This window comes from Pseudorca crassidens, chromosome 8 (genome assembly GCF_039906515.1).
Source record: "Pseudorca crassidens isolate mPseCra1 chromosome 8, mPseCra1.hap1, whole genome shotgun sequence".
NCBI classification, from domain to species: Eukaryota; Metazoa; Chordata; class Mammalia; order Artiodactyla; family Delphinidae; genus Pseudorca; species Pseudorca crassidens.
The window spans coordinates 33,951,206-34,095,384 of NC_090303.1; the positions used below are offsets into that span (position 1 = coordinate 33,951,206).

Below are 144,179 nucleotides of genomic sequence, written 5' to 3' on the forward strand. Positions count from 1 at the left end.
AAATGACTTTCTCTGCGTCAGGGGTGGTACTGATACTGCCACACTTTCTTGTTGGCTAGTAAAGGATCTTAAAGAAGTTTTTCTAATGGTAGAGGGATTACAAGATAGGCAAGTCTGTGGTCATGAGGAGGAGAACCGTGACAATTGCCATTTTCCAAAACAAGAAGTATCTTTCTTCTCTGAAAATTGAGTAAGGGGAAACCTTCCACAAAGGAAAAGATACATTCTGTCAATATTTGTGCATGTTTCTTCTTTTATTTCATTCTTTCATAAGGCTAAGTGTTTTTCAAAGAATAACAGTGTATTAGCTAAATACATTAATCTTGCGAATCTCGCAAAGTCCTGCAGTTTCATAATTATCACTATAATTTATGGTAGACTATATGGTGCATATTTATCATATACTATATATAATATAATTGTAGTTTCTTTCTGAAAGTAGACATTTGAATGACAATTAAGTGGCACTTTGGGAGATATTTTCTCTTTTCTTGGTCCCTTGAGGTATAATCTCAAGTGGTAAAAAAAAAAAAGTACATTCTTATTTACCTCTATTTTTTTCACACAATCTATAACTGTAAGAAGATACTTACTAGCACCTGGATATGAAATTGAATCAATATCAATTCCAAGCTGTTAGAAATTCCAAAAGATGTCAAAGTGCCTGTGGAAGATTTCTGCTTTTTTCAGAGATTTAAGAAATATTAGATAAATGTTCTGGAAACTTCCAGAAAAAATATTGGAGGTGGGGGAAGCACTGTGCTCAGAGAAGAGTGCAACTCGCAAATTATTGTCTGAAATGATCATTTAAAAATATATGAGGTGTAGACTAAGTCCTCAACCTGGTGAATTATTTGTACTTATCTAAATCGGCAATGATGAGGAGTAAAGATTAAATAGAAGAAACACTATTGGGGGCTTAATCTGGCATAATGACAAGTGTATGAAGAAAAGATAAAGAAAGAGCAATATAAAAAAATTCTGACCTAATATGTTGTGGTAAATTACAAGCTATTTGTGATTTTGATGTTAGAAGACATGACAAGTTGTTCTTTTTTTTTTTTTTTTTTTTGCATTAAGCGGGCCTCTCACTGTTGTGGCCTCTCCCTTTGCGGAGCAGAAGCTCCGGACGCGCAGGCTCAGCGGCCATGGCTCATGGGCCCAGCCGCTCCGCGGCACGTGGGATCCTCCCGGACCGGGGCACGAACCCATGTCCCTTGCATCGGCAGGCAGACTCTCAACCACTGCGCCACCAGGGAAGCCCAAGTTGCTCAATTGTAAACTTTAAAAATATGCATAAATAGCAGTTTCAGGGTAAAAGATTGGATTCTTATTTGAGTCCATGTAATAATAAACTGTTTTCCCCAATATTATCATTGAACACAATATTTAAAGCTTAAAGTAAGCATAAAGTAATATTTTGATGAAGCCATAATAAAACATGAAGGAAAATTAAGTGAATATTTGATTATTTTTATGACCTTGAGGGTGGAGAAGGCTACATATACATAAATGCGAAGGAAGAAACTTCAAAAGAAAATACCAATGATTTGGCAACATAGAATCTCTTACAGGTCAGAAGACACCATAAGTTAACTTAAAGACAGACGACTAATTGGGAGAGGGGGTGAAGAATATATAAATATGAGCTTATGATGACCTCCACTGATCCAACCTGGTTAATTTGTTTATAAACTCTCTTTGTAAGAAGTTTGCGAGGAAAAGAAGTTGACATCATAGGGTGAGTCATATCCACCTGATTATTTGATTAATGACCTTCCTCCCTGCAGTTAGAATCACATGTGACACAAATATCCTTACATTGTGCCCATCATTCCTGTCACCAGTTCTTCAGTTGTGTTTTCTCTAGGTCTCTGGCTATTTATCCGAGCCATTAGCCACTACAATGATGAATCCCATAAAGTCTGATATTTTGTGTTTTTATTTTCATCCAGTTTAAGATATTTTCTAATTTCCCTTGTGATTTCTTTTTTAACCCATGAGTTATTCAGGAGTGTTCTGTTTAATTTTCAATTATTTTGGGATTTCCCAAGTGTCTTTCTGTTACTGATTCCTAATTTACTTCCATCCTGGTTGGAAAGAATACTTTGTATGGTTTCAACCGTTTTACATTTGAGACTTTTTTTTTCTTTTTTTTTTTTTTACAGCATAGCACATGGTCTATCTATCCCAGAGAATGCGCCATATGTGCTTGAAAAGGTGTATTCTATTGCTGCATGAAATGTTCTCAACACAGCAGTAAGGTCAAGTTGTTTGATAGCGTTATTTAAGTCTTATATTTTCACTGATTTTGTTTCTAGCTGTTCTCTCAAATTACTGGAGGTGAGTATTGAAATCTCCACCTACAGTTGCTGAACTTTCTAGTTCTCCTTTGAATTCTGTAAATTTTTTCTTTATGTACTTTGGGGCTCTGTTGTTAGGTACATATACATTTAAAATTTTTATATCTTTCTGAGATTATTAACTGTTTATCATTGTGAAATGTCCCTCTTTGACTCTAGTCATATTATTTGTCTTAAAGTCTACTTTTATAACATTATAGCTACTTCTGTTCTTTTATGATTACTGTTTGCATGGTATAACTTTTTTCATTCTTTTACTTTCAACCTATTTGTATTTTTGAATCTACTAAAATGTCTTTTATAAATAGCATATAGTTGGATATCTCCTTTTAATCCAGTCTACAATATTTGCCTTTTGATTGAAGTATTTAGCCCCTTCAAATTGAATACACTTATTTGATGTGGCTGGATTTATACCTGAAATTTTACTATTGTTTTCTATATATCTTATGTCTTTTTGTTTTTTTGTTCCTTCTTTACTCCCTTATGTTAACCAAATATTTTTATTGAACCGTTTTACTTCCTTTGCGAATTTTTTAACTATAATTTTTGTGTTATTTGTATGTGTGTGTGTGTATGGCTATCTTAGGCTTTAACATATATGACTTTATCTTAGCACAATCTATTTAAGGTTAGTTCCAATAATTATACTTAGTAAATATACTTAGTTAAGTAAATATAGTAAATTTATTCCAATATAGTTCCACTACTTTTTCTCACCTTTGTGTTACTATTGTCAAATATATTACTTTAGTACATGTTATATGCTGAAGAACATAGCCTTACACTTAAAAAATATTGATCCAGGGAAGAGATATGGGAACATATGTATATGTATAACTGATTCACTTCATTATAAAGCAGAAACTAACACACCATTGTAAAGCAATTATACTCCAATAAAGATGTTAAAAAAATATTGATCCACATATTTACCATTTCTGGTGCTCTTATGAGTTGCCATCTAGTGTCATTTCCCTTCAGCCTGAAGGTCTTCCTTGTAGGAAAGACCATTTCCTCTCAGTCTGAAGGTCTTTTCTCAAATGGAAGATCAATTATCAATAAATTCTCTCAGATTTTTCTATCTGGGGATGTCTTTATTTCACTTTCATTTCTGAAGGATAATTTTACAACAGAATTCTTTGTTGACACTGTGTTTTCTTTCAGTATTTTGAATACGGTATCTAATATCTTCTGACTTCCATTGTTTCCAATGAAAAGTCACCTGTTGATTGTATTGCTTCCTATATGTGAAGCACTATTTTTGTCTTGCTACTTTCAGCATTTTCTCTTTTCTTTCAGAAGATTGAAATGATATGTCTGTGTTTAGGTCTCTATCCTTCCTGAGATTCACTGGGCTTCTGGGATCTGTAGGTTAATTTTTTTTTTTTTTTTTTTTTTTAGCAAATTGGAGAGTTCTTAGCCATTATTTCTTCAAATATATTTTCAGAACTTTTTTTCTTTTCTCTTTCTTGGACTTTTGTTATATGTATGTTGGAATGCTTGATAATGTCCCAAAGATCTCTGAGCCTCTGTTTATTTTTCTTGTTTCTTTACATTGGATGATTCCTATTGATTTATCTTCAAGGTCATTTGTTCTTTCTTCTACCATCTCAAATCTGCTATGAAACTCATCTAGTGAATTTTTTATTACAGTTATATTTTTCAGCTCTTGAATTTTTATATGGTTCTTTAAAATTTTTTTCTTTAAAAAAATTTTTCTTTTTGGATTTTTAGTCCAAGGTCAATGGAAACCTGCTGAAGGACTTTAAGCATGATAGTGACATAATCTAACTCATAGATTCCATCACCTTCTCCTCTTCCTTTTTTTTTCTTCCTACTGGGCTATGAATATACTGCTAGCTCCTGCAGCATCTGTCTCGTTATAGGGAGTATATGCTTCTTTTTTGTAGTTTCTACTTATTGATAGTACCCATTCATAGATTTATTGCTGTTGTATTTTTCTTTTATTCTTTGAACATATTCATAATAGCTGCCTTGATATATATAGTATATGGCTGATAATTCCAGAATCTGGGCCCTGTCAAGGTCAATTTCTATTGATTCCCCACTCCCACCCCCAGGTATAGATTACATCTTCTTATTTCTTTTCATGTCTAGCAATTTTGGGTTGGAAAGTAGACATTTTAGAAAATATATAGTAGTTACTCTGAGGTTTCTTTTTTTGGGGGGGTATGGGGTGTTGCTTATTTTTAGTAATGTGCCTGAACTTAAACTGCAGAAAGTGTCTCTCCCATATCGTTCACCTGCTTATGCCTTTTTAGTGTTTCTATGTTTTCTTATAGCCTGACTTCCCAGTAGTCATCATTGTGTCAACATAATTTAGTGGTTAGTCACTGATGTGGGCAGAGCTGTGCCCAAACATCTCAAGACCATAATGCTTCTGTCCTGTGCTGAGTGATTTGTGTGGACTGGGAAATACTTTAAAAATTGCAGCTCAACTCCTCCTTTGCTTGCATTTTTTGCCATACACTGACAATATCCTAGAGATCCAGGAATATGTGGAGAGCTTATCTCAGGTTATCTATGGCTCTCTTATTTCTAGGACCTCCCTGTTAAGTTTTCTGACTAGTCAACCATTCACCCCAACTAGGAATGTAATTTTGGTCAAGCAGAGCTATGGGCTTTTCCCCCTCCATTCCCATCCCTTAACACCACTTTCAGCTAAAAAGTAATGATATTTTGCCTTTCACTCTAAATCAAGTCCAGCCCTCTCTGTAAGCAAAGTTTCCTGCCCCGGGCTGGTTATGCTGCATTCTTGCCAAACAAGTCAGTCACAAAAGACACTACATGACTCCATTCATATGAAAGTCCAGAATAGGGAAACTAAGAGAGACATAAAGTAGATTAGTGGTTGCTTAGGGATGGGAGGGGGCTGGAGTATGGAGATTTGGTGTGTGGTGATAGTTGAAAGGTACAGGGTTTCATTTTTGAGATGATGAACGCATTCAAAAATTGTGGTGATGGCTGTACATTTCTGTGAACATACTAAAAATTATTGAATTGTTCACTTTAAATGTGTGAATTTTACAATATGTAAATTATATCTCAATAAAGATGTTAAAAATAAAAAAGGATGAATATAGAGTTGTGGCCAAGAGCTATATTAGACAAAAATAGCATGATCAGAATACAGACTCCAATCAGGCAGGGAAGAAATTTGCATAATCCAAATAAGCACTGTAGGAAATTATCAGCAAACTGAATGGAAGTATAGAATTCTGTTAACAGATATCAGGTGCTAAAATTAAAAGAGATTATGAAGGAGGGAGGGAGGGAGGGAGGGAGGGAGGGAGGAATGAATTATGAATGGTATAAAAATTCAAGAGTCAAAGAATATTAAACTCAATTCCAGCTGTATGGTATAGACTTGGAGTCTCCTGTTGGCACAATGACCTTTAAAAACAGTTCACTGCATTCATGTGACTCAGATAAAAGCATCCTAAACTTAATCCTTGATCCCATGTTTCAGTCTTAAATCTCTCACCGATGAGTAACCATTACTAACCTTCTCCAAGTTCTATGGCAAATCTGTTTCCTTAATTAAATGAATTTCCATACAGGGAAGATAAATAAACCAGTATATAGATAATGGAATATAGTCTGACATCTTCGTACTGTAGTAAAAAGAATCTGGGTAGTTCTAATTTGAAGATGTTCGAAAAGTCTTATCCACTTGAAACAAAAAGGTATAAGAGAATTTTATTAAGCATATAAATAGTATCAGAATGTTCAAGACAACCTGAAATTTTTATTTGTAAATTTATCTTATATTTAGAAGAGGAAGATTTGCTTAAGTTTTAAGTTTGTCTTGTCATATATTTACTGTACTTAAAATGTTCAATAGAGTTGAAAATATTTAACTAATTAAATTAATTAAGTTTATAAATGGGGCTACTATATAATGGGTTTTTGGACTGTTCAATTTGAGTTAATCAAATATTGACCAAAGAACCAATGGAAATAATTTTATACAAATTTTTATATACAATTTATATATTTCATTACATATAAACTGGTGTGAATTTGCAGACTAAGACATTTAGAAAAGTAGGATTTGGCCAAGGTGGATATGTGGCCAAATTAGAGTTTTTCTTTCAATGGTGCTTTGGAGCACACTTTAATGCACAGAGGGCAAAAGGAGAATGTATAATATCAACACAGTTGCAATAGCAGCAATGATGGAAATAGGTAAGAAAGATCACTAGTTAGAGATGAGCTTATAATTAAAGGCAGAATGTCCATACATTTCATTAGTGGAATTTAGTGGACAAGCTGCGGAGAGTATGAAGACTTGTTGCAGTTAGTATTTTAGTAATGATTCAGAAGAAAATCATCAATTAGAGTATTGGGAGGAGGCCACATTATGATACAGAGAAAGACAGCTCAACAAGAAAAGGGAGACGACTAAGACCAGGAAAAATGTTACCTGAATTACTTACCCATGACTAAGAGCTATATCAATGTTCTGGGGAGGGAGTTAAATCTAACCTCACTATCCTTCCATATCACACATGCCGGTAGTATGACTGTATATGGTTCATAATAAGTTCTTGTTAATTATTTTATTAGACCTTTAAGGGTCTGTATAAAAGAAAACCTTCCAACACCTAGGATACATCACTCTTTTGTGACTGGACAGAGCTTACACAAGACAGCATATAGAATTTCTTCTCTATTGGGAGTAACTTTGCTATGGTGAGTGAGAGGAATATCTTTATAACCTTGATGAAATGAGATTTCACTTCAGCCCCAATGAAATGCTGAGTTATTGGATTACAGGGTCTTTTTTCTTTTTTAAAACTGTTTAGGGTATGCTGATTAACACTGTCACCAATGTTTTTTAACCTTGAGAATAGAGAGGCAAGGATCAGATGTTTAAGAGTGTGGGCTCTGGAGGTTGCCTAGAAATCAGTTTTAAGATCTTGGGCAAGTCAACTGGTTTCTCTAACTCTCAGAGTCTGTATCTGCAAAATGATGGCAATAATATTCCCTGCTTCATGAGATTATTTTGATGATCAAATGGTCCAAGGCTTCTAGAGAATTTAGTAAAATACTTGCGTACAGTAAATGCTAGATAAAGATTAGTTTTTACCATTAAAGTAAGAAAACAGAATTATGCATTAGTAAATGTTTGGAGGATCATTATTATATGTGCTAATTTGTATGGCTTTTTCATTTCTCTTATGTAATTTTCACGTTATTGTCCCTTCCTATTCTCAAAGGTATAAAAAGGAATACACTAGAATGTTACGAAACTGACCTAAAGTACTGAACCAACAATAAAGTATTTACTTCCAGAGGAGGTTAAGGCAGGGGATGGGTGTTCAAAAGTTGTCTTTCAATTGAGAAAAGCGCCATCCAAAATCTTTTAGATATTGCATGTGCTATGATTTAACATCCTGCCATACCTAAACCCCACCATATCCCCAAATTTTAGGCAGCATTATTGCTGAGTGGAGGCATTCTAATCCTTGCTATACTACTTTCTAGTTATGTGACTGGTATAGATTGAATTGCATCCTCCCCCCGCTTCCCTGCCCAAAGATATGTTGCAGTCCTAAACCTCAGTTCCACAAAATATGACCTAATTTGGAAATTTGGTCATTGCAGATATAGTTAGCTAAGATGAGGTCATAGTGGAGTAGGCTGGGCTCCTAATCCAATATGACTATTGTTCCTGTAAGAAGACAGCCATGTGAAGACACAGAGACACACAGGGAGAAGGCTATGTGATAATGTTGGGTTGAAAGAAGGACTGGAGTGATGCATCTACAAACCAAGGAACGCTGGGAGCTAGGAAGTGACAAGGAAGAATTCTCTTACGGGTTTCACATGAAGCATGGCCCTCCTGACACCTTGATTTCCGACTTTCAGCCTCCAGAACTGTGAGACAATACATTTCTGTTGTCTTAAGCCGCTAAGCTTGTGGTACTTTGGTGCAGCAGCCCTAGGAAACTAATACAGTGATCTTATCAATTTAGTTACCTCTCTGTGCCTCCGTTTTCTAACCTTTAAAATAGGAATAACTAGTCTACCTACCTTATAGGGTTGAAGTAACCCACGGAAACAAACACTTTAGCTATTTTTCTAAAACTGGGTATTTAGTGGTTCTTGGCCTACAAAAAAATCAACATGAAGGTGCGAATATACTTTTGAGTACAAGTTTGATGCCCAAAGACTTTAAAAGCTGGTAAAACAATATCCGTAATAATAATAGAGTAAAATTCTGTGACTACGCAATTTAGGATATTATGCAATTGGTGACAATTTCATTCCCTGCCCAGCTTGCATTCTTGGATAAAGCAGGCAACTCAATCCTGGGAAATGGCAGGAAGAAGGAGACCCTTGTACTCGAATATTGTTTTTTCTCCCCAGTCTCCTGAATCATACAAATGAATTGGGCACCATCCAATGGGGAGATTCTTGGAATGATGCTTGAATCCTGGAAGTCCCAGGCAGCCACAGAAGCCAGAATGTTCTCATTGATATTTAAGCCAGATTAGACAATTGCCACCAGGTTAATGGCACAAAATTATAGCTGAGACCAGAACAGTGTTGATTCATGCAGTTGGACCCCTACAACTCTGGACCGGCTATAGGGGCAGGCTTGCCCACTTATTCCCTTGAAATAATGCAACTCTGAATTTTATACAGTTTGAACTTTGGTATTCCTCCTGTCAGTTAATGTTTAGCAAAATCCATCAGTTTATTAAAAGCCTTGAATAGATATCTGTAGGGTGTTAATCACTTTATCAAATAGGTGTTTGGAAATACCTCATGTGAGTCTTTTAGCTGATAGCTTTCTATTTTGAAACAGAAACAAATTATGCAGCTTAGGGTTATGAGTACCTGTACATGTGCAGCTCTTTTCTTTAAATATCAACAGATATGCATATTGCACTCACATTTAGAAAGACTGACACAGGACTTTTTTTCCCAAGGAAAATGGAATGCAAATAAATGGTCTATTAGCACACAGATTAGTGCTTCTGATTCATGCAGTGTTTCCACCTGCTTAGACATTGTGCCCTCTGAGATAAATCATCCAGGTATCTCATAGATTTCCTTTCCCCACCCCCAACTTATCTTGATATTTGAACATAACGTGGACCTAGGCTTAAAGGGAGATGTTTGACTTGGGATTTAATTCTTAAGGAACAAATTAGCCAGATTATATGTTTCTAAAATAAGACAAATTAATAGTGACTTGGATTTCCAGCCAAGTGGCAGAATTAGAGGAGGAATAAATAAGTGACCAAACTATTCTAGTTTCTAGAAGCAGAGACCATAAATGATTAGGTGGAGACTATTTAATCAGTAAGGAGGTCTCTATCCTCCCTCCTAATACTCCCAGATTCATTTTATTTTCTGGAGTCATAGAAAGGCACACGTTCAGGAGCTCTAATTTTAGCCATGCTATTTGTATTAGAATCCTAATGACTGAGAGTCTATTCCCAGATGGTTGACAAATAGAAAGGATAAGCAAAATAAATCTCTAACAGCTGAAAACATCTGTGCGTGAGTGAGGGCTTGGAATCTCATTGAGAGCGTTCCTCATAGAAGGCTCAAGTTGTTGAACTTCACACTGTCGCGTACTAACATAACAAGCCGTCTGCAAATTATATTTCACAGTGATACCAAGGGCTTGATCCTTCTCTTTGATATGCTATGAGCAAAAGCACATTCTCTAAGATTCACAGAGACCCAAGGAACAGAGGGCAAGACTGAGTCCTGGTAGGTCTGCTGCTTCTAGCCTGCCACACAACAAGCCAGAAAGGCATTTGAAAAGAGATGTGGAGAATCATTTTGTACCTTGATACAGCACTTGACTCTTCACTTATCCCTACATTACTACAAATTGTCATTGTACAAGCAGACCAAGACAATGGTACATTCTTTTAACTGCAAGTCTATCTTCATGTAGAGAATGTTCAGTTTGGTTCATTACCATATTATTGATTCTAATCATGAAAGTATTTATTCTCCCTACTGCAACTAAAGAATTTGATAAACTTTATTCTGTTTTAGATGCATTTCTAATTCTTACCTAAATAAACAAACCATAAACCTGTTTTATAATACTGGCCTTTTCAACCTTAGAATTGGTCATCTTTCCTTCTTGTTTTAGAGGCTCTTAACCACTCGGTGAAGGTACACCAATATGTCTGGAAAGAAATTCTCTACTACTCTCTACATATTAAACTGTTTTAATCAAAATTAAAAAGAAAGAAAAGCCAGATAATTTGTGCTCTTCTTTCCTCTCTGTAGCCCCTCTGGCCCTACAGGATATAAAAACGTGTATCTTTCTCAACTCTTTTAACTCAGCAAATGCCCTGTGGGTCAGGTGTGAAGAAGGAGGCTTTATCTTGCTAAAGGAATTACAAAGCTCTTCCTGGAGGTGACACCCGCATTCATAATAAAAAAAAATGGTGTCTGCTATTTAAAGGACTCCTCTTAAGGATATATTTCTGGATTAAAAATTAAATTTCATCTAATCTTTTACTTAGCTCTATTCTCCCCAGAGACTGTCTCCAATAAAAAGTATTTGATTTGCTAAAGCTGTGCAGCATTTTTTTTCTTTTGGCTGACAGCCAAAATTAGGACTTTCTGAGGGAAGTGAGGGGAAACAAACAGGAGAGGAAAAAGATGAAATTTAAGATACCCTGTGGAAACAAGTTCCATTGGTTGCAATCTATCATATTTTTTTCTCTTTCTTTATTTCAAAATCGACTGGACTCAGAACCTAAATTTTTTTATATTATTGTTTTTAACTAATTTCCATTTGTCTCTTCTTGCCAAAATGGAGATTCTGCTTACGGGAATACTAACTTTGAAATTTTCAGTTGCAGCATTAGAAAAACAAAACTGAAGTTTCAACTGGGTTTGATTTCTTTACTTTCCACATAATTAAAAAAAAATTATTCATTATTGAGGGATGACGATATATACATATATATACATGTTAATGAATTTTCACAAACTGAATGCTCTTCCTTTGACATTCACACTATGTTCTTTCTCATCTCCTGGATCCTCAGTTAAATCTCATATCCTCAGAGAGAGCTCCTATAACCACCCAATTCAAAGCACCAGGTTATTTTCCATCAGAGTGGTTCTCAAAGTATGGTCAGGGGATTACAAGCGTCCTCCAGATCTTGCAAGGGGCCTATGAGGTCAAAACTGTTTTCATAATAATACTAAGTCATTCTTTGTCTTTTCATTCTCATTCCCTTATGAGTGTACAGTGGCGTTTTCCAGAAGCTACATGATGGGTGATTATATCTCTCTGATGGCTACTAATGGAATGCGTCCTTAAGAGTTCTTGTGTTTTACAATTTTTTAAGTTTTTATTTCTAATACAGTAACTATTGATAGATATAACCCACTTTGGGGTCCTCAATAATTTTTTAAAGACTGTAAAGTTGTCCTGATACCAGAAACTTTAGAAACTTGGCTCTATTGCTTCATCATATTACCCCTTTTAAATAAGTAGAATGCACAGCCCTTTACCATCATGTTTTTCTAATTTTTTAACCCATTTACTTCATGCCCTTTCCTTAGACTGTTAGCAAAGGCATTCCCATCTTGTTTACTGCTATACTTTATAGTTTCACATAGGTCCTGGTATGTAATAATTGCTCAAGAAATGTTTGTTAAATTAATTAATAGGTGAATGGATAAGGGACAAGAAAAGGAAAAAAATTTTAAGATATAAACAACCCCAAGGTGTATAACAATGTTCAACGTTGTTTGTAGCCAAATAAACAGAAATTAAAATTATTAAAAAGATTTAAATTATTAATAAAGATGTAAAAGTGATAATTAACAGTGCCGGTAAGAATGTGATGACGCTAGGTTCTCATTTCCTGCTGATAGGAGTGTCTATTGTTTCATTGTTTTTTGAAAGTAGTAAGAGCCTTGAAAACATGCTCACACTTTTTAAAGCAATAATTACATTTTTGGTGATATTTTTAAAGGAAATAACTTGAAATACCAAAATGTATTATTTATAGTAGTGACAAATGGGAAGAAACTAAATGTTCAAAAATGCTTGAATGGTTACATCAATTATAATACGCCCATATGATGAAATATTTTGCAGCCATTGAAAATAACATTTGTAAATCATGTTTAATAGCATGGAGACAGTGTTATATTTATAATTTAAATGGAAAAAGCATGATTAAAATGTATAAGCACTGATCTCAACTATTAAAAATATGTACTGAAAAATACTGGCATGAAATACATCAAAATTATAATAATGGTTATCACCAGGTTGTAGGATTATGGATTATTTTTATTTTCTTTATATTTATCAAGTTGGATCTTGCAATAAGCCTCCTTATTATAATAATAAGAAAGTTATTTTAAATCACAGTGCAAATGCTAACAATTTAATAGACAAAATGTTTAAAATTGCATCTCTATTGTTAAACTATCATGGAGAAAACTGAAAAGGCAAAATAGTACAAAACTCAGGAAAGGAGTATCACGAGCCAATCTATCTGTTTGACCTCTGGGCTAGGTGATTTACCAGCAAGGCATTTAAACCCAAAACCTCAGTGTCTTTACCTATAAGGAAAAATAATACTAGTACCAACCTCAGAGGGTGGTTGTCAGGATTCAATGTTCTATATATTCATATGTCTTAGCCCAGTATTTGGCATGTGATAACGCTCAAAACATTAACCATTATTAGTGTTAGTACAATGTTTAACTGCTCTTTCTTCATCTAGATATATTTCAGCAAAGAAATCTAAGATCTCTTGGCTTCAAGATTGCTCAGCCAATCAATATACACTGACACCGTCACAGAGGTCTGTTTCTCATAGCTCTAGAGTCCTCATGTACCTTGAGAAAATAAACCAAAGATAAAAGGAAAAACTCAGAACACAAGCCTATGTGGAAATTGGTAAAAGCTGATAAACAAACACCAATGAGGTGTTACTGACCTTTAAACTTTAAGGCTTAGAGGTGGCTATAAAAGGCAGGCTCAGTGACAGAAAGCTCTGGCGGTCAGAGACCCCAGCTCTACTTGGGGCAGTTAGCAACTAGGGGAGAGTTTTCTCACTGCCCTGCCCAGGACACGGTGACAATTCTCTGTTGGGCTCTGCTTGCAGCTTCTGTGTCCTCCAGGGCTCAGTGCTGGGGAAGCCCAAGCCAACAACTTGGGCGCCAGCTTTGGCACCTCTCCCTCCCTCTTCCACAGTGTTTCGTTTACCTCTAAATCCTGCCATTTTTGACTCTCTGAACATCTCTCTTTAGCCTGTTCACATCTTTCTGTCCTCACTGTCACTACCCTAAAACTACAAGCTCCTCTATCGTCTGCCTTCTACCTTGCCCCTCTTCGATCTATTCTTGTTCCTGCAGCAAGGGTCTCTCAAGAATTCAGTCCCATCATATTTCTTCTGGGGTGAAAGTCTTTCAGTGGTTTCTCATTGCTATTGCTCATTGAATAAAGGGCACCAGCTTACCTTGGTACCATCCCCATCTCTAGTATTCAGACACCCGGATTATTAAATTATATTCAGATCCTTGAAAGCAACCAGGTCTCAGTTCTACATCTGCCTTCCTGAAACACTCTCCATACTCAAACCCTATCTTCCTTTCTCTCCCTACTTGTATGTTATGGACTGAATGTTTGTGTCTGCCTCCTCGCCTGGCCCTGCCCCCCACAAAGTCATATGGAAGCCTCAACCTCCAATGTGACTGTATGTGGAGATAGGGCTTTTAGGAGGTAATTAAGGTTAAATGAAGTCATAAGAGTGGGACTCTTATCTGATAGCAGTAGGGTCCTTATAAGAAGAGACAGCAGAATGCTCCCCGCCCCCCTTTCTCTTTCTCTCTCTTCACCTGCACTCCCACACCCCCCATGAGGACACAGTAAGAAGGCAGCCATCTGCAAACCAGGAAGAAAGCCCTCACTTGAAACTAAATTGGTTGGCACCTTGATCTTGGGCTTCCCAGCCTCCAGAACTGTGAGAAACCAATTTCTGTTGCTTGAGCCACTCATTCAGCAGCTCGAGCTGACTGATACACCACACCCTGAACACCACCACTTCTCCTTTCACCTCAGTTCTCAAAAGACCTCAACTGAGAAATTTTTCTGCAGGAAGCTTCCCTAAGTGACCCATCTGGGAACGGTACCCACAGCCATGCTCTCAGAGCACCATGTGTTACCATCATCCTCTCTCTCATACAATATTATCACTTCACGTTTCACATGTGGATTCCCCACTGGATCAGTCACCATGAAGCCAAATAACCCAATGGTGCAGCCTCAGGACCTGGCACATGTCTGAAATAGTGACGTCTCTGTGGATATCTTGTTAAATTGATTTGACCGTTTAAAAGGGTAGGCTATTTTCACTCCTCTTTCTCTTTCCTAGCCATGAAATATTTGTATTGAAATTTTTGAAAATATATTGAAGAAAGGACCAAGAAATAACAACTTTAAGGGCAGTAAATTGATTTATAAGAGAATGGTCTTTTATACAGTTTATAAATCTCTGTGAGACTAAAACCAAATAAAGAAAGGAACTGTAAAAGGATTTCTAAGTCCTTTCTAAGTCCTTTATAGATCCTCTCTAAGTCACTGCCATTTAGCAGGTATGTGACCTTAAAAAACTCAATTTCTTTGCCACCAATTTCCTCAGTTCTACACTGGATAATAAATAGTACCTGCCTCTTAGAACTATGGGGAAAATTAAACATATAAACAGGTAAAAGTTCTTAGACTAATATTCAGCACATACTAAGAACTTGATAAATGTCAGCTATTTTAACTTTTTTAATTAGTAAAACAGGTTCAAGAAAAGTCAGACTCTTGGTTTTGTTGCCTAGTAGGCCCGAGATTAAGGGCTGGGACTAGACTGTTTTAGGCTTTGTTGAGAATTATTGCTTTCCATGGGCTCTCCTTCTGACGTTGCCATCTCTCCAACACATAATATCTTATTTTATTTATACCCCACTGTGTTCCAGAAAGGACTTTCAGGAGCTTACAGATGAACATAAAATACAAGTAACGTGAGTTAAAGGCAGAATGAAAGAGAGACAAACAAGAACAAGGGCAAAGTTGGGCGAGGAATAAATAATATATTACTAAAAATTATGAGCACGTTAAGGCTTAAGATGAAAATCAAAAGAAGCTGGGGTACAAATGTTGTTTTAATTTCTCCTTCATTCCCCTACCCCTTTCTTCTTTCTTTCTCAAGATGATTTAAATGTTATTTTAACTTTTAAAAACCCAAACTACTTTCACATCAAATAATTCTATGCTTGTGGATAAAAACTGGTATTCCATGTTTTGGTATGTGAAGCCATATTTCAACATGCAAATAGACTACATATTAATTAAGGGAGATGAAAGAGCTTATTAGTGATTAAGCACCTATGACCTGCTGGATATCAGTCCAAGCTTTCACCCAAGTTGTTTTTTGATACCACAACCCCACGAAGTAGTTAAATATCCATTTTACAGATGCGGTACAGAGAACTGTAGTGATTTGTTCAACTACAAAGTAAGAACTCAAATCTATGTTTCTGATGCCTGAATTGCTAAGATCACATAAAGATAAATTCTTAAGATAAATTCTTATCAAGAGATAAGACACACCTTTGCCCATAGACATAAGAGCAGTTCTAAAAGGTCCTCAGCTTTTTGGTTTCATTTTCCTACTGAGAGATTTTCTTCTTAAGGGGTGTATATCATTACTTGGCTTTGTTTATGTAATCTGCCATACTGGTAGCAGAAGAGAAATTTAGGGGTGGTTGGAAAGAAAGTTTTAGCAGATATGCAGGGCAACAGGAGTCGCTCAGAAGGTTCCAGATCATCTCAAGTGTAAAACAAACAAACGGAAAAAAACCATGTGTCAGAGAAGCTAACAGATGTTAAGATTCAGGAATAAATATGATGGAGTTAAAAGCCTATATGGGTATATATGTATAGTAGAGCTGATTCACTTTGTTATAAAGCAGAAACTAACACACCATTGTAAAGCAATTATACTCCAATAAAGATGTTAAAAAATTAAAAAATAAAGCCTATGGCAGAATCAGAGAAGATCTTTAGAAATGTCCTTGTAGCCAAAGGGAAATGAGGATGTTAAAGTCTTTACGATCAGTTTATTCACATCTGAACGCTGAGAAATGACTGTAACTGGAACAATGAACACTTCTTCCTGCCATAGGTAACTTAGACTCAAAAAGCACAGTGAAGGTGACAGTTAAAATTGAGATATCTCTAGTCATTTCTTTTCATCCTTTTCCCCCTCCAGTAAATTGTCATTCATTTTATTATTACATAGGAGCTGTGTGATTTAGCTTGTGAAATGCCAGGTCTAACAATATTAACTATGATTAGTTCTGTTCTCTGAATACTCTGTGAATTGTTTGGTTAGTTAGTTTTTGTGAGGGTTTTTTTCCCCTTTTTTTTCCTTCTTTCTTTTTTGGCCACAGCGTGCAGCTTGTGGGATCTTAGTTCCCCAACCAGGGATCAAACCTGTGCCTACTAGAGTGGAAACACGGAGTCCTAACCACTGGACTGCCCAGGAATTCCCTTTTGCTTTTTTCTTTGTTTAAATTTTTTTTATGACTATAACTTTGCACGTGACTTTCGATCTGTCTTGAGTGTACTGTTCCTCCCTTGATCCATTATTCTGAAAAATTCTTAAGCATCCTTTAAGTTTTAAAGTAGAAAATAGAAAAAAATTGGACATGTACCCCATTTTTTTATTACAAATCTCTGGGGTTTGGGGTAAGGCAGGAGTTGACAGACTATAGCCAAATCCAGCTGGCTGCCTGTTTTTGTAAATAAAAATTAACTGGGCCACAGCCATGCTCTCATTCATTTGTGTATTGTCTGTGTCTGCTTTTGTGCTGCACTGGCATTGTTGAGTGACTGTGACAGGGTCTGTCTGGCCCACAAAGCCTAAAATATTTACTATCTGGTCTTTACAGAAAAAGTTAGCCAAACCCTAGCGGTAAGAAGGAAGAGACTTTTATTTTCATGTGTCAAAGGACAAAACAAACCTACCAATATGTGAGTGATATTTTCTTTCTTGTATGCTTTTCTGTGTTCTGTGAATTTTCTCTAAAAACAAATTTTTAATTAAAAAAATTTTTTTAAAGATTCAACTCAAATGGTATTTCACCTGAGAAGTCTTCTGTTAGTCCTGCTTCCTATATGTTTCCACAGAAGTGTTACATTTTTCTCTATTAGTTGTTATCATACTGTCTGGCAATTCTTGTTTCTTCTTGCTTCTCAGACAAGCCCATGAACTTCATGACAGAGAGCTCGGCCTAAGCCTTTTTTTTAGGGTCTCACTCAGAACACAACAATTTTATAGAATGATGAGAGAAAATACTTCCCTTACCTTTACAGCTGACGGAGTACAGCAGTCTCCACTTAACCGTGGTTTCGCTTTCCATGGTTTCAGTGCCCCAGTCAACCGAGCTCTGAAAACATTAAATGGAAAATTCCAGAAATAAGCCATTCATAAGTTTTCAATTGCGTGCTCTTCTAAGTAGCATTATAAAATCATATGCCATCCCACCCAGGACGTGAATCATGCCTTTGTCCAGGATATCCTGCCCGTGGTTCACTTAGTAGTGCTCTTGGTTATCAGATCCACTGTGGAGGCATAGCAGGGCTTGTGTTCAAGTCACCCTCACCTTAGGTAATAGTGGCCCCAAAGTGCCAGAGTAGTGATGCTAGAGATTCAGATGTATCAAAGAGAAGCCACAAAGTGCTTCTTTCAAGTGAAAAGGTGAAAGTTCTTGACTTGAGGAAAGAAAAACATTGTATGCTGAGGTTGCTAAGAGATACAGTAAGAATTAATCTTCTACCCATGAAATTGTGAAGACGGAAAAAGAAATTCATGCTAGTTTTGCTTTCACACCTCAGGCTGCAAAAGTTATGGCCACAGTGTATGATAAGTGCTTAGTTAAGATGGAAAAGGCATTAAATTTGTACAAAAAGATCCTGCGAGAGAGAGTCCACATTCATGTAATTTTTATATAGCATATTGTTATAACTGTTCTATTTTATTATTAGTTATTGTTGTTAATCTCTCACTGTGCCTAATTTAAATTCAACTTTACCATAGGTATGTATGTATAGGAAAAAACATGTACATGTAAGATTTGGTACTATCCGAGGTTTCAGGCATCCACAGGGGGTCTTGGAACATACACCCCTTGAAGAAAGGGGGACCATCATATTTTCATAATGATCATTTGTCTTCCTACTTTTACTCAAATATTACCTATCAGAGAAGGCTTCCCTGAACACCCTATATAAAAAAAGTAACACACTACACACTAACCCCTTTATTCAACTTTATTACTTTTATAGCACATATAACTACTTGATGTAGCAAATGTTTATTAGTTTATGGCTCCTCTCTCCCCACTCTTCTAGAATTTAAGCTCCCTATGGGTAAATCTGAAGTCTCTACAGTTAACTGCTATATTCTCAGGGCCTAGGACATAAGATTGGTAGAGCTATTCCTGTTCTCATTTTACAGATACTAAGGAAACCATATATGGAACATGCTGGTTTTGGATTTTATTTTTAAGTGGACGAGGTTATATTTGATTTATATATATTGTCTTTTCTTTTTTCCCTTTGAAAATAAAGACTAGATTACATATTTGAAATTTCCTGTGTAAATGTCCCTTTTGGGAACAATTCTTTTCCAAGCTATGGCCTCTTTTCTAAAAGATCATCTTTTTTTTCTTTTGCATTTAGTTAATATTTATCTATTATGGTTTTTAAGCAAGGTTTTCCCCAGCTTTATTGAGGTATAATTGACAAATAGAATGATAAGATATTGAAAGTGCAAAACGGGATGATTTATATACGTGTACATTGTGAAAGGATTCCCCCCATCAAGTTTAATTAACACATCTATCACCTCACATATTTACCTTCTTTGAAGAAGTGTAAACAGATTGCCTATAGTCACACTGAATATAATTGTTGGATCAAAGAATAATAAATAGGGACAACAAGATACAAGAAATGGGGACACAACAGTGATAGGCCCACGTACCCCCCCCCCCCAAAAAAAAAAGAAATGGGGAAAGGGGAGAAGACAGAAGAAATACATTGATATTCTTTGAGGACCAAAAGTGTCAGGAGGAGCATTTGGCTAAAAGGAGAGAAAACAAAACCACCTATGTCGCAACAGTAAGGGCAGGGGTTATAATACTAGCAATACTGCTATTTCATAGAGTCTAAGTAGTTATTTGAATGTAAAATGCTTCTTTATTTTATGTAGCACTAAGAAAGAAAAATATTTCGAATGAGGCTATGATATGCCATTGATTAGTAGATGCATCCTAATTTCAGAGTTGCTAAAATGGGAAAAAATGTGTTAGAATCAGTGTAATAAAGTTAACCACCACCTCCTCCAACCCCCTGCCCTGCCAACAACAAAAACTACTATCTCTCAATTGACCACTGGCTTTCACAACTGCCCTGGGAGTTTTCAATCCCTATAACAATCTCTGCTTTATATAAGAGAAAACTAAGTCTTGTAGCAGCTAAGTCATTTTCTCAAGATCACAGCACACTACGCTGGGATTTGGAGCCCATTACCACCATGTCCATCTGATGGAAGTCCAGCAACAGGGTACTACCTTAACAATAGGGGCTTGCAATTAATTTTTTAAAAATTTACTCATAAGTAAGGTATCTTCATAAGACCTGTTTTAAAAACATTACCACAATATTGTTATCATACCCAAAATTGACAATTATCCCTTTATATCATCTGATATTCAATCAAATGTCAAGTCCTTGATATAAAACATTTTTAAAATAACAATTTTATTGAGATATAATTCACATACCATAAAATTCATCATTTGAATTGTACAATCCAATGTTTTTTTAGTATATTCACAAAATTGTGCAACCATGACCACTATGTAATTTCAGTACATTTTTATCACCCTTCAAAGGAACATGCCATACCCATTGGCAGTCACTTCCCATTTACCCACAAACTCCCCAGTCCTAGGCAAACATTAACATCTATTTTTCATCTTTAAGGATTTCCTTATTCCAGACATTTCATATAAATGGAGTCTTAGAATATCTGGCCTTTTGTGTCTGTCTTCTCTCACTCAGCATGCTTTTAAGGTTCACCCACGGTATAGCATGTGTCGGCACTTCATTCCTTTTTGTGGTTGAATATTATTCAATTGTATGGACATATCACATTTATTTATTCATTCATAAGTTAGACATTTGAGTGGTTTCTACTTTGGAGCTATTATGAACAATGCTAAATAATGAATAAATGTTATGAACGTTTGTGTATGAGTTTTGCATGGATACATGTTCTCAAATCTTTGGGGGTTATACATGGGCAAGGAATTGCTGGGTCATAGAGTAACACTATGCTTAACTTTTTGAGGAACTGTCAGACTGTTGTTTTACAATGTACCATTTTACATTCTCAGCTGCAAAATGTACAAGGGCTCCAATTTCTCCACATCCTCACCAAGACTTGTTACTGTTTGCCTTTTTTATGATAGCCATCCTAACTGGTATGGAGTGTGGTTCCATTAACTTTTTTTTAAGTAGCAGTTTCTAAGTCTGCAATATTATAGATCAATTATGTACATATATTAATATATATATAAATAATTGATCATTATGATTGAAATCTCTGAAAATTTGGCAAATGGTCCTTAAACCACTTGTGTGCTCAGTCACTTCTATTAAATTCCCAGAGCTCAATCTGATGTATTTCAACAACACTCCTGTGGAGTAAGTTGGTAGGAAAATCATCATCTCCAAGAGCTACAAGCTGAGAAAGGCTGTCAGCCAAAAATAAATCATCCTATTCACAGTTCAGTGCTTTATTACCAGGTCACTCTGCCCATGGATAAGGAATGGGAAAAATAAGTGACACAGAAAAGACTCACTGAATTGTACACTCCGTTAGAATATCTAAATTTAAGGCAGAACCTGCACCTACAATATGTCTTTTTATGACTTGTCCTGTTCGTTTTTAAAGCCAGGAAAGTGACAATAAAAAGACTCTGTATCATGTAAAGTGACACATTTTATTTTTCATATTTGTTCCCCAAGGAGATAGCATTGCAAAGAAATAGCATCTCTCTGAAAGCCAAAGTACTTCCATCATTTAAGAACTCTCCATGGCACTGGCAGAAAAGCAAATATTTCAGTTCTCAAAAATCAAGACACATTTAACTTTTAACACAGTCTTGTTATAAACTGTGTATGCACCTGTGTATAATACAGACCTGTTTTATATTAGATACCTTAGCCATAAGAAATCTCTGCGTGTTTGTCAATCAGAATAAGACTGTAATGTTTGAGTTCTTTTTGATGAAACAATGGACTGAAGCAAAAGAGAACAAAACATCACCCCCCCAAAACCCCAAGCTGATTGAACCAAGCACCCACATTCTAATCCTTCAAATACCTAACACATGAGGTATCTCTCTGATACCTACTCTCAGAAAGAAGGAAGGAACTAAAAGATCTCTGCAGTGGAAGCACGGAGTCTTAACCACTGGACCACCAGGGAAGTCCCTTAAAGATCTTTTAAACTGTTCAGTTGCAACCCTTAAATATGCATTCTACCAAGAAGATATTACTAAATATTTAAATTTTTTTCCAAATCAATCTTTTGTCATGTTTATATATTGTTTGAATATCTACATAGAGTACCTGCTATATGTAAGGCACCGGGCAAGGCTAACCTTCTCTTGTTGCTCTAGCTAATATCAGCAATGAGAATGTCCTTGCTTTCCAGAATGATCTGACCAGATAATTGCATCACTCAATCCCTCACTTACTTCACATCTTTCTTCAAAGGCTACTTAATAGTTGAGGAACGCTCTACTTAAAACTGAAAACGTCCCTCCCATACCTCTAGCTCCAAGCATTCTCCTTCTCTATTTTAGTTTTCTTCAAAATACTTATTACCTCCTCATCTCATTTAATTTAGTTGTTTGTTTTATTTACTATTTGTTTTCCCCATTGGAATGTAAGCTCTATGAGGGCAGGGATTTTTGCCTGTTTTCTTTTTTCCCCCATTACTTTACCTCCAGGGTCTGAATAGCCCTTGGTACCTAGTGCTCAATGAATATTTCTTGAATAAACAAATGAATAAATATGGCCACTATTTATTGGGTCTTCGTAGTCTCTGACTTCTCAGATGCCTTTGATTTTTTTTTTTAAGCTCATATTTATTAGCCCTTTCTTAACTTTGATTTTCATTTTGGATGAACTCCTCATACTTTGCTTCTCTTTTATGCCCGTTATTTATTTGAGTCTGTTCCAGAGCCACTTCTCATTTCCATGTCCTCCTTGTTGATGAGTCCCAGCGCTAAACCCTTTCCTACCCTCCACTGACTACAGGCCATTTCTACAACTGAGTATGTCCCCAGTAGAAATCATCAGCTCCTCCCAAACCTGCTGTGGACTTGCAAGCTCCATGTTGGTTAATAACATCACTGGTACCCAGTAGCCTAAGCTAGTGATGTCCATATCCTCGGTTTCTGTGATGATCTTATGAGTGCTAATCTCTAACGTCCTAGAGCCCAGTTTCTCCACATCCACACTGTCACTACTCGAGCCTAGGCCCCAAGGCAACTCCAACCTTCTCCATACCTGTGTTGGGAGAGGTCCAGGAAACCTCAGGGAACAACCACGCCTAAAGCCACATTTGGGGAAAGAGGCTTAGGTCTTTCTGGGGTAAGTAACAATGGCTTGTGCAGCATCTGTGGGGTGGAAGCTGCCTCGCTACATGATTGATCTATGATCAGACAAAAGCGAAACATAGGGCTTCCCTGGTGGCGCAGTGGTTGAGAGTCCGCCTGCCGATACAGGGGACGTGGGTTCGTGCCCTGGTCCGGGAAGATCCCACATGCCGCGAAGCGGCTGGGCCCGTGAGCCATGGCCGCTGAGCCCACACGTCCAGAGCCTGTGCTCCACAACGGGAGAGGCCACAGCAGTGAGAGGCCCGCATACCGCAAAAAAAAAAATAAAAAGCGAAGCATAACCACGTGTGTGAGCTGGACATGGGGAGGTGGGAGCAATTATTTCTGAGGCAGCTGGTGAAAAGAAGAAAAGCAGCCCCTGACTTGGGGAACCAGCCTGACTCTGCCAGCTGGGTCTCCGTGTGGTTAGCAGCTGACCTGGCCTTCATGGTTAGGCCCTGGCGTTCTCAGAATCTCCCAGAACTCTAGATCCCATAGGTCGCTCTTTGTGATAAAGTGACACCAAACAAACAAAATAAAGCAAACTTCATAATCTTATCTAAACCCAGATGAAAATAAGGTTACTGCATAAACCACAAAATACCAAAAGTCCCCTCTCCCAGCTGATAGGAGTGACTGCTGTTCTGAAACAATGACAGCCTTAGCCTAATTCTAGTCTTCCCTTAATCTAGTTATGATTAAGATATACAATCATAAAGTTACCCCCACTTCCTGAGAGCATCCAACCCAGAGCAAAGCCCTGCTTCCTTGAGCTCTCCCCCAAATCACTTAACACCAGCTCAAGTCCATAAGAAATCCTTTCTCACACTGCTTTACTGACATGCCTCCCAGGTCCCCATGGTGAGCTTCTCCCTTGCTGCAAACTACAAGAGACCCAGCTGGTCCAACTCGAGGTTTGTACCTGGCAGTCGTTGGCTGCAGGGTTTGGACCCTGGTATGGGAACTCTGCTCTATATTTGTTTGAACCAATTAAGCCATTTGGGGAGGCAATTTTAGATGCTGTGTAGGCAAAGATAAGCACTAACTCAAATGCTTGAGGATATCTGAATTACACAGTCTTGAGAATCCTATTACCAGAGTGAATGCAAGATTGAAGAAAAGATATTACTTTCCACTTCAGATCCCATGGATTATTGAAAAACCCTTAACTTATGCCTTTAGAGAATATGTTCTAAAGTGGAAAAGAGGATGCGATAGCTGGCTACCTTTGACGCTGGCCTGATATTCTGGCTTTCTTCATTAATTTAAAAAATGTTTCCAGAATACTCAAATGCTCTGAGCATTTTTCTAGGCATTGTAGACATAGTAGTAAACAAAATATACAAAATGTCTCCTTGCTCTCTTGGATTTATCTTATAATTGGGCATGAAAGACAATAAAAATAAATGTATGCATCTGAAAAAAGGAAAGTGTCAGAAAGTAAATATGTAATAAGTAGTTTGTTAAATTAGGGAAACTTAGAGTGTGTCTTCACAGTTCCTCTAGATTGGATGATATCAGTAAAGGCCTATCTCAGGAGGTGATACTTAAACAGAGTTCTCAATATTGAGAAAGAGCCAGCCATGCATAGATCAGAGAGAGATGATTCTAGGCAGAATGGCCATCTAAAGCAAAGGCTCTAAGAACAGTGAGGATTGTCTTAGTCAGCTCGGGCTGCTGTAACAAAATACCACAGACGGGGCAGCTTCCACAACAAATATTTCTCACAGTTCTGGAGGCTGGGAAGTCCAAGATCAAGGTACCAGCAGATCTGGTGTATTTTCCCTGATTATTAACTCATTAACATTGCCAACATTGGAAACCTAAGAAATACAATCATAGCACACAGGAAAGACCCCTTTTCCTGGGAGAATGAATATGAAGTTATGTTTAAAGTCAGTGGAAGTAAGTGCTAGTAATAAAGCTGATTTTCATCACAGCTTAAGATATGAATACTTCATTGGTATAGATTTAATTTTTTCAATTAAAATGTCTTGAATTGCAGACCAGGAAAACTCTACCTCCTCAGTCTTAAATTTTGTACTTTCCCCAGGAGATGGACATTGATGGTGGTGGCTGCCACTTAGGAGGCTAGCACTCTCATAGTGCTTTGTGAATGTCTCAGTCTTGCTGACGATAATGAGCAAACAGAAAAATGGAATTTCAAGGCAATCAACTTAATTTTGGAATCAACAGCCCTACGTTTGTTCTACTTAATTCCCCAAGTCCACTTTACCAGAATATAGTACCGTCAGACTCTTCCATGCAAAGGGTTTGGACACTGCCATGTAGTCAGTAAGCATACAAGAGTGCCACCAACTATTTGTGGAAAAACTTACATGATGCATTGCTGATCCGTCAGAAGGGAACTGCAGTTGTGCTTTGATAGTAATAGTGTACCAAATGTGAAGTTTATTTCTCTTTACCTGTGTCTGGAGGTGGGCTAGCCACAGACACCGTCTGGTTTCTATAAGATCTCCCTCATGAGGTTAAGCTCAGTTAAGTCCAGTTATTCTAAAGAAACAGCAAAACGAGTCCCTTAATGGAGAACAAAAACCCCATCAATACCAACTTAAACATTATTTTGTCTAAGTGTACAGCTTCCTAGGGGTTCTAGTGGTAATATGTGGATGGACACTTAGGCCTGATAATATAGAGGTTGTGGGAAGATTTTCTGAGAAGACAGGTCTTAAAACCACGGACACCCTGAGAAGATACCTACAGTTGTGCAGGAAGAGGTAAGAAATAAACTCCTCAGAAACAAACAATGGCAATGGCTATGTCTCTGTGGCAGCATCTCCTAGGGATTCACTAGGAAAATTGCAGCCATTTAGCAATTTCTGAATGGAAAAATTACTTGAGCAGAGAAAATTGTGGCTATAATCAGAGAAGTATCTTAGGACAAGGGTTTCTTCACCTAGCTGGACATCAGATTCCCTGAGGACCTTTAAAATTAATTAATTAACTTAATAAATACACTGTGGCAGGTTGAATTATGGCCCCCCAAAGATGTCAACATCCTAATCCCCCAACACCTAACTATGTTACCTTAGGGACTTTGTCGATATGATTAAGTTAAGGACCTTGCGATGAGGAGATTGCCCTGGATTATCGGATGGACCCGATGTAACCAACAAGGGTCCGGACAAGAACAAGGCGGGAAGGATGGAGTCAGAGAAGAGGATGGAACTGAAGCAGAGGGTTGAGTGACATTGGGTCACGAGCTGAGAACGTGGACAGCTTCGAGAAGCTGGAGAAGGCAAGGAAATGGATTCTCCCCTGGAGCCTCCAGAAGGAGCACAGTCTTGCCTACTCATTTAGACTCCTGATCTCTAGGATCGTAAGAGGATAAATTTGTGTTGCTTTATCTCACTAAATGTGTGGTAATTTGTTCCAGAAACACTAGGAAACTAATACATATGCTTTATTAGATTCCATTTTACAAATCATAAAGGTGATCAGTGTTTACTGCCACAATGAGGCAAGACAAAGATATAGAGAAAAAAACTCCCTCACCTTCTCCGTTCAGGACCTCCCCTAACCTCATCTCCTGGGCCACCTGAGTTTTTCTACCCACACCCAGTGCTGGTAGTTCTACCTCTTCAGTCAGTTGCTTTTTAGTTTAAGTATGAAGGCCTTTGAATTAACTAAACTGTCCCACTAACATATTCTCTCACTAAAAATGGCAGGTTATACAAATGGCCCTCCATCATTCCCCTCTCTCTATCCAGGACCCTTTGCAAAGTGATTTGTAGCAATTCTCTTCAAAATGTGTGTTCTATTTCCCATACTAACTCTGGGCTTGGCCAGGTGACTTGGTTCGGCCAGTGGGACAATAGCAAATATAACTCAAACAGAGGCTGCTGGAATTGTTCTGCTTATGTGAATTAGGCCAAGCCCACCCAGGCTGGAAGAAATTCCCACCCAACTCACAGACTCATGTAAAATAATAACTGTTCATTGCTTCAAGCCACTAAGTTTCAAGGTGATTTGTTATAATAAGTAACTGCTCCATCAATTGAAGCTTTTGACACCTTCTCAGGTGCCTTTCAAAGGAGTTTGGTTTTCCTCTCTGGTCTGAATTTCTGAAAAGAATGGTCTACAGATATAATCTATATCAAGCTGAGGCATCATATGGTCCAATCTCAATGAGGAGTCACATTCAAAGATACAATGATGAAACAGACAAGCAAGCAAATAAATAGGGAGATATAATTAAAAGCAACTAAAATCTTTTCTGAAGTTTCTTTTATTAATGCACTGCAAAACTTCTTAAAATCCTCCGTCCCTGTTTTTTTTTCTTTCTCAGTATCTCCCACATATGCTAGCTAACCCCCCAATCCAAAATCTCTCTCTAAGCTCTCCAAAGTTTTTTCCACACCATGTCCATGCCTCCATTTGAGTCCACTTCTTTTCCCCCTTCTTTCTAGAATAACTCCCTGCCTTCTCCAATATAAATTAGCGAGCAAGCAAGCACTCCTTTATTTTTCAGCCTACCCATTATCCTGATGTCAACTTCATATCAACTCACATCTTTCCATTGGAAAGATGGAATAATACTTTTAAGAGTGTGTGGGGTTGGGGTGGGCAGGAGCCATGGGGAAGTCTGTGAATAGTCATATAAAAATAATAATATTTCTGGCTGTTTCTCACAAGAATCTATGGTGAGTAAAGGCACTGGTAAAATTTAAAGCTAAAGTTGAATAAAGTGGCTGGGAATATTATGGCAAATTAATTTTAAAGCTTTCTGAAAAAATAACAGAACTAAAATTTCAGATGATCTTAACCGAACATGGGAATTGTCGGCGATTGTAGATGAGGGATTAAAGTGATCTACTCTTGGGGGAGAGATGATGAGGTAAGTCTGGATGTTGAGAGACAAACATGTTTACATTGTTTTGTTAAAAATTTAAGGAAAATGCTAGAAGAACAGAGTAATACATATAATTTCTAAGCCACTAGAGTAGGAAAAATCCAAGATAGTCCAATCAATCCAGTTCAACACAGGAACTATTTCAATTGAAATAACATTAATCTTATAAATCAATTTGGGATGAATTGATATCTTCATGTTGTTCAGCCTTTCATGCAGGCTAGTCTTTTAAAATCTCAAAAAAAAAAAAGGTTTGTAGTCTCCTTCTTACAATAGCTGCATGTTTTCTTTCACATTTATTCTAGGTGTACTGTTATATATTACCATAAACATGAACATGATGTTAGATTTTTATATTTTTAACATTTTTATAGTTATTTCAAAGTGATTAATTTTTTATATTTCCCATAACTTTAGTGAAATTCTTGATGATACTAAGATTTCTCACTGGCTTTCTAAGTAAATAATTTTATTGACTAAAAATAATCATTCCTCATTTAAGAGATATCAAATATAATTACAGTTGTTTCATGGGGTAATTTTTGCTTTGTTTTTAATAAATCATAACATATTTTTCATAAAAATTCCTCTTTTCCTTCTAAATGTTATGCCTTTTATATCTTATGAATTGGCCAGAATATTCAGAAAATGTTATCTAATATATGAAATGGGACTTTTTAAAATTTATTTATTTTTTTAATGGAGATGTCTATGGTGTTTCACCCTCACACAAGATGTTAGCTCTTGGCTAAAGAAAGAAACTACTTATTCAAAGTAGTTGAATTACCTTTTTTGAGTCAAAATTTAAAAGAATTTAAAAAAACATTAATGACTACTGTGTGCTAAATTTACAACTATTCTTTAAAGCAACTAGAATAGACTGAAACATATATATATATATATTGTTTGTGGTACGCGGGCCTCTCACTGCTGTGGCCTCTCCCGTTGTGGAGCACAGACTCCGGACGCGCAGGCTCAGCGGCCATGGCTCACGGGCCCAGCCGCTCCGCGGCATGTGGGATCTTCCCAGACCGGGGCACGAACCCGTGTCCCCTGCATCGGCAGGCGGACTCTCAACCACTGCGCCACCAGGGAAGCCCTGAAACATATTTTTAATATAACTTGAATGTGTCCAATTAGATTAAAACTCTTTCATAAGTAATACACAGTTTAATGTCTCTACAACATGTAGAAAATTTATAATAAACAGCAGTGTGAAAGTGCAAGAGGAACTTTGTCTTCCTAACTCTTTTTCTCTTCATTTAAGCTTAAGTAATAACTCAAATTCATACTTTTCAACATTATGGTTATTCAATTATTTTTGAGTCTCTGCCACAAATATTTTTTCCCCGTAGGTTGCAATACATCAAATTTGATAAATGCAGATATTTTAGTGAGTTGACAGATATTTTAGTGAATTGATTTGTACTTCTTAATGTTTGAAATTTATGTAGTCAGTTGACATCCTGGCTAAGGCAATATAAAATACTGAGAAATAAAAGTACAAGCTTGATCTTAGTTAACATATGCTTTTTTGTATCAGCACCATAAAATTCTGCATTTAGGAATTTTGTTAATATGCTGTCATTTTACTGGAAGTAAACTGTTGCAATGTAGATTTCTCTCAGTTAAAAAGTTAACAATCTAAAGACCTAGTTTTGTGTTGTTTGCTAGGCCTTTCTGGCTTTCCCTCTTAGAAAGATACTCTTAAAATAAATCTTTTTTCAGCATCTTAGTTTGAAGATTTGCCTGTAGAAATCTCTTGTAGAAAAGGTGTAGATTCTCTCTTCCCTTTAATCCATTTCTTCACAGCCCTTATTGGACACCTACTATGTGCTCTACATGTTTGAGATAATTCGCAAATGAAACAGAGATCCCCATCCCAGAGAAGCTGATGTGCCAGCAGACAATAAACAGGAAATGTACCAGTGAATTCTGTGGTATGTTAGATTCTATATGTGTAATGTTACAGGGGTACTGGGGCGGGAAGGATTGCAGAAGAAAGTGTAAAAAAAAAAAAAAAAAGGGTCAATAGAGGCCTCACTGGGGTGAGATTTGAGGAAAGACTTGACAAAAACCCAGGAATGAGCCAAGCAGATATTTAGGAGAAGGAGGGTTCCAGCGAGAGGAAAAGCTAAGAGACCACTGTGGCTGGGACAGAATGAGGGAGGGGAGGAGGGACAGAAGCCAGAAAGGTAATTGCAGGGTCATTTAGAATTACTGTAAGGACGCTGGCTTTCATGAGGGTCATCGGAAGGCTTTGCGCAGAAACTTGACATCATGTAAGAGATATTATCAGAGATCATTCTGGTTGTGGTGCTGAGAACGGTCTGCAGGGAGCAAGGGTATGAACAGTGAGATCCATTAGGAAGTTATTTCAGCATCTAGTCCAAGGAGACAGTGGTTCTGACCTGGGGCAGCAAGGCAAGTGAGAAAGGTGGTCAGAGTTTGGGTTTATTTTGAAGGTAGAGCCAATAGGATTTCCTAACCTACTGGATGAGGGTTTTGAGAGAGAAGAGTCAAGGAGGATTATATCAAGAGTTTTGACCTGAGTGGATGGACGGGTAGAGTTGGCACCCACTGGGATGGGGAAGGCGGCAGGTAGAAGAGGCTTGGAAGCGAGTGGAAAGCTGGACTCCCATCTTGGACTTGTTGAGCTCAAAATATCTATTAGACATTTAAGCAGAGATGTTGAGTAGGGGGTTGGATATATCTGCATCTAAAGCTAGATTTATAAATTTGTAGTCATCAGCATTTAGAAGATAGGTAAAACCAGGTTTCAAATCTTAATCTTTGCACCATGGATGATTCACAGAAAATCATTCATATAACAGATGTAGAAATTAAGGCACAAAATTAAAATTATAAAAATGTCTAAGCTAAACAGATTCAGAGCTCTTCTCTGGCAGGGACACTGAGGCCACACTTAAAGGACTGTGCTCTGTGTGTGTGTGTGTGTACGTGTATCGCCTTACATTCTAACTGTAACATGCAAACACTACAGTCATGCTAGAAATTCTTAACAAAACTTTACCCACAATCCCACACTTAAGTCTCAAGCGTCTCCATTTTTCATGTTGTCTTCTAGATCTTGTCCATTTATTTAATAATAAGAAAGAGGCAATAATTGTCACTTTGATGGCTACATATTCTATGGAGTTGGCATACCATAATTTCCTTACCTAACAGCAGTACGCAAACTCGGCTGAAGAATGTTCTCACAATTGTAAAAATAACAAACCAGGCTTGGGGGAGAAGATGGAAAGGAAATGCACCAAGTGTATTATGTCCTCCTTCCTATCGTAGCCTAGATGTAACATCCCCCAGGAAGCCTCCCTGGACCCCCCAGCTGGGTTGGGTGTGATTCTGAGGTTTCTGGCACCTTATCCTCCTGTCACACTGTGTACTGGTGACCTGCAGGGTTGTCACCCCGACACACTGTCAGGCTGTGTGCTGGCTCACTGCTGCCTGCCTGATGCTCAGTACTTCTCTGCAAGACTAAATACAGGGATGAAAGAATGAATGTTAGGATGCTATGTTCTGAATGGGTGGTAGAACACTGACATCTCAAAATCTGTGTTCCTATTTCCCAAATTTCCTTTCACATATACATCTTATAATATTTTAAATGGTTCTCAAGTGAACAGGAATGTGCAAAAGACAAGAGTCTGAAGAACATAAAATCTTGAAAAGAGGCTTTTTTTGTTTCTAAAATGCAAAGACTTTCTAGGTAGCACCGGCAATGAGTAGTGTGTGTTGACTCTCTCCAACTTTCTGCTCCACTGGGACCACGCTTTCCGTCCCTCTTGTGTGGGTAGGATAAGGCCTTCTTACCTGTTCATATGAAAGAGATGCAAGAAGGAACAGTCATTTCCAGACTGGAGTATTGCTGCTGGGAGCCCCTGCAGAGCTTGCCTTCCCCCAGACACCGTGACCAGAATGTTCCAGATAGTGGCTTTTCTGTCAGCCAGGTCTCACATGAGAACCACACGAAGCAGAGTCCCTAGACAAATGGAGATGGACATGTCATGTGAGTGAGCAATGAACCGCTGTCTTGTGAAGTCGTTGAGATTTGGGGATTGTCTGGTATTGATACTAGCCTATCCTGATCGTCACTTTGTGGGAAAAACTTTGCTTCATTACGCCTTAAAGAGAGACAGCCATTGAGCTCCAGAAACTTGAAAACGAAGCACAGGAAAATTAACCATCTCTCTGAAGACAGAGTAAAATTTAAATGCTGAAAGATTAGAAGAGGAAGCACATCTGCTTAGCGACCACAGTACCAAGGTGGAAAACCTTCTAGGCATTTCTCCTGTGGCTTTTCTTCGGCTTACACTCAGAGCTACTTAGAACCACAGTTTTACCTAATAGGTTAGTAATTGGATGCAGTTCTTGATAGTGATCCTGGGGCCTTTTGAACATTTCCTATGTAAATCCAGGGGTTGCTGTATTGACAAAAAAAGACAGAACGGGGCCCATGAGATTACTTCAGGATTTTTGCAGTCCTAAATGTCGGCAGCTGGATTGATATTCATCACTTTCTGAAGTACAGGCAGTAAAAATAAGATGCATACATGCCAGTTTTGATGTGTATTTTAGTACCTTTGATCATCCCCAGTGGAGGAGAAACCAGCAGGCTCTTAATATCGAAATCCCTTGCCTTACCCAGGGCCCTATGAGGACTTCATTAATTGGTAACTTTTGGAAAATCCATGCGGGAAAGCAGCTGCAGAATTATTGAGAAAGTACAGAGCTTAGAGTCAAAAGACCTGAATCTGAGCATCGACTCTGTCGCTCAGAGTTATGATACCATATGAGCTGACTTTTAAAGCTTGGTCACACGTCATAACCTGTATTTCAACTGCCTCATCAGTAAAATGCCAGATTATGAGGATTACTGTGAAAAGTGCATGAGATGAGGTTTGTGAGAACTCAGGCTATCCAGGCTCCTAGGGATTAACTTCTTCACTAAGGTTTGTTCTATTGACCATGTTCCTGACTAAGAACAGCAGAAGCTGGAGATGCATCCAGAGAGACCTTGCTGCTGCATTCATTATTTTTTTATCCCAGAGGGTGCCTATTAATCAAGTACTATTTTTGGTGTGGGCTCAGGAATTTCTCCTACAAATAAATGGAAAATGTCCATGATAGAAGTGGCTTACCCATTGGTATTCACGGCCAAGCCTCAGACCAGGTGCTACGTGGATTTCTGCCATTCTGTGCAATTTGGACAAGCTCTCATCAGCACCTTTGTCTCTAAGAGTGAGTCACACTCGGTCTTATGCGGGGCAACTGCAATTAATGAAGAGCCCTGTGCACATCAGAAGCAATTCCACAGCCTAAATGCTCAGAAGAACGACACTAATATTTTAGCTAACAACTCTGGCTCTACCTGCTAACAGTGGGCTTGGGAACTCATCGTCTCAAGTTCTGACATTCACTGAGCTGGACCAACTAATGGTGGAGGCTTACGTTTGAAACAGAAATCATTTTGAGGAATGGACTTGGAATTATCATCTTGGTACGGGCTCTCATTAAACAGTCCTAGAGCATAGGTGATGGAGCATGAGTCTTCAGTACATATTTCAAATCTTCATAGTTTAGTATTTATAGACACTCCAAGAAGAAGGATGTCAGAAAAGGGATTTATAGTTTACTTTGCCCTCCTTCAGCCCTCTTTCTCCCACAGCTTTATTGAATTGGATGGCAGAAGAAAAAAAAAAAAATCTCTCCAAGAAACTTTTGTTTGGGCTTCTTTCAAATGTGCTTCACCTAAAAATTTCTATTCAAAAATACTCAAGAAGGGGATTCACTTCAAGTTTCCTTCATGTGTGGCTCAAGATAAGGAGACTGTAATTTGGAATTCTCGGAGTCCTTTGACACAGAAGTCTAATACTGAGATGGGAGTTTGTCTTTATAACAATGTATGATGCAATGTTCTCTCTCTCTTTCACCTTGAGATTCCCAATCAAGCAGTAAGCATTTCTCTCCCACGTTTATTGAAAACTTACTACTTGCCAGGTACTTTGCATATGCCATTTCCCAAAGAGTTCTGTGAAGGAGGTAGTTTTCCTCACTTTGCTGATAAGAAAAATGTAGCTTGGGGAGATTAAGTAATACTTAAGGTTACCCCGTTGGTAAATAGCATAATCAAGGTTCAAACTCTGGGCATCTCACTCCTGAGTTGGAGCTACTGTCTCTCAGTGGCAGTGATAAGAGGTAGGTTCTGAAGCCCTGAAAAATGGATCTGAGTCATTTTTCTGGAATAAGTGGAGAGGAAAAAGGAAGTTCTAAGAAGATAGAGGGATTAAAAAAACTTGAGAATGGTTTGGGGTCTACCTGTATAGATCAGAGGATACTAGTTTGGATACTAGAATTCCCCTTTCTGGAAATTCTGCTTTTCAGAAACTTGGAGCTGCCCACCAATGGAGAACAGTTAAATGGTTCATAAGGCAGAATACTTTAAAGGCCCTTGAAAAGCCAGAGGGTCAAGATATGAGCTTTGCGTGTCACTCGCTAATTAGTCTCTTCCATCTTCTACAAAATGGGGGAAATAATATTACCTACTTCCTAGGGATATTGTGAGAATTAATGCAATAACTCATGCAAAATGCTTAGAAGGGTGCCCAGCGCATGGTGAGCACTCAGTAGATGTTAGCTTTTATTACCTACATGATGTGAAAAGGTGTCCGTGATATACTGACATATGAGTAGAAGAACAGGGTGTACACTCTGATTCCATTTTTGTAAATATGGACATATGCAGAGGAAATATCTGGAAGCATATACATCATAATGTTAAGAGTATTAATCTCTGTGATCGTGAGATTATTTTCTTGTCAACATAGGTGATTTTTATAATCACAAAAATGTGGTTTCCATTTTGACAAAAACAATAAAAGTAAATTAAAAACCCTGGGGGAAAACACCCCACAACTCTAGCTTCTTTGGGTTTCTGAATTCCAAGGCAAGTTAGTGAAGAAGATGACGAGATCTAAGTCTCAGTTCTGTTATCTTAGCCGTCATTTAACCAGGGTCTCAATATCTTGTAGGATTATTATAAAAAAGCAAGCAAGCAAACATCTAAAAGCGCCTAAGCCCTCATAGGAATTATTATTACTCATGGTCTCTTTCACAGGCTTTAGAAGGAACATTTTGTTTCTAGGGCTTAGAATTGTGACAACCAGAGTTTTGCAAATAACAATGACAGCAATGACAAAATATTATCCAAACCTCAATGGCTCTTCCTTATTTTAAACAAACTGTGTGCACAAGAATCTCAGTGTTTTTAAACTCCTCTTCAAAAGGGAAAATATTATCTCTAACTATTAAGATAATGAGAGGACGTTTAGTGCCCACACCCATGGTATCTGCATGAAGAAACAAACTATGGATTGATTCTCTAATCTCCAACCACAGAATTTCCTCTGTATAATCTGTACAATACATATTATTAAGCACACTGTTCACAATTAAAACCATACTAGATGCATTTGGAATTAATACAAGACAGAGGTGAACGAGAAAACTAAACCTCTCTTCTCTTGACCTTCCCTTCCTCCCTCTCTGCCCCACCCCCATAATTTGTCTCTGTCTTTGTCTCTCTCAGTAAGAGCTTATCCTAAATAACATAGTCTGACTTTATCCTAAAGTCTGTATTGATTAAAAAATATTAATGTCCCAAGGCATCTCAAATCAAAACAAATCTTACTTTGTAACCAAATATAAATATCACAATGGAAAAATTGTGTGTGAGGGTGCACAAAAGGCAGAAGTTAGAATTATTCGCCCTTTAATAGTTTTTCCTCAAAATGTTTGAAGCCTTAACCTTCTCAATCTGAAGTCACGCCTTGTATTTTGTTCAGCTTGTAGATGCAAAAAGAAATGTAATTTAAATAGATATTTTACTTAAAATTAAACCATAGCAATAGATTTATCTATTTCAAATCTGTTACACTAAAAGCTGACTGCCCTCTGGTGGGCTGTTTCTAAAATATTTAGCACCTCTTTAACTTTGCTTTATAAAATATTGTAAGTGCCATGAGATTATTTTATGATTCAATTCCTGTAAATAAGAAAATTATTTGGGAAAAGGAGAAAACTTTAAAAAGTTAAATACTATTTATAAAATGTAAAAGCAAATTATGATGAATTTAGCTATTTTCTAATTTTTAAAACCTGTTTTTCCTTTAAGTGTAAATTTTTTTAGTTTCAAGCTTCAATTAAAGGATGGAAGCAAAGCAAAAAATTTTGGGAACTTTATTTTCATTTTTTATATATCTCCATTCTGATAACTGTGTTGTTTTTCCGTTGTTAAGCAACAAAAAATATAAAGTGTTTACCACACTTAGGTTCTGTTCTCTGGCCCTGTTTAAGTGTTAATTTTATTGTTTGCAAAAAAGAAACAGAAATGAGATCATTATATTCTTGAGCCCCCCCCCTCCAAAAAAACCCCACATGATATTGCTTTGGGAAAAAAAAAAAAGCTAAAAAAATACCACGTCAAAGTACAAGAGCTAAGATGGGTATAAGTAGGAAGCACGTTTAGGGACTATTGATAAAACGCTTTGGAATCTTAACAAACTCCAGTGCACTGTGAATCTTGTGATACAACAGGATCTCATTCTCCTCTGTTTGCAATTCCTCCTAATACAGAGGTTCTAGTGAGCTGCAATCTCAGCCATGCCAACGAACTGAATTTTAAATTTTCATCCAGCGATTTGGACTGTGTATGTCAACCTCTGAGGCATCACCAAGCCCATTCGTCAGACCATGGTCACTAACTGAGAATTTCAACTCATGTTTTAAATTATTTCCTCGGCATACGTCCCATACTTATGCAAACAAATCTTGTGAAAAATATTTGAATTCACATTAACAAAGTTATTTCAAATAGATAAAGAGTGGGTATATAGAGATAAAGAGTGGGTATATAGAAGTCAAGGATCAGCAAACTACTTAAAAACGAAACAAAAGAAGAAAACAACCTCTTAGCCTCTCTGTAAGGAAAATGAATAGTACTGAGTAATTTATCCGATCAATTTCATCAATACTGATAACATATCTGGAAAATCCAATTTAACATCTCCCCTCCTTTTCTTGGTAGCACTGTCTTTTGGCAACGGCATAAAGATTAATTTATTAACTCTCAATTTCATTTAGTATTTGCAAATGGAACCTCAGAAAAGAAAGAAAACTCTCCTTTTGTAACAGTGGAATTGAAGATTGCGATCAAATTCCTAAAATACACAAAGATCCCCCAAATTCAGTCTCTCAGGCAGAAGACATTTGAAGCATGCAATAGCAACTTCAGTGTCTTTCTCCAAAACAGGCAAGAAAGTCATACAATTTAAAATGTTTCCTGTAAGTATTTTGTAAGTTAATATTTTTCATGTTTGCTTTTAAACTAATTAACATATGAAATGACTTTAAAATGGAAAGCTGCCACTTCTGTGAGATTTGAGTCCACCCCGCCCAACCTTCGAATACAAAGTAAATGGAAATATAGAAATGAAGAGGTGAGTACCCATCAGTGAAGGACTGCTTTAAAATTGCAATAAAGTTTACTGTTTTATAAGGGTTCACTAGAACTTCGTTTGAAAGCCATAACAGCGAACCAGGTTATCCAATTTTCTCACCCTGCAGAGACAGCACTAGAGGCTGCTCTCTGCAGTTTTGCTTTCTGTCTAAACAACTCCGTCCCTCCTTGAGCCTGAGGGAATTAGAAATCTCCCTGTTCATTTGAGTTATTTGTTATAGTTGTTCACTTTAAAAATTATTTAAATTATAGATCCTGAGCATTTAGCATTATTATTCATGCTAAGTTTCCAATTCAGCTTCAGAAATATTTGAATGGAAACACAGGCGTGTGTAGGTAAATCAGCATCTACACAGAATAAAAAGAAGTCATCCTACCTAGCATTTCCAGGTATGTAGGAACTGAAAAATTAGCAGTGTGTATGTGTGTGTGTGTGTGTGTGTGTGTGTGTGTGTGTGTGTGTGTGTGTGTGTGTGTTTGTGTGCGCGCGCGCGCGCTCACGGGCGCGTGTGTGTAAACAGATATAATCCTACAACTGCCTCTGAACTCTCTGAATTTGCAACAGTTTGTACTCTGTCAGTGTCCATTAAATCGATATTTTTATAGTTTAAAATGTGATTTTTCCGTCACAAATGTTTACCGGCTAATTGCAGCTTTGCAACTTCTTATCAGAAAGCTTCTCCATGTGTCCTGCGCTGAGCATTCCTTTTTCCATCAACAGAGGGCACTCTGTCGTTTGCCAAGGAACTCAGCAAACTCGGCGAGGGGGCTGAGGGCTGGGAGTGCAGCATCTGACAGACGAGGTCTGCACAGAGTTCGCTCCAAAAACAGGCAAAAGCTCTTCTAACTGGTCAGTGTATAATTTATTGGAAATGCTACTGATCATTGAAACAACACACCTGAGTGAAAGAGTACCCCGTGATTTACAAAAGTCGGATGCAAGTGACTTTTAAGTCAGTGGTATGTTACTATTTGAGTATCACCCAGATGGTTAGCATTGGAAATCATCATTTGCATAAAACCCAGATGCCTGCTCAAATCCAAGCTCACCTTGTAGAGGGAGTGACAGCTTTATTTACGTTGCCTGCCCTCGCACTGTGTGCAGGAGTGTCTTCAGTGTGCCTGCTTCACTACAACTTAAATATATTATAGCTGTTTTATATTTGATCCAAGAAAAATGAAATAATTCCTCATATGGTAATCTATCAGGGTCATAATTGACACATTGGAGTGGTCTAGACTTTTTCTCTGCTACAGGTTATAGAGAAAATTTCAGGTGCTGGGACTATTAATTTTTCACCAGTCAAAGGCACTAAATTTAAACTGAAAACTTGAAAGAATGAAAAAAGATGCACTTCAGGAAAATTAGATTTTCTTGGGGTATTTGTCCAAGATCTACATTTACTGATACGTAATTTATTAGACACTTCAACACAATGAAGTAATCATAACCTGGTAGTACAAGGATTGTATTTTACTCTCTGTGGCAGAGAAGTTTTACAAATGTCTTAAAGCCATTGTAAAAGCAACAGTGAGAAATCCTAATAGACACCAGAATCAACGTATTTGACAGAAGTGTGTGCATTATCATGCCCCACTATTTTAAATGAGAGTATTCTATCTCAAGAACTGGAATGATACCACAAATAATAGAATAAATGGGAATGTAAAAGTCAAACAGCATGACAGAAACTGCTCAGACTTAGAAAAAAAGCTTTTTATGAAACAGATGTGTTCTAAAAATCCTCTTATGAAAAAATGTGCTCCATTATTACAGAAGGAAAGAAATGGAAGGTTTTCTTCTGTTCAATGTATGTTTATGTGATATTAAGGATGATGAGGCAAATATTTAACACCTAGGGTATTGCATACAGCTAACAATAATTCCTTTATCATTTACCCGACAAGAAGATAAGTGCCGTTTTCCTTCTTTTGCAAATATATTTGCCAGCAGCTGTTTCAACATTTATAAAGACCATTTTCACTGATTGCCAAATAACCATAAATTCATTTATGCATATTTTTGAGTTGGAGGCATAAAAATAATTACATGTCTGATTAAATCCACTTATGCCTTCACATCTTACTAAATCTATAATAGATATGAATTGTTACGATGTATTACATCTAAGTGCATAAATAATACAATGCAAATGTAGAGCCCAGCTTTTCTACAACAGCATGTACAGCGATAATTTACACAAATACAGTTGCAATATATTATTAAAAATAATTTATTTTAGAAATTGTTATGGAATGTCTGACACAGAAAAGTGGGACTTCAGCTAGAAAACTAAAGAAACTATCCTTGTTTATCATTACCTCACTGTCCTGAAATGTGTATTAAAGAGTTATTTTAATAAGCTTGTCATTAGAGGAGAATAATTAAGCTGAAAACTCCTTTTCTTAATATGCAAAGTACAGAAAATCAAACATACACTTCCAACTTTCTGAATTCTTGAGGTATATCAGTTGCTTCTCCCCCCACCTACCTCCCACCCCCGACCACAGTATTCCACCCACCCTCACCCACCTTCTCTGCCACTTCGAACCAAGGTTTAACTGATTATAGTACGTGGGAAAATACTTTAAGGGACTGTTCAAAGTTAAGAATCACAGCGCGTAGAGAGAGCAGTTTGATTCCACTCCTAACTCCCTGCAAGAGAGATGGAATTTTGCTTTCTTTCGATTGAGACTCAGCTTATAATAACTTTAATCACATAATATTTAACCATATCTGTTATACTACAGCACTTGGTAACACTTCATTTTGAGTGTCCCAGCATTATTAATTCAGTTGGTATTCACTGTAATAACACAGATCATAATGAACTCATTTGGTATGCATGTGGATGTCATAAGTACTTCCATAGGAATTCTATTGCATTTCAACATTAATTAAATACACTCCCTAATTTTCTTAGGAAAACAGGCATACACTGTATTTCTTAAGTACTATATGTCTTTCAATAGAACACACATAGGGCTGATTATGAAGTCATATGTAGAATTATCTGTATACACCTTTATGAACATTTTTTTTATGTGAAACAGCTAACAAAGCAAAATCAGAATCTACATTTTTGTGGATCATGATATATTTTCTTAATACCAGCATTTCATGAATGCAGAGAGAAGTGACATTTACAATCACATTTCTCACGCAAAGAAGACAACCACCCTACATTAATTTCCAGAATCTCAAAGACAGATCACGTCTTTCTTTAAAAACAAACATAAAAATAACAAACACCAGCGAATGAAAGCCATCTAACCAGAGGGAGTTTGCATGCTCATTTTCTTTCCCCCCTGCTTTCCCAGATCCTAGAGGTGCCCATGGCTCTGTGGACTCTGCTCCTTTGATCTGCTATTGGGGTATGCCACTTGTGTGATGTCATTTACTCAGCAAGGAAAAAATACCAGCCCCCCACTGGTATCCTGAGATGGCCATGTGAAGTGGCTTATCAAAGAATAGTACAAAATTGTTTAAAAGAGAGATCTCCTAAAATTTACTAACCTTCAATCACATGAAGGTTTCTAAAATCATACAGGCTTTTTCCTGTGTTCATAAAAGGAGCTGAGCCCATTCTCTTTTCTGCCAGCAGAAATCACATTTCTCAGCCCTATCATACCCCTTATGTTAAAGAAAAGTAATGATCCGAGATTTGAGAGTGTGTGAGATTCTCTCCTGAGTTTCAGCTACAAGCCCTTTAACGGGTTCCTACGTTAATATGAGGGTGTGTTTTTTGTTTGTTTATTTGAGGGTTTTTTGGCTTACTGCTATTCTGGAAACTGAAATCAGGTAGCAGCATGAGGAAGTAAATCTTACAGGATTTAAATCTTAATATTATAGGAAGTACACCTTATTTTTTCCCCCTCACTTGATTCTGTAATTTCAAGGTGGGGGGAGGAGAATTATTTAATTCTTAAAGCATCTAAATGTGTTTTAAAATGAGAATCTCTAAACACCAGTTAAACCTTAGCATTATTTGTTCGTTATTTCTCAGTCATGACATGAATAGACAAGCATACCTTAAAGAATGGTATCTTTACTGGGGAAATACGTTCTCTCAATGCTGTGACAGACTCTCAAGTTCTCACGCTTTCTATAAAAATTATAATTTTAAAAATATTTTATAATAACACTAGAATTACACTATTCCAAAACAGAAAATGAAAAGGAGGAGTTTGCAGTAATGAAGATATCTATTTTTCCGGTACATTTAGACATAACACAGTTATTTTCAATGAAACCCCACGCAGTGAGAATAGAAAATTCAGTTCATAATTCTAACGTAGTAGAGGAGACAGATCTGGTTTTTTCTCTTATGGTTTGTACTCCTGTTACACTTAATAGGAACTGTACATCCAGGTGCGGGGAGAGAAGTAGATTCCTGTTCTGTAGCTTAGAGAATTACCCACTCTTCAGAATCACCCTGACACCTGGATACAATGGGACAGGTTAGAAATGTTGCCTCCCGTGAATTCTAGGCTTTTGTTCACTTCAACATTCAAGGCAGACCTCTCATGCACAAAAAGTACTTCAGAGATATTCATTTCTATTTTGTTTGTTTGTTTAGGTTTGCAGTCCTTTCTCTGAGAATCGTTCTTACTAATCTTTGCACTGAAATATTTTTAGGATGCCAGTGCCAGTCACCTTGATGTTGCCTGTTTAATAGTGGCAGATTCTATTTTGCTACTGGTGGCAAACAATTTAATTAGGAACACAAAATAGCTGCCGGCTTTATTTCCCCCCCGCAAGTGTCTGCTCCTTGTCTAAGAATAAGAAACTACCACTATAAAAATCTGTTTCTTTGAGCTCTCGCTAATGAAACTTCCCGATTCCACTTGTTTCCCTGAGCTTTCTCGGCAACAATTTATTCTTTCTCTCTAAACAGACCTTTAGGTAGGCGAGGCCATTTGTAAATTATATGGTGCTGGCAATATCATGAAATATCATGACTGCAGTTTATGGGCAGATGAAGGGGGATGAGTTGTAACAGGAATAAATTACACAAAATACATTGGGGGAGAAATGGGAGAGTGCTGGTGCCAACAAAATTATTAAACTTTAGAGTGGCACTTAATGAGGACACTAAATTAAGTGACCTTGCTGGATGGACATAGCAAATGGGATTCTCGGGGAATTATCTTCTATTACCTTACAAAGAAATAAAGAGACATAGTGTCACAAGCCAAGATCAGAAAAGTACAGGTGAACTGAATATTAGCAAATAAAGCAGTTCACTGAAAAAAACTATCCCTTTAGAATCATCCTGAACACACTACATAAAATCACATACTGGTGAAAAGAGTGTAATTTATGGCTTGGGGCCATACATTTTACATCTAGTTTTGCCTTTTTATAAACGTGTCTAGCCACAGCATAAAAGCTCGCATTGTCTCTGTAATTAATATCAAGTTATGAAGAGTACTGTGAACTAGAAAATCAGTCATGCCCTATAGATTTCTCTCTCTACCTTGCTTAATCTATCTGTGAAATGGGGTGGTAATTCTGACTGACCTATAGAGACTAAGTGAGGAATCATTAATACATGGCTGAATAGAAAATGTAGGCATATGTATATGTGTCTGTGTATGCATTTTACTTGCAGTTACCTTTTCTATTGAGGTAGAATTAACATGCAATAAAATGAACAAATCTTACATGTGCAGCTTAGTGAATTTTTGCATATACATATGTGTATATACATATATATGTATATATATCTACACGCTTGTGACCACTACCCAGATATTTTCATTATCCTAGAAAGTTCCCTTCTTTCCGTACTCCCCCATTCTCCCCCAGAGCTAAACACTCTTCTGACTTCTGTTCTCACAGATTAGTTTAGAATGTTCTTGAAATCAGAGATTTGTACTCTTTTGTGTTTGGGATCTTTAAACTCAGTGTCGTTTTTTGACTCGGTCACTATTCTCCATTATTAGGGATTGACAGGGTTGGGGAAACAGATAAGCAACCTTGAAAGCATCAAACAGCCTCCTCCTCTCTTCTTTTTTTTTTCTCTTCTTCTCTGTTCTACATCCTTGTAGCTCAGGGGTTAAGAGTGTGGTCTCTGCCATCTCTCTGGTTGGGAATTAATTTTAGCTCCATCACTACCACTGTGTAATCCTGGGTAACTTACTTTAAATCTCTGAGTCTTAGTTTTCTAATTAGAAAGAAGAGATTAATAACTACCTCTTACAGTAGTGATGAGGGCTAAATAAGATGAACCACATCAAGCGCTCAGTATAGTTTCCGGCCACTAAATGACAATATTAAGACCAGCCTGGAATGTTCTAAGTCAAAAAAGAAGAGCTCTTTGTTGGGTTTTTCTTGAGGACAGCAGGCAGAAGGATCAAGTCTTCTAGGCTCTGAAAACAATGGTTCTTTTTTTTTTTTTTTTTAATCAGTCCTCAACTAGCCTTACCACATCCCAGTAGGGCAAAAAAGTTGATGACAGGTGTTCATAAGTACATCTGTGTCATTATGTTTTGTTTTTTTTTTTTTTTGCGGTACGCGGGCCTCTCACTGTTGTGGCCTCTCCCGTTGCGGAGCACAGGCTCCGGACGCGCAGGCTCAGCGGCCATGGCTCACGGACCCAGCCGCTCCGCTGGCATGTGGGATCTTCCTGGACCGGGACACGAACCCGTGTCTCCTGCATCGGCAGGCGGACTCTCAACCACTGCGCCACCAGGGAAGCCCTATGGTCATTTTTGAATGAAGGAAACACTATTGCTAAAAATGTATTTACGTGATTTCACAATTACCAATGCATATTTCTTTCTTTTGAGACAAAGTCCAGTAGGAATGGATAGATTTTAGAACTAGAAGGATACTTACAAATCATGCAGTTTATTCTCATTTTATAAATGAGGAAACTGAGGGAAGTCAGGTCATTTGTTTAAGGTCAATGAAAAAGCCAAGATTTCTGCCTCAAGGTCCAGGGCAACGGTTCTCAAAGTGTGGTTCCCCAGCCATTAACTACGGCATCACCTAATGCTGGTGTTACTTGTTAGAGCTGCATATTTTCAGGGCACACTCAAGACCTACTAGATGAGAAACTCTGGGACAGGGCCCAGCAATGTGTGCTCTAGCATGCCCTCTGGGTATTTAACCTGCTAAAATTGGAACATGAGTATAGGGCCCTGCTACCCTAAGTATTGTCTTTGGACTAGCAGAATCCATTTCACCCGGAAGCTATTTAGAAATGTAGACTCTCTGGCCCCAGATCAACTAAATACTACACCTTGTTAAGATTTCTAGGTGTTACGTATGCCATTAAAGCTTGGAAGCATCGGCCTACACTAGCAGCCACGGTCAGAACTATTTGAGCCTAAACTGTCTACTAGGATCTGTGCTGTTTTCTGCCATCAGAGGCCAATGATCTGATCCCCTTCCCCAGAGGATCTGCCAAAACAACTGTCATAACACCAAAAATTAGTTTCCCCTCTGTGCCAGATCCTGTGCTGAGCAACCTCTGTGGAGCCATTTATGCTTCAAAATCCTTTAACACAGAAATAACTGTGCCCATTTTACTAGTAGGAAAATAGTCTCGGAGAGCTTGTCCTCACCCAAGGCCAGGATATTAGCAGGTGGAAGAACTGGGGTAAAATTTTGGCTCTTCTGGACCTTTTCCATGGTACCATGAGATACCAGCTCCCTAGTCCCCCTGGACTAAGCATAATGGTCATTATCTAAACCGAAATCTGATTCTCTGCTCTTAAACCAATTTTAATTTACAGAAATCATAAAAACATAGAGTTGATACAATATCTTAAATATTGCCATGGATAGTTTTTGAAAGGAGAGATTAGTAATAGCACTAGGGTAATAAACCAGACCATTGTTTCTCAGACTACCTGTAGTGAAGAACTAGTCTGCCCTCACCCCACTCTGCCGTGTACCAATTCTTCTGCAACATACAATAAAATGAATCAATAAAAAAAAATTTAAAAGACAAAAAATACAAGTCAACTTTTTTAAAGATTCAATAGATTTAAAATCACACTGCCAAGTTGCTGTAAACATTTCTAAATGCTTACTCTCAATTTCTCTGCTTACATTGTCACAGACCAGTAACAAACAGCTTGCAGACTGGGACTGTTCTGGAAGTATCCTTTGAGTAGCAAGAAACTGGGCAATCTGCAAATTAAGATTGAGGTATAGTCCCGACCATTTTTTTTTTTTTCCTACCAGTTTTAAACTACTGTAAAATAGGTCACACAGACTCTATGACTCCATCTTTCCATCCCTAGAAAGATATGGAAGGCCACTGATACTTTCTCCAGAGTCAGCCCTAGGAGTATTAGTAACATTCCATGTTTTGTGTGGCTTTCATTCATTCATCCAACCAACATTTAGTGATAATTGATTATGTGCCAGACTCTTGGGATTCAAAACTGATTTAAGACATGGTCCCTATTTTTAGCACACACAGTAGTGGATAATAGTAATAATTTCTTCTATGTATATTGTGTATCTATCACTCTAGTCATATGTCGATATCCTTTCTCTTAAAAAATAATTTGAAGTGCCTTGTTTTACAGTATAATGAGATAAAGATAAAACTAATAAAATATAGCATTTTATTAGCCTCTCACTCTAATCTTGACTTCTCACATTATGCTGTGGTATGAATAGGATACGTGTTATTGTATCCGTTTTAAAGATAGGAAAGCAGGCTCAGAAGGATTGCCTCATGTGCTCAAGATCATACAGCTTGTGCAGGACAAGGCAGGGAATCAAACTTCGGTTCATTGCTTCCAAGCCCAATGCTCTGTTCACAGCACCCTAACCATGGTTGTTTTTCTTCCACAATTCTTCAACCATGTAATCCTTGGATTCCCTATGGATAACTACCCACCCCCAAGCATCACGACCTCATGACCCTCCTGGAGGTGACAAGCCTTTCACCTAGGCTTCTACCTACGTTTCTTTAGAGCTAAGCTTTTAGTCTTCCTTCTTTCAAATTCACATTTAGCTGACCTATATTCTATTCATTCTTGAGCTTACTCTAGGCTGGATGACAGCACACTTCAAAAATTTGAATACATGTCTCTATTTAATGGTAACCAATGGCCAATTATCTCCCTTCTATCTAGGGGAAGACCTAGTTAAGACCACAAGAGAGGGGAAGTTTGTCTTCATTACTTCTACGCTCTTGGTGCTGTGTCCTCATCCCCAAATCAGTGACCTACACACGAATACTCTTTTTTCTTCATTCCTTTACTGAAATAGTCTCTCAGAGCATTCATTCATGTTAAGGTGTAATGGCAGTCAACAACACAAAGCATTAGCTACCTGGAGGTATTTTTGAGTTCTGTGTTCTTCTCTGTTGTATTGCCATAGCCCAGCAACACATTTCTCATTTGGTAAGTGCTCAGTAACTATTTACTCAATGAATATTAGATGAACTTGTAACTGGGAAGGAAGAGAAACCAACACTAAGGTTGGCACCGTATTCAGTGCTCTTATGCTTTCTTTTAATTCATGCCTATCTCATTCATCCCGTTGCCCCTGTTCTCCCTTCAGATCTGTCTTCTGCATATCTGTCTGAATGATGGCTCTAAAATTCATATCTGATTATGCCACTTCCTTGCCTTAAATGCTTTCTGTATATTTCTATTGCCTTCAGTAAATAAGTCAAAAACTTCATCAGGTGATACTCAAGGCAGTAGCAGCGGAAGCAGGAAGAAGTCACCAAATACAGGGCTACTTAGAAGATGCAATTGATAGGAATTGGGATGAGGAGTTGAGAGGAAGGAAGGCCTTGGTGGTGATGCTGAAGAAAGGGATGGTGAGGAAGTCCGGGAACAAGCTACAATGTGAGAATGCCTACTTATTTCTCTGGTCCTGTTGCCCCTCCCCCTGTTCCATCCCACCTTCTCTCAAAATGCACAAAACCCAGAAAAACTCCCTTGGACTTATCTTACAATATGGTAAGGAATTCAGGGATGATAAAACATGATTTTAAGACCTTAGTAATATATTTTTAAAATTCGTATTTTAAAATTAAATATAGGAATTTATTTTACTGAATATAGTATGACATCTATTTATTAAATATAATAATATATATAATTTTTAAAGGCTACTTTTCCCATGTTTGTTAGCTTTAGATATCTGGTTTTCTCGTTATGAGGGCAATAAAGCCCTTAAAACTATATGCCCTACATAATTATGTTCTGTATAAGAAGAGGAACAGATGGGGAAAAATGGTTATTTGGATGGTGAGACACCACAACCTCTTTGTGGACGTTGGTTGTGAACAAAACCCCAGAACAGAATGGGTGGTGGAAGCTATCAAGAAGGAAGACCTTGGGGGACTGTCTGGATCCAGGTAAAGGGCATAGGGAGGCAGAGACTGTGGAAATTTAATGGCACAAGATCTGGCATCAGATCTAGTGAGGTCCTCTCTTCCACACATTTTTTAACTGGATGATCTTAGACAAGTTACTTAACCTCTTTAAGTTACAGTTCCACCACGTATAAAATGAGAATTATAATAGCACCTACCTCATAAACCTAAGGGTTAAGTAAGTTTTTTCTCTATGCAATGCTTAGCCTCTGCAAATGCTCAATAAATATTAACTATCATTGTAAAGATTATATGAGCTAACAATAGGAAAACCATGGTGGTCTCTATGGCATATAAATAGAGTACTTCCAAAATGCTTTGCCATCTAGAAAACACCTGTCTTCCAAGATTCCCACATGGAATTTGTGTTCATTATAGAGTTTGCCTCACACTAGTATCATTAAGAGAAAATAGATACAGTTAATATTCCTTTGAAATAGCAGAAAAAGCCTTTCACTTCTATTAAAATAATCAATAAAAAAGAACAGATTTCTGGGACAGTGAGAAACCAAAACTCATTTATGAACTGTGATTTTGAAAATATGCCACGAATGGAGAATATTCCTCTGCTTGTTTCTTCCTGCTCCATATAGAAAGACAATCTTATGCCACCAGGTCATGGAGACAGAGTTTATGGGAAGCTAAGGGGGCTCATCTGAGGCATCCCGATTCTTGTGAACCTCTGTGACAATAGCTTCAGTCTATGGAAAAGTGGGCTCCAGACTTGAGCCTTCATCAGAATCCCTGCAGATTTGTAAAATGCAGATTTCTGGGCCTCAACCCACTGTGTTGTATTTTTAACAAGTTCCCCAAAGGGACGCCCATGATGCTGGTCTGGGACCACACTTAAGAACCACTGCTTTAGAACTGAGAGGTCATTCCCCAGCTAAAAAGAGATTCAAACTATAAGCTCTCCTTGATGAGCTGTTAGCATTATTTAAAAAATGTTCTTGGAACACCATCTATTTATGGGCCCTGACATTGCAACACACATTATCAACATGTCCCTTTGCCCTTTTTCTTTCTTGGCAGTTTGGTATCTTCAACTTTCTCTTGCATCACCACCCTCCTTCCAGAAATCTTGCCAACACATTTTTGGATCGTGCTTTGGCATGCTTTGTATTGCATTTTTCCTGCTCTATCTGTATTGTAAGTTTTGCCTGTTTTATAAATGAAATCTTCCTTTTGCTCTCAACTCTGGCCTAACAGTTCCCTCCAAAGTCTTTGCCTCTTTTTTTGTATACAGAATATTAAATATATCTAAGAGAACAAACTGTAATAGTATACTTCATCACAATATGCTTACCACCCAGCACACATTATTTTTAACCAATAGCAAAACTAAAACTAGAATACCAGCACTTGCAATTGGTCCTTTAGGCTATGTGTAACGAATTGACTTCTTTATAAATTTTATTAAAGATTTTGCTACTGAGTTTGCTTAAATCAAGGGATACTTGTGCTAAAAACCTACTGAAACTTTCCTTGGCTTTTTTTACTTTTTAATTAATTTTTTTGTTTTGGTTTTAGTGTAAACCTTAATTTAGAGCCTATTATGGCCAACTATAATATTTAAGCATTAATTTGTAACACTATCTGAGCTGGATCTCTCACTGTGCCCCATTTTGTATTTCAATTTTTGGAATGGCCAAACATAAATAGTCTTTAAAATGTTCCTCAGATATAGATGCATGGCCAAGTACAAGAATCTTAGTGAAGTTTTAGCTTTAACTTAATTTTGCTCTCTCTTTTCACTTGAGAAGATGAAATGGATACTTGGATTTTACTTGTTACAATTGACTGTCTTCTTTACAGTTGTGAAAAAATGAACAGCTTGTCATATTCAAAGAGAAACCACTGCTCATGTGTGTTTGTGTGTGTCTTTAAAAAACACTGCATCTGTGCTATGCTGTACTTAACCACAGTGACAGTGACTAGCATATAATAAAAGATTACATTAATTTGTGCTCTGCTTCAGAAAAGAGCATTTAAGTCAGCTCTGCAGATTCAGGGAACAGGTTTCTTTCCTAAGAAAGCAGAGAAGGAAATAAATAAAAACTCAACTCTAAAGAAAATTAGCATAGAAGATGATCTGGTAAACTGGTTAAAGGGAAAGCATAAATGTCCTGTTTCTTATTAGTTGAATTTGTCCTTAAGTTTCAAAGACATTTGGTTTTATCCAGTCACTCTACTTTGAACAACCACACTTATGAAAAAAGAAAACTTCAGCTAAATTGTCTCTTTATTAAGTGGAGAAAAGGTAGGAGAGCTATGAGTAAAGACAAGCCAGTGTGAAGAGGATTTGGATTTGGCTGGGAAGAAAGGAAGCCGGGGAAAGACTTCAAAGTCCTCTTTCCTCTGTTTTGCTTTATATTTCAGATCCCTCATGTGTGAATTCTCTACAAAGAAAATTTGAAAATTCCTTTTTTTGATGAGTATTAAACCATTTCAGATTATCTCAGTCATCAAATTTAGCTCAAATGTTCTAAATAAGAAAATGTTCCCATTTAAAAAAGTTTTTCAAATGACTATCTTGAAAAAATAAGAGTTCTCCCATATTTTATAATATCTGGGAACATTCTGTAACTTCTACATTTGGCAAAAATCAGTTTTGGGAATATACTCTGTGGTGAGAATATGAAAGTTCAGGCACACTTATGTTCGTGGGGTATAAATTGGTGTAATGCCTAAGGAAAGTGGGTTGCAATATTTATTAAGATACAAGCATACGTAACCTCTCACCTAGCAATTCCTCTTCTATGAATTTAAGCTACATGTATAATTTCGCATACGTGGAAAGACACATGTTCCAATGATAAGTACTGAGATGTCATTTGTAATAATAACATTTATCAATAGGCAACTGATTATAAATTATGCTTTGTCCATCTGATGGAATTCTATGCAGCTGTTAAAACAAATGCAATACATATTGATATGGAATGATCTCAAAGATTTGTTAAGTAAGAAAACTGCATGTTTATATTTGCTTTGTATATAACACTTCTGAAATGATATAAAAGAAGTTGGTATAAGTGGATGGATTTGGGGAAGGTGTTAAGTAAGGCAGGGAGCCCAGGGTGGGAGGGGAATTTCATTACATTCTCTTTGGGACATTTTGAAATTTATACTCTGAGCATCTATTCCCTATTTAAAATGAATTTAAAAATTTAAAAGCCCATGGAACCTCAAGATACAAATAAGTCCAAAACAACCGAGTTAGACGAACTTTTTCCATGACTTCAATATCCCAAGAACTAAAAGTCTAAATCTTTCACTTCTGAATGTAATTAAACTTATTATATACAGAAGGCAGAAGTCGTATCCTAGCCCATGCAAACTTGGGGCCAGAAAAGTATTTTTTTTTAACAACATATTTCTCAAACAGGCATTTGCAAAACTAAAACACATTCATTTTTGCTTTTCCTGACATGCCAAGTTAGTTAAGTTTAAAGCCTGTCTCTGTAAGGTAAAATAAAGGAAGCTTTGTAGCCATCATTAAATGTCTTCACTGTAAGATTTATTGCCATAATTGTGACAGAGCAAATGATTTTTTTTCTTGGCAGCAAAAAGAGTCTTAAAAAGAAACTAGGTATTGTTTTTTCTTCTCCAAGCAAAGTATAGATACCCCAAAAATTACATGGTGTCACAGAGCATGCCATAGTTAGAAAAAATGATGCACTGCCTTCTCCATCTTATTAAGAAAATTACACAGTTAACTCTTTGTACCTTTGAAGGATGTCTCTGTCTGATGAATTTTGTTATTAGAGCAACATTCAGCTGGAAACTGAGTATTGAAACTAACTCATTTTGGACTTAATGAAGTAGATTCTGAAATAAAACAGAAGTGTCATAGTAACAGATACAAATTCTACAACTGTGGCCGAACATTCCAAGGATTTTTATGTAGCTATTGGTGAGAGAACAATAAGAAATGTAAAGGATCCATACACTATCAACTGACTGACAAGTGAGTTATTAATGTACTAGAGGAAGGGACCATGTCATTTTCTGCACTACTGTTTGCACAGACTAATATCATTGGGTTCAAGCTACTCACTCACTCACTTACTCATTTTACTTATCTGGTCAATCAGTCACCACTCACTGGTCTCCTTGCTAGGTGCTGGGAGACCCAAAAGTAAACGAGATACAGTTTCTGTCCTTCAAGAATTTACAGGTTAGTAAGAGAGAGGTTGGGGGAAAATGAACACAGAAAAAGATAAATGTAATGCCATATAAGAAGTGTAATAAGAGAGAAAACCCCTTAGGAGCCTAGAGGAAAGTCCTCTAATTCAGCATGAAGTATGCCTGGGTTTGTGAGTCTAGAGGAGGTGGAGTGGAGAGGGTCAAGGAAGATTAATTACCAGGAGGGGGTAATAGTGAGGGGGTGATAGTTGAAGGGAGTTTCAGTGAAATGTGGAAGTTAGCCAGGTTTCTGTGTGTGTGTGTGTACACACGTGTGTGTGTAAGGGGGAAGCAAAGCAAAATTGAAAGGAGAGAATGCAACCCTAAAAAGGTACAGAGATGAGAAATATCAAGGTGAGGGGTGTGGGTGGAGGACAGCTTCAAGCAGCCGTGTTCCTGAACATATGGCAAAAGGCAGAAGGGAGAAAAGATGAGTATGAGAGAGAAGCAGGATCCATACAGGAGATTCCAGCAAGCAAACTGTCTGAGTGAAGATGGACTATAAGAAAAATGCAGCAAGAATCATATACTTAGTCCCCCTTGAAATCTATTTACTTCAGAAATGGAAACTATACTTTAGACGTTAACTATATAATTTGGGTTAGGAGGGGACAACCAGCATAATAAATTGAGACTATGGTAAAAATCAGGTTGTTTTGCTGATTAACTAGAACTTCTACAAAGAAGAGTATTTCCTCAGTAGAAAACATTGCTTGTGTGGAATTGGCTACCACCCCACAGTTTACATCTGACGAGCACAATTCAAAGAAACTTCACTGGTCCTCAGTCTGAGGGCATTACTGCTAGAAAAAGCTTTTCATTTGGAAGCCCTCCAAAAGCTCTGGATTTAAAAAAAAAAAAATTGAGTAAACTGTAAGAAGAAAAATTCCTTATTTATACTAAAAGTAACTATGATAAGGCAAGATAAAGTAACATGAAGTGATTTTTTGGAACATACATTTATCCTTTCAATATATATTCTTTTTTATTGGGGTAAAATATATTGTGGCAAAATTTACTGTGGGCTCGAGCAAGATAACTTGGGTTTCCTTCCAGCATGGTGCCTGGGTTCTAAGAGAGCAAAAGTCCAGACTGCCAGGCTTCTTCAGTCCAAGGCCCAAAACAGACCTTCTGCTGCTTTTTATTGGTCAAAGTAAGTCACAGGGTGAGCTTAATATAAAAGTTGGGGAAACAGACTCCACCTCTTGGGTGGGGGAAAGTGACAAAGAATATGTGGCCATCTTCAATCTACCACAGTGTTTATATTTAAAATTGTGATTTTAGGTACCTAAAAATAAAGCAAAACAAATAAAAAAAACCCTCTTTCTATATTAGGTTGTCTGTAAGGACCATATGCTGTTTTTGGTTTCTTTGCATGGGGCTTAGGGTAGAGGGTTATGGGGAGATGGTAACTTACTAGTGTGTATTGTCATAACTGGCATGCTTATTTTCTGTGGTCTTATTTTTTTTATAGATCTGAAAAGGAATTTGCAACCAAAATATACTTTGAAACTTTTACACTGATACCAAAGCCAGACAAAGACACTACAAGAAAATTGTAAATATCTTTTACGAATATTGACCTAAAAATCCAGAACAAAATACTACCAAACCAAAGCAGCACATTAAAAGGGTTACACACCATGACCAAGTGGGACCTGTTCCTGGAATTTGAGAATGGGTCAACAGGCAAAAATTAATCAATGTAATATAGCACATCAACAGAATAAAGGAAGAAAAACCAAAATCATCTCAATTGATGCAATAAAAGAATTTGACAGAATTCAACATCCTTTCATGACAAAAGCACTTAATAAACTAGAAAGAGAAGGAAACTTTCTCACCATGATAAAGGCCATACATGAAAAATCGACTGCTAACAACACACTCAGTGGCAAAAGACAGAAAGCGCACCCTGCCTCCCAACCAGGAACGATGCCTACTTTTGTCACTTCCAGTCAACATTATATTAGAAGTTCTAGCCAGAGCAAGCAGGCAAGAAAACGAAATAAAAGGCATTCAAATTTAGAAAGTATGAAACAAAACTATTCTTATTCACAGCTGACATGACCTTGTATCTAGAAAACACCAAAGATGACACACACACAAAGTTAGAGCTAATAAATGAATTCAGAAAAGTTCTGTGGTCTTATTTTAAGCTTCCTGATGATACTGTTATGTTTGTTTTCTCTCTTCTGCTGGTTATACAATTATTCCTCTATTGGTGTTTTTCACAGTTATTGGGAGTGGGGGAATTTTGAATTAACTCTATAGTGATCTAGATATATTAAAGTTATCTATATTTCTTTAATTCTTGAGGTCATAAAAAATAAATTTTGATTCTACTCCCTTATATAATATATGGCCAAGAATTTAGTGGCCCCTTAAATTTCCATGGTCTGTCTTTACTGCAAGTTTTTATCTCATTTAGGGTTATAGATCTGGCTTACATTTATATATCATTTTTTAACACTTGAATCTACTTTTTCAACAATAGTTTTAGGATTTCTCATTTAATTCTGTGATTATATCCACAATAGTTTAATTCTCTAAATTTTACATTGGTTTCCAGGAACCCTACCAGTTTTTTGACACTTGATGCTGTGTTCCTGTGTTGTTTTTCACTTTTCTTTTGGTCAGCTGGATCTACCTTCAAGTATTCTTCTTGGGAAGGACACAGGGTGATATATCCTTTACTCCTTGTCTGACTGAGAGTCTTGGCATAGGTATATCAGCCAGCTTTTATACGGAATTCTTGCTTCTCAACCTTTTTATGCCTTAAAATTTTATAGATATCACTGTTTCGTTTTTCTTTTATTAGAGTTGAAAAAGAGAAATTTGAGCATTCCTATTGCTGTGTCTTTCTGAAAAGTGATTATGCAATTTCACCCCTTGTTTCTGAATTGAAGTTTTAAAAATTATTACTGTTTATTTAGATGTAGGTTCTTTTTATTAATTTTGCCCGGACCCTGGTAAGTCACTTTGTGTTGCAATTTTTCTTCATTCAGGAAAGTTTTGTCTATTAGATTCTTGACTATCACTTCACTCATATTACTCTGGTTTCTGAATTTGGAAAATTAATATCTAAGTCTGACTTCAAATTTGTGCCTTCCATATTTTTTTCTCCCCTCTTTTACCTCTTTGCATTTTTTGATTCTGCTTCTGAGAGGGTATCTCATGTATCCTTCACAGTACAGATATGAATTTGCAAATCATTTATGCTGTCTATAATCAATATCAAAGCAAATTTACATTTTTCATTACATTTTTTTCTTGCACTGTTTTCTTATTTTAGCTATATTTGTGCCTCTGACTTTATCTCAGCTTGATTTTTTTTCTATGGTTGCCTGCTCTTTTTGCAAAAACTCTCTAACTTTTTCTTTTTGAATCGTTGTGAGAGACCAAGCAGAAATCTTTTCTCATTTTTACCAGGTTATTGTAGGATAAGTCAGGCTCTTCTTCTGAGGCTTTGGGGTAATATCCCCTTTCCCTTAAGTAGCAATATTTATTAACCTTCTTTTTCACAAAATGGTTTGCCAGATTACTGAAATGCAGCAAATGAATATCAACTAGAAGCAGAAAAAGGAAAAATAAGGGGAAAGACTTTAAATAGGGATAAAGCAATATAAAATGCCTAGCATGAAGGCCCACACTCTTTGGTAGTTGTGGACAGCTATATGGGCCATGCTTGTAAGCAACAAACACCAACCACCGTACCCTTAAGACAAATCCATAATAACAATGAGCAATTGTTAGGAGAAGCTCAGTTCTTCCAGATGCTAAGATGAGGAAGAAACTGTCCTTGAGGTCTCATATACATGGGATTCTCTGCACCATAATGATCAATGTCCTCAATATTACTTAGAAGAAAGATACATGACCAGTTTCATATGGCTAATGACATGGGCCAATGGCTTTACCCCAAATGAAATTCAAGTATGAAGGTATTTAGAGTGTGTCCAGGTGTATGTGGATTTCATTCATATTCTTTAAGTGATCCTCCATAAACTTTGCTTCCTTCAGCTAAGCTTTTGCTGTGTTTTGGACAACTTGATTTTGAAATTGTTCTCTTTGTCAATTATCTGGAGTGTGATTGTTTTCTGTTTTCAGTTTGATTTAGAACTATACCTTAATAAAATGTCAAACCAGAAGTAGGGTTATCACCCCCTTGTGAAATTGCTGGAGCCTAGCATAAAACACATGACTGAAAAAAAAAGCACATAAAACTGTTCTATTTTCATGCAGAGGATTACTAGAAGTCAAGGCATTACTAAAGAGCAGAAGGAAGCTTCTTCTCAGAAAATAATTTACATCTACCTTAATTCATAGACAAGTGGAGACTAAAGCCCCTAAGCTCTACTTCTAGACCTTGGTTGCAACAATTTTAGCATGGAAATCTTTAAGGTAGGTGTACTCAAATACTAAACTGTCTCAATTACACCAACTCAATAAAGTATTCAGAATGCTTTGCTTTGAGCACTGCTACTTCCTGGTGTGTTCTCTAAAATATTGTTGCCTAAATAAACATAAAGTGGGACTTCCCTGGTGGCCCAGTGGTAAAGAATCTGCCTTCCAATGCAGGGGACACGGGTTCGATCTCTGGTTGGGGAACTAAGATCCCACATGCTGCGGGACAACTAAGCCCATGTGCCACAACTACTGAGCTCACGCGCCTCAACACGAGAGCCCGCGTGCCACAAACTACGGAGCCCACGTGCTCTGGAGCCCTAGCGCCACAACTAGAGAGAGAAAACCCACACACCACAACTAGAGAGAAGCCCGTGCAGCAACAGAAGATCCTGCACGCCTCAGTGAAGACCCCACGTGCCACAACTAAGACCCAATGCAGACAAAAAAATAAAGAAAATATTTAAAAATAAATAAACAAACACAAAGCAACTAAATGAGTTGAGTTATTAAATATAAATAAATTAAAACTTCGGAGGGTATTACAAAAATAATTTTTTGGCTTTAAATAAATTGAGAGCCAGGTGTCCATTTTCTCCAGCCAAAGTCCATACACTTTGATCATGACAATGAGAGCATATCTTTTGTATATTTGAGAATTCTTATTTTTTGTCTACAGGAGATTCTTTCCAAATCATACTAAATAACAGCTGAAATGGCCTCTCCTAAACCTTTTTTTTTTTATTGGAGTAAAATTGCTTTACAATGTTGTGTTAGTTTCTGCTGTACAATGAAGTCAATCAGCTATACGTATACCTATATCCCCTCCCTCTTAGACCTCCCTTCCCCCTTTCCCCCACCCCCATCTAGGAAGGGCTTTTGAGGGTTTTTTCTTTTAACTTAGTGTTCTCTTTGGGATAGGGGTAGTGAACTGACAATAAATTAAAAATCAGAAATATCACAAAAATCCACTGATGGGATCATTAACCTCTATAAGATTTTATACATTTCTGGTTTTGTGTTCTTGGGTACATTTTCTCCAGAAAGATTCCAAGATCATTTGTGAAAGAGTTTTTTCCAAAACTGCCTGGGAATGTCTATTTGTCAACGGGCAGAACTATCTCTCTTGGAGATTTGACTCCAGGATAATCCTGCCTCGACTACATCAGTGGGAAAATCATCCTGTCTATTTTCCCTAACAACCAAAAAAAAAAAAAAAAGAGAGAGAGAGAGAGAGAGATAATAGTAGAGAACGGATAAAATGAGTTTCACTGTGTGGCTTGAAGTAAGAAGAAATTTTAAAGGACTCTGTGCAGCCCAAGGGGCAATGGCAATGGGGTTAGGCTTGATGGAATGAGTACAAGTGCCCCCTACTAGCAGCTTCCCTGAGTCTCTGCAGAGCTAAGAGCAGAGAGGTGGTTTCCCAAAAGGGGAGCCTAAACTATTTCCCTCAGGGCTGTCAATCTGCACCTTCAGGAATTCCTTGACTATATATTACCACAATGATTCCACTATAGCTGTCCTCATGGTAAACAACAAAACTGTCTCCCCCACCAGAATGGAGCGTGTGTGTGCGTGTGTGTGTGTGTGTGTGTTTGTGTGGGCGCACACGCGTGTGTGTATCTTAAAGAATACTCAGCAAATTTTTCATGTCTTTTCAAGTGTCAGTGTAAAATATGGTAAAAGGCATTCACATGCAATCCAATTATCCCTTTGCATCTCCAAAAGAAAGATTGTTCTGGTGTGGACCTGACCCTTGTGATGAATCAGAATGAAATGGTACAGTTTAAGGAGAATCTTTTCATTGGGAATATATAAGCCGGGGAGTGCTTGGAGGGGCTGATGAGGGCCACAGACCGGAGATGCTCTCATATCCATAGACACTGCTGCTTAAGGGTGTATTTCAACATGGTGAATGGCATTTCTGTTATATGACAAGATGACAAATACTATCCAATGAACCACAACACATAAAAGGGAAAAATAACATTTTCTCACCTTGGGAGGGCTTGAAAGGTCCATCTAGCTGCAGATGCAGGCTTATATTATTTTGCCAAGAAGGTTTCAACTTGGAGATGGGTTCAAAGAGCAGAATTTTAACTAAGAAGGAGGTGGAGACAAAATAAGGGTTCAGCGAGAAGCCAGTCTGGGCAATGCAAGATGGACCTTGATAAAATATTCTAAATGTAACTTTCTAAAGGGGGTTCTGATCTCTCTTCTTAACATCTGTATTTGAATAGGTGAAAATGATTCCCGCAAAACAGAATCTCCCAAAATACGAGAAAATGAAGGAGCGCCCTCATAAACATAGACCTCCAAACATTTGGTTTCCAGTCCTTACCCCACCTGGGTATCACGTACAAGCAGATAATTTTTTTCATTGTTTCTCCAGGCTGCAAGCAGATGAAAACTTATCATCTATATGATCAATAGTCATTTTGTTAGTCAGCTCCACTTACGTATGCCAGCTCACACGGCAAGTCTGCTGTCGGTCAATTGAGCTGCCCCCTTAAACATGCAGGCTTGACTGAGTGATTCAGTTTTTCACAGCCTGATCAAACAAATATCATCCAGAATGGCTATTTTCTCTCTCTGGGTTGTTTAAGTTCAACAAGTGTCAGGGGGATTTAATGGGCCATGTGGTAGTAAAATCAGCTGAGTGATTCTTTGAAGTCCCTGTTCTTACAAGGGGATGATATTGGGCATTTGTAGACTTCAGAATAAATTTAGGGGGCACAGGGACGGTCAAACTGCATTCTGGTAAAAACTTAGTACCATTTAGGAGTTGGGATTTTAAAATGTTCTACTTGAGCTCCTAGGCAACCTCCACATCTGAAGACAATTTACAGCATATTTGTGGAATGATTAGATCTTGGCTGCTTGGGCAGCCCACAGGGGGTGAAGGGCAGGGGATATAGGATTGACGCTGAGCTCTGGAAGTCCCATTTTGTGATTCCACGGGTAAAAGGAGGTTCAAATAAGGGGTAAGAACAAAGAGTCACATTTCAGAGCATCACATTTTGCTGATATAATTGTAGAAAATCCATTTGTCTTCAGAGCTTCCTCTTTATATATGTCTTTTATTGTTGGCTCTCTATTACCTCTTCATGATAGGTTATTAAAACCTACACAATACTTGGGAATTCCAAGGCTAAAAATAAATGGAGCAGAGAAGTCCTAATTAAGTGCACAGGCTCTGGACCACACTGTCACGTTCATATCCTGCCTCCACCCATCATCTAGTAGCCATTTGACCTTGGATGAGTTAGCCTCTCTGAACCAGTGTTTGCAGCTGTAGAAAGGGGATAATACCAGCAATACCTCAGAGGACTGGCATGAGGATTAATTGACAGAGCACACACACAGATCTTAGCACAGTGCCTGTTACGTTGCAATCATTCAATAAATGATAACCAACATTTTGAGGTGTGACAAAAGTAATCTTTGGGAATGTAGCACTTGCTGAAGAGGTGCTTCATTCACAGGAACCAAGTAACACCAACTTGATTAAGGGGCCGACTACCCGATTTCCACATTTTCCCTTGCTTGCTTTCCTTGAATTTTCTATCCATTCATCATTGCAATTGCCTAATGCTCAACACAACCCAGTGCAAAAAAATTCTGCTAGAGGAGAGCAGAGCAGAGTGGGAAGATGGGGGGTGGGGGGGCGGGGGCTCCCCATGAAGATAAATAGAGTGAACAAATAAAAAGAAACCAGTCATCTGCCTCAGTGTAGGTGGCTTAGTAGGGGAATTGGTATAAGTTGTCTGTCGAAATACATCTTTATATGACGTGAGATATCAATTAGCATGATTACCTTAGCCATCATTAATATGGAGCACCAAGGGGTGAAGACAGGTATGTCTGTGCAATGCCTGACCCTCTGTGCATGCATACGTATATACTTGGGCTCACACACATGCAAAATTTCCTTTGACATTAATCCCCTTACATTTACAATAAATTCTGTCCTCAACTCTGCATGACATCGCTGACAAAAGGACACAGCAGCTAGATAAGCGTTTGAGGCACTGACAACAGGCCCTGCACTCAAACACTGATTTGCTGGTGTTCTGCCATCTGCTATAAAGTAAAGATCATGTCCTCTGTATCAATGATAGAGAAATCTTCAAAAAGGTGTTGGTTAAAAATGAGTATTTTAGTAAAAAATACTTGCTATTCCTCTGTCACTGCCTGAGATAGGAAGATGTGGAGTCAATTTAGTGAGCTTCAATTGCAGCTGACTTTGGAAGGAATAATATACTCATGTCTCTATGGATGAATATCAAATAGGGAGCTCTCTCCAGGGCTGTGATTTTGTAGATTGCAACCTGATCAGACTTCCAGACAGAGTCTCCCCTTAAAACAGAGAGAGGTAAAGCCCTAGATCTTGGAAGACCAGTGATTCAAGGGTTTCCAAATTCATTTCTAAAACATATATGGGAGGTTCTCCATTTTTATAATTTTCTTGTCAAGCCTTATACCAGGAAGGTGTGTGTAAAGGCGCTAAGTGTTACAGGTAAGCAAGGTCGGGAACTGCCTTTACAGGGAGACCTCAGAGATGTAAGAAAGGACTCTTGTGCCTTACAGCCCATACACACCCCTTACGATGCCTAAAATGCCATCACAAAACCTGCATGCTAAAGTCATTTTCTTGGAAGTCGCAAGTTTGGTAGGGAGGAATTAAAGTAGCTGAGGTGGTGATCAGCTGGGAAAGGGACAGTGCAGGCAGATGTCTTCCTCTTTGCTGTTTCGTGCAGCGCCAGCTTTGGAGGTGGTAGCAGTGAGTGACCTTCAGGGAATGAGACTATAACAACCCACTGAGTGGGCACAATTAAGATGAGCACAAGGGCTTCCCTGGTGGCGCGGTGGTTGAGAGTCCGCCTGCCGATGCAGGGAACGCGGGTTCGTGCCCGGTCCAGGAAGATCCCACATGCCGTGGAGCGGCTGGCCCCGTGAGCCATGGCCGCTGAGCCTGTGCGTCCAGAGCCTGTGCTCCGCAACGGGAGAGGCCACAACAGTGAGAGGCCCACGTACCGCAAAAAAAAAAAAAAAAAAAAAAAAAAGATGAGCACAAAATTGAAAAGCAGCAAAGCAGCAATGTGGCTGAAAGTAAAGTTAGTTGGCTCTATTCTGTGGGAGACCTTTGGAGAAACACCCCACATGTGACCTGATATGCCAACACTACCACATAATGATTTTTCCTTCTCACAGGAAGTGTTTACAATAAATAGACAGCGAAGATCTCAAGCAGGGTATCCTAAGGCCTCTTCTGTACTATGATTTGCCTCTTTGTGAGAAGAGAGAATGTGTAATACCATTAAACACCCTAGTAAAAGCCCCTCTTCTTCCTGACATCACACATTTTTGCTTTTTAGATTTCTATAGAAGAATAAGCAGACACTTGTCCATCTATGTTCCAAGTGAGACATAAGAAAATTGTGTTTGGCCATCACCATGGTCTTTATTCCTGTCTTGGGTTGGACAAAAAGAGAGGTGAGAAAAATTTCCCCTCCTTTGGAATGATTACCCAGCGGTGACAGCAGGAGCTTGGCTGTAGGTCTTGAGCAAAATCCTTTGAGACTCAGCAACATGGTCAAGTGTCCTATGTGAACTTTGATGCCCATGACTGTTCACATGGCTGAAGACTCCCACTTCCAGGCAGAGGACAGGAGGTTTCAGGAACACTTGGCTTTGCAGTTGGCAAGGAATGAAGAGAGAATAAAATCCTTGAACTGGTCTCAGTTTCTCGGCCTCACATGTCTTATTGGAAAGCAGGGTTAACTGAGTCTAGAACCCCTGCGTGCTAAGTGAGTCTGGAAAGGAGCCATCTTGGCAGCCTTGGTCAGGATATCAGGGAATAGTTGGCAGGTAAAAAATGCATATAAGTTAGGGATGGGGACCCACCTTCTTATCAAGAACATTCCCCAGTTGTAACTCTGTTGAATAATTCCAATGTAAGACAACATACATGTGTAAAGAAGAAATGGTAGAAATGTCATATTGGGGACTGGATCCATGAGAGGGAACAGCTAGTAGTGTACCTCAAAAAAAAGGAAAATGTTCACCACGGTCAAGCATCATTTTGTGGATGGCCACTGAACTCCACTGCTGTCAAAGTTCTTCCATCTGTGTCTAGCTGAGTGCACAGTTTCATGTCTCCTGGACTTAGAGGGGAAGGTTTTCAAGAACTGAGAGCTTTGAAGAACTTTTAAAGTTTGTATCTCCAATTCATTCATCCATATATTTATTCAATAAATATGTGTTTAGAGCCTAACTATGTGCCAGGCACTGTCCAAATGCAGGGACTTCTGTGATGAGGAAAAAAAAAACAACAAACAGCTTCATCTCTGCCCTTATAGGACATGCTAGAAGATGCCGTAGGCATCAATAAAATAATCATACTAATAAATGTAAAATTCCATCCTTAGTGCTAGGAAGGAAAGGATTGCTGTGAGAGCAAGAAGCTGGGGTGGCGGGTGTGGTCTAGAGGGTACGGGAAGGGTATTCTGAAGAAACAAAGACCCAGATGACATCTGAAGTATGAACTGGGTGATTTAGGTAAAGAGGTGGGGGGAAGGGAACTTCAGGCAGAGGGAACAGTATTTTCAAATGCCTTGTGGCAGGAAGAATTAGGGCACATTTGAGGGACTAAAAGAGGCCTGGGCTGCCGAGAATAAAGGAACATGGGGGAATGTGGCTGGTGAGGCAGGTCTGGATCCCATAGGGCCTTGCAGGCTGTTTGGATCATATTGTTTGTTGTTAGATTAATAGGAAGCCTAGACATATCACAGGTTTTAAAAAAACAACTGGTAGTGCTGTAAAACAGTCAGGATATTCTTATATTTTTTAATGCTCAAGATTCCATACAATGCTGAGTATTTCTAGAAAATAGGGTTAGTCTCAGGGCGTCATGTGTGGCTCCTTGGGTTGCATGCTGCATTTTCACATCTTACTCTGTTGTGGCTGAATAGGCTTCTAGGAGCTGTGGGGATAGGGGAGCCTTGGTTAGACATTCTCTGATCAGCATACAAGGCTGTTTTCTCTAAATGGAGAATCAAAAGACACACTTGAAATTGAAAGTTGTGTGAAAGGAATCTAAATTGGTTAAATGTCAGATACATCCATGATTTATGTGTCTTTTACATCTCATTGCTGAAAAAGCTAACACTCCTCTATTAGGCGGATTAGTGTGTGTGTGTGTGTGTGTGTGTGTGTGTGTGAGTGTGTGTGTGTGTGTGTGTGAAAAGGAAAAGAATGCCAAGGCAAGGAGACTGGAAGTTCATTATCTTATTTCCCTTGGCACAATAGTAAGGTCAGGGAAACACCTGACCTATGAAAATGCGAATCTCATGCCATGCACTAGGCAAACTCCCTATTAATTTCTATCTGTTTTATTATATAAAGAATTCATAATCACTGTAGAAAAAGTAGGAAATGTATACAATCAAAAAGAAAACAAATTGAAAGCTCCCAATTCTAATATCATTTTGGTATACGTACAGCCAGATAAATATTTTTTCCTGTGAGTGTGTATGTGCACATGGGTGTACCTTTAAAATTTCGAATATATCCACATCACTGAATGAGCAACATGTTCATTTTTAATATAAAAAACAATTTCCACTCACAATGGAAATGAATCTGGAATCACCTGGAAATGGAAAAGTCACAGCCTCTATCTTGAGATGAGCGTTTTCCTTTGAAACCACAAATTCCATAACAAACAATTCTGGCTTCCAATTTTCAGCCTAATTATTTCCTTGCAAGTTATTAGTAATTTTAGGCAATGATGAGAATGAAAGTATATTATGAGGAAAGGTAAGTCAATGTCTTTAGATGTTTGATAATCAAAAAGAATTCACCAGATACCCAAGTAGGGGTTTTCCGCCTGTGTTTCTGGAGACATAAGTCCTGGCTTATGTTGATATTTTTATGCCAGAAAACAATCTGAAGTGTGCTTATTTCACAGACTTATATATACTGCAGGTATTTATATCCTAGGGCTGCCATAACATATTATCAATAAACTGGGTGGAAGTCCAAAATCAAAGTGTCAACAAGACTGGTTCCTTCTGGAAGCTCTGAGGGGAGACTCTGTTCCATGCCTTTGTCCTAAGTTCTGGTGGTGGCCAGCAGTCCTTGGTGTTCCTTAGCTTGTAGCTGCATCACTCCCATCTCTACCTCAGCTGTCACATGGCATTCTTCCCTGTGTGTGTCCTCAGGTCTCTGTATTCAAATCTCCCTCTCCTTTCTCTTATAAAGACACCAGTTGTTGAATAACAAATGCTGGAGACGGTGTGGAAAAAAGGGAACCCTCCTACACTGTTGGTGGGACTGTAAGTTAGTGCAGTCACTGTGGAGATCAGTATGGAGGTTCCTCAAAAAACTAAAAATAGAACTTACATATGATCAAGCAATCCGACTCCTGGGCATATATCCAGACAAAACTATAATTCAAAAAGATACATGCACCCCTATGTTCATAGAAGCACTATTCACAATAGCCAAGACATGGGAACAATCTAAATGTCCATCAACAAATGAATGGATAAAGAAGATGTGGTACATATATATGATGGAATATTAGCCATAAAAAAGAATGAAATAATGCCATCTGCAGCAACATGGATGGACCTAGAGATTATCATACTAAGTGAAGTAAATCAGAAAGAGAAAGACAAATACCATACGGTACCACTTATATGTGGAATCTACAATATGACACAAATGAACTTATCTACAAAACAGAAACAGACTCACAGGCATAGAGAACAGATTTGTGGTTGCCAAGGGGGAGGGGGGTGGGGGAGGGATGAAGTGGGAGTTTGGGGTTAGCAGATGCAAACTAGTATATATATAGAATGGAGAAAAGACAAGGTGCTACTGTACAGGACAGGGAACTATATTTAATATCCTGTGATAAACCGTAATGGAAAAGAATATAAAAAGTATATTATATGTATAACTGAATCACTTTGCTGTACAGCAGAAATTAACACCACACTGTAAATCAACTATACTTCAATTTAAAAATTCCTAAAAAAAAAAAAAAAAAGACACCAGTTGTTGGATTTAGGGCCCAACTCAATCCACTATGATTTCATCTTAACTAGAATACAGCGGTGAAGACCCTGTTTATAAGTAACATCAGATTCAGAAATATCTGGAATTAGGACTTGAACATATCTTTTTTGGGGGCACAGTCCAACCAACGACAATGAATATTACATAATCCAGTGTATAATAATTCATGTCATTCATAACTAGCAGCATTATGAGAAAATTAAAACTGCAAAGCGGTTTCATTTTCATTAATGATACAAAGATCCTACCTGAAATTTTCTGCCTCATACCAAAACTACTGAATTCTCAGAGCAAAACAAAACAAATCCTTTCCTTCAGCACACGGTGGAAAGACCCTAAGCCAGCATCAAATTAAATCTGGGAAACAGAAGAGGCAGAGAGCAGATTCCTGAGTCCTAAGAGTATTGTCATCAGGTATTAATTTAAGGATGAAAAACAAAAAGAAAAGTATCCCATAGTGAATGAGATTTCATTTTTAGTATAAGAAATACATAAAAATGAAGCAAAACAAATGTGAGTTACTCTACTATTTTAGTAGAATTGGGACAGAGTCTATTTGGAAAACAGGGTGTGAAAAGGTTCAGCCTCTCTTCAGGCAGGATGTTTTAGGATAAAATCTGTTTTTTCTGAGACTGGAACGTAGTATAATTGCTGTGAGCACAAATCCAAGAAATTATATTAAGAAATCATCATATATTAAATTACATTAAGGTTGGCCTTCATACTGAATACCTCATGATTAATTTTTCCTATAATTTTTATATAAAATATTTTTAGAAATTAAAAACTTTCTATAAAACTCTGCAAATTGAACCACATTTTCCCCAAGATTCACACTGTTTGACATGAAATGCTGGATTATGACAACTGTCATTACGAGGGGGCATGATGTAAGGGGAGTGTGGACCTGTGTTCTCTCAGTGAGTCTCCTTAATGGCTTTGCTTCTCCAGCCTCCATCTTGTGACCTATCACAAACGCTCCACTCTTCTACCCAGCCTAGGCCCCATGCCCATTGCAGCAGCCTTTGTTCTGTTTTACCATTTTTGCAAAAACCTAATCAGCCCCTTGAACCTAGAGTTGAAAAGTGCTTCTGGGGGGAAAATAAATCACACAAATACATGGATGTATGGTCCAACAAGTTCATGGTTCCCCCCCTCCTCTGGGACTTCTGTGTTGACCTGGGATGCCTCTGAATGACTCTGGCCGGGGTTCTCCCTTATTCTCTCCTTGTGTCTGGTGGAGGCATCCATTTTCTTCAACACAATTTCAGAAGGATTCACCCCAGGGTTTACAGGATCCCTTCCCTAATTCAGGTGATATTAAAATGGCTGAAAAGGCTCATAGAATCTACATTCACTGATTTTAATCATGATAAAATACTTCACTGGTGGGGGGAGAGCACTACAATAGCAGAGAAGAGTAGCAGAGAAAAACAGCTGGCAAATTCTGTCATCAATAAAATGCAGTAAAATAACAATTCTCTCCTTATTCTGAGGTCATGAATTGCATATTAAAAGGACCTTAAAAGAAAAGTATTGAAGTACCGAGCTGTAGCTTTAAAGTACCTGTTTACTGTTGTTTAAAGGTGGTCTATGGTTTAGACTTGAAGTTTACTCCGGGCCCTTACTGTCGTTTGCCTTTATAAACAGCAACTTGTATGAAAGAGAATACATGCGGTGGACCTGTTTAAACACAGACACTCTGGGCTCCTTTCCTTTCCCTGATGGGCGACAGAGAAAATTACTTCCATTGCTGTCAGTTGAGGTTTCATGGTGGCCGGCCCCCACGTAAACCATTAATAATTTTTTTGTTAGATTGTATAATTTATAGTATCAGTTTTGAATGCATAATGTAATACTGTATACTGAAGGGTAGTTAGTCTTTCTTCAAATAGGTTACCGAAAATGAAATAAATACTTAGATTAAATTTCCATACTAGGGAGAGAGAAATGAAATAATTTGCTGAGTTGCAAAAAATATGTAATAGACATTGTGGAGATAATCTACATTCTAAAAAATTACTTCATTGTTCTAGTCACCTCAGATGGTTTCACCCTAAAAGCAATTCCTGAGAAAATGTTGCTGCAATTGTTGGACAAAAATAAGTATTTTTAGTTGAAAAATCATCTCTATCTAAAAAATAATATAAGTCTAAATTAGTTTAGGAAGTTATCATGTAATGTAAAAAAAAATGACCGTATTTATTTTAGTGTCTCTGGTTTTTGTGAATGAAGGGGTTACAGAACCTTTAACATATGACATTATTAGCAGAGCTGGGAAAATTTTGCTTATCTTTATATTTGACCCTAAGCTTTATTCTAAGATAAAAATTACTAGAGAGTTAGTTATATTTCTAGAAACTTGTTGGAATTTCTAGAGATTTGTAGATTTTCTGTGGTTGTAAGAAATACAATTCATATTTCATATTAAGAGGTATCTACTAAAATGACTACATATATTTTTTCCAAACTACCATCTGCTCCTTTCTTGTGGTTACTATAAATCAATAATATTGAGCCCTTCTCCTTTTGCTATTATTACCATATTTTTCATGGATTCAAACCCTTATTTTTCCTAAGCTTTGTCTTCCTGAGAAACTATCAAACTTCAACTGTGACACTGGTACTAGATCCTGCGGGAATCCCAAATAGAATTTTAATTTTCTCTAGGCATTGGGTACCATTTGTTGTTTATTCCTCTGAAATGGTGCTATTTTTGTTATGATAATAGGATTAAGTTCATCAGAACATGTGTTATCTTCCTTAGTGTAACCTCACTTTTCCCCTTTGGAAAGGAAGGAAAACAGGAGTAAAGGATAGACATAGTTAGATTAATTTAAGTATAGACAGTGGTGAAGTGAAAGGATGAGATAGTGAATCTGAGATGCTTTTAAAACAAGTATATACCAAAATCTTAGGGGAATCTGATTTGTAAAAATAACAAGTTTTGATGATGTATATAAATGAAATGTTCCATAAAATTCTCTTTAGAGACACTTTTGAGGTTGTTTTTAATACTATACAAATTTTACTTTTAAAATGTACTTGCTACATAATAAATGTTTTAAAACTTCCAGGTAGTTAGTAAATGCTCTTCAATATACAGAACAATTTTGCCTAGATTGTTTATTCACTCTGAGTTGTAAAAACTGTAAATCATAAATTATTTGGTAGTTTAACATTTGTCCCTATTTTGAAGCACTCTGTAAATAACCCATCATCATCATAATAATTAATACCTTTTAAGACGGAACTCTAGAGAAAAAATTAAATGCTGAATTTATCTAACTTTTATACTCTCTCCTGAAACATCAAGTTGATTTACAAAAGCTTGGTAATTTTGCTGATATTTGTTCATATCTATAAATTCCCTACATTTCTAAATTTAGAAATTCTTTACTAACATGATTAAAATATTTCCTCATTTGTTTCCCTCATCTTGTTTGGGCTGTCCACAAAATGAAGGGACACAAGCCAGAGAAATCATACATAACCTTATAAGCTTCGTAATTCAAATACTGTTTTGATAGAGAAAACCATAAGTGATGCAAATAGCAGCCTCTACTCTTCAGTACAGGTGTGTAATAAGCACATCTAATTAAACCAAAGATACATAATGGTTTGTTGTTGGATACTCATTTACAACAGCTGACTACGCTCTTAATGTGTGGTTCATGAGTTAGGTAATTTTCTTATGTCTCCACTCCTTGAACAGAATATTCCTCATGGACTCATATACAAAACGATTCTGTGCTTTTTCACCCAGCAGATTCCCACTGCTGCCTGTAATTTAGCGTCTTTGCCATATCAGCATTACCTAAGGATGATTAAAAAGAGCATGTAAATTCACAAACAAGTCATTTTATTCTTCAACTTAAATAATTTAGAAATGTCCCCCAAAAGGAAAGTTATCAAAATGTAAGCCTTCCGACATGGTTTCCATCTTAGTGAAATATATCAACCGTGCATTTAATCACTGTTATGCATAAAATACGGTTTATGGCTCTGCTCTATATATCACATAAACTTCTTTGTATATTATGAATCTGAGTCCTTTAAAGGGCATAAGGCAAATATGAAAAACTAGTAAGGGTTTTTAAGAATCGGTATAGAAACAGGCAGCAGTGCATAAACTGTTTTCAGTTATTTTTAATTCTATACTTTCATTGGGAATTTTTTTTTTTTAGTTCTAAATTCATACACTCACATATATACACAGTCTTTGGATTTTGAACTGGGCAACCCAAAGATAAGAGGGAGTCTACATAAAAAGTATTTGAATTTCTTTATTTTAAACACCTTAAATCCTTTTTCCCTTTCCATCAAGATACTGTTAAACATTATAAGAAATATCATCAGATTTGCACAATTGAAATGATGTCTAATGCCTCTTACCAGGAATGGTCAAGAGTCTGTCCACTAAGGTTGATAATGTGGAGAAAAGTAGACAATGTAAATTTGTTTTATTTTTAAAGGAGATATCTTACACATGTATTGAACTACAGTGTGTATTAAAAATGGTCATGATAATACCTGAGTTCAAAAGCATTTTCCCATAAATTACGGTGTAGGTACCATTAATCAGTGTATTCAAGTGCTGTGCATCACCTGCTTAATTCAGCTGGTTCTGATTTATACATTATTTCAAAGAGCTCAAAGGAAACACAAGTTAAAGTTTTACTTTCCACATAGCTCATCCCCTTATAGTCCTATCTATGGACAGGCACTAAATAATCAATCTGATTCCTTTGGATGACTTTTTGTTTGAAACTAATTTTAGGCAAAACTTTTACTTTAACTGAGTCTTTAGCATGGACTTTAAGGAATGGAATTCAGTCCTGATACACTCATAGTCATCCCTATTACTGCTGTTGTTATTTTGGTTCCTCATGAAATAAACTAGTCATTTCCCCCTCTATCTTCTTTTTTTATGACCTTGACTATGTTGATATTGTGTGTGTGTATGTGTGTGTGTGTGTGTGTGTGTGCGCGCGCGCCAAAGGGGGCAGTTTGTCCTTAGACTATGAATTTGGTTAATATAAAAGACTTGGTGTGTTAAATTTCTTTTTTTCAAAAACAGAAATCATCAGAAGGGAATCCCTTCACCTTCTCACCACCATGTAAAAACCCACCTTTGTTTCAGGCCTCTCTTTTCCTCCTCCTTTCAAAGACCAGTGAGTTCAGATGTGCTCTGGCTCTCCTTCCTTCTCTTTTCTCAGAGACCTCACGCCACTGTTACTCTCATAGTCTTATGATCTCTCTCACCCACCCTGTGTTTTCAGTCTTTCTTTTTCTAAAGGACTCTTATATTCTCAGCTTTGTACTTGGTTGGGTAGTACGGATAGAGTCCAGATCATCTGGACCCTGTCTGCACTACCCAACCAAGTACAAACACAGAAGTTGCCTCAATTTTTTCACAGGTTACTAATTATCTGTATAGACTCTGAAAATAAGAACCTGCTATTTAACCTTCTATCAGGTGAGCAACTGTTGAGAGCCAGGAGCCAGCTACCAGGAGATCTTAAGAACATTTCTTCTTAACCCCTTTCTTCTCATTTTGTACATGCTATTGGGTTGAGAAATTTAAATAATAATCATTTCAATAATGTAGTATTTTGACAGATAGCTTTCATGTTAGGAGAACAATTTCAATTTCTTTTTTCTTGTCTTCCTGTGAGACACGTTCAGACATAAAGAAACATTTCACTTCTCTCTCAGCCCAATGACTGCATCACAATCTTTCAGACAATTCAGTCTGTGTCTATACATAAACCTGTCCATTGCTGAGGATTTTCAGTGTGTACAAAAAAAAAAAATAGTTTTCAAAGGGGAGAAGTGTCCTTTTGAAATTCAATGACTTTGCTACTTGTTTCAAAAGAACAAAACAGCAAAAAATGATGGGGTTAGGGCTTGAGTTAGTTGATTTAAAAAGTTTTATTGGAGCATACATTTCTTAAAAGCAAAATGCTAGAAACTTTTATGTGAAGTGTTAAACAAAGTGTTTCCTCTTTTTGTTTCTGATATCTCTTTCTATGCTTAAGTGCCGCATGAGAAAGAAAATAGAATGCTGCACACAAATATCTATGAGTTCTATGGTGATGTATAAGAATATGTAAATAAAAATTATATTTTCAAACACAGGTAGTGGTTGGCCCTCATGCAAAGTTCAAGGCTGTAAGCAAATAAATGACTTCTGGATATTGGACATTATATGTTATGTACACACATAAATATATTGAAAAAATCAATGGTACTCACATTTGCCAATCTATATTTTAAGTTTATATTTTGTTAGATATGCCTTATAGCTACCATTGGAAACAGTTAAGTGTGGACACAGTGTTACATTTAAGAAACCTGGGCTTGAAGAGCAAAAGTCAGAATGCCATCAGTGCTAAAGAACTTCAGTGGGTCATCTGGTCTACTTCTCAGCATCTGGGTATGCAAATCCTTGTTAATTTGCCTGTTCTTAAGTTGCCTCCATCTCTAGAGATGGAGGTGTCATGGACTCCTTTAGTAGGTTAATATGACACTGCTGACTGTTCCCACACATTGAGGGGGTTTGGGAAGAGAAGCCTTGGAGACATGACAGTTTTCTTCAAATACAGTTCTCTTCCTTTTTAAGTGAATTTGAAACAGCTCTCCTTATTCTCCAAAGGCAATTCTCCGCAATTAAAAATTAATCAAGAATTATACAAGTTCAAAGCTAGAGAGCTAGGGAATTATACTTCTTATTGCTACACAGAAGCACCACTTCAGCCAGAAAACTACAATAACTACCATCCTTTTCAGAATTAGTCACAGTTTTTCATGAAGTTTGAATATGCAAGGTCCTCAGGAATGCATTCCTTACAAGAAATGGAACTTTAGTTGGTCTGAAGTGCTGTCATGTGGAGGAATATTATGTCTCTTGGACATTGCTCCAGCAACTAGGCTGTGAGCAATGGAGATAAATCATAAGAAGGCATATTTTGATATATGGTAAAGACTTAATAACAAAGCTGTCCAACACTTAAATGGACTGTCTAAAAATCCAGAAGATTCTTGGTTTCTGGAACTGTCTAAGCAAAGATGGAATGATCACGCACAGAGGGTGTTGTGAGAGTCCTCACTAGTTAAAACGTTGGGTGGAATAACACTTAAGGTACCTCCTACTGTAAGCTTTTATGACTAAATGGCTCAATTACTTTAACCTTGTTTGATGAGAGCTATCTATCTCATATTTCTTCAATAATCTTGGTTGTCATTTATGAATTTTTCCAAATTATTTACATATATAAATTGTAAATGTATATATGTCACTGATAAGCAACATTTACCTACCTATCTATAGGTGTGCTTATCTTTTAAATCAAATACTTAAAATATTTGACAAAAGAGCCAAGAATACTCAATGGAGAAAAGAGTTTCTTCAATAAACACTGTTAGGAAAATGGATATTCACATGTAGAAGAATAAAACTATATCTCTATTCTATCTTACACCACTCACAACAATTAAATCTAATAGATTAAAAACTTAAATGTAATACTGGAAACCATAAAACACCTAGAAGAAAACAGGAAAAGTTTCCTGGCAATGATTTTTTAGATATGACACCTAAAGCACAAGCAACAAAAGCAAAAACAAACAAGTGGACTACATCAAACTAAAATGCTTCTGCACAGCAAAAGCAGTGATCAACAAAATGAAAAGACAACCTACAGAATAGGAAAAAGTATTTGCAAACTCTATGTCGATACGTGGCTAACATCCAAAATGTATAAAGCACTCATACAACTCAAGAGCAAAAAAATCCCAAACAATTCGATTAAAAAATGGGCAAAGGGGGCTTCCCTGGTGGCGCAGTGGTTGAGAGTCCACCTGCCGATGCAGGGGACACGGGTTCGTGCCCCGGTCCGGGAAGATCACACATGCCGCGGGGCGGCTGGGCCCGTGAGCCATGGCCACTGAGCCTGCGCGTCCGGAGCCTGTGCTCCGCAACGGGAGAGGCCACAACAGTGAGAGGCCCGCGTACCACGAAAAAAAAAAAAAATGGGCAAAGGACCTGAATAGACGTTCTCCCAAAGAAGATATATGAATAGCCAACAGGTACAAGAAAAGATATTCAACATTACTAATCATTAGGCAAATGCAAACTGAAACCACAATGAAATATCATCTCATGCCTGTTAGAATGGTTATCATCAAAAAGACAAGGGATAACAAATGCTGGTGAGGATGTGGAGAAAAGCATGTGTACAAGAAACTCTTGTGCACTGATGGTGGGAATGTAAATTGGTGCAGCCACTATGGAAAACAGTACAGAAGTTCCTCAAAAAATTAAAAATAGAACTACCATGTGATCCAGCAATTCCACTCCTGGACATATATCCTAAGGAAACTAAAACACTCTCTCAGGGAGGTATTTACACTCCCATGCTCATTGCAGCATTATTTACAATAGAGAAGACATGGAAACAACCTAAGTGTCCACTGATGGATGATTAAAGAAGATGCAGTATGTATATAACGAAATATTATTCAGACATAAAAAGAAGACAATCCTGCTATCGGCAACAGCCTGGATGCACCTTGAGGGCATTATACTAAGTAAAATAAGTCAGAGAGAAAGACAAAACACTGTATCACCTCACTTATATGTGGTATCTAAACAAACAAACAAAAACCCAAACTCATAGAAAAAGAGATCAGATTTGTGGTTACCAGAGGTCGAGGGTGTGGAAGGGGAATTGGATAAAGGCTGTCAAAGATACAAACTTACAGTTATAAGATAAATAAATAATGGGGATGTAATATACATGATGACTATAGTTAACACAGCTGTAATGGTATATTTGAAAGTTGCTGAGAGTAAATCATAAGAGTTTTCATCACTAGAAAAAAACACTTTTTTCTCTTTTTTGTATCTATGAGATGATGGATGTCAACTAAACTCATTGTGGTAACCATTGCACAATATATGTAAATGAAATCATTATTCTGTACACCTTACACTTATATAGTGTATATCAATTATGTCTTGAAAAATTGGAAAATAAAATAACTACAGGCCAGTGGGAAAATATATACCATTAGCGAATGCAGTTTGGGGCTGTCTACACAGGACCAAAAATCTGTCTGGAAAGTAAAAAGTTTAGATTAACAACTGGTGATTCTCTCTGCATAGGTATAATTATTCTTTTCCATTATTTTCTACTTTCCCAGGAACCCACATTATAATCTTGATATCACTTTTGATTTCTCTTTTCTTCCTATTCCACGTTTGTAAAGCTCATTGCTTATAGCTCTGCAATATCTTTTCAATACATCTCCCCCTTTCCCTTTGCATTGCTGCCTCCCTAATTCCTCCCTTAATATTGCTCAACCGGACTATGACAATTGTTCCCTGTCTGTTCTGCTCACAACACTCATTTGTTCCCCTGACATGTGTAACAGGTGCCCACTATGCTCCACTTGGGGCTACAGCAGCAAACAAAAGCAATACCTTGTCTTCAGAGCCTCCATCCTTGTACAGAGAGACAAACTAAACCCTCCTTTCTCTCTCAATCCGTCTAGGACACAAGAATCATGTTTCTAAAAATCATGATGGTAATTATGTCACCACTTAAAAACTTTTGGTGAGTTTGCACTCTGAAATTTAAGATGCTTCATGGACTTAAAGTCACTTTCTAGGCCAATATTCCCCAACCACCTCCATTTTTTCATTTGGTTGAGAAAACTCTGACACATCATCCGTTCACAAACAACCCTAGTGTTTCCTGCCCACACCCTCTCCCTCCTTTTTCTCAAGAGCTGTTCTTTCTACACTGCCATGCCAGATGGTCCCCAGATGCTCACGTTCTATATACGCACCTTGTACTGTCCCCCCCACCTCACAGAACCTGTGAATATGCTGGGACATCACTCTTGTGGTTAGGTTACTCATCAGTTGACTCTGAGTTAATCAACAGGGAGGTCATCTGCATGGGGCTGACCTAATCAGGTAAGTGCTGAAGAGGGGCTGGGCCCTTCCTCAGCTCAATCCTGCTGCTCTCCAAGCAGCAAACTCATGTTGTAGAGGGAACCACATGGCAGGGAATGGCGAGTGGCCTCTAGGAGCTGAGAATGACCCCTAAGTGGCAGCCAGTGAGAGAGTGGGTAATAGGTCCTACAACTGCAAGGAACTAAATTCTGCCAACAACCTGCCTGAGCTTAGCTGAAGGACCCAAGCCTCAGATGAGACTGCAGCCCGGGCTAACACCTTGATTTCAGCCTAATGAGATTCTGAGCAAAGGACCCAGCTAACCCTGGTCCTGATCTACAGAAACTGTGAGCTAATAAACTGGTCATGTTGTAAGCAGCTGAATGTGTGGTAATTGGTTAGGCTGCTATATAAAACTAAAACTCCAATTTTACCTGGAAATATCCTCCCATTCACCAAGACCCAAGATAAATGCTTATCTTTTTTGATGTCTGCCCTTATTTCCCCATCCAAAAGTGATCTTTCTAAATTTCTATAGGATCTTCCTACTTTTATTACAGCGGTTGGCGTATGTCTTATTTCTTGTTCTGAATTGTGGATTCCTTGAGAGCAGGGATGGTTTTCCTTACGTACATATGCATATGCTTTGTAGAAGCACTGAACGCAGTATTCACTTAGGCCATCTAGGAAATAGTTCTCAGGGATCTGAGAGTTAACAGAGCTTCCGTCTTCAGCTTCACACTCACTTTTTTTGTGCTTGTGAGCAGCTTCATGTGACTTAGCACAAGTACAGATTTTTGTGACCTGACCCTCCCTAAAACTGTCACGCAAAAGGCTAATTCTTTTGTCAAAGAGTAAACAACACGCAAGTTCAACATATTTAAAATCCAGAGTTGAAGGTCCTTAAAAACAGATTTATGAGTTAAGAAAATTGCGGATAATCAAGGTAGCATTTAGAGCCACCCAGGACACTGTGATGCTTGCTGTCCAGAGGCGAGGTCAGGGGCAGCGGCTGTCATCCACACATGGCACTTCCTATTCTGTAACCTCACAGTTTCTCTCCCAGTGGGTACTCAGGTGGGTTGAAATAAGAAATAATGAGGAACCCAGGCTCGGAAAAGAGCTTCCCCCGGCAGTGGAAGCATTACGGCCAGAGTTGGTTAATTGAAATCATGCATCGAACTAAGTTGCCACTCTGATGCGATCTGACAAAAATGATCATAGGATAAAATTGCCTCTTGCTGATTCCCCACCTATCTTACATTTCAACTTGCAGCAAGATTGAAGCAAACTGCTCCAATTTACTGCTCCCGACCTGCTGATAATGGACACTTTGCCGTGCACTCTCCCTTCATTACTGCTTAGGTCAGGGCTGTTAACAGGGACTCTTGCCACTTTTGACAGATAGTCACTACCAAGATGAATGGCGGTAGCCACATGACCACTTAGGACCAGGCCTTCCCTCTCCAGCACCTTCAAAATGCCTTTAAAAAAAATAAAATAAAATAAAAGACCACACTTCACTGTTTAACTCTTTATTAACTAGGAGAATCAATAGAAACCAGGCAACTGTGACCTCCTGATTCCTCTACTGTAGAGCTGCAACTATTTCAAAGAAACCACTTAACAGCATCTGAAAAAGAAACTTTCTAGCGAAGCTGCCTTTGTACATTCTGTTCTATTGGGAATGGAAACTGGGCTGTAAATTGAGTTCCTCGGGGTAGGGAGGGAGTTATTCACCCAAAGTCTCAACTGTGCTAAATCTTAAGAAGAAGTGGCTGCGTTTCTGAGTTTAAAGGGGCTTATTTAAGAATAATAAAAAAAAAACATTTTCAGAGAAAATAGGCTATTTTCAATATCACACAGATGAATGGAACCCATCAACAGGCTGGTACTCCATCATTTCAATTATTCATAAACAACCTTTCATGAAGAACTTTTTACCACCAACATTTCTAAGTTATTCTACTTATATTCATAGAGAAAAAAAAAGATGGGAGAGGGATGTATGTATCTTTCTGTGCTATTTTAATAGACACCATAGATTAGATAGTAAGTGCTTAATAAATAAGTTCTAAGAGCAAGCTAAAGGGGGATAATGTTTTATGTTCCTTAAAGCTTCTAACTTAAATCTGTATATAAACTGTGTACAGACTTCATATAGAATGCTTTAGTTTTTATCTAATTCCTGACACATGCATTCATCTTTGCATTTGACAGTCAAATGAGCTCTCACAACCCTTATTAGATTTACACTGCATTGTCTAATTCACTTTGCCTCATGAAATTAGATGAACTATTAAATACCATAATCTGTTATCCACCATTAAAATTAATTGATTTTCATGTCACTTTAGAACTAATGAATTATCTAGAGATAGTCTCATAAAGTACAAAGCATAGTGGGAAAGCTCTTTTTTTCCCCATCATTTCTAGTAAGGGTGAACAGTGCTATGCTTTTGCTAGTTTGTCTCTCAGCAGAAATCTCAAAAACAGAGCTGTATTCAATAATTACACTTCATGGGTAAGAGCCACATTTATGAAAAAGGTTTCAAAGATGTGGAGGATGTGATGCCTAATATTGCTCTGGGAGAGGTTTGTCATATGGAAGGATATTTCCCGATACAGTATGGTGTTGCCATCAGGATAACAGAATTGAAACGGACATGCCATTAAACAGAAACAAAATCCTACCAAATAGTCATAGTCCTAAAAATAAATACAAGAGTAGTATTTGTGTTGCCTGAAAAAATCTTATTTGATATTTCAGTTCAAAGATTGCATAGCTATATTACAATAACAATGACTCACGGTTATAGAAAATTTATTATGTGCCAGGCACTCTGTCAAACATTTTTAACAAGGATTGTTTTATTTAATCCTCAAATGCTCCCATGATACGGGCTTTATTTTTACCCTCATCTCACAGGTAGGGAAACTGAGGCTGAGAGAGAATAAGCACCTTGTTCAAATTCACATAATCAATAAATAAGGAATTGGGATATGAATCAAAAGCAGTCTTACTCCAAAGTCAGGCTCCTAACTGTTATACCCTGGGGCCTCTTACTTCTGTAATATCACTGTATCACTTGGCACGGATGGTATCAGAGGCCTTTGTTATCCATTAATATTTATTAATATAATCCTTTCACTTGTAAATTGGTTCATTCAAGGGAAAAAAAATTCTTGCTTTTTAAAATGATCTTCCAGTTTTAATAAAATTGCTCCATGTGAATTTTAACAAACTTAACAAAGCTCTGTGTTTAATGGCACCTTTTTCCCCCACTGCAACATTAAAAGTGGGCAGCAAGGTATACTGTACATCCACATATACTGAAGAAACCTTGCGAGCTGGGCTCAAAGGAGGACCCAAACCTCATCCCTGGCTGGGTGGGGGGACAAAGTGTTCTGGGTTGCCTGGGACTGTTCTGGTTTTTGCTAGTGGCCCCAACATAGTTATTAACAGGACCTCCTTTTATTCTCAATATTGCCCCAGTTTGGATAATAAATTACCTTAATCTTAGGGGAGAAGTTTTTCTGCTTATTAGTGAATTCAGCCGTAAAGCACCGCCATCAGTCTCATGGAGTTGAACAGGTTGCTACCCGAGTGAGCTTTAAAATATTTCCAATCTGCATGCTGGAGCATCAAAAGGAGTAGATAGACCTGCTACATCGGACTCCTTCCTCACCCTTTTCTATTATTTCCTTTCTTCAGTTGGTCACCGTGATGGCATTTTTGGTGTGTAAGCTTGGCTAGGCTACTGCTCCCAGTTACTCAAACACTAATCTAGGAGTTATTTTTATTTTTATTTTTTTGCGGTACGCGGGCCTCTCACTGTTGTGGCCTCTCCCGTTGCGGAGCACAGGCTCCGGACGCGCAGGCTCAGCGGGCATGGCTCACGGGCCCAGCCGCTCCGCGGCACGTGGGATCTTCCCGGACCGGGGCACGAACCTGCGTCCCCTGCATCGGCAGGCGGACTCTCAACCACTGCGCCACCAGGGAAGCCCTAGGTGTTGTTTTGTAGGTGTTTTGTAGATGTGATTCAAGTCCTTAATCAGGTGACTTTAAGGAAGAAGATTCTACAAAATCTGGGTGGGCCTGATTCAATCAGCTGAAATGCCTCAAGAGCAAGCAGAGGCTTCTCTGAAGAAATTCCACCTGTGGACCCAAGAGCTCCAGCCTGACCGCCTGCCCTAAGGATTTCAGACTTGCCTCCCAGCCCCCCTCAATTGCGTCAGCAAATTCCTTGCAGTAAATCTCTTCATACTATATTATCTCCTACTGGGTTTGCTTCTCTCGTTGAATCATGACTGATACAGTCCCTAGTGCCTGTTGAGTCTTGCGTCAAATCCTTTGCATGGTCTTCCAGACTCCTTTAACTTCATGCCTACATAACGCCGATGGCTCCCTGCCTACTCTCTCTCTCGTTCTTAACCTGATCAATGCTCCTAAAGCACTACTCTCATCATTTAGCATCTAATCCTTATCAAGGGCTAACATGCCCCAGGCGCACTGCTAGGCACTGAGGATACAAAGATGAACAGAGCATAGTCTGTTTCCCAGGGTCTCACCACCATGTCACTCCCCAGCACAAAACTTCCCAAGTCCCCCCCATCCCCCCAGTGCCCGCAGAACAAGGGAAATGACTCAGCCTGGCAAAGCAGACCCTGCTGACTTTAATCTGCCTCACGGGACTCAGATCCCACAAGTGCCTAAAGCATGAGCCTGGCTGCTCTCCTCATGGCCCCCAACAGGGCCGACCGACGTCTGTATTTCCTGTGGCTTCACTGTAAAGTTTGTGTTCTGTTACAGGGAGCAAAACCTGGCTATTTAAAGCAGAATGAATACAGAGAATTCATTACTTACAAAATTGCTGGAAGGGCTGGAGACATGGGCTCCCGACGGGTCCTTCAGGAACGGCTCTCAGAATCACACCTCTGAAGTGGCCCATCGCGGAAGCTGCCTGCTTTGCCACAATCAGGAAGGTGGAGAATCCGCTGGATTTGTTAACTGGAACTTTCATCTCAGGGTCAGGAAGCTGTTGCTTGTCACGACTACCCCATCTTCCTCTCAGCGCCCACAGAACTAGTGGCTGGTCACTGAGAAACTGCGGCAGGAAACCCAGCACCTCCACGGGGCCCCTTGCCCGCAGAAAGCTGGAGAAGTGGCAGGAAAATGGCTTCCACCGTGCGTCTGCCTCTCAGGTCCGGCGTGAGAGCATCTAATTGGCACTCAGGACTCCAGCTGCAAGGGATTCTGGAAAACAAGGCATTTAGCTTCCCAGCTGCTTGCAGTAGAGGAAGGCTCAGCAGAAGGAGGTTAAAATGGAGGCTGAGTGCCGCCCACATTTTCCACCACGGCTGGTTTTTATCTAACCTGGAAAGTTTGTATGCCTGTCCTACTTAAATAAGGATTATTGACTTTAATAATAAAAAGCCTTGGTGTGCTTAGAACTTAGCATAATTCCTAGTACATAGAGGTATCTCACATATATGTTGAATGGATGAATGAATGAAACACAACAGTAATTCATCCATTTATTGACACAATCACAATTATAAATTGTAATTTAAGTGTCATAAGTAAAACTTTCCCAGCAGATCGTAAGAACTATATCCCATACACTGCCCAGTACAACATTTGCAAGTGGAAGGCACTCAATATATATTTCTTGAATGAGTGGAGGGATGAATACAGTGCTATCAGAGAATAGAGTCTGATATGCATTCCTCAAGTAGACCTGCATAACCAGCATTAATGTTTCTCTAGGGCACTAAGTCATTAGACTGGAGGGTGATATTTAATTTTCCATATTATAGAAGCTCATGGTATAAATATTGCCTCTATGTTGATATGTTTTGTCTCCCAAGAATTATTTTCATTGGGTGCCTCCTCCTAAAAATTGCAGCCTAGTGGGAACAAATTAATTCCATATAAACATGATATAATTTTCTGAACAAATAATACGCTTCATTTCCAAAGACTAATGGTAAAGAAGATTTATATAATATCACACTCCTGATCACTTATATTTGCAGTGAGGAGAAAGGCAAATAAAGCCTAAGGGAGAGAAGTTGGGGCATCATTTGATGTAATCATGGTGCTATGGTCTGAACGTTTGTGTCCCCCCCCAAATTCATATGTTGATATACTAATGTCCAATGTGATGGTACTAGGAGGTGAGGCCTTTGGGAGGTGCTTAGGTCATGAGGGTGGAGCCCTCATGAATGGGATTAGCGTTCTTATAAAAGAGACCCCGCAGAGCTCCCTAGTCCCTTCTGCCACATGAGGACACAGTGAGAAGTCTGAGGCCTGGAAGAGGGTCCTCACCCAACCACACTGGCATCCTGATTTCAGACTTATGGCCTCCAGAACTGTGAGAAATAAATTTCTGTTGTTTATAAGCCACCCAGTCTGTGGTCTTTTGTTAGAGCAGCCTGAACGGACTAAGACACGTGGCAAACAAAAAAACTGCAGGAAAGATGGACTTTGCATACATGGGATACAGTTTTACAAGAGAGAATTGTTAGAACGCATTTTATTCCTCTGAAATCTGTCCCCGCATACGTGGGGTGCTTGTCATGCACATTGTGCCTCTCGAGCAACTTTCCATAAACTCAAAGAAAGATGCTTTGGAATTGGATAATTTGACATCTGTACTGAAGGCACTATAATGAGAAATCACGTGATGTGCTGCCCACAGGAGAGCAGGCGGTGCTGCATACACTGTCTGTACTTATAAAATGCCCCAGGTATCCACCTATGGGTTGGTGAGTTATTACTGGAAAGACAAGTTTACTGTATCATTCTTCACGTTAAGTTAGGGATATCACTATGTTTTCAAGAAGACTTACTTCCTTAAAAACCATCAGTAATTAAAATTATTTTACTTTAATTAAACATTTTATCTTTCTTTTCTATTAAGCTGAAGCTGCTATAATATTACACACATTTTCCAAAAGATAACCTGGTTGAGAAATTTTCCTTGTTAATAACTCATGAATATTTTTATAACAATATACCAGGCTCACCTTTAAGACTCTATCTCAGGGTTTCCTAACTGTGGCACTAAGAACATTGTTCCATATAATTCTATGTGGGGCGGGGGGATGCTGTGCTGTGCATTACAGGATGTTTAACAACATCCCTGATCTCTGCCCACTAGTTTTCAGTAGCAAATCCCTTCCCCCTCTTCTCCCCACCCCACCTCAATTTGTGATACTCAGAACTATCTCTAGACATTGCCAGATGTCCCCTGGCGGGCTGTGGTTGAGAATCACTGCTCTAGCTCCTCAAGGTCAAAGTTTCTGGTGATCAAAGAGCTGTTGCTAGAAATCAGAACCACCAAGGCTGTATCTGGCTATATCTTAGAGAAAACCATTATTTCGTGTGTGTGTGATGTAAGACACAGCATGGTTATTTAGAGCAGTTTACAGTGACTCAAAACACAAATTTTCCCATTATTTTAGAAAGATAAATCAGAGACGCCTGGCACCCACCACTAACCCCTGTTTCTCTGTACTAGGTATTCTATAATTATAGATATCACAATATTTGGAATTTACATTTCAATACTTCACCAAAGTTTTATTAAACTTCCTTCATTTTGACTTAGTTAAAACTGAGCTAACTCAGTGTAGTGAGTGTCAGCTGATCTTTCAGGCTTACACAGAAGGAATACACCACAAAGCTTGCAGGAGGCCTGGCCTTATTTCATACAAGAAGAGAGATGTATTTAGGTTGCATTTTCATGCCTTTGCTTCTCTAGCTCCTGAAATGGATAAAGGCTGATGTGGGGTGGGCGGTCTGTCATGTAGCTTTAACAAATGTGCGGTGGGCCAGAGTGGCTGCCCTTAAAGGGACAGGGCTGTTCAAGTGAGATTTTCCCTAAAGGCACTTGGGCAAATTCCACATTGGTCATGTCTTTGTGACAGTGTTCTTGGTGGCTCCAGCCAAGATCTTCTGACTTGCCCTCCTCTACCTTTTGCCCAGTCTCAATCTCTTTGTATTTTGGGTTTCCTGTCCCAAAGAAGACCTCACATCCTGAATCTCTGTCTCTTCCTTTTAAAACATGTGCCTCTCTGTTGTTTAGAGAATGTCCTTAGGTTTTCAAAAATCCATTCTCAACTATATGTCACATGAGTACAAGGAACCTGTATTTTTTCAATCCTTCCCAAGCTAAATTTGAGCTCAGCAGCACAAACATTCCCTAATTGCTACCTGAGAGCGCGGTCACTGAGAAGGTGAGGACAGAATCAGCCAGAGGTTACTGATGTCTCCCTTGTGCTAGAAATGCCTTCCATACCCACGGACCACTGGTAATACACCTGAATGACCCAACTGCTTCCTTTGCAGCAACTACAGAAGCAAGAAGCATCTTCCTGTATATGTCCTGAGCTGGGCTGAAGCAGTCCGTGACTTTCCGGATTCCCTAGGGCTACCAGGCAGTGGTTAATATTCCAGTAAATTCTTGATCTCTGCAACAATGCTCACATTCTTCTGGGTGGGGAGTGGCCTGTTCCATGACACTGAGCACAGGTGACCCACTCACTGCATCTGACTGATCATCATATACCCCAGGGAGTTCCTGAAAGAATCAGGTAACAGCAAACCCTGAGGTGGGCGAAGGCAACACTGGAGCACCTCTGCCCCACTCCATCATCAGCAAAGCCACTTGTGGTTCCTTCATGGACCCCGTATTGCAGACTGTCTTGCATGAAAGAATTTAAGGGATCAAGTTTGTCTTTAACTCATTTAGCTATCTAAAGGAGCCATGAAGGTGAGCATGGGTCCATAGGGAAATGAAGCTATAGATTAATACGATTACACACATGCTTGCCACCTATTGCTTTGTGTTTTCACGGCCTCAGCTAAAACTTATTCAGAAAGAGTCCCACGTTAGCACACTGCTATAGTTGTACAATAAAGAACAAATTGGTCTAAAATTGCCTTGGCAAACTCCAGCCTTCAAAGCCAAGAGATCTGTGATACCCAATTGTCTTTGGTAACAAGAGTTTTATGTTCACATTGGCTACAGTGCGCCGGAAACAAGGGAATCATGATCCTTTATAGCCTCCGATGCCAAAGACCTTCAAAGTGAGCCTCACAGCAGAGGAGTCACGAGAAATGACTCCCATGGGTGATGAGAATTTATCCAGTAGGAGACATGCTGGGGAGGGGAGAGGCAACTCCTGTTCTTCTGCAGTGAGGAAGGCAGAAAACAGAAATGGATTTTTGTGGATTGGGGAATCACCTGTGTTGCTTTCTGGATGGGTTTGAGGGTTACTGACCTAGAAGCAGTACTGGGAGGTGAAACACCTCCAAACTCCTTTCAACTAAATCCTCCTTAGATGGATAGACACTAAACAGGAACCATGTCCGTGGCTTCCTTATACCTGATATTCAGGAAACTCGTCTCCCTGAATCCTTTACTGGAACAAGTTCTTAGGTTAACCTGGTGAGGTATTCCCTCAGCAAGTATTTACTGGCACCTACTAAGTTCTACGTGCTGGAGATACAGTAGTGAAAGAAATAGACCCAATTTACCCTCGTGGAGCTTACATTCTAATTAGAGGGCTAATAAGATCCAGTGTTTTAAGATCCTACTGTGGGCCAGGTATGGTTTTAAGCACTTTACTTGTATTGTCTCAATCCTGACTACCACCCTGTAATGTAAATATTATTATTATTTCCATTTTGCAGGTGCAAAAACTGAGGCTCCATGAGTTGAATTACTTGGCTAGACACCTTGGCTCTAGAGTCAGCCATCTCGGTCACTCTCTCATCTTTCAGATAAGAGGATGAACTTAATAGCAGGAGACATTATGACGGCAATGCCAAGCTGTTCAGTATGGGTTTGGAGACTTTGGTGCCAGTGTTGTAATGCCTAAAAGCAGTCCTTTAATGGGGCAGTAAAGGTGGCTGCCTTCTCACGCATGCTGTGCCCGTGTCCATGAGGCTGAGATACAGGACAAGCTCCCTTGTTCTTTCTTGATCCAGGCCAGACTGCGCCTGCTCTGCTTCTGTGAGTTCCTCTGAAACCCTTGACCAGAGAACCTGATCTGTTCATTCAGTGTTCAAGGAGTCAAGCTTTTGTTCCTGAAGCCCAGTCTCACTCAAGACTCCCTCCACCAGAGAACCTGTTTATCAGGAAGAAGTAGCATGTAAGCACAGAAAGTTTTATGTCATGAAGCTCACAGTGGAAAGAGTCCAGGGGTGAACAATACACAGCGAAACAATGAACAGTTGCAGTGACAGGATGATAAAGATAGATTCCCCTGTGCAACAACGAAGCCACCCAAACATATACACACACACTTAGCCATTTCATACCCAATCGTAACAACAAAAACAACGAAAATGGCCACGCAAAGCCAGATGTATAAGTTTGCAGTGAGAACAAAGGCAGCTATAAATATTCCAAGGAGCCAATAAAAAGAAGATGAAGAAGAAGAAAAAAAAAAAAAAAACAGGAGTGGTTAGCTCTCCAATGTAATGGGCTCCATAAAAGCTTTTATTGTTAAGAGTGTTACTTTACTAAGAGCTATATGAAGAAAGCTGAATGAATGTGAAAAATTGCATGCAATAACCCGAGCTGAAAGATGATTATCAACCTCTGAGTCCTGTATTTTGGAGCAAGTCGGTGCTGCTATTAGAAGATTGCCATTGTAGTTAAAGAAAAGCTTGTTTTGTACTTTTCTCCCCCTTCTGGGTAAACAGAAAGTCAATATAGGCTTCTCCTCTGTGCTAGTCCATTTATGTGAACAATTATTTTAAAGATGTAATCCAATCTTACTGACTTACCAAAAGTATAACTCCTGTGAACTTTTCCAGCAGAGTTCTGCACACACAACTTGCTAAATCAAGAACTGAGTTATTTCCAGCCAGCATTCCCTCCCTCCCCATCTGCCCTTCACCCCCCATCCCACCCCATTCTCTAGCCATCTGTTTGTTTTGCTGTTGGCTATTAACAGGATAGTGGGTGACATTTAAGGGAGATGACCCATCTGCACTTCAACTGTTCAAAGGCTAGCCAACTAGAATTGTAAAAATTGGAAAACTTAAATTTTTTTGGACAATATTCTCTTAGGCTATCAGTGTGGTTTTCCTGTATTCTCAGTCTGAAGGACCCTGCTCTGTCCTTTTCTGGGTGGACAGAGGCAGTACAACCTTCCAAATCATTAGCGTCAGAGGGAAAAAAGTGGTAATTTAGAAGATAATATTGTTCAGCAGATGTTAATGGTTGATGTTTCTGAAATCTCATTTTATGTCATTAATATATTCTGGGGATAATCGCTGCTGTATTATTGCTTTGAGTTAATTTGATGGGGAGTTGTCAAAGTTCCAGTTACACATGTAGGACAGGTAACAATGTGGTATAAACTCTTGGGAAGGTCCAAATAAAATCAGGACTAAACTTTTTTTTTTTTTTTTGCGGCACGTGGGCCTCTCACTGTTGTGGCCTCTCCCGTTGCGGAGCACAGGCTCCGGACACGCAGGCTCAGTGGCCATGGCTCACGGGCCCAGTCGCTCCGCGGCATGTGGGATCTTCCCGGACCGGGGCACGAACCCACGTCCCCTCCATCGGCAGGCGGACTCTCAACCACTGTGCCACCAGGGAAGCCCAGGACTAAACTCATTTGATAAGAAATCAGGAACATGGCTTGTGCACCGTTTTAAAAAACTCTCCTAAATGTTTCAAATATATTTAATTAGACTATGTGGTAACTTTCTTTTCACAGATTATATAATCAGCAAATTAGATTTCAATAACTGGCACCTTTGACTTGCTTTTGAAGTGGCAACCTGGATTTTCCTCCTCACCTGGAGAACACTCTAGGACTCCCTGCCATTCCCAGTTCTCACGTGAGTCCAAGCAAGTGAGCCCGAAGCTTAAGGTTCATTAGCTCCCTGGGAAGTCCACCTTTGACTCGTTGCCCTGTGTTGCATGAACTAGAATAATGGCAAAAATACCGAATTCATATACACCTTCCATGTGGTTGAAAGTATGTGGGAGAGATACTGATAAAAACGGTCCATGCTGTTGATTTCTCTTTGAAACAAGCACATAAGAGGATGCATGAATGGAGTTTGATATAAAGCGAGGTGGAGAAGACTCTTGTTTACCATGAGTACTTAGTCAACTAGGAGAGGGGCACAGTAGGGGAGAAGGGAAGCAAGCAGTCCTGACTAGATCAGTCAGCTCTATCAAGCAACACAGCTCCTTTCTCCCTCCCTCTGGTATCCAATCCATGTGTCCTATGCAGGTCATTTGAGTAAGTATTTTGAGTATCCTCGATATATTTTGAAGGTAAAACCAATAGGATTTACTAAGTGTTTGAATATGTGATATGATAGAAAGACAGGAGTCAAGGATGACTCAAACATTTTGACCTGGGCAGCTAGAAAGATGGAGTTGCTACTTACTGAGGGGAAAGCTGGGGAGACAATGACAGGGTTGGGAGAGAGGAATTCGGTTTAGGACATGTTTAATCTGCAGAAGAAAATATCCAGGAGGCATCTGGACACACAAATCTGGAGTTCAGGAAAAATGGTGGGCTAGTAAGTGTTTAACAACTAGCTTTCTGGGAAAAAAAAAAAGAGGTCCAATATATAATAGTGTTTGCCAATTTCTTTGGTGTAAATACTTTACCATGGCTGACTTCTGGTTACCAAGGTGAAGTCGCTGTCACTGAATGCAGAGTTAGGAAGAAATGTGCTCTTGTGAGCCCAGGCGATCTGGCTTAGGTACATCACTGGGAATAGGGACATATAATTGGAAGCCATCAGCATGTATAAAAGCCCTGAGACTGAATGATGGTACTTAGGGAGTGAATATAGACAAACAGAAGATATTAACAAACTGAGCTAATAGGTACTCCAACGTTAAGAGTTTGTCAAATGATGAAGAATCAAAAAAGAGATATCAGAAGGAAACCAAGAAAGTGTTTCAAGAAGGAGAGAGTTATTATCCATCAAAAGCTACTGATGGGCCACGTAAGATGAGGACTTAAAACAGGCCACTGGGTTTGACACCATCACCAGGACAGCAGCAGCCTCGGTGGAGTGCAGGGAACAAAGGCCTAGCATACCTCATCCTCACCTTCTGAAAATAGCAACACCTGGAGGCAGGGGTGGCTTTGGCAGCTGAACCCCATATTCAAATCTTTAAAATGCACTTTGGGCCTTTGAATTAGAGTAGATTTCAAAATCACACGATGTCAGGACTGGAAAAAAATCCGATACATCTCTTGGCTCAAGGTGGCTCAAAGCCTTAGGAGGAAAGAGAGGAGGGGACCAGTCTGTGTTCAATAATTCGAGAAGGTATTTTAAAATCTACACAAACCTCTAGTCATTGTAATTGCCTGTTGTTTCATGTGACTGTGAATAGAAATCAGGGCCTTTTATCCAGGTTCACTGACCAACACCCCATTTCTTTAACACTGCAGAGATTGTACAAAAGTTTGGGAGGACAATTTTGTTTTTCCTCAGAGCCTGAGCGTGTGTTTCTGGCTCCTGCTCTATTCTCCTTGTTTTATCTATTTATTGGTTCTCATTCTTCTGCACTGTTTAGTACTGCAGTGATGAGGGATATCTGGGATACATATTCTTAACAGGTAAATATTATGAGTATTTCTTTTTAGGCAATCTATTTCTAGGAAAATCTATTATTTATGCAATCATACTTCAGGCATAGAACTCTTTTTCTTTGGCATGGCTCTTGGCTGTCCCTCACTTGATCATTCATTCATTCAAAACACAGCACAGAGGAGCGGCTGTGGGGATAGTGGCAGAGAGGAGACAATTTCCAGAGGGAAAATCAGCAGGTGCAAAGGCAAGGAGGCATTAGAGAATGTGGTGTGTTCTAGAAACGAAATCACTAACAAAGGCTGGATCACACAGGTGTGGGATTGGTGAGCTGGGAGACTGAAAGAATATGCTATGCCTAAATTCTAAGGACCTTAGAAGCCATGCTGAAAGGTTGATTATTTTTTTAATACAGAAGTTATTTCCCAAAAAATGAGATCGAGAGGCCTTAACCAATGGAAAATTTGGGAACCATTAACTCATCCTATCTGTTCACTGCAATCCACATTTAGCTTCATCCTCAAATTCCTTCATATAGTTTGATTTTAATTGTTCTTTAAAACTTTCTCCCTCCCTCCCCTTCGCACCAGAAAGATAGAAGACAAAGTCCTTTGAGTTCCCGCCAAACAAGGCAAATTAAACCCAACATCACACACACGGGAGTGATTCTGAGGTCTCCAGCAGTGCGTTCTCAAGATTTTGCTGGACTTTTAAGTTATAGCCAAAAGTGAAGAGCCTTTTCTGTTTCACTTTCTGCTGGATCACAAACTGAATTTCAGTCCTGGATCTTCAGATAACAGGCTATATCCAGTTAGAAGTAGACAAAAACTTTTTGGCATGTGGGATCTTCCTGGACCAGGGCTCGAACCTGTGTTCCCTGCATTGGGAGACAGATTCTTAACCACTGTGCCACCAGGGAAGTCCCTGATTCCCTTTTCTTAAATCAGGAAGAACTTCACGTTGGGAACTGTTGTAGGGAAACAATGTCCCAAAGCTGAGCCAAGCAGGGTAGAAAGGCAGGAAGATTCAGGCCCTCCCTCTGCCATCACAGTGAGCCAGTGGAGGACAGAGCCCCTTGATCAGCTGAGTCCCCATCCTGCATCCCCAGAGCACATTATGCTGACATCCCTGCTCGGGAACTATGAGCAATGAAAGTGGGTGTAGAAGAAAACAGTACAGTGGAAGTTGAACCTCCTTTCTCTACCTTCTCTCTGTGCCAGACTCAGGAACTTGAGTGATAACGAGTCTATCTTTTGGGAGAGAATTTCGGATTAATTAATTATGTTATTTTGGGATAAGTGCTCCTTTCGGTAGAGAATGGTTTAAACAGCTTACAAGGCACTTGGGGAGCCTTTTATAAAGGCAGATTCCTGGCAATGTCCCCAGAGGTTTTCAAGTCAATGGGTCATTTTGCTACCTCCTTGATATGATGCTGACATGGGGACACTTCTCAAACTGAATTTTGAACCCCACTGCCTTGGGGAGGAGAATACCTCTAAAAGTCACCTTTTCCTTAATTGGATGAGTATCAGCTCTGGGTTTCATGAGCAGGTTCAGCCTCTTACGCGCGCGCGCGCGCGCGTGTGTGTGTGTGTGTGTGTGTCTTCTGGAGGAGAGGTAGCAGAGAAGAGAGAGAAAAGGAAAAAGAAAATCTGCACCTATACTCAGCCTAAAAGCGAAGATAGGAAAAGGAATATAGCCAACTGGGGCTGTCCTGGCTTGGGAGACCCAGTATCCACCAATATCTGAGATGGGGTTTCAGAGATAAGCAGCTTCCCTGAGGCTTATGCTGATTGATATGCTTCATTGTGTTCTAAAGATTAGAGAAATAAGAGAAATACAGCTTGATAATTAGCAAGCAGTCAGGAAACCTTAAACACATGTGACAGGTAAGTGGATTTATTAAAAGCAACCATGACATGCCCATTTTTCAGAGTTCAGTGTTTCACCAGCAGAATATAAAATAAAGAAAAAAATCCAAGATGTATTTTCACATTTCACATGCTTGGTTTAAATGTGAATATTTCATAACCAAGCAGTTCTGTGTCTCCCTGGCTATGGGAAAGTGTTCCCTAACATAGACATAGGATACAGAACAAATTTCACTTCTCTCGCACCTGATATTTCCAAGCTTAGAGGCAACACAAAAAGACATGGCGATGTACAGAAGCAAAGGATTCAAATTAGCAACAGTCCCAGGTAAAACAGGAGAATAGAAGAAACTTATTTTCTAATCTTCCTAACTTAGTTTTTCTTCAACCCTCATTAGATATCCAGAGCGCTCTGCTTTCTCTATTTCCTCATGAAAGAAAAAAAAAAATTATGTACTCATTTATACTCACATGTATACGACTGATAATGTTTAATTTATTGTAGCTCCAGTAGGAGTTCGCTTTTGGATACGGTTCAAGAAGACTTGAACCAAATGGAAAATTATGTTAAGCATCAAATTAAAAAGTCACTGATCTGGTGGGGGAAATATTTTCTTGGGCCCTAAAATCACCCCCCTCTCTACTTACTTGAGTCACACCATTTAATTATTTCAGCTCTCTGCTCACGGACTCTCATTCAACTCATTTATAAAACCCCGCTCCACCAAGAAGAGATACTCTGAACCCCTTCCAGCAGACAGGTTTTCTTTTCTATGCACAACATGAAACAAAGAGACCAGTAAGAAAATAATTATGACCAAGAAACTAAACTTGAATGGAGCTGCTGAATAATACTGAAGGGAAACTTTTATACATACCTGAAGCCCTAATAGGGCAGGAAGTTTGAAAGCTTCATCACGTTGGACTACACAAGGTCACTTGTTGAGCCACAGTAGAATATTTTGTTCATAATGAGACCTTACTGGGTTTGGTTGCTGTGAGCTTTTCAAGCTTCTAATTATGGTGTTTAGAAGACAATGGAGACAGCTTAAAATAATAAGAATGCTGCTAAAAGTAGTAGGATTGCTGCAGTGTTACAAAGAGAAATGTTGGCTCTCTGTGTACAGCATACATTTAACCTGTCAGCAAACACAGAGCATTTTACAGGTAAAATGTAAAGGATGCATTTACGAGCCATCGCATGAATGATGAGGTTTTGCATTTTGCTTTCAAAACGAGCTACTTAAGTTATAATACTAGTTTAATATAAATTAGAGTTTCTCCTTTGGAAACCACTCACAATTTGCTTCTGTTAGGCTGTAGGTCATTATGATGCAAAGTTAAAGGTTCCTGGAACATAATGTGATTCAAGCCTGCATTCTTGTTGCCATGTCCAATTCAGCTGAAAATGAGAATTATAGTGAGAGCATTTCCTGGTCTTTGACCCTTCGTGTGAGCTTTTTAAAAGCAGGGTTTATGCAGAACACTAACCTCATTCTCAGACATTCAGTTCTGACTAATATTAGCTGTGTTAAAATTCTTAAGGAAATTGAAAACTGTTTAAAAATACCTCATCCCAAGTTTAAAAACAGTGGGCACTTACCTTCCCATTTCCTTCCTTAATGCACAAAAAGATTTGCCTGTGAAACAGATGAATGATATTTAAATGCTTTAAAGGGTCTCTCTCTTTTCTCTCTCTGCCACAAACGTGTAGTCAGGCAATACAAAGGACAGTTGTTTTAAAATCTCCAGCTGTAACTGACTGGGGAAAGACAGCAACAATAATAGGAAAATAACATATAACATGTAATATGTTGTCTATGTCCAAGATTGTTTCAAGGACTTCAAAATAAACTAATGTGCTTCATCTTGACAATAACGCTACCATTAGGACCACTATTTTGCAGATGAGAAAACTGAGGAGGAGAGAGGTTGGGTAACTTGCCCAAGGTCACATAGACCACTGTCAGAGGGGAGATCTGAATCCGGGAAAACTGGGTTTTACACTTTTAATCCCTGCCTTTTAGGATGGGAGATCGTTTGAGAGGAACATTCCTGGACTCATGACGATTGGTATGACACAGAAAAGACACATCTGAAAAAAAGCCTATGATATATAGGATTTTGGAACCCACCCCCCCCAATAAATGACAAATTCATGAAACAGATGAGAAGTCTAAGCCTCTTTTCTTTTTTAAAAAGGTCATTTAGAATCAAGCTTAGAATACATGAGATTTGACAAAATACCACACACATGTACACTGTACACCCAGTCAGAGCAGGACTTTTTCCAAGACCTTACTATTACCCTGTGGCCCAGGAGAAGCCAAAGGACCAGTGTGGGACTGCCTTATCTGGTGCCTTATCTGGTAGGTCTCACTTAGTGATGAAGATGACCAACAGTAAGGGGCCATATGGCCACTGACACTAAGTTCATCTGCTCTTTCCACACTTTTCCAACCTGAGTACCCTTTCTGAAGACACATCTTTTGCAGGAGGGTAGTACGTTGGTTGAAATCATAAGGAGAAAGATGGGTCCGAGCAGACTTCACTCTGTGTTCCAAAATATCATGCAGAATTAAAAAAGAAAACAGAGAAAAGAAAAATCAAGGATCAAAACCAAAATGAAACACAGTATCTATGAACCCTTGGTTCCCCAAACACCTGTCCTGAGGCTATGCAAAGAAGATAATCGGTAGGAGCTACACTTGTTCAGTCTGAGAGGATTTGCAGGCAGAGGTGGAAATCCCCTGAGGCCTTGGAAGCTCCAGAACCCCAAGGCAAAGAATAAATCCCTAGTGGCTTTTCTTTGAGGAGTGAAGAGAACTTTCCTCCTCCAGCTAGTGCTGAGCTGAACCAAATGACAGAGGGTCCCCAGGGATACTGGAGGTATTGTAAGCTTGGTGAACAGACCCAAGAACATTCTAACAGTTGCACAGAATTACTGGGTGTCCCAATTGCTCCTATGCTTACAGAGTTATTAGCTTGAGAAATTCCTGACTCTGCAAACAGGAAGGTTGGAGCACTGGCTCTGATGAAATTCTACTTTCAAGCCAGGTGTGTAAAGCATTAGAAGAAGCATGTATCTAGGACAGAGGCCCAGTGATACGTAGCCAGGGCACCAGATACATCTCTCTGTCACCACTTCCTTCTGAGCAAAGAGGTCTCAAGTGCCAAAGGATTAATGTCCTAGGGAGCCCTGAACCTCCCGCTCTTTCCCTTACTGCTGTTGTAAAGAAAGCATTGCAGGGACTTCCCTGGTGGCACAGTGGTTGAGAATCTGCCTGCCAATGCAGGGGACACAGGTTCGAACCCTGGTCTGGGAAGATCCCACATGCCGCGGAGCAACTAGGCCTGTGAGCCATGGCCGCTGAGCCTGCGCGTCTGGAGCCTGTGCTCCGCAACAAGAGAGGCCGCGATAGTGAGAGGCCCGCGCACGGCGATGAAGAGTGGCCCCCGCTTGCCACAACTAGAGAAAGCCCTTGCACAGAAACGAAGACCCAACCCAGCCAAAAATAAATAAATAAATTCATAAACTCCTACCCCCAACATCTTCTTAAAAAAAAAAGAAAGCATTGCAGAAGGGAGCTGGTGTGACTGGGAAAAGGCAAGTCTGGGGAGGAGAAAAGGTAACAACTAAGGAAATAGAAATGAATAGTGGAAGGTGAAACAATAAAGAATCATAGTCTCAGGAGAAACATTTTTATGGATAGTTAGGTATGGACAGCCTTATGACTCTCACTTATGCACTTAGAAGAGCCTTGGACCAGAAGTTGAGAATTTAGATTCTGTCTCAGGTCCAGCACTTTGATGTGTGACCCTGAGAAAGTCTCTTCACTTTTCTGAGCCTCAGTTTATTGTGAACACCATAGCGACAGCACACAGCAACATTCGAAAACTAGGACATGCTTTATGAATATAAGTGTCTGAGGTCAGGTTCTGGGAAACAGCTCTTGTGAGGGAAGTTTACAAGCAGGAAGTTTACTGTCATCTCTTAGGATCAATACCTTTGGGGATGTGAAGAAAACAGGATTGCGCAAGTGGGAGGACATGAACTGTTAACACTGAGGACTTTCTCACACCTGAGGCCCCACCTGAGCTCTGGAACTGAGATGGCCCTTCAGTAACCCCACGCTGAGGCCTGGGGCCTGAGCTGGGGATGGATGAGGTGAGGGAGGGAGCAGGTATCTGGGGAGATCAAGGCTGGTGTGATGTGGATGCGTTTAATCCAAATCCTAACCCCTTGACCTTTATGGGCACTGGCAACCCTAATCCCCGTCCCCCTTGTGATGTCTGGAGGTCACCTCATTTAAACTTGGCTCTTCGCCTTCTGCTGCTTTGCCCTCCCTCACCCCCTAACCCTGCTTTTATCTTCCCAGCACCTGCTCCCTCCCTTCCCTCTCTCTCCTGCCCTGGAAGAAGAGTGGAGGAATAAGAACCATACCCCTTGTCATCGTAAAAGAAGCCACCTCCCTGCAAAGTCTACTCCTGGAAATCAACCAGACTTTGGACGCAGGCTGCCCACAGGGAGGGAGCCTAATCTTGACAGAGGTCTTTCTCTTAAGCCAAAGACAAAAATGAGACAGGGGCCCAGCTGAGAGCCATTGGCAGCAGACTGTAGACACAGGAGCTGGGAGAGTGAATGTCTGGGAAGTGAGCTAGAGTATCCACCACGAGAAGTCGCTAGCATCACCATGGCTAAGAAAGTTTTATACCTGGAAGATGGAAGCTTTACAACCACCTGGTGCCTGCGAAGAGGAACAGGCTTTCAAATCCCTGATCTTCCACTTGACCCTCCCGGGCCTCAGTTTCCTTGGCTGTACAAGTTGCTGTGAGTCATCGTGTCTGAGGCTCTAAGGGCAAACAGATACTAGTTCTCTTTTACTGATGTCACCCAAACCTGACTTATCCGCAACTATGAACTAACAGCAGGGGTCACGTTGGGATATGATTCTCAGAAAGTCTTGTGAGTATTCCACTCTCCACACTGCATCTTAGAAAAATACCTACCAAAAAATCCACTAGAGACAAATCAGTTTTTCTGGTTTTTATTTAACCATTTTAACTCTAAGTTGCTACTAATATTTGTCCTTGGGAAGTGTGAGAGAAACGACAGCTGAAGGGAAGATGTAATATTATACAGAGGAATTGTGATAGGAACAGTCAGGGTGAGAACTTCAGAATGTGGAAATTCTGAAGTTGTCCAGGGCAGTCATTTTGCTTAAGAAAAACACTTTTTTAAACAAACCAAATTTCCAATAATCTTCAAGAACTGGGGCTTTTAATTTCTAACATTAAAACACACACACACACACACACACACACACACACACACACACACACACACACACAACCCATATCGTAACAAATCTTATTTTCATCCCTTCCAATCTGTGGTCAAATTCTCCAAATTTGAGTCTGTCAATCTCTGAACACCCTTATCCTGGACTTCTAGTCAAAATGGCTACCCCAGAAACTCCTCTTCTATTTGGGGGAAGAAATTTATGAAAATACTGGTCATTTAACAATACTATACTCATTGTCTTAAGGTTGAACTTGGGCCATTGGCCAGAGCATGCATATTTCAAGTTCCCAAACAGAAACTCACTTCACGTGAATTTAATTCAGAGACAGCAGTGGGGGGAATTAAGCAGGAGTGATGAAGCAGAGAACAGAGGGTGGGGAATTAGGAAACAAGGATCTATGGGAATATCCAGTGTGGGACAGGGAAAAAGGAACGGCACAGCTCAAAAGGGGCGTGGTCTGAGGTGAACATAAAGCGCAGCCCTGAGAAACACAACTGTCTCACTCTCCCCAGCTCGTCTCCTCTCCTGCAGCTCATCTTAGAATAAGAGAAAGATATTCCTGGCACAGGCCAGTACAGATGTTGCCCACAGATGAGAAATGAGAAAAATAAAATCCTACAGAGATACAGCCAGATACCTCCATGTGGCAGCACACTGGCATCAGTGTGCTCTCAGGGAGCCTAATGTAATGTCACAGAGCATACTGAGCAAGGGGACCAAGTCTGATTCCCTGGTTGCCATAGCCGGCTCTTTAGCCTGATAGCGATGGATGTTTGAAAATTCTCCGATGCCTGCTTTACAGCATCTTCATGTCTGATGGGGCCTGGCAATCTGTGAGAAATGAACTTCAATTGCTTTTTCTCCAAGTGCTAAAAAGTTACTTTTACATCACTGGAGGGCCCTGGAGAAGCACATGTCAAGGACCCGTAGGTCAGCGGGACTGAAATAGCGGCTATGAAATGAACACTTGATACTGTATATAAATTGAATGATCAGCTGGGTGATTTTAGAACTACCTGGGTGGAATTTATGTGTCTTCTGGATGAGATGATGGCTTTAGGCCAGTGGGAACACCTCGGACACACAGGACAGCAATCAGTGCTAGGTGGGATGGGAGCTGGGCGGGAAAAGGTGGGTGAGTGGCTTGACCTTGACCTTGGTCTTTTTCACCCCTCTCTTCTGACTCATCCCGTAGTGTGAATGCTGGAACTGGCAGAGCAGTTGCCTCCTTGCTGTGCGGGCTCAGGAGATGGCTCAGCACCCACTGTCTGTGACGGTCAAGTGCTTCTTGACATCCAGGTCCCTGGTAGATTGGGAAGTTCTGGGAGTGAGCTTATGAATTCACAGCTTTCACTTGGAAACCGTATCATTACAGACGATGATCAAGAAAAAATTCCTAATATTCACATGCTCAACTTTAACCTTTTCATTTACATGCTGGGTTTTGAGAGAGAGAGAGAGAGAGAGAGAGAGAGAGAGAGAGAGAATGAGAGAGAGAGGGAGAAGGGGAGAGAGAGAGAGGGCACCAACAGACATGGAGGAACCTGCACAGTGGGAGAGACAGAGAAACAGACTGAGTCACTCACTCAGAAGTGGGGACAGAGTGGGGGGAGAGAAGAAGGGAGGGAGACATTATGAAAATATTATGGGCAGGACGAAAGGGAAGAGGAGAGAGAGAGAAATAGAGAGATACACAGATAAAGGGAGAGTGGAAGAAAGCCCAGAGAGGGAAGGAGAGGAGGGAGAGATGAACATGGAAGAAAGAAAAAGCAGCAAAGGGGGGCTTAACGAAGGTGTAATCATGCTGTTACTAGAATGGTGACTTACAGGTTAAAATACTCATAACTTCCTCTTTCCTAGTTATCTTGTCTTATTCTTTTCTAAATTGGTGTTGGTTTGTCTCTTGGTGAGGATAACATAATTGTTTTCTTGGTTTCTAAGTTACATTCACCACTTACGACAACAAACACAACTGGAATTACATTAAGACTGAAAAAACTTTTTTTAAGGTAGCATTGGGAAAGAGAAAAAGAAGGAAAGATGAAGAAGAGAAAAATCTCACTGACCACTCAACACTGGCAGCTGGACCCTTAGGTTAGTACTCACAGCTTTGAGATGGCCTAGAGGTGACTACTCTAATTTCTCCCCGAACAGTTAGATGTTCATAAACAATCTTAGCATTCAGACTTATCCATGGAAAACAGCTTCACTTGTAACACCTTACTGGATTGTGAGTGGAAAAGGAGGGAAAATGCTACTTAAGGAGGATGATGACCCAAACTTAACACTGACTAGTGAGATTCAAAGTTGTTTCCAGAGCACAGGGTGGGAAAGAACTTTTATTGAGCATCTTTTATTTCTGCATCAGTCCTATGTGTTTCACATACATTATGTCCCTTAAATCCCCACATGACCCATGTGGGCCTGGTATCTCCTTTTAGCTGATTGAAAAAGGTTAAGACACATAGATGCATATCCTTATCTGCTGCCATTCTTTGCACTACATGCAGTATGAGTGCCATGCTCACTCATCAAGTAATTTAACACGGAGAATATATGAACAAAGCATAGATAATCTTTAGATAATCTTTAGTTCAGCCTCAGATAGTTATTTCCATGCATCAGAGAAATTACTGAAGCAAATTAATAAGTTGCTAATTTCCAAGTACAGATAAGCGATAAAAACACAAGCCCAAAAGGACTCTACTCTATTTTGGTACATGGAGATTCTCAGGCATATCTCAACAGACTCACCAGAAACGGAGTCCAAAGGCTAAATTTCAGAAAAGCTTCATACTTGTGGGGAACATTTGTGCTGCCCCAAATTGGCACATGCAAACTGGTGTTTGCCGGGATAAAGCTGATACTCATGCTCATAATTCCTTGATTTGCATGAATAAAAAATATTTCATCTCACTGTCCTACCAGAAACAGGCAAAAGTTGTGGACCTTGGGGAATCAGACTCACCTCCTTTGAGTTCAAGGTTGAGATTTTCCATTTTACACAAATCAAACCTTCCAGATGACATACATTTGCTGGGTGTTGCTTCCCAGAGGAAGAATACATATCAAGACATTGGGCTGCATGGACAGGCTGCTATGATATGGCTTAGCTAGAATCTGTATTAGACAGGAAATGAATTCATTTGTTAATTATTCATGTTCTATTGCATCACATTTCCTTAGGTTTAACGTCAAATACATAAACAGCAATAGCAGTACTTAGGTTACTTTTTTTCCAGTTGAATATTCATTTAAGATGCCTCTTCTAATTCCATAATTGGGAAAAATAAGATGCTTTTTACAAGGGGCTTCGCAGTTAGCAAATTTTGAACATTTGAAAGAGCAAAATTATGAAGAAATTTAAAGCCAAAGTACTCTCTCTCTTGATACCAAACAGGTAGAACCCAACACTAAGATATTTCTTCCAATTGCCATATAAGTAATTGATGTGTATGTAAGAAAACACAAGTAAACGTGAGTTATAAATACGCCAAATCGGGGCTCACATTACAAAATTTTCCTTTCTAGAGGACAAAGCCGTATTTGGGCCTGGCTAACAATGTCCAATAACTGCCTTGTGTCTACTTGATGTCCTTGTTTGCCAGCTGAAAGGGCAAACTTTCACATTTACATCTGGCTCTGATTCCAGCTCAGAAGCCTGCACTAGGCATGCCACCCTCCTCCCGTGTGCCTTCCTGATACAGCAGCTCCCTGCTTGCGAAAAAGAAAGAGTAAAAAAAAAAAAAAAAAAATCATTGACTGTAAAAATCAGATCATTAATTCTCAGGAACGCTGAAATGCAGGCGGAAAGAATGCTCAGTGCACGTCCCAGGAGAGGCCGGCATCTTATGATTTTCTCTGACAAGCTATGCAAAGCTGATCGCAGTCAGGCTCCCCCCACCCCCCAAGCCCCCGAGTAATGAACACACAACACGGACAGATCTCAGACCTGTACATACCTTTCTCTGAGCAATTTTAACTTTTCCCATGTCCATTAGGACTTACAGCCTAATCTTGCTCTGCCAATTGCTCCCACGGTGAGATCATTAAGTAAATTATTTTAAGATCAAACACCCTGCAGTGACAATAGCGTCCCGTGTAAGGTAAATGCTTCAAAGGCCCCCCTTTCAAATTACAGCTCTCCGGAGTTATTCATCACCTCTCCGGAGGGCTTGCCCCGCCATTACTTGGCTTTTTGCCGCAGGCGAAGGTAGCACTGCTAATTGGCCTCTGTAACAAAACTGACCTGTGGACAGGATAAAACTTGTTTGGAGCTTAGAGACAAAAATTATTCAAGGTTAAAAACACATGAATGCCCCAGCTACGTCACCAAAAAAAGGGGAGTGAATGAATGTCTTCCCCTGCGGTTCTTAATGTGAAAGAATGCGCTCCCGGCGCGCCTGGCTCAGACAAAAGCTCCTTCAGGTAGCCGAGCCCGGCCCGAGCCTCAGGGATCCTTTTCTCCTCGGGTTTTCACCCCCCTCTCCACTCTCCTCTTCGTTGTCCTCTTCTTTTTAAACTCCAAGACAAGACGCTCCAACCTTTGCTTTGGTCCTTGGGCACCCCTCCCGGGGATGGCCTTTGATCTCCAGGGATAATAGCAGATGGAACAATTTAACTGCTTCGTACAGGTGCAGAGTTTACTTGACAGGTTGGTGCTTTTATTTCTAGCACATTAGCCGGGCGCATACAAATGGGTTTTTGACAGACTCAAGCAGGTAAAACAGCACCGAAGGCTCCGCAAAAGCGCGGTCACACCTGCCGGGATGGCACAATTTGAAAATGCTACACAAATTAAAGACAAGGAAAACCGTGGAGTTCCCTGCGGAGTGGTGTCTTTTTTCTTCCCCGCCCCCCCCCCCCAACTTGTGAACGTGGTGTGTAGTGCGGGAGAATCTCGAATCTCGAATGAATAAACAACAAATGAACTCCTTGATCTTGTGCTCAAAAGAAACAGGGCTCAGGCAGGGGCATTTCAAATAGGTGCTCCTGCTGGAGGCGGTAACACTTCATTGATATTCACCGACAGCTAAAGAGAAATGGAAAAGAAATAAAGGTCGTTCCAATATTTCTCTTTTTGCTTCCTCTGAGGTTGACTTTCTCCCTGCTGCTTGCCCAGTCCCCATTCTTCCTCTCCAGGTCAAAGATTGTGATAAACAAATTATGCCTACATCATGAGATAGCTTCAGTGAGGAAACTTTGGTAATTGTTAGTCTAGGGATGGTCAATAGGCTGTTAAAGTTGCTGGGATATTTTAAGAATTTTTTTCTATGAAAAAAAAATTGTTTTGGTGTTTGGCAAGCCCTTGTTCAGTTACTTCAGTTTTTCTAGAAACATATATCATGTAGATTTTTTTTTTTAACTCTTCCAACTTGAATACCTAAACACTTACCACAAAAATATTCCAGGACACTCCTTTTGGAAAATGGCACATTGAGGAAATTTAAAAGTTGCATCAAACGATGTTATTTGGTGATAGCTTTTCCTTTATTTTCTTATTTTACATATGTCTCTGTGATAATATTCTCTGTTGTCCAATTAGATTGTAAACCAACAATTAAGAGTTAAAGCTTTCCTTTTATCATTTCTATTTCGGTCTAACAGTTTCAAGGGCTTTCCATTGCTAACTTTTCTCATTCTCAATAATCTTAGTAGGCACTGCAGTCAATAATTTACAGTTTCTTGGGAAAGGGGTAATCCTTTCTTCACTGTGCTTCCAGCCAGAGCAAGATTAAACCTTCCTTTTCTTTACCTTGCTCCTCACTAATGAAACGCAAGTGCCTGTGTGCAGAGACAGCATTTACCAAATGGGACAGATCTAGTCCAATCTGTCTGAAAGGTGGACTCCTAACAAAGGTGTGTCTTTGAAAGTCACAGCATTTCCTCCACCTTCTCTGAGCAGACTTTGTACCTACAATTTGCCAGTACCTCTGTTGAAATCACAATCTTGGCCCAGTATGGCCTAGAATCCTAAGATTTCAGAGAACACTTAAGCCACTCCCCGGGTTTTATGGAGGAACTATAAATGAAGATGAGAAGCTCAGAGCCAGAGGCAGAAAGCAAGTTATTTTCTAAGAATAGATTATATTTGTTTGCCCATTTAATAAATTCCTCCAACACTGTTGAACGCCACAGCGTAGAAGGCACTAGGGGGCATGCAAGGATGAACAAGGTAATCAGAATGAGGCCCAAGAAGCCCCTCCCTTGTAGAGATATGTGGGTGCGCACATACGCACGCACGCACGTGCACAGTGTAGTGATTATGGGTAAATGGATAATTAGCATATGGTATATTAAGCACTAAAAGTTTGCTGTACATAGAATGGGACAGGAGCACAGAGGGAAGGGTAACTGGCTCTATCAGGATAGTTAATATCAAGTTCACAGAGGAGGTGATTTTGAACAATCAAAGATTTGAAGACACAAAAGAGTTCAAACTGTTTGGAAAAATGTCTGTCAGTAGGTTATAGGATGTCTTGGAGGCAGTCACAGGAACGAGCCCGGGGACAAAGCTCCCCCTGGTATATGGCAGCCATTGTATGTTATAGCTGAGGTCCTGTTCAGCATACCCATTCTCCCCAATGGCCAGGTAACACTATCCTAAAAACTGTATGAAGTATGACCATAAGGTAAAAGTCCTGTATTGTTTGAGCAAATATACTAGAGCTTTTTCATTCACACAATATGTCTTTTCTTTGAAGGTTCTGGGAATTGCTTTTAGAGCCATCTAACATATTTTAGGAAACTCCTCAATAGTGACTTACCAATATTTTGAAAATGATTTTGACTTTAGAAAATAGTGAAAACTAATTTGGAACTAAGCCTGATGAGTAAAAGAAGTATTATGACTTTGTTGAGTGGTATTGTTTTTGGAGAAAAACTGAGCTGTAACTATAAACCAGTAAGTCAGATTGATATCCTCATGTGGTGTAAGACCTGTTTCTAAAAGGCAGTTAACAAGAGAAGATCCAGAAATATTTGGAGTAATAATTTTCAAAGAGTAACTTCCAAAAGTAACTAGTTTAAAAATAAATAGATTTGTATGTAAAAAAAATCAATTGTATTTCTTTAAAACGTGTTTGTCTTACTTTATAGTCACACCTTGGTATGTCCACAGGGCATAGATTATACCCCTAAATGGGCTGCACCATCATAAGCTATGGCTGAGACTGAGTGGTTCCCCATAATCTTTCTTCTCTTCTCTGATGTGCTAAAATAGCAATAGCAGGTTATTATGATCTTGTGACTAAGTTCTGGCCAATGGAATATGAGGAGAAGTGATGTGTGCAATCTCCAGGTTGCCATCCCCTTCCTTTGTCCCTTTCCCACTAACTACAATACCCACATGATGGTGGTGAGTCATCTCTGTGCTGTGCAGACGGCGTCAATAATCCAAGGATGATACAGAGTAGGCAGGAAGCCTAGGTGTGACTGTGGAACTGCCATCCCAGTCCTGGAATACTAATTCTGAGATAGCTTGACAAAGGAGGAATCAACTTCTGTATTGTTTATGCCCCTGCACTTTGGGTCTCTGTTATAGAAAACTGGATCTACATCTTAATTAATAAATAGTGGTGGATTGAACAAGAGCATATGAAATACTTGGGACAACTATTACCAATACCAGAAATGCAATGAAAAGGATCTGTTCTAATGAGGTTGTGTTTGGTGACATCTACATAAGTGTTGGAACCAACTGCGATTTTCTTGTCATACAGGGGACTCTGCCATGAGCCTTTTACCGAAGCTGAACTTTTTTTCCCCCCATATTTCAAAATATATCTGCAATGGCACAATATTTTTTCACTGAAAGAAGCTATCATGTGTCTGGGGTTGTGAGTTTAGAAATTATGAAGGTGTGCTGTGAGAGAGAGGTCATAGGCAGAGGATCAGCTAGCTCTAAACCCAGGATAAGCTAAGCCTTTCATGTGGGGAAGGAAAGGGATGGAGATAGTTTAGTAGACTGTGCAAGATTCTTGATGAGATCTATTGATCGTCGCAGTAGGTTCCCTAGCTCTCCTTTCCACAAGCAGCAGCTAAAGCTCAGAGAACGGAAAAGCTCGAGCAAGCTCAAAGGTTTGAAACAATTTGTCCAAGATCATGTCTGGCAAGTAGTCAGGTGGAAATTCAGACCTACTCTGCTATAGACTATATGCTTGTGTCTGCCCCGCCCCCAAATTCATATGTTGAAATCCTAACCCTCAATGCGATACTATTTGGAGGTGAGGCTTTGGGGGGTGATTAGGTCATGAGGGTGGAACTCTCATGAATGGAATTAGTGTCCTTATAAAAGAGACCCTGGAGAGCTCCCTTGTCCCTTCTGCCACGTGAGGACACAGCAAGAATACGGCCATCTATGAACCAGGAAGAGGGCCCTCACCCAACCATGTGTCACCCTGATCTTGGACTTCCAGCCTCCAGGACTGTGAGAAATAAATTTCTGTTGTTTATAAGCCACTCAGTCTGTAATACTTTTGTCACAGCAGCTCAAACGGACTAAGACACACTCTATGATGGGACTCTGCACTAAAATACCATCTACTCTTGGTAAATACTTTTACCAATTTACTTAATGAAGTAAATTATCTCATCATATGTTTGTGATGCTTGTTCAACTCAAACTGACATATCCCTTAGTCATTCACAATTCCTCTTACCTAATGTGTCCCTTGTTTCTTGCCTCCCTGCCACTAGAGTATAAACTCTGTCTCCAGTTTCCTGCTGCTGCACCCTCATGCCCAGAACGTTGCCTGGAACACTGTAGTCACTCAGTCACTATTTGTTGAGTAAATGAGTGATCAGATGAACCCAAGAAACTGCAATCACCACAATGAATGGTTCACGAGCTGTTGGCGGTATTCACCAACTTTCCTTGTCCGTCTGTGTGTTATCTGTCATAGGGAGGCCCACAACACAGGGAAGCTGTGTGCAGGCCATATGTCAGAGTGTGCTATGCATCTTTCACTACCAGTTTGACTTTAACACCATTTACTTCCCACTAATGCTTTTGCAAACTACCCCAAAGCAGCACCATTTTGTACCTATCTAACAAGGTGTGAACAAGAATCCCAAGGTAATGACATTAGTCCCTGAACTTTAGTGATGTGCCTTATTGACTTAAAATGAAGAGCCTGCCTGGCTCCAGTTAGCTGATCCAGGCATGTTCCTAAATTTTGCCTGGGATGGTGAATCTGAGGGAGCACATATATCCCCACTCTCCCTTAGGAGGAGAGGATTCTGGCAGATGGAAGGCAGTTTCCAATGAAGAAGGGCCCTCACTTGGTCCCAGGGCCTCTGAGCAGTTAACTCAGACTCAGAGGGGTGCTTAGCCGTTCGATATAGCAGGTGAGTCTATAGCCATTTGGGGCTGGAAAACTGTGTTCCACCAACGGGAATTAGAGCAGTGTGCTGGGAAATTGCAAGGAAGATGCTGTTTTCATTAGAATACATTAGAAATGTGATAAAATGCTCAAGGTTTTTACAGTGGGTAAAGATCACCAAATTAAAGTCTATAAGCCTTTACCTCCTTTCCTGTTCCTGTTCTCAAATGCCATTAAATATTTCATCATCCCTAGGTCAGTTTCTTCCCCTTTTAACCTAACTTGAGCCTGACTGTTACATATTGAAATTCCTTAGGATCTAGTCCTTTTAATGCTTATTTTCACTCATTTCACTTATTTACTTGTATAATTTCAACCACCAATGTTGGTGGCTTCTAAATTTGTATTCTCTGCTCAAACTCCTCTCATCAGTTCCATCTCAGGTATCAACTATCTACTTGATGTCTCTACTTAGATGTTTCACAGGCACATCAGCCTCCAAACCTCCAAAATGGGAACTTAGAATCTCCCCCCATGCCCTAAATCTGTCTTCTTATGTTTCTAGCTCATAGATGGCACCTGTAAGAAATACATGCTCAAGCCTAGAATCCTAGAGGTTATTCCTGACTTCTCCCTCACCTCATATTCCACAGCAAATCAATGTCCAAATCCTGTTGTTGCTCCTATAGCCCTCCTAATCCATCACTTTGTTTCCACCTACGGTCACCTCCTTGGTCTAATCATATCACTGTTCAGGTCGACCTGGTTATTTCAGGTGGACTACTCCAAAACCCTGCTTGTTATTTTCCCTGAAAATTCTCTTGCTTTCCTTGAATTTCATCTCCACACTGCATCCAGTTGTCTTTCTAAAATGCAGATGTGTTTAAGTCACCTCCCTATTTAAACTCTTCATTGCTTTCCACTGCTCCTAAGATAAAGTACAAAAGGCTCAGTGTGTCGGAATGCCCTGCAGCATTGGCCTTGCCTAATGTAAGCCTCACTCAGGACCCCTCTCCTGCCTACTCTCTGGACTGGCCCTTCCATGCTCCTCCCTGTGCCCCAAATGTTCTTCCTCCTCTTCTTTGTCTAGTTAAATCCTCAGCACCCTTCAAGCTTCAGCCTACGTATCATTTTTCTCAGGGCAGCCTTGCCTGACCTGAACTCTAGCTAATTTAGATAACCTGTGTGTTCTTGTTCAGAACCCTTGTCCCCCTTGTTACCATCACATCCCCACACCCGGCTCAGTGTGCAGCCCTTGAAGAGTCTTAAAAACATTTGGTGAATGTAAGTGCAAATAATCATAGACTGGGCCTGGAGTAAGCCAGACTATTGCTATGTAATATTTTTAATGAAAATCGGGGAAAGTAACTCAAATTAGAGGAATATGTTTATGCAAGTTATTGGTGTATGTTGTTATCTGATGTAACATGGTAGTATGCTATTAGATAGAGCTGGGGGAAAATCAGTAGGATGAAAGAACCATTTAGAAAACATAAATGGGTTTAAAAAAATCCCCTTTGCACATTCATGCACACACGCACAGAGCAAAGCAAAAAAAGAAACATTTAGAAATATATCTAACAAGAAATATGCAAGATCTGTGTTTTTAAAAACCCTGAAAAAAATCAGAAAAATATAGAACATACAAGAATATTTGAATGAGTAGAGAGACATACCAAATTCCTGGATAGACATCAATCTTGTAAAATTGTTGGTCCTCTCTCTCTCTCTCTGTATATTCCCATCAAATCAATGGCTTTTGTAGGGGGCATCCTCTAAAATTTACCTAGAAGAATTGAACAAGTAAGAGTAAGCAATAAAATATTTTAAAAAAACAATACGGCAGGAGTACTTGCACAGTCAGATACTAAAACACAGTCCAACACCAAATAATTAAATTGGTGAGATATTATGAGAACCAACAGACAGAAGAAAGGAACACAATAGAAATCCCTGAAACAGATCTACATATATATGGGATCTTATTGTGTGCTAAAGATGACATTTCAAATTAGTGGGGGAAATAATTTTTTTAATTGAAGTATAGTTGATGTACAATGCTATATAAGTTACAGGTGTACAATATAGTGATTCACAATTTTTAAAGGTTATACTCCATTTATAGTTATTGTAAAATATTGGTTATATTCCCTGTGTTGTACAGTATATCCTTGTAGCTTATTTTATACATAATAGTTTGTACCCCTTAATCCCCTACCCCTATATTGCCCCTCCCCACTTCCCTCTTATGGGGAAAATAATTTCTATTAATAAATGTTATTGGGTAATTGTTTAATTACTTGGAATCATTAGTGTAAAATTCTTACCTCATTCTACACCAGATATATTAATTATGAATTAAAGACAAATTATGGTACCAAAGTCAGAAATTATTAAAGAAAAAATGGACAGGTATGACTACACAAAAGTTTTAATCTTCTATCAAAACCCACCATAAGCAAATTTCAACATCAAACAATAAGCTGGAAAAATACTTTAAACATATATAACACCAAAATGGGCAAAGATTGAATGGACAATTTACAAAGGAAGAAATACAAATATTCATAAACAATATTCTCAGTTTCACTATTGAGCAAGTAAATACAAATTAAAACAAGATACCTATTTGACTAAAAAATTAATGAAGATTAAATAAAATGATAATATCTGTAGCCTCACACGTTTGTAGAATATCTATTTTTCCTGATGGATCTATGAATGGAGACTGTGTTGTTGCTCCAAACAGCTACCCCCATGTCTAGCGTGAGCTGGCATATAGGAGTCGTTCAGTAAATATTGTTTAAATGAATACTTCCTAATGTCTTTGTGGACTTCAGGAAACAAGTTCTTTCAAAACCTTTTTTTTTTTTTTTAGGTGTGTTAGCTTCTGCTTTAAAACAAAGTGAATCAGCTATACATATACATATATCCCCATATTTTCAAAAACTCTTGACATAATTAATATGGTGTCTTTGGATGGCATTTAGATAATAACTACCAAATGTCTTAAAAGATTGTATATATTTTGAATAGTGTAACCATATGTGACACAATTTGCCAAATAGGCCTGGCTTACACATCTATTATCCTGTATAGTGAATAATAGTACCCCATTCACACTCAGAGGTCCTGGTTGGGATGATAAAATACATGGTCAAAATACTCAGCAATTGGATACATAATTATGAATGTGTGTTACAAAATCTTTTTGAATTTAATCTATTTAGAGTTACGTATAATTATAAAAAAAAAGGAAGTGACTTAACTGTCTAAGAAAAGAGATCATTTACATCAGTGTTTGTCATCACTGACTGAATATTAGAATGACCTGGAAAACTTTAAAACACTGATAGCCAAGTCCCTCCTGAGACTGAATGAATAAGAACCTCATAAAGTAAGGCTTGACCATTAGTTTTTTTCATAAGCTTTCCCAGTGATTATAATGTGCAGTCAGAGTGAGAATCACTGTTTTAAATGATCTAAAGCATATCTCCACAAAGTAGAATATTCTATAGTATAGACACTAAGGACGCTGCTCTTGAATTGCATTGATTAACAGAGAGATAGTTGTAATACATTAGCATAAAAAAGTAACAAAGTAGCACATTCTTTAGAATCTCGTTTTATTTTTAAAATATGTGTTTTTATTGTGGTAAAATAAAGAAAAATGTTACCATTTTAACCATTTTTAAGTGTACAGTTCAGTGGCATTAAATACATTCATATTGTTGTGCAACTAATACCACTATCTAAAAATATATTTTTAATTAAATTTAAGCATATTTCATTATACTCAACATATATTATATATAATCATATATAGTTGACTTTTATACATAAGAATAAATCTCAAAGGCTAGATACCAAAGCATAAGTGTGACTATGTTTACATTTCTTCCTTTTGCTTGTTTGAATGTTCTATTTTTTTATAGGTGATATATTGCTTTCATGTTAAAAATGCTAATTTTAAAAATGTAGTAGGATAAAATGTTTCCCTCATTATACTTAAACATATATAGTTCAGCCTTGCTTACACAGAATTTAGCTCAATATAGGACATCTTTGGACCCAATCCACCAGTTTCATTTTTGAGAAGAACTTCAAAGTCTCAGCCATAACGTGGTCCCCATGGAGGAATCCTAGGACAGTCTTACCAAAGACTTGGTCAGAGTGGCCACCACCATCCAGAAATTCACTGTGTGGAAAACAAAGAGCTGCTGGGGGTAAAATCATCATGTATGATAAAATATGGAGTTGTGCTGATTTGACCAATTCTTTTTAAAATCCAATGGCTGGGCTATAATTTGGGCAGAAAACTTCTTTCTAAGAATTGTACTTTGTAAGACTTGTCCTGATCCTGTAAATCATAACCAGATACTAGGTTATCTCCCCCAATATTAAAGGTAGAGAGACGGTGAACTGTATGTCTGTAAAAATATTTCCCTAAGTTTGAAGGCAGGGACTGTTTAAGAACGTGTTAAAGTTTCTATGCATTAGGCTTGCATGCTGAGGAATAAAATATGCCTCATCCGGCCATATTTCTGTTAAAGCTACTACAGGTTTATGGGAGTGCTAAGATGGTGCAGCAAACGTGGAAATTAGTGTCACCGTCTTGTAAGATTCTTTATATATTTGCTCATATTTTCAGGAAACATATGATGGTTATTTGGCACTTTCAGATAAGTAGGTTTGTTTTTCAAAATTTTAATTCCTGTCAAATCCACAGCCAATCCATCAGTCCGCTTTTCCACCTCGCCTTTCATAGACAAACACCGTTAAGCACTTCAGAAATATCAGATTAACATTAATACCTGATGGATTAGAAACCAGACAAAAGTGGGCTTAGGCAAACACTGCAAGCGGAGTCTGAATGTAGGTGTACATCATATCAGTTTCCTGCAGGGCTCAGCTCTCAGAAACTTGAGGGGCAAGAGGCCCATTTAAAAATATTTGCCATTTTGATGAGCCTTCGGGCACCAAAAGCGTCTGCAGACACATCACATAGCTCACTTCGGACAGCCTAAGAAACTTTACTGAGAGCAGTTCAGGTCGTGTATTCCAAATAGAAAATTTCTTTTCTTCCCTCTGTCCTTCTCAACCCCACTTCCTTTCTTTCTCCCTTCCCCCCCCCCCCCCCCCCCCCCACATTATGGATAGGGCTGCTGCTCTATGCTGCAATGGTTAAATCCTGTGGCTAGCACTCCAAAAATACTAAAATCATTATACACTTGACAGGACAATGACTTTGGCTTATAGGTGTGAGGAAAAAAGAGCCCATCATATCAGCTCTTTAACACACAAATGGATACAAGGTGAAAAGGCAGCCAAGGCACATGCTTGTCGCTGGTGTCACTTGGAGTCTGAGTTTATGATTTGCAACATGCCCGAGGCATACGTAGACAATAAAATTGTAGCCACGAAGATGCCTGAAGACTATTTACTCACAAAAAAATTCCCCTAAGAAGTGTTCATCTGCCTTCTTTGAAAGTTTCCCTGCCCAGTCTTCTCTGAGGAACAAGGGATTCGATTCTTAGCATCTGTGATAGCCTCTTTGCTATAAAACCTAAATTTCCCCAGAGCACAGCCTATTTTCTCAAGCACCTTTAATACATTGGGTCAAGCTCTTCTTCTTTTTCTTCTTCCTCCTTTTTTTCTTTTTTTTTTTTGAAAAGCTCTCAAGGACTCTTACTGGAGTTTAGGTCATTAAAAATCCCACAGATCATTATTCCTGTAGTCTAAAAGGCTGCTCAAATCAATGGCAAATTATTTCCATTTTCAATAGTTAAGAGTCTATGGGATTTTAGAGACAGAAAATGAAATCATTCATGATTCTAAGGTAGAAATTAATGATGTAGTTGTTTACTGCTCTAAACACTGATATGTGAGCTGTTGCTACATTTTAGATAAGAGAAATCTCTGCTCCGTCACTACTGGAGGTACTACAATGCCTATTCTGTACATTTTCTGTATGAAAATTTTCATGAGAAATGTTATGTAACCGGTCACTCCTTTTGTTTTCCCTTGCTATAAAGGAATGAAAAAAGACTTTGTTAATTTCTTGGCAATATTGCCTCATTAGTCTTGGCAAAGTATGGTTTTACGGTTTTCTTACCTTGCTTTCCTCCATTATTTTAGTGACCTCATTAGTGATTTATTATAAGAAGACAACATGCTTTGATCGCAAAATCAAGAGAAAAGAAGTCAAGATGCTGAATAGCAACTTGATTTCACTGCAGAATGATGCAAATCCTTTCCTCGCTCCGGCTATCAATTCTCTTCCAGAGGCTATAAGTTCAGTGGTACCAAGCTCATCCCCTGCTCAGTTATTCAACCAGCTGTTCTGGAGCATGGTGGAGAGCCAGGCGTCTACTTGCTCACTCAAATCCAAAACAGAGTTTGCAAAATACACGTACTGAAGTGTGGTTGTTTTACTAATTAATGATTCCTTACTCCATGGGTGTGTCTCATGCTTTATACCCTACTCTAACTAGCTGGGATGTCAGCTCTTCAAGCCTAGAGCAAATTCCCAGCCACATATTAGGTGTTTAATAAATACCTATCGATTCAAGAAGCTGAAGTGAGAAGACAGGAAGGGAGAAGGCTGCTGGTCGTAGTAATAGCAGTAGTAATAACGAGTAAGAGAAGAGAAAAGAAGGTGTAATGGGAAAAAAGCACAGCTACCTCTTTCAAACTCAATAAAGGAAAAGAGTCCTAAACAATCTCCCAACCCTTGAAGGGTCAATGTTTTAGAGAATATATAATAATCTGGACACTACAATGAACTTTCTCCATCTTTTATTGTAAAGATTTTCTTCATGCAATATTACTCAGCCATAAAAAAAGAATGAAATAATGCCATTTGCAGCAATATGGATGGACCTAGAGACTATCATACTAAGTCAGTCAGAAAGAGAAAGACAAATACCATATGATACCACTTATATGTGGAATCTAAAATACAACACAAATGAACTTATCTACGAAACAAAACAGACTCACAGACGTAGAGAACAGACTTGTGGTTGCCAAGGGGTGGAGGTGGGGTGGGGGAAGGATGGGTTGGGAGTTTGGGGTTAGCAGATGCAAACTATTATCTACAGAACGGACAAAGAGCAAGGTATTTTAAGTACATTCCCTGTACTGTATAGTACAGGGAACTGTATTCAATATCCTGTAATAAACCATAATGGAAAATAATATGAAAAAGAATATATATGTATAACTGATTCACGTTGCTGTACAGCAGAAATTAACACAACATTGTAAATCAACTATACTTCAATAAAATAGATTTTTTTTAAAAAAGATTTTCTTCAATGAATATTTGTGGTCCTTAGTTACTTGGAAAATTAAACTAATGACAATCATTATTTTTAATAGGCACCTGAAAGACATAAAAATGCCCATGTTAAATATGCATCGAACTCTGAAATCTAAGCATAAATGAAGGCAGCACTTGGGTGGAATCAGCTATGCTCCTCAGCTCCTGTCCTCTTCACTTATTCAGTTCATTCATTTGTTCAAGCACACTGATTCAGTACATACTTCTTAAAATCCAACTACAGGCAATATCATGTTCAGGGTGACATTCAGAAGAAATTTCCTCTGCCCTCTGAAAAATTACAGTCTGGTAGAGATGAGGCACATATATACAACGCTTACAGTACAAAGCCTTGTGTGAGACTGGCAGTAAGAGTAGTTCAGACCAAAGGCTATAGATATTCTGAGCAGGAAGAGATCATCCTATGAGACTGAGGTAATCAGAGAAGGCTGCCTGACAGAGGCAGCATTTAATTGGTTCCTCAAAGGATACACAGGATTTCTATAAACTGAGACTGAAGGGAGGGCTCCTAAAACGTTAAATCGACATTTATTGATCACCAAAAACACAAACATGCTACGGGGGATACACGGATTAAAAAGACATGACCTCTGACCTTGCAGGTTGATGACAGATGTAGAAATGGAACCAACTAACTAAACAGGAGGGCAAAACAGCATAAGAGCTATGGCAAAGGAATAAGCAAATGCCATTCCTGGAGGAGGAACAGCACAAGTAAAAGTCTGCAGGTGAGGAAGCCAAAGTCAGTTGGAGCCAGGAGTGGACTGATGGTGCCCAGCTGCTAAATCCACTGGTGGGTGGAAACCAGACTTCTCAGAGACCCCACCCATGGGGTCAGGTAGACACTTTCGCCTGGCAGAGTTAAGAATGGGGGGAAGCAGGGTACTGGAGTGAGGGAGGACCTATAGGGCAGGGGATAGGAAGAAGGGGGACTAGAAAGGGCAGGACAATGGTCTACAGCCCCACTAGAGAGTCTCAGTGCTGGAACTCTGAGGCAGTGTAATATAATAGCCTAATTACACGCCTGCCTTCTTTGACAGGCTGGCCATGACCCTGAGGACGAGGTCCTTGCCTGGACTGTTTGCCCTTTACCACTAGGATGCCACTTTGTGCCTAGCACTTGATATAAGCTGACCAAACATTTTCTGAACAAATGAAATGATGAACGAATAAGGTGGAATCAGCCCTTCTCCTTAGCAATATTAGACTCCCATGGGACTCAAAGGATCCAGAAAGATCCCTGACTTCCTTAAAACATCTCCTGGCAAGCTGTGCATTACATTTTATTTTAGTCCCTCAGACTGCTTAAAAGTGGATTTGGGTCCACTTCAAATTGTTCTCTCTCTTTTAAGATGCAAATCCTTCTAGAAAGCACTCTCGTTTTGTAACTCATTTTTTAGTTAGATAATGTCTCTTCTATCCTTTGGGGGAGATCAGTGGCCTCTGATAGAACTGTGTTTTGATGGATTACAGACAGGAAATGAAAGGCAATTTTGGATCTCAGGTCCTCAACAGGAGGGCAAAGCCTCAGGATGGGACTCAAGGACAGGGGAACTCGTGGCACTGAAAGGGCTGGGCCTCAGACTAGTTATTTGGGGCAAATGGACTTCTTCTCTGGGTTACGAGATGTTGAAGTCCTCATATATTTAAAGGTGGTGAGCTAAAAGCCAGTTTGTAAAATACTGGGTGGTAAGAGAATCCCTGGCTTGATGATGTGAGTACCAGACTTCACGCTTAAGGCATCAGAAGAAGAAAGCCAGGTTGTCCCAGACGTGATATAGGAAAAGTGCATGGCCATTCCCACTCCAGTGAAAGCTGATGTTGGGAGTGCTTGGATGAGTGAACCTACAGTAAAGTCTACCCTAGAAAACACTGACTAATTTTTTTAGTGTCTTTTACACCTGAACCTGGTAGATATGTGCTGGGGAAGGGGAAATATACATGAGGCCTCTTTCTTTGACATTAATTATGAGGACCTTTGGTGACTCAAGGGTGGCCATGTTCATAATTTAGACCTGACCATATGAGGTCCACAACTTATCTCCCTTCATTTTCTAGAAACTTCTAGCTTTCTTTTTCCAAGAACCTTTGATCCCTCTCTGTTATAAACATTACAGTCTACTCATATATGTGTGTGTGTGTGTGTGTGTGTGTGTGTGTGTGTGTATTTTTTAAAAAATCAACTTTCTTTGAATCGACAGCTTTTCTCTTTCCAGTATCTTATTTTTCTCTTTCCACTTCCAGCTAAATTTCCATATTTTTGCCTTCACTTTTCCCTTCCAACAGGCTCTTAATGTTAATCTCTTGTTAATCTCAATCAGCTGCTTCCCCTCTGATGTTTTCTGTGCAAAGGGCACTGATGATGTCGATCAGCATTTGTCGTTGCTCCAGGGCTCCTCCTTCATGGTCTCCTGTGTTCAGGACTACTCATCTTTCGAAAACTGATTCCCCTTTTGGCTTGCAGAACCCCACACTGTTCTGGTTTTTCTCCCACTCTAAGCATTCTATATTTTTTGTCGTTTCTTGGTCTTTCCTGCTTCTCCTGCCCCCTTAATAACAGGCATCGTACTCCAAAATTCAATTTAGGCTTTCTGCTTTTCTTGCTTTTCATTCTCTCTAGCAATTTATGTATCCATCATTTCAATGAAGAAAGCTCCTAAATCTGTAGTTCTCCATCATTCTTTTATCTAAGTGCAGTCCTGTATTTTCATCTGTCCCGAGAGCATTTCAGTATCAGTGTTTTGCAGTCAGCTCAAGATTTTCAGAACTAAACAAGCTCTTTCCAACATAAATATTTTATCAAAAAGTTTCCTTTTTACTTCACCAGGTTCAAAATCCCCAAGTCACTTTTACAATTCCATTCACTATTTGGTTTCCAAATCCTGTCAAATCTTCCTTTGAAATGTGCTTCTTTATGTCTCTTCATCCCTCACGTTCTCACCGCCTTCATCCGAGCCATGGCCCTTATCAGCTCATTCCTGGATTACAGAAGAAGCTACCTATCTGGCCTCCCCGACCCCAAGCCCCCTCCTCTCCAAACTCACCTTCATGCCATTGCCAGACTAATCTTCTTTAAATGTCACTTTCATCTTGTCACTGTCTGCTCAGAAGCCTTCAATAGCCCTTTAATCATACAAATGTGAGCTGAAGGCGACCTTGGAGTTCATCTCATCCAACCCCTTACTTTACAGACGAGGAAACTGAGGTTCAGCAAGAGTAAGTGGTTACTCAAGGTCCCCATTAATAAACCACAGAAGGAGGATTGAAAGCCAGGCTTTTACCTTGAAGGTCAGTGCTCTTTCGACTTCAACGGTATTTTCCAAACTTCCATTCATGCACCACCTTCAGGACCACATCTGGATGCTGCTTACAGCACTTCTTATTTCATACATTGTTAACTGTTCTGCTCCTAAAAAAAAAAAAAAATATATATATATATATATATATACACACACACACATATACACACACACACGTATATATATACATACATACATATATATATGTAAATGTTATGTCACAGCTGTAAAAGGAAAACCATTATCACTTAATGGAATTAGAAGTAGAAGATAATCTTAAAATTAATACAATGGGGACACAACCATATTATTAACTCATAGGTGACAATTTTGCCAACCAAAGTTTCTGTTCTGGAGGTCTATTTTCTCTTCCTCTTACAAAGGAAAATTAAAATGTAATAGAGAGATGGTAAAGTCTTACTAGCATAACTAAAGGAATTGAAAGGGGAATAACTTTCTCATAAAACGATTCAATGTTTCTTAATGCTTAGTGTCTATCTATGCCTAAAATTGTCTTCTGTGCCACATGTTTAGAGAAACACAACAATTCATAAGGCTTCCTTTTTGCTACCAGTACTTTGCTGAATAATCCAATTCTCATTGACTACAGCCTTTTCTAAATTCTACAGCATATTCTTCAAACTAAATTTTGGAGTCATTTATCTACTCTCACATATGATTCAGTAATGCTTTTGTGTGTTAATTTCTCTTCCCTACCAACAATGTATGCTACTTGAGGGCAGACGTCTTCTCTTCCATGGCTTCCCTGTCCCGGCAGACCTGGTTTTGTGCTAGGCACCCACGAAGTCGACCAGTGAGTCCCTTGAGATGTTCACCACATGGTAAGGGCTCAGAGTGATGCTCACCAACGTTTTGCATATTTAAACATTATATCAAGAGCTTTGGGTCTTTTCAATGAGAGAGGGCCCACCTGTTATATTTTCTGCAATAGACAAGAACTTTCATTAACATAATCATCGTTTGCCTCAGTAAAGCATAGTAAAGGAGGAACTGTTTGTAGTGAGATCATCAATAGTTAAGAGGCATTCCTAGTAATAAATAATAAGTAAAAGAATGATGACATTAAATATCACTCTCCAAGCATTTGGTTCACGGTCAGATTTCTATAGGTGGAAGACGACTTCAAGGTTACAGATTATCTCATCTTGCAGGTGAAGAAGAGACCCCAAACTGGAAGGTGACATACTTGGCATTTCAAAGCAATTTAGTGGCAGAGTTTACAGTCAGCCTCTTCACTCCACAGTGAGCCCAGATCCCACTTTGCCTGAGATAGTCCTGGCTGAGGCCCCATAGTCCCAGCCTCTCCCTACTTACATGAACATGTTCACCTATTTAACTACTCAGTGCAACATTCTTCCTCCTGAATTAAAATAAATAACATGTTTATTTCTTTTTGCACATTTTTATACATTAATGTTCCTCCTAAAGACTTTGGGCTTTGCTTCTAAACCCCAAACGATCAGTCAATGTCAGGGAAACAAACACTATTTTTCTCCATTTATATAGAGATTTTCTATATGGACTGCTCTTCTGAGCCGTTAAATTTACATGAGCAACAAATGAATTTTCGACAACACCATTTGGCTGCTTTAATAGAAATAGAGGTCTAGTGTGTTATTACTGTTACTATAGAAGGTGAATGACCTGTTACAATTAACAGGAGAACTGTTCACCAGAATTTATGGATTTTGTTCTTTTTAACCTAATGAGCACTGCAGCGTATTATCACTTATATCACCCTAGATTGCCCAATCACCCTGCATAATATTACTTCAATCCATTTTGAAATAGGCCCAAATTGTCATTTTTTTTGTTGGAGTAATGATCAAGTATTGATGTTTCTTGAGTTCATACAAATGGCTACAACCTCCTTGCACGCAGCCTGGTCAATAGAGTCTGATGTTCACATTAGGGATTTGGAAATCAATGTAGTTTTCCTGTTATTCTTTTATGATTAAATCAATTGAAGTTATTTACTCATAGCAGAAAATATGGGTGATTGCCAACCCTATGGCTTAGTGAATTGCTTTCTCACCACCGTTGCCCTGTAATGAGAAGGTACATATTCACTTCAGAGGTTGACTAAAACCTGTTCATGTATAGCAGCAATTTGAGATGCAGAAAGTGTTTATTATTAAAGGCTAAGAGTGTTGAATGCCAAAGGGCATCTTTATCACTTGGCATTGCATTAGCATTGACAAAGGAGGGAAACACGCCCAGAAAACCCTTCAGCATTGGGCAAATGGCGCTCAATTATAGAAGCTGAGCCCGGCAGCAGCCAATGGGTGTTCTTGCCACATCCTTTCTGGTATACGCTGTTATGCAGAGACCCTAGTTAAAGACAGTGGAAATGTCAATTAAGCTGAATGGACAGGGCCTATTTGTTGATGGGTTTTCTCTCTCTAGCATGTGGTGGGTGACCTACAGTGTTTCGATGCGAGAATAAATAATGGCTTGTATAACATGGGTTGCATTTAATGTGCTTGAATGCAAAATAGCATAAGGGAAAAAGCAAATGGAGACAGCATTGGAGATGACTGTGGAGGGGAGAAGAGGCCATGCAAGGAAGCTGCATGCAAGTGACATCACTTGCAAGCCGAGAAGAAGGTCATTTGCTCTTGTATTCTCTATCTGAAGTGAGTAACAGGCAAACGATAGAAGAATCATTTCATTTTTAGACCAGTTCTGTGCAACCAGCTGCACTGGACCATGGTGATGCCAAGTCCTTTATAGTTACTTGATCTTGCCATCATGTTTGATGAGAATAGTGCAGAAGTGGGAAATATGAGTTGTTTTGGCCAAGTTCTCCTAAATGGTCTGGATTGCGCTTAATTTCTTTAACTTCTTTCCTCAATAATATCTCATAGAAGAAGAAAAATAATCATTCTGACAAAACCTTATCTGAAATTTGACTTTAAAGATTTGCAGTTTGCTTTTTAGGGAATAGTAATGAAATAATCCATATTTTTATGAGGGAGGTCCTGGTTGGCTGGGGTAGGGATTCAGGGACATCTGGCTGGGAAGGCAAACATTATCTTTCCCCCACCTATATGCACCCACTAATTTACTGAGAGAACAAGGGGCTGCTCTGAAAAGTCCTCGGGCCGTGTCTATCTTTGAGGTTCCAGAACACAGGCATGTCTTACTACCTGGAGTAGGGTGGAAGGTGGGGAGGAGGAACATGGGTCAAATTGCAGAGGAGGACTCTGAGCCACTCAAGAAAGAAGACAAGGGAAGTGGGGTGGGGAGGCATGATGGCTGGGACCTGGCCTCCGTTTGTATTCCTCCAAGGAGAACACGGTGCGGCAGGGGCGCATGCTGGTTTCCCATGAAACTTCCTATACTCCAACCAGCTGGCACATGCACGTGTGAAGCAGAATGGCACTGCCATTAACGACACATGTTCCACAGCCATGTTCCAGGTCCACCTTTCCTCCTTGTCCGTCTCCGGCTATTCTTCACTAGTTTGTGCTTCCGTTTTCTTGTCTGTAACATGCGGGTGGTAGTAATGGAAGGTACTTCACAGAGTCTTTGTGAAGATGAAATGAGTGAATGCATGCAAAATGCATTTAGAACAGTGAGGGATAAGCTCTCAGTAAATGTTAGCGATTATTACTATTGTCACTCTGGAGTTATTACTATTGCAGATTATAGGTAAACAAAAAGAAGCCCACTCATACTTCTTGACATTTCAGGGTACTGAGCTCACTGCCGCGGGCCCCTCCGAGCAAAGCATAACACACAAAGGGAAACAGCGAGTCCCCTCTTACAGCGCCACTGAGGCGAGGCTGCCTTCAGCCCTCTACACTTGGGATCAAAGGATTAACAGCAGTGGCCATGGCGGCAGGGAACTGTCCTGAATTCACAAAGTAGAGGGGGATCCTGGGTGGGCTTCTGACAGCAGCGGGAGTGGCAGCAGTGAACCATGGCTCATCTGTGGCCAAGCTGCGGCTCCACGGGGATGGCTCAGAATCAGCTGGGGAGGAGGCGGGTGATGAGAGATGGCAGTGGGGTCATAAATCCAAAGTTCTCTCTGGAATGTTCAAAAAAACTTGCAGGGAGGAGGAGGAAACTCAGTGGGTGGGATGGATCAGAGTTTTAAAGTAACCTAGATGTGGGCTAAAGATCTAGAGAAATCTGGGATTCAGTCACAAGGAGACTACACTGGAAGCACCACTGGGAGGCCCAGGGTTGTCTGAGTTACATGTTATGGGGTTTCTCTGGGGTTATTTGAATCCTGGATCATGCACTTGTGTACCAGGGATTAACCACTGCTCCAGAGATTAGAGCTAATTGATTTGGTTGTTGAAACTCCTCCTCAGGCATAGAAAGTGCTTGTCTGAATACTCAGGAGAAAAGAAAATACCTTGTAGCCTTCCAGAGCTTGCCGAGTGTGTCAATTTTCCTTCTATCTCTAGGAAAATACAAGGAAAGGAGAAGGGTCCCTAGAAAGTTATCCTTAATTCCTCTACATTGGTTAGAGAATTTCCAAGAGTAAACCCTTTTCTGGAGAAAATGAAGCAGCTGGTGGCAGGTATGGCTAGAATCCTCATCTGTAATGACAGCCCCCCTCTACCCTAACCTGGGCATGTCCCTGACCCTGGGCGTGCCCTCTCATAGGGTGGGATGGAGAGGAAGTGCATTCAGCAAACTGAGGAAGAAGAAAGTACTGGAACACTGGCTGGCACAGGTCACACAGAAGGGCCAGCATGGCTGGCCTCAGAAGGGGCAAGGAGAAGGTGGCAGGGGGAGGGCCTGATGCCCGTGCAGGTGAACCAAGCAGACGGGATGAGAAAGGACAGGTTAGTCAGGTGTTCACACGTATGGCCGGCCTCGCAGGTGTTGTCCTAACACTTAGCAGCAGGCAGGGGGCAAGTCTCCCCAGGCATGGTGGTTAGAAACCTTGTTTCACAAGGGCCCTGCCACAAGATGTAGTGTAGGTGGTACCAGCCTTGAATAAGTCCCACTGTTAGCCTCAGAACCTGCTGTGGGGCGGCCTTCCAGTTTCCCAGAGGAAGGGGAGGCTTAAGAGAGAACTACATTCTGTCTGAAAGAGTTTCAAAAGTTCCTGCCGGTCCTTCAGTGCTCAAAGCAGCCAGCCACTGCATCTCTCAGAGTTCGGTCCAGTGCAGTTCAGGCCGCTGTGATTAGAGGAAGCAACTCCTAGCCCCAAAAGGCAAAATGCTGAGACTCAGTGAAACAAGCCTACTGCCATTTTGTGTTTGTTGCATCCAAGAGAGTAGTTTCCTGGGCTTCCCTGGTGGCGCAGTGGTTGGGAGTCTGCCTGCCAATGCAGGGCACACGGGTTTGAGCCCTGGTCCGGGAAGATCCCACATGCCGCGGAGCAAATAAGCCCGTGAGCCACAACTACTGAGCCCGCGTGCTGCAACTGCTGAGGCCCGCGTGCCTGCAGCCTGTGCTCCACGACAAGAGAGGCCACTGCAGTGAGAGGCCCGCGCACCACAATGAAGTGTAGCCCCCGCTCGCCGCAACTAGAGAAAGCCCACGCGCAGCAACGAAGACCCAACACAGCCAAAAATAAATAAATAAAATAAATAAATTTATAAAAAGAAAAAGAGTAGTTTCCCGGTGGATCAGCGTAGTTTTTCCTGATGGACCCGAGTATTGCCTCTGGGCTTTCTGGGAGGGGTGAAGGATGCAAATGGCACTCTCTCCTCCCAAATGGCTCAGGTAAATCTGGAAAAAATTCCTGAAGGAGAATCTGAAAAATCCAGGACGCCCATCAAACAAAAGGAAGAGGGAAGAGCATGGGACCAGCTAGACCTTTGCCAGGCAACCATCATAACTTACAACCTCAGGTGAAACTTGTATTGAATTTTGAATCAATACTCTGCCTTCCACAATAAGGAATGGGGGGAGGGGGTACTCTAAACAAGCTCAGGGGCCACCGCCTCTTGCTATGTGGAATCCAAAGACCAGCCACAAAGTCCACTGAAAGATGAAGAAGATACAACTAGAGATAAGGGCTGTGGAATCAGCTTGCCCCTTTTGCCTAACCTCAATCTCTGATCTTCTGCCTTGGCAAAAGCAGTGGCCAGCCTCAGGATACCCAGGGGCATGACAGAACTCCCTGGAATCAGCAGAAACTTTGTCCAGGACACCGACAACCTCAGAGGATGAAACTGTGACCAGGTAAGGGCAGAGGGCAGAGGCAGCCTGAGAGAACTGCCCTGGTCCAGAGGGGATCAAACTCCTAGGGAAGGGGAACCTTGGTTCTAAGGGGCCTTGGCTCAGTCTAATTTACCAGCACATGCAAACAGCCCAGAGATTCTTGAGTAGGGACAGAAGTCCTGCAGTTACCAGATGGGAGATAACATGCTTGAAATTTGGGCTTTTGGGTCGATTACCTTAAATAACAGCTACTCATAGTTGAAGCTGTGCAGGGGGCAATGGGAGCATGGAAACAGGCAAACTGGCATTGTGGTCTCTACCAGCGTCCTCCCGTGGGGGGCAAACCTCCTGGAGAGATGCTTCTGAACCCATGGGGTGGGGAGCCCACAGCATATTCGTCAGGATTACTCGTGAAACCATAAACTCAGCACTGTCCAGGCTTCTCCTCCTCCTGTAGCCTCATCTGGCATTCCAGGTGCCAACCTCCTCCTGACCTACGGAGACGGAAACAGAAGAGCCAGGAGGGCTGGCCCCTGCAGCCAAATGTCAAGTGCATTTCCTGTTTTATCTGGTGTCTACTGAGGAAATATACGAGGCAAACGGAAGGGGCCATCCTACTTCTCTCCCTCCTCCCTTCCCTTCTCTGTCTTCCAATAAATGCTTACTGTGCAATGACTAGGTATCTATTCGTACCCAGATCCTAGATGTTTCTGGTCCAGGAGTAGAGATTAGACGCATACATAAATAACCCTATTACAAGGCCAAAAGGGATAAGAGCTGGTACATAATGTGCAAATGGTGCCCAGGGTTTTCGAATGCAGGCCCCCCTGTGCTTTCAGTTCAATTTTCAGTTCTTTTTCAGCTACCTAGGGATCCATTTAGTACAAAGCCAGGTAAAAATTATCTAATGGCCCCATTATGGTTTGAAAGAGTTGTTGAGTCCCGTTTGGTCACGTATAGAATTTAAAAACACATAATCAAGCCATAAAAGTGGCAGATCTCCTTTTTGAGCAGGTTGTGTTTTGGGGGGGTTTTTGTTTGTTTTTTGGAGGGAGGAGAGGCATTCTTACATGGTTCTACATCTGCAAACATTTGTTTATCTGGCTCTCTATCACTGTGTGTGACTCAGGATGCAGTCTTCAGGGATGGACATGCAGGATGATGATCCCAGCCCCACAGTGGCTCTGGCACCCTTGGAGGGAGCAGCAGGGCTGGCATGAATAGCTTCCTTCTGCGGCTGGGTTGTAAGGGTTCAGGCTGTATAGGGATCTAATTGACTGCTACCTATGTGGTATTATTGCTAGTGCAATACACAAGGTTGGGAAAGCGCTTTTGGGGGCCTAAACCGAGTGAGGGTAGTTTGAAGACTCAGAGATTTTATAATCTGGTCATCTGTCTAGCTGAACACCTAGCACATTATCTGCCAACACTATTCAGAGAAGGAAGCAAATGCATGAGATCTCATACCCAGGACGACCTGCGCGCCAGTGTTCTGTCGGAAGCTGGTGCACTCCTGGCACTCTTCCTCTCACACAGGTGAGCAGAGGACTGGCAATTTCCTCTTGGTTGAAGGAGATAGTTACAGGGATTGGGCTTCCGGGTCTAAGATGCACCTGTTGGGAAGGTAGAGTTGAATAAACTGAGCTTAGCCGTACATGCGTTATCAGAAGCAGCTTACCTAAAAGGTAATGAGAGCTAAACACCATAGTTTCACATGACTGTAAAGCCCAAACCTTCCTGCTGATCCCTTTTTAAAATGCTTCCAGTATCCTCCCAAACAATAAAGGAGTCTGCACTGAGCAGGAAGTCAAGCTGGACAGCCCAGCAACACGGTGCACAGACCAGCATCCGTTACTTTGGGAGGAAGATCCCAGGTATTTAATACCCTATTCCTGAACCAGAGCAGTTAGAATTAGGCTTACTGGTAATAATAATGGGACATTTGAAACATTGATCATTGAGAAAGAAGAATAGTTCAAAAATTTTTAATAAATAGCTTTCCCAAAGCATTTCCTTTTACATTTCTGAAAGACACTAACAGCTCTTAAAAGTTTAAAAATAATGAACTTGATCTGTCTTCTTCCCTGAAGCTTTAGTTTCCTAAAGTATTTTTATTAGTTTCCTATTGCCACGGTAACAAATTACCACAAAATTATGGGTGTAAAGCAACACACATTTATTCTCTTATAGTTCTGGAGGTCAGAAGCCTTAAGATCAAGGTGTCAGCAGGGCAGCCTTCCTTCTGGAGGTTCTAAGGGAGAATCCATTTGTGTGACTTTTCCAGCTTCTCGAAGCTGTCCACATTCTCAGCTCGTGACCCCATATCACTCAACCCTCTGCTTCAGTCTCATCTCCTTCTCTGACTCCTTCCCGCCTTGCTCTCGTCTGGACCCCTGTTGGTTACACTGGGTCCATCAGATAATACAGGGTAATCTTCTCATTGCAAGATCCTTAACTTAACCTCATCCACAAAGTCCCTTTTGCTACTTCAGGTAACATATTCACAGGTTCCAGGGATTAGTACATGGACATCATCGGGAGGCTACTATTCAGTCAGTCACAGTATTTTATCGCGAGGAATATTTCTCATTATAAATGGGGATCTTGGTGGCTTTTCTTTTTTCATATTCAGGCTGTATTACGATATATTTACCCATCTGGAAATTCAGCCACAGAAGTGGCATGTTCATGTGTCATCTCTCTCTAACCCTCCCCACCAAACAACTGAGAAAAAGCCATATCTATATGGTAGGTTGCTGGACATAGTTGCCTCAATGTGTTAGAGTATACAATTCTTTAGGGTATTTACATATAATTACGTAAGCACATAATTTGTTGCTTTTAATGTAATCATCACTGCTAATTCTTGAAAATATAACAGCTTCAGGTTTATAAATCAATCATGTGATGAAATTTCTTATGCCCTATAACATAGTTTTGTTCCAGTTTATCATATTTAGATGTTTAATTTTAAAAACATTGATGACCATTTTGAAGTGGAGAAGTTGCATCTTTTTTCCTCTGAACATAAAAGAATTATGAGTAAACTAGTATTTGGGAAGCATAATATAATTTTATGCTTTTAATGAAAAGTGTGATTAGGCATTGGAGTCGGGCATGCCAAATTTCAGTCAAAAGTAAAATTTATGGCTGCATGTTAGGTCCCTTAAAACCGGGGCGTATAATGGAAATCGTGACAGGTGCTTAATTATAACGATGCTACTCAATGTGGATACAATAAATATGCTAAGCTAGTTCATACAAAAACTGACACAGCCTAGAAACCTGTGAGTAACAGGAACCGTCACCAAATGGCTACATCTTTTGAATTCACTTTAAAAGCAAGTGGGAAGGGAGAATGCCTCACAGATTCCACTCAAGGCTGCTCCTGACTCATAGCTCTATGACATGGGGACTTAAGAGTCCAACAGAAAAGGAGCAGGACAGCATCTCTCAGCAGCATGGAGTCCTAACTGTGTCTCCCATTGGTCTGAAAAGCTGATCTCTAGAAGAAGTCAGTCTGAGTGAGCGTTTGAGCAGGTGATGCTGTCTGACTGGCAGTAGCCATCTGAATACAGTAAACATGCTGATAGAAGTTTGTAGAGGGCCAGTCGGAAGGGGATTTGCAGTAACTCTGTCAGCAGGCAATAAAGGTATGAGAAAGTGTCAAAATATGTGAAGGTAAGTGATAGGGAAGCGATCTCCACACATGCCTGTCAGGACCCCCGAGAAATGGGTGAGCCTTTTGCCGTGACAGACTTGTATTTCCCATTATGGGTGAAAAGAGACAACATTTAGTCAAGTTCAGAACTGGAGGACTGCAAAAAAATCAGTAGAGGCCACATTTTATTTCATGGAAACAACTTAATTCCCCAGTTGATAAGAGAGCACAAGATATTGGGTGGCAAGTTAAGTAATCCTGGATGAATTCTGCAGAGCAAACTCTGCTGGACAAGTCAGTGTGGTGAGAGGACAGGAAAGGAAATTGGATCATGGCACTAGAGAGCTGGAAGGGATTAGAGATCACTTCAGTGTGCACAGGAATCACAGAGAATCTGGTTACAATGCACATTCTGATTCAGTAGGTCTGGGATCGGGCCTGAGCTCCTGCATTTCTAACAAGCTCCCAGGTGATACGGATGCTGCTTGTCTGTAGAACACACTTCAAGGAGCAAGGATTTAGAGAATTCCCAATAGGCAATTCTTGGTTCTTTAGGGATCCTTGAAAGAAAAAAATAGAAGTCAAGTTGCTTTCACAAAGCTTAAGTGATGTTGGGTATTTGGGTATTTCTTTTATTCAGAATAAGATAGTAAGTAGCTGAAGATGCTGAATGACTGTATGTGATTGATAACTCCCTGAGATTCTGGCCTCAGACTGCACATCTTTACTACATTCTAACTATATGCCCTCAAGTAATTTTCAGAACTCCTTCCTGCCTCAGCCCCATCATCTGTAAACAGCGACTGACAATAAAACCTACCTGGCAGGATTGTGGGAGGATTAAATCAGTTAATATATGTAATGTGCTTACAGAGATACCTGGCCCAGTGCAAGTTCTCAATCTGCATTAGCTCGTGTTACTGTCTGATGTGCAGGTTAGTGGTGTTTTGGTTTTGATTTTTCAGAAAAACAGTCATTATTTTTTAATTCATTCAGAATGTTAAACCACATCTTCAAATCTAGGGTACAATTTTCATAATAAAAAGTAGGGAACCTTTCAGAAGGGGGAAGAAAAACCCAGGAGAGCTAAGTTTCTTGACCAATGCACACAGCTAGCTACTTACAAAAACAAAGCTAGAATCTGGGTTTCAATCCCTGGTTGAAAAGTATAGAAACAGAGCAGGACCCTATGGGGCCTTCCCAGGAGAGACCCCCATCTCCCCATGTCTTCCACGTGCCTTCTGTCTGTAGAAAAACTTTAGCCAAAGAATAAATTTAATCAGAGAAGTGAGAAAATGCAGAAGCAAAGGAAAGCAGTCAAACAAGACCAAATAATAGTTGAGTCATTAAACAAAGTCAAGGACATTTACTTCCTCCTCAAGGTCTATAGATAATATTCTGAGTCATAGCCTTTGAGCTGTTTTGTAGATACTGGAACCCCCATCAAGTGGAAGAAGTTAACTACGTGATGACCAGATTGTAGCCATGACATAAGCTGCCACAACTCTGAGAACTGGCCTCAAAGAAATGGGAGCAACTCAACCCTGGAACAAAAGACTAATTGTACTTAAAACAATCAAGATGATGCTGATCAGATCATCACAGGGCTAATTTCAAGATGGTTGTCAGAACTAACAGACAGATGAGACATGTAGCACCCCTTCTGCCTGTACACCCCTGAAACTCCCCCTTTAAAAGCTTTTGCCCCCCCGATCAGCAATAGAGAGTTGGCTTTTGGACATGAGTCTACCTTCGCCCCTGGTTGCCAGCCTCCTGAATAAAGCAACCTTTCCTTTCTACTAACGCTTGCCTCTCAAGCATTGACTTTCGAGTGGCAAGCAGCTGGACCTTAGTTTGGTAACAGTGTCTCTCTCTCTTTTTTTTTTTTTTTGGAATTTTTTTTCTTTCTTTTTTTTTTTAAATTTAAATTATTTTTTAAGTTATTTTTGGCTGCGTTGGGTCTTTGTTGCTGTGCGCGGGCTTCCTCTAGTTGCGGTGAGCGGGGGCTACTCTTTGTTGTGGTGCGCAGGCTTCTCATTGCGGTGGCTTCTCTTGTTGCGGAGCATGGGCTCTAGGTGCATGGGCTCAGTAGTTGTGGCTCATGGGCTCTAGAGTGCAGGCTCAGTAGTTGTGGCACACTGGCTTAGTTGCTCCACGGCATGTGGGACCTTCCTGGACCAGGGCTCAAACCCATGTCCCCTGCATTGACAGGTGGATTCTTAACCACTGCACCACCAGGGAAGCCTGGTAACAGTATCTCTTAACTCTAAAAATACTTTCCAAAGCATTCCGATAACTTAATCATAACAGTAGGTGAAATATGATTCACGGTCAAACTTTTTAAGCAAGTGATGCTATTTCCATTTTCGCACCATTCACTCTCTTCCTGAACTCTTACAATCTGGTCCCACCACAGACGAACCCAATGGTCTAATATCAATATTCATTCTTCTTGGCCCAGTGTTGCCACATCCATCCATTATTCATTTTTTTTCTAAATTACACTTTTCTAACTGTGAACTTTTTAAAAATTGTGTTGAAATACACATTACGTAAAGTTTCCCTTTTTAGCCATTTTTAAGTATACAGTTCAGTGGCATTAAGTACATTTATACTGTTGTGTTACCATTACCACAATCCATTTCCAGAACTCTTTTCATCTTGCAAAACTAAACCTCTATACCCATTAAATAATAACTCCCCATTCCCTTCTCCCTCAGCCCCTGGCAACCACCACTCTATTTTCTGTCTCTATGAATCTGACTACTCTAAGTTATTTCATATAGTAGAATCATACAGTATTAGTCCTTTTGTGACTGGTTTATTTCTCTTAGCATAATGGCTTCAGGTTTCATTCATACTGTAGCATGTGTCAGAATTTCCTTCCTTTTTAAGGATGAATAATACTCCATGTATATAAATGATACATTTTGTTTATTCATCTGTCAATGGACACTTGGGTTGTTTCCACATTTTAGCAGTGTGAATAATGCTGCTGTGGACATGGGTGTACAAATTCTACGTCTGAACTTTTGCACACACCATCTCCTCCCCTTGGAAACACCCTTTTTCCTCCTCTCCACTGATTAGATTTCAATCAAAATGTCAAAGTCTGGGTTCAAATAACATTGCCTGAAGCTGTCCCAGACACCTCTGATAGCAGGTATTTTGGGGAATGCTCACTTGACACTTATCGTACAGACCAGTGGTCCCCAACATTTGTGGCACCAGGGACCAGTTTTGCGGAAGACAATTTTTCCATGGACGGGGGTTGGGCGATGGTTCCCGCGGTAACACGAGCTACTTGGAGGGATGGGGCGTGGCCGATGAAGCTTCGCTCACTTGCCGGCAAATCACCTCCTGCTGTACGGCCCGGGGTGGGGGGGGGCGTTGGGGACCCCAAGTATAGACGCTTGTTTTCAATTTATCTTTTCTTACGTGAGTGTTTCATAAGTTTTTTAAGGCGAGATATAATGGGAGGTTTTTCTCACTGTTTGGCTGGTTGGTTAATAGGTTACTATAGAGCTTGGTTTAGTGATTTTCATAGAGTAGGTATGTAATTAATCAATGTTATGGAGATGATCATGAGGAGGAGGAGGATATAGAGAAACAGGCAGAGAATTAGCAGAGACTTTTCCCACTGGTTGCACATCTGTATGGCTGCTGAAGACTTAAGAGTAACAAAAATACTCTCACTTAATCTTTCCTAACTTTCACATCTTTTTTGTTTTTGTGTTTTTTTTTTCATTACGCGGGCCTCTCACTGTTGTGGCCTCTCCCGTTGCGGAGCACAGGCTCCGGACGCGCAGGTTCAGTGGCCATGGCTCACGGGCCCAGCCGCTCCGCGGCATGTGGGATCTTCCCGGACCGGGGCACGAACCCGTGTCCCCTGCATCGGCAGGCGGACTCTCAACCACTGCGCCACCAGGGAACCCTGACATCTTTTTTGATATGCATTACTACAGCACTAATAACTGCACAAAAATATGTATGTAGGCTAAGTATAAAATGGTTATGTGACTTACTCAAAGTCACAGCTTGTAAATGCTAAATCGGAGACCAGAACCCAGGTCTCTGTTCTCTCCCCACTGCCAGTTTTCATAACACGGCATTGCCACCGGCTGACTTCAGAACCTGAGGAGTGTTTTTACCCATTTTGGTTTTGGATCTTCTTATTTCACATATATTATCCTGCCTTATCCTGTCATGGGCAGAGAAAACACAGAATGTTCACATCTAGCCTGAGAATTTAAAATGGTTTTGACAAGCTCGTTATATGGCTTAGAATAAGCAGAATGAAAATTCAATATGGATGACCATAGCTCCACAAATTACAGAAATAAGCTCTAGAGAATGGTAGAATATTAGGCACAGCAGGAAGATCTTTAGAAGCTAGTTGACCATAGCCTGAACATGGATTAGTAATGTAGGGACATAATACACTTTTGACAGAATATCAGAAAAGAAATATAACAAGAATTACCTATATAGTAATTTTTTTCTCCCCAATTAAAGAAATGAGCCATTATCAGAGATTTTTTTTTGTTATTTGGAATTTAAGATATGTGGGTGTCTCCTGAGAACAATAACCATAAATGTATACATTCATTTACTGAAATATTTATTAAATACCTATCATAATGTACCAGGCATTGTGACAGGGTTACAGAGTAAAGCACGGTCCCCAGCATAAAAGACCTAAAGTGTAGCTTTAGAGATGGGCAGATAAAAGACAGTTAGAATTTGAAAGAGGTATATATACAAGATCCTCAAGTAACAAGAGCAGAGATGTCTAACCCTGACTAGGCTGCAGGATTTAGTCAGGGAAGACTTCCTGTCTGGATTGGGAGTTAATCAGGAAGAGAAGCGGGTGGCGTGGTCATTTCCCATAAATAAAGTCACTTGAGCCAGGACATGAAAGTAAGAGAAAACATGGCCACTCTAGCTAGTGAGGAGGTAGGTATGACCAGCATCACGGATGTGAGCTTGGACAGTGGTGGGAAATGGTGGGCAAGGAAGGTACGCCTTTGGCTATAAATGGAGGGCTTGAATTTTAATTTGCAATTTATCTCTGTGTCTCCAAGACAGTGCTTGACACATAGAAAATATTTTGTGTTTGGACAAATAAATGATTCTTTCACAAGCTAGATATTTGAACCTGAGAACAGACAGCCTCTAAATGTTATTTTATGAGGAATGCTTATGACATGTTCTCTATCTTCCCTGATGATAGCACCAAACAGAATAAGCAAAACTAACAGATAAAGGCTTAAGTGTTTTTTGTTTTGTTTTGGGTTTTTTTTTGCAGTACACGGGCCTCTCACTGTTGTGGCCTCTCCCGTTGCGGAGCACAGGCTCCGGATGCGCAGGCTCAGCGGCCATGGCTCACAGGCCTAGCCGCTCCGCGGCATGTGGGATCCTCCCGGACCGGGGCACGAACCCGTGTCCCCTGCATTGGCAGGCGGACTCTCAACCACCGCGCTGCCAGGGAAGCCCAAGGCTTAAGTTTTATACAACAGAGAATCTACTGACTGTGAACAAGTTACTCGGCAAATAGCTTGACTATGCAGACTCAAGGAAATCATGGATTCCTCCTTGAAGAGCTCTCAAAATGTGATCAAGACCCACTCTGGGGGTAGGTTAGGTGCAACCTTGCTTAACCAAACTGGTGAAAGCCTTCGCTCTGATCTGGGGAGCAACCTTCAAGTGCTCCAGCTGCAAGTCTGCAAGCAAGTTCAGGGTTAGCATAACTTATTTGTCCCTGCTGCATCCTGACTGATGTGATTACAGTTTTATTTTGACTGCTTTCAAGGTAACCTTTTCTGCCCTTTATGTGTATTCAGGAGCGTTGGCAACTAGTGGTGCCCATATTGCTTTATAGTCATCTGTGGGGGGCGGCATAGGGGGTGGAGGACATTTAAAGAAAGAGCAGTTTGCTGTGGTCCCTCCGGAGACCCTCCTGCTGATACCCCTCATTACCTTTATCAACATTCTGCTTTTGTACCCGTAGCTACCCTGCAGCTCGGGAAACGGAATGGTAGCTGCCCTCCCATTCCACATTGGGCAGGCCCTCAGAGCATCCAATAGTCTCTCCTGCCCACAAAACCTTGGCCCAGCTTGGGGAAATCTCCCTATTTGTAAAAGGCTTTGCATAGTTAGAGCCAGCACACAGGAACACACAATCTGATTTTCATGATAAAAGACCATTTTTTGCATACGAGAATCATGCTGAAGTCCCTTGCTCAGGCTGATAGATCTCCAGTGCCATTTTTGCTGGCCTGGTGGCAGCCTCCTCCGGCTGAGTGGCAGCAGGAGTCAGGAAATGTCTACAGTTAGGGCAACCGCAGTCAGGATTTGCTAATAGAGACAATACCTTGCCCCGAAGGCAGTTTCCAGCTACAGCCCTGAAGCACACACGTTGAGAATGTATCACACAGAACTGTCAGTCAGTACTGGAGCCAGAAAATTGTTGTTTCAAATGTTACAGTACAGGCAAATCGCCTCTCTGCTCTTGCTGCCAAAAAAATGACAGCTTAATTTATGCCACACTGAAGCTACATTACAGAGCCATTCAGCTTGGCAGTTAAGTACGGGCCACGCTCCCGTCTTCCCCCTGTGAGAGTGCGCTGGGGAGAAATACACAGGGGCTATAACAAGGACAGTTGGCCTGGGTTTGCCAAGTCAGTGGGACTAAATACAGGTGAAACAGTATCGGCAATAAAATACATCACCCCCACCTCATTTGCAAAACCCACGTCTGCCCCTGCAGTTGCAAATATTCAGGAGAGCCCTGTGGCAGCATTGTTATGCACGGGATAGATTAGGGAGAGATGTGCTGGTGTCAACCCCCTGGGTTTTATGTCGAGGGGAGGTGCTGTGGTATTACTGTGACTTTGAAAATAATGTCAGTATCCTTGATGCAGACCTTCAAAACTTGGCAGTGTTTACCCTTTCTGAAATTAAAAAATCTGTCAGTATTATACTGCAGTAGCCAAGACTCTGTATTTTTCGTTTAGATGTACCTTAAGGTACTAAAGATACTCTTAATAGTCATTTTTTTTTTAACCAACCCAAGTTATTACCACCAAGGTTGTGTTTCATATCCATTTCTGCAATTTTCACACATAATGGACCATCTCGTACTTGAATGGCAAGCAGTATGACTTCTTTGGGCGGCAAGAACAGAAAAGTTCGAGATCAGCTAGGGGTGTTCTTTTCTTCTCATTCTCAGCCATGAAACTTCCCTAATGGCAATCAAATTCTAATAAATAAATAGTCTAATTTTTACTGACCTTTCAGATGAGGAATCAAAGTCTCCCTAATATAATTGTGTCAGAGTACATGGCTACCGTTTTATGTAAAGGATGCCAGGTTTCAGAGGCCCTTTCATAGGGACCCTCTTTCTCAGAATGGCTCCATGGAGTTGGAATATTAATTGGACTGCAGGATATTTTGCCAAGAAAAGATTTATAAGTAATTTACAAAATATTTTTAAGGCAACCCTTGTAAAACATCGTAGCCCCGAGAAAGCAGGTCCTCTGCAATTGGTTTCTCTCTGCTCAGTAAGCCATTCATAATAAAATGAGCGGCCCTCAAAACAGAGCAAATGCATTTGCAATGGCTGTTGATGTGCTATAAATCATTCTCAATAAAATGACTTGCAGAGATAAATGATACATATCTATTTAATAATCCATTATCCAAAATAAATATTCTACCTTAAAGCAAACGCACTTTCCCTGGTTGTTGATGTGTTAGAGCTGCTCAGGCTAATGGTAAAATGATTTGTAAAGTGGGGCTCCGGTGCTGGCCATCGTCTTGTGTGCTCAGGAGAGATTAATACCTCTTCATAACTCATCAATAGAAATGCCTTAAAGTAAAAACATCAACCAAAATGTTTTCATATATCTGTAACCATACTCATTTTAGCTTCCTCATTGGGTGCCTTTGTTGTCAAAAGGTGAGCATTTTTCAGCCTGGCATTGCAAAGGGGTGATGTTAGGCTATAACCAAAAGGCCAAATAGGCCTCTAATCTCTAGGATCTATTGTGTAAAATAGGCCATTGTTAGGTACACCAGAATCAACACCAAACAATAAGAAAAGCACTCACATTTTAAACAAGCAGGAGGATACGGGTTTGCTCTAAAAAAGTTGAATTTTCCCAGATCTAAAATCCTACTCAACTTGACCTCAACTTGGTGTATACATGGTGTATATGGCTGTCTCCCACCCAAATACTGTACTTATGGGTCCTTTCTCCAGCACCTGTTAGTCTCGGTAGCCTTTGGCTCAGCTACCAGCACTGCAGGTCATCAAGCAGGATGACCTTAGATATGTCAGCTCTCTGTTTGCTGGTCACTCTCCAACAAAGGGACTCAACCCTAGGTGATCTGTAGAACTTCTACCAGCTTTAAACACCTGCAATTCTTAACATCTTGCTTTCTCATATTTGTATTATTATTTTAACTCTTTTGCCTGTTTTTTTTTGGTTTCTGTCCTGAATTTTGTAATTCTAAAGAGTAAAGAGTCTTTCTGATTAAGCCTAACACTGTTATCCCACAGAGTGTTAAAAGGATGACTGTGGTCATGATTACGGGTATATGTCATATTCAATTCACTGAATTTACCATTCAAATATTCCCACATATCTGTGCAAAACATGGCTCCTGCCTGCCCTCACCATCCAGAACCCAGTACAGGAAAATCTGCTCTTTTGATAGCTTCTAGCCAAGTGGTGTCCTCTGTCCTTTTGTTCCTCTACCATTCACAATCTCATCTGCGACCACAGCCTACCTGTCACAGAACTCTTGCCTAAAGCTGACGGACAGGTGAAATCTGACTCTGATTAACTGGCAGTTCCATAAACCTTTCACCCGCCCCCATGTCATGCTAGACGTTACCAGTTCGTGTGCCTGGGTTTTTAACACTCCTTAACTGGCGTTTCTGTTACTGTTATATCTTAACAAGCCCGAGTGAAAACATTCCAGGTAACCAGTGCCTGATAGATACGCCTCCACTGAGTCGCAGGCAATTCTTTTACAGTAATTTTTCCCCCTCCGGGTTTTATCAGTCCACTAAAAGGGGGCCAAGTTGCAAAAACAAACTGTATCATTCACCAGTAATGTAGGGAGTACCTACTATGGGCCAAGTCTCATGCTAGGCTTTAGAGCAGACATTACCTTTTACCTCAAGGACTATAAAAGTTACTGGCTACATAGCTAACTTTTTATTTATAATAAAAGTCTCTTACTACCCTGCGCGTTGACACACTTCTTTGAAAATAGTAGGTTAAGTCTTTTCCTTGTGAACAAAGGAGCACTTAGGTCTTCAAGACTGTGCCTTTAACATGCCTATGACTCTCCAGAGAAAGAGCCCCAGAAGGCAGCAAAGTATGGCTATCATGTGGCCAAAGTTTCAACTCCAGGTTTCTCACTGAATTATCCTAATATGAATGCAGATTCCCACATCTCTAAAATCAACTGTTTCTAAAACTATGGAAACAACAGGTGTAATTCCTATCAATTAGCGTGGCAAGTCATACTGCTTACCTGCTGGCTGGGCCACCTGCTTGACTTCCTGATGCTTCCCCTCCTGCTGTCCTCTTCCCAATTTTACTCTGAAAAAGCACCTTCCATCTTCCCTGCCTGAACCATTTTTCCTTTTTAACTTGGGAAGTTAACTTTTCTTTTTAACCTCTGAAGAGGGAAATAATTCCATGAGGTTTTGTCCTTTCTGAGGCATATGGTGCCCCGTGATGAGTCAAGGGAATTGACGTAAAAATACCGAGAAACCTAAGGAAAAACGACTCTTGACAAACGTAAATCAGGATTTAGCCAAACCAGCTGACTTGTTAGCGATGTATATTCAAAAGTCAGTAGAGGCCCTTGTCCCATAATTGGAGTTTGGTTTATAGTTTCATTGGTAGCAAGCTCATAGGGTTCGCCACAGAGGGTTTAAGTCGTGTGTGGTGTGTCATGGGTGTCACTGCACAAACATCAGGCTTTGAAAATCTCTACAGCCCTTTGAAAGAAAAATCACTGGCAGCTAGAACAATCTGCAGACATACTGAAAGCTCTGTCTGTCTCAGAGGGACATGTGAGGTTCCAATGCAGCCCTTTCGACACAAAGTTAAAACTTTCGTGATTAAATTTTCTATCTCCAGATATTAATTGTGACTAATATCCAATAAGTCTAAATACTAACTAAAAGTAGAGTTACTGGTCTTTGAGGTCCAGAGTAAGTATGAAACGATTTTGTTCTAGCTTCTTTCAAGCCCATGTCCACCCATCGAAGGCCACACTGACAGAGGTGTCAGCCTCATGGTTCTGTCTGGTTTCTGATCCTCTAACCCAGACTGATACTCCAAAACCAGGAGAGCACAACCAACCCTGATTTGTTTTAATCAAGCAAAGCTAAGGGAGGGATATTTACAGTATTTTAGGGTCTGAGCTGAGTGATTTCCAGGTGGGACTTGCAAGTGGGGGGCTGAATGGAATTGGGAATAGATTATGACACAATCACTTTAGATTGATGAGTATAGCTGGGAGAGGGTCTTGAAGTAAGTTGCTTTGGTTATAGCATAATCTTAACTTCTAAGAGTATTTCCTGGAAAAAGTAGCTAAATTTTTTTGTATGTGTGGCCCTAGCATTCCTTAATTCACAGACAGGGAATTATGTTGGTCTCAATTCCAGGATCTACACTTGCCTAAATAGTATCAGAGAGAGAAGCACCCCAGAAGCTGTCAAACGTACATTCTTAGATTAACATTTATGCAACTGCCTAATACCACCTCCACCAACAAACCAACCAAATGAACGAACTACCCTCCTTCCTTCCTTCCTTAGCTCTCTTGACTCTGCCCTAGATTCTGGACCAATACCTCCTTCAGGACATCCTTACAATGCCACCCCCATGAAACCTATGGACCCATGAATCCTGACCCTTGTCACTGTTGGATCACTGCAATATGCAGGAGGCTTGGTGTTCTTGGTTAATCTTTGTTCCCTGGGCAGCCTTTCTTTAGCACCAGAGCTAATGCTAACTGGTTTTGACTACTGCAAATCATATGCTACTTCTTTGATCAAAACTCCATGAGAGATTATTTTTCTCTTCCTGCCATCTCTTTCTGACCACGGTTCAACTCTGACCTTTTATGGAACACATTCAGTAGCTCCTTTCCTCATTTCCACCTTGCTTCATGCCTTCTGTTCAGTTTCTCCATTTACTAAACTCCTTATCTCTGACTTACTATTGTCTGGTACTCAAAACTGACAATACATTGGTGTTGACCTCCACTGCTCTACATTGGCCATGGTTTTTCATTCATATTCTAGCTGTAAGTTCTCCCTGTGGCTTCAAGCTATTATTCTGTGACCCCTTGGCACCCACATGAGACTGTAAGCCCCCTCTCCAATTCTGACCTGCCTCTCACTCCACTGTGAGTGAGAATAGATAGATACTTCCCAACAAGCTACCTGAACTGCTACCTTGAAAAATGTGCTCCATTCTCTCAGGAGGTATCTCTAACATTTAAAACATCTAAATATATATAAATATAGTGACAAGTACAAGTTTTTTTTTTTGTATTATCATAATCCAACAAATCCAACACCTGTTTTAAAATGGGAACACTCCATGATAGGATACAGTTAGCAAGACAGTTAGAAAAGTTGTTCTGCCTTTCAAAAACGAATTCAGGATGTTTTAATAAACACCAAAGATGGCTGTGGAAATTAGCTGTAGGTACTGAGCACGGAATGATTAAATAAATGAATAGAATTAGCAATTGTTGTCTTGCCTTGGCTCCAGTTCCTGTCTCACTTTTGATTTGCAGTGACTGCTGGCAAGGCAAATGGTTGTTCACGCTGGGGAGGATGTCATTGTCTACTTTTAAAAATGAGTTTAGATATGTGACTGTTCAAGTCACTTAGGTTTATTTGACAGTTCATATAACTGCTAAGAAGGATGAATTATTATTACTCAAAGGAAGAAAAGCAGGTGTTGTATGAAGAGGTTCTTGGTGCTGCTACACCAAGGCGAGCACAAGGTCTCAAAACGCTAAACGTTTGCAGTGTGCTGACTGGTAGAAAATCAAGACTCTGAGACATGTATTCCTTCTGCTGTACTCTGAAACCATCTGTCTTAGGCAAACCTAAGTTAGCAGGGTTATCAGATAATGTAAATGTTTATAGCTATATATTAAGTAGATAGATAGATAGATAAAACATAATTAATCAATCTGTGTAAAGCCCTACAGGGTAGGGAGTACTATGGTCCCCAGTATACAAATGAAGAGATAGAGACACCAGGAAGTTGAGTCCATTGCCCATAGTCATATAACTACTCGATAATGAACTAGAATTTGAAGGCAAGCAATCTGGCTCCAGATACAAGGTTGCCTCAACGAGGAAAAGAGAAGCCATTTTAATGGTTTATGTTATAATACATTTCAGCATGACCCAGAATTTGGGATAAGGTGAGACTTAGTTGAACACCATCCTGTGGGAGTTCCCATAGGGCTTCACTGTAGGTCAGTCTCACAGGTTACCTTCTCTATTTCTGTGTCCCTAGCCCAACACAGTGCCTGGAACAACAGAGGGGATTAACATCCTGGGGTATGGAGCTGAGGCTGTGAAAAGAGAGACGAGAGCTGTGATCTCTGGTGGGCCATGCCTCTCAGTACAGCTCAGTGGTTAAAGGCAGGGGTTCCAGCATCGGACTCTCTTGGACTTAAATTCTGACCGTGGATCATGATGGTTCCAATGGATACCTTGAGCAGGGGTGGTGACTCTAGCCCTATAAACTCCGTCAGCCACTGCCACCCTAAATAAGCCTCTACTCTTCAGCTGAAACAGAATGCTTGCCTGCAAATGCCGCCCTAAAGCTTTGGCTCCCACTAATTCCCAACACCCAAACAATACTGCCTCGCCACGTCCTTCCGAGTTGATACTCTGCAACCGCAGTCACCACCGATGGTGGGCACGTCATCTGGCCTGTCTCAACCTGTTTCTACATCTAAAAAGTGGGAATTCTGGCAAGGCTGATATAAAATCATTACATAAGTCACTTAGCACAGTAGTCAACTCAGAGTAAGCACTCTGTAAACGTGATTGCAACCTGGTTTCCTCTGCAAATGAATAATCAGGATTCACAGACTCTCATCAATATTTCCAACAAGTCACTGGAAATTACATGTTTATTCTCAGGAAGGTTGTATAGACTGAAACATTAAGTTTCTCTGCTTCTGATGGTATTATAAGTTAGTGACACTTGTTACATGTCCCTAATTAAAGAGTGGAAAAAGAATTACTTTAAAATGCAGTTTCATATATAAAAATTACCTAAGCATTCTAATTTACACAGGCTTAAATGTTACACGTTATTAACAATAGTAATAAAATTATAGTTATATAGAGTTTTAATTTATTAACTTTTTACTATTAGCCTCAAAGAACATTTATCAGATACCTATTAATTAATTAATTAATTTATTTATTTTTGTGGTACGCAGGCCTCTCACTGTTGTGGCCTCTGCCATCGCAGAGCACAGGCTCCGGATGCGCAGGCTCAGCAGCCATGGCTCACGGGCCCAGCCGCTCCGCGGCACGTGGGATCCTCCTGGACCGGGGCACGAACCCGTGTCCCCTGCATGGGCAGGCAGACTCTCAACCACTGCACCACCAGGGAAGCCCAGATACCTATTAATTTAATTGAGAATTTAATAAGCACCAAACACCATATGAAAAGAAATATATTAATTCAGCCTATTGGAATATAAAACCTTCTTTTGATTATGTTTTTTTGTTGTTGTTGTTGTTCAGCCTCATCAGACTTCAGAATGTCTGGATTTAAAAGCCTAATTCACCGGTTCCTTATGGGCCAAAGTCACATCTTCTAAGAGGACAGACTGATTTATCGAGATACTGATTTGTGTTTGTTATGACTCTGTTTTTTACCCACCTCCCCCTTCAAGAAAGTTTTGCATTCCTTTTTCTGGAGAGTGGGAAAGGGACCTATCTTAGGGAGAGGTTATTGCCGTGGGGGGAGAACACTGAAGCTACCTGGAGTCAACAGCACCTCTGTTCTTCTGTACAAGCCTAAACTCATCAGTGACAATATGTATATCGTGGAGGGCAGCAAGAAAGAGGAAGGTTGTAAAAGGAGAGGAAGGGGGAAGGGATAGGCTCTCGCATTAATTGGTGTCAGAACCTTGGGGAAGTGGTAAGTTCTCAAGGAAATGGCTGTGTGTGCACTTCAGGAATCCAGACCTAGACATCTAATGGGGCCTTCCATCCTCTGAAAAGTTTCCTGTGACCCACACAAAACATGGCAACAGAGAGCTGCCAGAACTCAAGGACTCCATTGGTTTTAATACCAGCGTTGGCTGGATAGCTCAGAGGTTCCTGATGTTCTGGGCACCATGTAAATCTTCTGGATTTTTATATGACCTAAAGAGAGATGGAGATGGAGCTCTAATACTGCATTTATAGGTAAGGAGCTCAGAGTCAGACTTGTTTATTTAGATAATAAAAAGAAAGAGACTTGTCTTGTAGACCCTATAGTTTGTAGACAAATAGTCTTACTGCCACACGTGCCTTAGCAAAGAACTTTGCACATGTTAGGTGTATAGTGAATTTTTTTGAATTGGAGTGAAATTGCAGGTGGAAATTTATGGTAGTAATGTTAATTGAGGTTTACACAATAAAGTAGACACTTGTCCCAACAGACATTAGAAACTATCTAGAAAGACATTACTTCAGTGATTAACAGTGATGGTGCCACAAGGCAAATGTGTGCTATAGAATATGCAGAAAAGAGTAAACAAAATAGTGCCAGTTCAGTGTGGCAATCTTTGTGTCACTTGCTAGCTGAAAAAATGAGTTATGCCCTTGTTTAATTTGTCAGCATTTCAATTAGAACATCATTGGTGACCCTTCCTCCTGACACAGGCTATTTTGTTCTTGCAACAAACTTGGCCATTGGCCACATTTCCTGTTATTGATGATGTGAATTTATGTATTGCAGATATAAATGATTTAATTGCATATATAAATGATTTAATTGCAGATTAGATAAATATGATGTAGACATTCCCAATCACATAATTATTCAAAAGATGATAATAATTTTGTCCCATTTGTCAAATAATGTTACTGCATTTTAATTTACATTTTCAGAAGACTTAATTAACCAGGTTCTAGGAATTTAGACAGGAACAAGGCGTCTTAAATCCTTTCTAGAACAAGGTGGGATATAAACAAATAAATAAATAAACAAACAGACAAGAGCACATTGTTCCTTTTACAGATATGATTGCTTTCCTCTAAAGATTCCTTTTTTTTTTCCCCAGAGAAGAACATGGTGTACTTGAGAAAAGAAGTAGTGGCCCATCAAAATTAAAATTAATAATTAGAGAAAACATACAGCAAGTGTATCCAGATTTAGGACTAACATTTTAAGATCCACTTCTTTTGAAGCTGTTCTTTGGCATTAACTTAGAGCAGGGATACATAACTAAAATTGGGGTTCTTAAACATGGGTGGGAAAAGAATGACATCTTTATTTTCCCCGTATTGAAATTTAGCCTTTTCTTCCATTACAAGTGCTGGCAACAAATCACAGTAGTATTTGCAGTACCTATGATGTCACTGATCAAAGTCTCCTTAGATCTTGTTATAAAATGTGTTAGTAAAGAGGCGTGTATCTTCCATATTTGCAGTAGTATGTATATGACTTTATGAATTTAAAAACATTCTGAGAAGGGGCCCGTGGGCAGCATCAAATTGTCAAAATGGACCATGGCAGAGAAAAATTTAAGAACCTTGGCTGGATACAAGGTTTCAGGAAGGAATCCTGGGTTTAAAGCCTCATCAGTAAGTGGCAGGGATCATCTTGTATGCCTTTGTGTTCCCACACTTGTAGTGAGTGCTTAATAAACACTTGCAAAATAGTTAATAAATGTATATATACGTCTCAGTATGGGATTATAATAACAAATATTGCAGACTTTCTAGTCCTCTCTTAAATCAGAAAATTATTAAGGGACGTGAACATGTTTTCATCTTTTCAAGACATAGTTTGTGCTTAATACTTTTTTTGGCCAGATAATGAATTTGTTAAATTACATTTTTAACAACACCAACGCACACAGTGCCTGCTTTAATATTTTCAACAAATCATTTAGCTTTTACAACATACGTATAAGGGAGTGAGAAGGAAGTGAAGGATTGATGAGTTCTGACACAATTTTCTGCCAGGCTGACTACAATTTAGATACGTGCCACAGCTTTGATGGATCAAACCCAAGCATTTGTTCATTACCGTGTAAGGAGGGAAGGGGGCAGTTTTTAATGTGAAAAAATTAGACAAAGCTTATTTAGAAAGGGGTCTGTTTATTCAGGGATACAGAGTCTTGCTGGGAAACATTTTTTTCCTACCTGAACCCAAAACGCCAAGGTCAAAAGTAGGTCTAGCGATATGTCCCCTTGGCTAGGGAAGCCATAGATAGCAGCAGGGTCAGAACCAACATAGAAACAGTGAGCCCCTGACAGCCTGCTGTTGCCCAGCATAGAGAGCCTAGAGGACTTGTACGAATGTCCTATCACTGCCATAGCACGTTACCACAAACTTGGTATGTTACCATCTTACATTTCTGTATGTTGGGAGTCTGACACAGGTCTCACCAGGCTAAAATTAAACATCGACAGGACTGTTTCTTCTGGAGGTCCTGGGTAGGATCAATGGAGGGGATCATTATGCTGCCTACCACAGTGTTCACATGAGCAAGGCCTAATCCTGAGGAGTCAGAGGGCTCTACAGAAAAGCGGTGACCTCTAGAAATGAATTCAAATTTGGGGCAATGAATAAGGAGCTCAACTTACCATAGCCCAGTAGTTAGCTAGCAATGGGTTCAAGAAATGAGTACATGGGAAGGAACAAGAGGTTTAATAAAAAAGGCAAAGAGCAGTGTTTGCCTTTCTGTATGGGGTACAAGGCCTTAGAGGGAGCAAGTGCACACAGGGAGAGAGCAGTACAAGCAGAAAGATGACACTAGTAGAAGACCTACAACCACAGGGTCAATGATCAGTAACAGAGAAGAAGTGTTATACAATAGAATTTGGAAATTACTTATTAAGTCTGAGAACCTAGCACAGCTCTCATACTCAAGAGGTCTAATTATCATCGAAGGAGTTACTTATCCCTATGACACAAGTATAGAATCCAAAGAACTTTGCAAAAGAGACTAGAGATTTTGACCACAGTCCATTTTGGTTTCTGGGGAGAAGAGCCATTGAATAAGGCTCACAGAGGTACTAGGTAAATATTATTACATGTATGTGAACTTAGCCAACTGCTTAGTAGCTATGCATTTACTTAACGAATCTAGTCCTGAATTAAAGACTTCTCTATCGTGAGGATTCCGAGTGAGTTCAGTGGCAAACCTGGTCACAGTTTGTGGAGCTTGCTAGGTTTTCTTTTTCACCAACGTCAGTTCCATATCAGATGTTTAAACAAGTAAGTTTCCTTGGCTTAGATATTTCCAGGTAACTCAATATTAAGCTTCCACTTTGTAAAAGAAATAGCTTTGGACCAAGATAATATTTCTATATAGACTCATTAAGTATAATCTCAGTTTGAAAGGAAATTTGAAATAGATTGTTTCATGACTGCTAAAGATTTTGTTTATTTTGAGTGAATTCTCCATCTTTATAATCTTGTTTTCATTTGCACTTGAGGAATCATTCCTTTAATTAGTAAAAAGTATTTCAAAAATGAGTCCAATAACCCCTTGGATAACCTATGCTTGGGCCTCTTGAATCTAGTGATGTGCAGTTTGCCTACAAGAATTTGACAGAACCCCCTTGATTCTCCGAAAAGTTTCTGATAAGGAAAATCCAATGAAGATTATTACATTAACACGAAATCACAAGCAACTCTGCTTGGTTTGTATATTCATTGTTGGCAAAAGACCAGTGTTTACAGTAGAGAGGTGATGAGACAGTTTCTGTTAGGATCTTGAATACTCTATTTTGAAAATAATACAGGGGCAGATGCCTTGGCAGGACTAGATGTACACCA

General features: G+C 39.6%; 1 long non-coding RNA gene across 1 annotated transcript; it reads right to left on the bottom strand.

Annotated features, from left to right (window-relative positions):
- Positions 1-17,759: 17,759 nt before the first annotated feature.
- LOC137228567 (uncharacterized) lies at positions 17,760-80,760 on the bottom strand. Its single transcript, XR_010945307.1, has 3 exons — positions 80,421-80,760; positions 31,843-32,011; positions 17,760-17,846 (listed from the first exon to the last, which is right to left on the bottom strand). It is a non-coding gene; the product is annotated as an uncharacterized lncRNA (long non-coding RNA).
- Between the last annotated feature and the right edge of the window lie 63,419 nt (positions 80,761-144,179).